This window comes from Echiichthys vipera (assembly GCF_963691815.1).
Source record: "Echiichthys vipera genome assembly, chromosome: 4".
NCBI classification, from domain to species: domain Eukaryota; kingdom Metazoa; phylum Chordata; class Actinopteri; order Perciformes; family Trachinidae; genus Echiichthys; species Echiichthys vipera.
Window position 1 is genome coordinate 1819291 of NC_139829.1, and position 144179 is coordinate 1963469.

Below are 144179 nucleotides of genomic sequence, written 5' to 3' on the forward strand. Positions count from 1 at the left end.
CACCTCTGCTCCGGGTGAAGGGCGCACCGCCACTAAAAGCAGATGTTGAAGCAGTTATGCCAAAGCTACGCAGCACAGAGAGACGACTACTTAAAGACCCTGTTAAAGCAAAAGTGTTTGAAGCAGAAATCCAAAAGCTTATAGATGGTGGGTGCGTCAAAAAGCTCCAAGAGGAAGAGGCAAAGAGCTCCAGTGAGTCATGGTTCATTCCTCATCACCTCGTTCATCACAACGGTAAATATCGCCTGGTTTTCGACTGCTCCTTTAATCACGGTGGTCTCTCCCTCAACGAGCAGCTGCTCCCAGGTCCAACCCTCGGGCCATCTCTTATTGGGGTCCTCCTGCGGTTCCGCCAGCATGCTGTTGCCATCAGTGGGGACATCCGAGCCATGTTCCACCAGGTTCGGCTTCTACCTGAGGACCAGCCATTGATGAGGTTCGTTTGGAGAAACCTGCAGAGAGAGAAACAGCCTGATGTCTACCAATGGCAAGTCCTGCCATTTGGTACCACGAGCAGCCCATGTTGTGCGACGTTTGCTCTGCAAAAACATGTCAAGGAAAGTGTTCCTGGGAATGAAGATGTTCTGCAGTCCGTCGAGCAGTCTTTCTATGTGGACAATTGTCTTTAGAGCCTGTCAACGGCTGAGTCAGCAAAGCTGCTTGTGGACAAGATGCGACAGTGTCTGGCCTCAGGAGGATTCGAGATCCGTCAGTGGGCAAGTAACTTCTCATCTGTTGTCTCCCATTTACCTTCCAGCGCCAGATCTCAGAGCACAGAGCTCCGGCTCACTGAGAAGAGCAACGACCCACAGGAGCCAACTCTCGGCCTGCTGTGGCATTGTCCAACTGACCGGCTTGGCTACAAGCCAAAGCCTCCAGAGAGTGAGACCCCCACTATGCGCTACATATATAAGGTGCTCGCCCGCCAGTATGATCCACTTGGACTTATTATCCCATACACAACTCGGGCCAAGATCCTGGTCCAGAGATTGTGGGTAAAGAAGAGGAGTTGGGACGATCCAAACCTCCCTCCTGACATTCTCCAGGCCTGGTCCAGCTGGGAGAGAGAGCTCCCCAAGCTGGCCAGCATCTCCATCCCTCGGACTTATGCACCGTTACCGCTTGCCACTAACACCACCAAGTACACTCTCCACATCTTCTGTGACTCCTCGGAGCAAGCAAACGGTTCAGTGGCGTACCTCACCACAACAAGTGATGACACAGTCCATGTTTCATTTGTCATGGCAAGGTCTAGAGTGGCTCCAAAACGGCAGCAGTCAATGCCACGGTTGGAGCTTTGTGCAGCGCTGACAGGAGCCCAGCTGTCCTCCCTCATCCACAAAGAGCTCACCTTGTGTATTTCCCAGACTTTTTTATGGACTGACTCCACGACAGTTCTTACCTGGCTGACATCTCAATCGTGCAGGTTCAAGGTCTTCGTGGGAACCCGGGTTTCTGAGATCCAGGAGTTGACTGCTTCACACACCTGGAGGTACGTGGATACAGCTAACAATCCAAGCCGACGATCTCACACTTGGCAAGACTTTAGCTGAGCTGGCAGCACCAAGTCGTTGGATCCAGGGATCAGCATTCCTTCGACGTCCGCCGGATGAATGGCCATCACGTCCTACTACTGCAGGACCAGAGGACAGTAGTGAGTTAAAGCAGAGTGTTTTCTGTGGCCTCACGCTGACAAACTCACCACTGAAGATACCAGACATTGACCAGTTCAGCAGCTGGACAGAGCTGGTCAAGGCTGCTCAGCAGTCTCTTCATGGGGCGGCGACTGACCCTGCTTCACCTCTGTGTGACTTTCAAGACACAGAAGTCCATCTGCTAAGGAGCAGCCAAGCAGACTGTTTCTCTGAGGCAATCCGATGCCTCACAGCTGGCAAACCAGTGCCCACCAGCAGTAAGCTGAGTATGCTTGCACCAGAGTTAGACCCGGAGATGGGTCTTATACGTGTTGGGGGACGATTGCGCCGCATTGACAGTTCCAACTCTACTGACATTCACCCGATACTGTTGGATCACCCTGGACCCGATAGGGTGTTTGCGGAGATGAGGCGTCGTTACTGGATTCTGCTGGGAAGGCAGGCTATTAAGAAGTATCAAAGAGCCTGTGCTGGTTGCATGAAGTGGAAAGGGAAGCCAGTAGTGCCGAGGATGGCAGATCTGCCCTCTGCTCGTCTGCGGCTGCTCAAGCCTCCATTCTTCTCCACAGGTGTTGACTGCTTCGGGCCGTACATGGTCAAGGCCGGGAGGCGAAGTGAAAAGCGCTGGGGGATCATTTTTAAATGTCTGACCACACGATGCGTACATCTGGATCTGCTCACCAGCCTCGACACAGATGCTTTCCTCCTAGCACTGAGACGGTTCATCGCACGGAGAGGTACCCCCTTTGAGGTGCTCTCAGACCAAGGGACTAACTTCAGAGGGGCAGATAAGGAGCTTAAGGAGGCCTTTGCAGCAATGGAATCACAGCTGCAAGAGAGACTTGCAGAAAAAAAGATTAAGTTCTGTTTCAACCCACCTGCATCTCCCCACTTTGGTGGCGTCTGGGAGCGTTAGATTTGATCGGTCAAGAAATCTCTGCAAGTGGTCATAGGGGCACAAGTGCTCCAAGAGGAGGTTCTGCTCACACTCCTCATCGAGTTGGAAGGGATCCTTAATGCCAAGCCTTTAGGATATGTTTCCTCAGATGTGGCCGATCCAGATCCAGTGACTCCGAGCATGTTGTTGATGGGGCGGCAGGATGCCTCTCTCCCACAAGTCACCTATGCTCTCGACACCCTCACCAGGAGGCGCTGGCGTCATTGCCAGATGATGGCGGACCACTTCTGGACGCAGTTCATCAGGAACTACCTGCCCACTCTCCAAACACGCCAGAGGTGGCGAGAACACACAGATCATCTAACCATGGACACAGTTGTGATGATTGTTGATCCTCAGCTTCCGAGTGCTCACTGGCCAATTGGAAAGGTGGTAAAGTTGAATGCAAGTGATGATGGATGCATCAGAACAGCTGAGGTCAGTGTTGGCAACAAGACTTACCTGAGACCCGTGGCTCGGCTGGTCCAGTTATCGGCTCTTCCAGAAGACAATTCTAGTTAAAGGACTCTCGTTGTGGGAATTTATGTTTGTTTCAAAATAGCCATGCTATTTAGGGGGCGGCTGTTATAAATTCCCTTAAGAGTATGCAAATACAGGTTAATAAGATGTTCATTTGTTGATTATAATCTGACTTAAGTGTTTGAATATTTAGTCAGGCATCTTTAAGTTAGCCCGTTATTGGTTCAGGCTGTATATGGGACAGCTATGTTGTGAGGGTTGGGTCCTTACCAGTGATCGTGTGTTTACAGGTGTGTACGCAACTAGCGGCATAACGTTTTGCTCTATATAAAATAAGTGAAACTCCGACGGTGTCCCTCGTATTCTCTTAAGCACACGGGTGAAGAGTTCCCAGCATAATAGTGTCAAACACTCAAAGATATTCAATACCCATATTGCTCCATATTTCCAGTGGTGGAAAGTGCTATACTTACTATTTGTTGAAGTACTTGTACTTTACCACTTTTAATATTTTATATTGATGCTGCTTTATACAAACTTTATATTTTCATGTCCAATACACTTCCAAAACATATGGACTTGTAAAGTATGATGACATAGTTAAGAGACTGAATGTGTTTGCAGTTGCAGTGGCTGGTTACAGCTGATACAGCAGTTGGGAACAGCTATGCTTGAATTTCCCTGCAGCAAACTTAGAAGACTGATACATTTTTGTTCCATTGTTTTTTTTTCTCTGTCGTTCAATGGGGTCTCTATTAAACTCCATTATGATTATTCTACTTTATCATTATGGGGTCTTGAACTCTATTTTTATACTAGCCTTTGATTTATCCCTGCAATTCAACAGGTTCATCTTGTATGTGTCTTAAACTCTACGGATATTGACTTACAGAGCAGTTACCTCAGAGGAATTTTATTTTCTATTAAAATGTATAAAAAAAAGAGGGAGTACTAGTACTACTACTAATAATACTAATACTACTACAAGTACTATCACTACTACTTCTGCTCCTGCTAAGATCTTTCTTAAAAAACATTTGAACTTGTCTTCAACATTTTTCCTGCCTTTAATATTCTTTCAAATATAAAGGTTTCTTTCATACTTTTGCAATACTTTCAGCTTCTTCTTACACATTCAAGCCAGCATTGCAATGTAGCTTCAGCCTTTAAGCATTTCCACGCATTTGCCACAGGAAATGCATTTTCTAGTTTTCTATATCATTTCATCAGCAGACAGTTACAGCGATATTTACATAATTTCAGACGTTTTTTTTATGATCCGATTCTTGTATGTTATGTTCATTTTGCACTTAAGTTAGTAAAATGAGAAAATACTTTATTTATCAAGTATTTATTTTACACAGGAGTATACAAAAATAGTCTTTACCATGGATTTACTAAATTACAGTCCCAGCCTGGTCAGATGCGTACATGAACTGATGAAGCCTCTTGGATGAGAGGTGAAACATCTTCCTAGACAAATAACCAAGTCCAGTTGTCTTTGACTGAAATTGCTTTGGGGAAAACAATGACCTGGACAAATGAGAACATTCACAGGCTTACTTAATTTAACAAGTATTTATTTCACACAGGACTATACAAAAATAGGCTTTACCATTTATTTACTAAATTACCAAAAAACATGCTATACAGTGATATATATCATTATTGGGATAGAAGATTTTGGTTGATCGCCCAGCACCAATGCAGTGTATATACTTCAAGGCATGCTGGGCTGTGTGATTGTGTATGTGATGAAACAAACAAATTGTGTTCAACATTTATCCAATAGTTTTATTTTGTCTGGATGGAAAGAGCAGAAGTGATACTAAGGCAGCAGTAATAGCGACAATAGCAGCAGATTTTAAACAGTATCAGTAAATATAATGAATTGACTCACTGACAAACATGTGTATACTGTATGTTTTTCCCCATTAATATTCAGGAATAAATGTATGAGGCATTGTGGTGTGCAGCGTATTCTAGTCAGTCATATCAAACGGTTGAAACACTTTTCTTAAGAATGATCTGTGTTTAAAGATATCTGCATTAGGCATGGAATCAATCAGTCAAGAACCTACTGTACATGTCATCTGCTGGCACATATTGCCCCCAGCTGGTTGTCATGTGCAACTACAACACATGCATACATACTGAAAATAAAACAGGCACAGTAACCTGACAGCCAGGTTAACTTATAAAGTCTATTTTCTTTGTGTTTTAAAGTACCAGTGCAATGTTTGCTGGGTAATGTGGCTCCATGTCATTCATTCATATACGGTACATGTGGAGTCCAAACCGACCAGGCACAAACTGAAGAACAAGTGCGGTCACAGTAAAATGGATCTATTTTCGTATCTCTTTGGTGTTAACTGTAGATAGTGAGAATACATGATGATGAAGGACATACCTGCCGTCGCTTCCTCTCAGGCTCAAACACACAACGTGACAGTGTTGGACTACGACGCAGTGGAGTACCGCATCTACTGGTCAGATGTCCGAACGCAGACAAGCAAGAGAGCAGCCAGCTCAAGACAAACAACGTTTAACACTTACCTTCATTATGAGAGATTTTAGGATTAGTATTGTTTACAAAAAATTCCCACCCTTTGTAACTTAAAAAAAGAGACATTTCAGAATTTTTTTATTGCCTCTTTTTAGGTGAGAATGGATCAACATTGGTTCTGGGTTCAGTTGGAGAATAATTAGATACAAAACAGGATGTAGGGCCGATGGCTGGGTATTGCCTACAACCTCACAATACAGAGGCCACAATGTGATACGTATCACGGTACATTTTGAATAACAACCATAGGGCTGAGTATCACAACGTCATTCTCCAACTAATTCAATGGGGGCTGGAGCTGATCCCAGCTGACATCGTGCGCAGGGAACATAGAGACAAACAGAGACAGACAACCATTCACACTCACATTCACACCTACGGGCAATTTAGAGTCATCAATGAACCTAACACATGCATGTCTTTGGACTGTGGGAGGACCCGGGCCCCAACCGCGATTCGAACCAGGAACCCTCTAGCTGTGAGACAACAGTGCTAACCACCACATCACCATGCTGCCAATGAGGGATATTTCAGTTATAAAACCAATTTAAAAAAGTCAGCACAATAAAGTGAAACTCTACAGAATCTACAGTCAGTGAGTAATGAGTGACATTTTCAATCAGATATCTTGAGGTCACAGGTCAAGGTGTTTTAACAGTTGTTTTTATTGTTGTTCATTTTTTATATAAAAGATATAAAAGAAATGAGTAAGATATGCCCATTGAAACAGAACAGCAGCAAATGAAGCTGGAATGTTTTCAGCATACTTTCTCATTGAATGATGTCAACAACTGACCGAACAACATGGGAGTTCCTTACCTGTTACCTGTTGTTAATCAACTACTGGATAAGTCCACTCATTACTATAGAACTACATTCTGTAACATCTCTGTAAAGTGACCCATTTGTTAAAATCCCTATATTCAATCAGGCCTGTTGATCAACAGTACATTAATCTGCAATTGCAAATATTCTCTAGCTCCTCATCTTTGTCCCCCAGGAACATAAAGGTGAATTCATTGGTCGGCCAAAACAAGACATTTCTCATTAATTAATACATTACATAATCAGCTTTGCGTGAGGACTGACTCATCGGTCTACTGCAGCCCCATGACACAGGCACCATGTGTCTAGGATAGGTGAGCACATGTTAGATTTACTGACTGTTTGGATCTCAGGCCTGGAGAATACACAGGATTTTGCAGTAAAAAATAAAAGATAAGGTCTTATAAGGAATTAATTATCAAAATATTTGTCCATTCATTTTTTTGCTGATTGACCAATTGACTCATCGACAACCTTGTTTCAGAACTACATTCTTTTACATCTCTGTAAAGTGTCCCATTTGTTAAATTCCCTGATAATTATAAGTATTAATAGAATGTCACAGTGGCTTATTCTACTGTCAGGCATACATAGAATATAAAAACATGCTGTTGTTGGTGTCATTCTGTAAGTGTGCAATTATTCCGGGCTGCTCCCTTATTCGATTAGTCATTTTTTATGCTTTTTTTCACGCTGAATGACTTATTTCCAATAAACTTATGAGCACATCTCTGTTAAACACAAGATTTAAAGTGATCTTTTGCATGGTTCTTTGTGGAGAAAGATCTATAGATGTAATCAACTAATCCACAAAATTGTATCGCCGTTAGTCAACTAAGAACTTCTTCAATTGAGGACATGTCATCTCATCTTCAACCGCTTATCCGAAGTCGGGTCACAGGGGGCAGCAGCTCTAGCAGGGAACCCCAAACTTCCCTTTCCCGGGCCACATTAACCAGCTCTAACTGGGGGATCCCGAGGCGTTCCCGGGCCAGTGTGGAGATCTATTCTCTCCACCTGGTCCTGGGTCTTCCCCGAGGCCTCCTCCCAGCTGGACGTGCCTCGAACACCTCCCTTTGCCTTCCGGCTCAGCTCTCTTTTCGTCACAACGGTGCGGTAGAGCGACTGCAACACCGCCCCCGCAGCGCCGATTCTCCTGCCAAACTCACAGACAGCCCCACTATTATTAGTGTTTCAAATTGTTTGGGTCACAAATTGTTGTGTGTCATGGTGTTTGGCCCTGTTAAAGAGAGTAAGTTCTGGGTTATTAAAAGTTCTTTAAAAGTAGTCCCCTGTCAATACATTTGCAGCCTGCCCTCACGTAGCTCTCTTCATGGAGCACAATATTATATATTTTGCTGCCTACAGAAGTTACAGCTAGAGCTGGACGAGATGACAAAAATCTCATATCACGATATAGGTAATTTCATATCCTGATAACGATAAATATCACCATATGCCTTTTTTTATCTTAAAGTTATGAATAGTTTATGTAAAATCACCACATAGAAAGGCTAATTTCAAATCACATTGTGATTTATATACTTGGAAAAAAAGATTTAGATTTTTTCAATATTCATTTTCAGTATTGAATATTTGTTTTTTAATTAAATAATAATGTTGCTTAATGTAGGCTATCAATAAAGGTGAAATGCAAAAAAAAATTCTCAGTACATTCTTGGACTATTTATTCTTTTTAATTGGACTGTGAACGTGTGGAAATAATAACCCCTCTGTAACACAGACAGCAGCGGGTGCACGAGTCATGCAACCGATTACTAAGTGATGTGATTTCTGATATGGGCATCTTCTTTAAAGTATTGTTGTTCTAACAAAAAATTTGTTTTATTTGCATCTTTCTTTGACAATAGCTGACGATATATTTAGAACTGTAATTTCTCTTTCACACCGCTGTGTCTATCGGATTCAGAGTCTATAATGAGCATTTATAATATGTAGGTGAAATTCATCCACCAAGCATGTGTGTCGTGCATCTGGTGTGTGTAGAATGGTATGTGTGTGTGTGTGTGTCACAGTTACATAATGTCATACCGTACAGCCCTAGTTACAGCCACTGTTTCAGCTATGCACAATAAAGGCCGAATATGAAAATTCATATAATATCATATAAAAAGTAAAAACACCCAGTACTAGTGTCTAATGTTTTTTTTCCTTTACTGCAGGCTACTTGTTTAAGAATTGCTTGTCTGGTAGGAGTAACAGTCAGCAGCTGCTGGGGCCTTTGGAGAAGTCCTGCCAAATATGCAGCAGTTGTGATGGCTTAAATCCGTTGACAATGATTAGTTTGGTAAAAGTGCACTTGTCATAGTCCAACTGTTGGATTTCAAACAGGTTCCTGAGGAACAGCAGGCTGTAGGAGTACACAGGCCGGACAGCCAGCACACGCAGACACAAACCCACGTAAACATCCTCCAGGGGGATCATCCTGACAAACCTGGATGCCCAGGAGATCCTGGTGGCAAGGTCTGCAGAGAAGACATACCCAGCTCCAGACACATATGGGGGGAAGCTGTCTTCAGGGTACAGCTCCTCTGACACATACCATTTGCTGTTACGGTCCCTCCTCGGTCTGCCATCATTTATCAATGACCCTGTGATGAAGCCCTGCCTGGGGGAGCTCCTCAGTCTTCTGATGAGGTAGAACACATTGACAAAGATGTCAGCGTCCACCTTCATGGCGTAGGAGGTGTTTGGGCAGTGGGTCGCCAGCCAGTTCATCATCATCATGGTCTTGATGGTCAGGTTCTGGTAACTGTCCTGGAGGGAAGGTTGTCAAAAGTATAGATGCTTCAGTAGTTCATAATATCCACAATCAAAAGTATTGAAGTTGGGGGGGAGACAGGGGATGGTTGTTACACATAGACTGTACATAAAAAATGGACGTAGCCACCGTGACCTCACCCATTGGTTTATGGACTGACGTTTTGAAGCCAGGAGACTGCATTTTTACTGTCGCCATCTTGGTTTGTTGAAATCGAGCGTGCCCATATTTGGACAAGAGGGTGGAGGAAGAGAAGCGCTAAGCAGCTTCAGGCTGGGAAACTGCTCATTTTTATAAAGTTTACGATAGCTTTGTCAAAAAGGTGCAACCAAACACTAAACAAGACGTTTTTAGGCAACCACAATGTTACAATGAACTTTGATGAAGTAAAAACACAATGTGAGAGGGACAAAGACTTTAACACAGACAACACCCAAAAACAAGTTCACGGCTGTTTTAAAAAGTTACACAGTGCCCTGGATACACATTATTAAACCTTTATCATGTTGCTAGCCTGGTGACCTGTCAATCACACGGTAGCCACACACCAAACCATAATTCACAAAATGAACATCATGCTGTATTAAAGAAGACTTGAAACTAGAGAATGAGACCATAAACTCAATAGGAAAATGTTTACTGAGGAAGTAAACCAAGTGAGAAGTTAAGGCTCATTTTCTCATTGACTTCTTTTTGGAGATAGTGAAATTACCCCCTGCTGGGATGAGAAAAAAATGCAGGTATTAGGCAGTTCTTCACTGGAAACTCAAAGACTACTCTATCTGCCATGTGACATTGCACAGACATCAGGCGTGTTTCCACTAGCCCTTTAGGGTGGCCCCCTGGAAAATTTCAGGCCACGCCCTCTCAAATGGCCGTTCACTCGGCGTGTTTCAATTACAAAAAAGGCCCCAGAGGGACTCACACTGTCGTTCTGTACCGGGCCAAAACCGGTTTTTCAGCTAAAGCCTAGTACGTTTAAGCAGTGTGAGTGCACCCGTTCCGCGCATAACAGCCGACAGCGGGCCGCCCACGGCCCGCTTGAAAGAGGTGGGCTTTAGCGGAGCCGTTTGCACATGTACGAGCACGAGCGTGCGCACGTGTACGAGCACGAGCCCTACGGCGGTAGAGTTATGTGCGCCTGTTTGGACATAGTAAATAGAAGGACGGACCATGCGCGGACATTTAACAACAACAACAATGGCGGTGAAAGGTTCACGTTGATGTGATGCAGGGGTGGAGTGTTTACTGCAGATTTGGTCGGATGAAAATATTCAAAAACAGTCGACAAGACGCACAAAAACTCCGAGGTCTACGGAAAGATTTGTAAACAAAGCCACAAACACGCGATCAATGCGTGTGACGTGTTACGGCGTGATGGCGTATGGACAGCAAGAAGAATTGGCCGAGGCCCAGGCAGTGTGAGTACAAACGGGGCTGGGGCGCGGGGGGACAAGTACCCTAAAGCCCGGGTCGCGGTGCAGAAGGACATTGTGAGTGCGCCCTAAGACTCTGGAGGTGACGTATCACTCTAAATGGGTTTAGATCACCGGTGATCAGTGATACAGAGGTGCGTTGTTCCTCAAGAGAAATACAGGGTTTGATTTAAGGTGGCCCGTATTATTCATGTCAACTTATGTACAAGTAACATAAAAGAAAAATTCAAGGCGCTGTAAAAGTGTTTGTTGACAGACAGGCTGTCACCCTGCTGCAGTACGGTGTGAGTGTGTGCGCGCGCCCACATTTGTGTGTAAATGGGGGAGGGAGAGAGAGAGAGAGAGAGAGAGAGAGAGAGAGAGAGAGAGAGAGAGAGAGAGAGAGAGAGAGGGAGGCATCGAGCATCCAGCAAAGGGCCACAGGTCTGAAATTTAATCCAGAATCCGTGCACAGATCATTTTCTATGCTGAGTTCTTCTTCACCACTGAATAAAAGTGTCTACTCTACTTTACCGTGTTGCGTCTGTAAGACCACACGTCACATCCTGCTGAGAACTACATCCAATCAGCAATCAGGTAAATCTCAGGGGACTCTCCGACAGGGCCATTTTCTACTCGGCCTCCTGAGCAACTCACATGCAAATTAGGGATGTTTTTGACAAGATCGACCCGCCTCATTCAGGGTAGTCCACCGTAGTCGAAACACACCTAATGCAAGAAACTGCAGAACTTAGAGAACAAGGGTCGGCAAAGCTGCCCAGTGTGGGCTATCACAGCAGTCAAAAGGTCTTATCATTTAGACAAAAACAGAATGCTGCTTCATATTATGATGCTATTTTGTCAAATGTCTTGCTGGAATTTTGGATTATGATGATCTACTTCTGGCCTCCTGCTTGTGGTGTTTGTGTCAGTTGGTATTTTTAGATGATGCTCTTCCGTAAGTGATGGGTTCTTTTTGCACTTGATTAACAGGTGTGGTTCTTGGTGTTGACACATGCACAATGACCTGAATTATATGCATATATTGTGGTGTATATACAACTTAACTTACCCCACGTTATGTTACAACTTATCTTGAGAGTAGGGTAGGCTGTAACAATGGAATTCCTTGCATATGACATCAAATAATAAACTCTGTGATATAGTTGAAGAAGTTGGGAAATTGCTATTTGTAGCAGACAAATAAGGGTACATGAAGTCAATTTATGAGTGCTTGATGGCAAAACTTCTGTGAGTTAAAGGTTCTGAGACAAAAAGAGTTCCAACCATCACTGGTCTCCCCCCTGAAGCTATAAAAAATAAAGCAGGTGTATAATCAGTCTGCACAAATGAAAGTGTGGCAAAGACAAATGTGTTGGTATGGGATTTCTTTCTGTTACATTTAAAAAAAGAAGTATCCTATTTTATGTGTCCAAGGCTTTTTGTTCTTTTTGCTGTGGTATCAATTATCGTTTTTTTTTTAATATAGTAGGCTATTGTATGGATGTTCAAAATTCTGATACAGCGCCAGCCTTACCTGGAAGTTCATCTGGACGATGTCTGCATGTTTCCTACTCTCCCCCTCCAGCCTGGCCTGGGTGCGTGATCCCCGTCCCTCTTCAGGGAGCCCCACATAGAACAGAGTGAGGGTGTCCTGACCTGGAGCACCCCAGGTTTTCCTGATGGCCTCCCGTGCCGCAGCCTCACGAGGAGCAACTGGGACCATAACAATCAGGAAGGGAGTGGTGTCCTTGCATACCGTAGGCTGGTTGAGTAAGTAGCGGTATGTTCCAGGGGATATGAGCCTGTACTCCTCCGCTGGGAGAGGACTTGTTTTCGGCGGATGTTTCCTCGGTGTTACTCTACTCAGTAGGATGTGAGCAGACAGGACGAGCGCGGCTAAAACGGTGAGTAACTTCACTAACCTCCAACAATAGGTTCTCCTCATTGCCTTAAAGTCTTCTGCTCACTCTCGTCTTGGTACAAATCCGACATTAAACTCAAATGGAGTGTGGAGGGTTGAGGCAGCCACTCCCAGCGGGGCGGACCAGGAAATGGATGTGTGCCAAAGGCGGCGGGGGCGTGGCAGCCACCTGAACCAAACTCAACAGGACCGGTGTTGTGCCGTATTCAGCACCCCTGCCGTGAAATGCACCCCTCGCATTATAGGTGATATTCTGGATCAGAAGGCTGTTGTTTCGACCTATAGGAGTAGCTTTTATACAGGTAACCCACAACGGTCAGAACATTGGTTACTTACAGTCTTTAAACTATTTTAAAGAGTTTAAAATCACAAACTTGGATCATAGCGAACACAAAACAACACCTTTTTGTATGTTCTGTGGAAATATACTGCAGCCGTAATTACAAAATGAATTAAATGGATGTTTTGAGCAAGTTGAATGTGTTCAACTTAGTGTTTCCAAAATATAATCCCAGCTTTTCTTGCAATTCATATGTTCACAGGTGTGTGCTTCTAATTGGGTTACCTGTATATAAGTTACTCCTATAGGTCGAAACAACAGCCTCCTGATCCAGAATATCACCTATAATGCGAGGGGGTGCATTTAACAGCAGGGGTGCTGAATACGGCACAACACCGGGACAGAGAGAGGTACCGTTTTCATTTATACATATGCTGGCTTGGCTCGGCTCTGATTTACTCTGCCCGCCAGCCCAGCACGGCAGGGTTTGCATTTCCATTACAATAGGGCTACCGGCCTGCTGGAAGGTGTCTTTAGAAGGTGTATTTTCAGGGCTAGTACCTCTGTGTGTTTTGTCCGTTTTATTTTTATTTAGCAAGCTTCTTTTTTTCATAACATGTATCTGAATCACGAATACCCCAAGAACGATAATAATACCGACATTCCCGTTGTTACGTCCAAACGTCAACTGTTGCTATTTAGAAGTTGAGTTCAGAGAGCGTCTGTTACGCAGGGAATTAGCGCATTTCATTTCCTCTAAAATCTTCACAATAAAAGTTCCCCGTTAGTTTGTTAATGTGAAGCTTGTATTGACGTAGCACAAACAACATATCAAATAACACAATGAAATTAAACAGATACCAGAAAGTACAAACAGCAGATACACTAAACTTACGAACCACGGGGATTCAGTTAGAAGCTGCTAAAGTACTGATCACTGAACATGGAGACCATAGGTGCAGATCCCATTCAATATTAAACAAATGTATTTTCAGACTTCACATTCTTCAGTGATTGAACCATAATGATGATGAAAATAGCCCAGTACAGTAGCCTTTTATGTGGTTGCATTACCAGCAGCCACAGATGCAACATTGTAGCAGTGACAAGAGATAACTTCAGAATCACACCTAAAGCAGACTGACTGACGGTGTTTGGGTTTAACAGTGACCCTGTTAACTGGAGACTTTCAGCTGAGTGCCTCTGCGGTTGCAGATGATGAAAACAGGATTATGTTTTTAAGAGAGATACTCAGACTGTATACAAAGGAGATCTGTTTCACTACACCAGGGTGACGTTGCTGGTGGCGCACCAAGTTAATCTCTTAACTTTCATTCATTTTCCTACAATGGCAGGACTACAAATCCTTCCGGGGGACACAGAGGTGTGGTGGTTAGCACTGTTGCCTCACAGGGAGAGGGTTCCTGGTTCGAAGCCGGCTGGGGCCCTTCTGTGTGGAGTTTGCATGTCCTCCCTGTATCTGCGTGGGTTTTCTCTGGGTTCTCCGGTTTCCTCCCACAGTCCAAAGATATGCTTGTGTTAGGTTAATTGATGACTCTAAAAATTGCCCGTAGGTGTGAATGGCTGTCTGTCTCTGTTTGCCTCTATGTGCCCTGCGATAGACTGGCGTCCTGTCCGGTGTACCCCGCCTCACGCCCGATGTCAGCTGGGATCGGCTCCAGTCCCCCGTGACCCCGACAGGGACAAGCGGTTGAAGATGAATGAATGAATGAATACAATTCTACGCACACGTGATTACAAAGGCAGGTTTCAAAGACAAATAGATTTGTTTAGAAAATTAGTTAGACATAGATATTAGTAGGAAGAACAACTCGCTCGCTCTCCTGATTAATGTAACAATAAACAATATATAAACGCCACTGACACATTTAGTCAAACGAAACTATAAAGACTGATCAGGTAGGTGACGTTATGTTTAAAAGTGTCATGAAAAGTAAACAGAGGCATTCACAAGGACAGCTACGCATCTGCCGTCACTATGGCAACCGCAGATGCTTTCAGCTGAAAGTGTCCAGTTAACGGGTTAAACCCAAACACCGGTCAGGAGAGAAAACGTCCGTCGGAGCAGTGATGTCTTCTAGTCTGCACAGTTTCAGGACCTGCAGTTGATTCAACCCGGTCCACTTCACATCGGGTTGGTGCGTGTTAGTGTTTCTGAGGCTGTAGGCTGTTCTTTTGTCTCATTCTGGCTTCTGGTGTCTGTGCTGACCTAAACATTAACCTCCTCAGTAGACCTGCCCCGACAGGAGTCACACATGACCAGGTCTTTCCTTTAATTCCCAAACTACATCACAATTCCATGTTTATCAGCCCCCGAACATCATGATTGACGGAATCCCGGAGTCAGATAATGAGAACTGGGCTGAATCCGAAAAAAAGGCGAGGAAGATCTTTGCTGAGAAGCTCAATCTCTCAGGCATGGAGTCTGAACGTGTTCATCGGACTGTGAAATCAACAGGGGAGCGAGCCATTCCAATTGTTGCAAGATTCTTTAGACACAAGGACAAAGTCAGAGTCATTTAGAAAGCTTAGAAGGAACCAATGTGTACATCAATCAGGATTATCCTGAAGATGTTCACTAAAACCGTAAAGAACTCATACCAGCTATGAAGGCTGCACATAAGAGAGGTGATATAGCATTCCTTCGCTATGATAAGCTGATTGTTCATTCTGCATCCCGACCCCTAATCAAAGGAGTTGGAGAGGGAAACGCTGACAAGTCTGGGGGTTCGTAGGCCTAACTCAAATATGGTTGGCCGCAGTGACTGTAAGTCTCATTTTTAGATTTCAGTTAAGATCATGAACTTGAACTCTTTAATAAAATAATAAATAATAAAGGCTTGGTAATCGCTCATATAAATGTATATAGTGTCAGGAATAAGATTCAGGAATTGAGCAGCCTAGAGCAAGCAAACACTATTCATATACTTGTATTGAAGGAGACTCATTAGACTCTTCCATTCTTGACCCCAGTGGTATTATTAGAGGGTTACTCTTAATTTAGAAAGGACAAAGACAGATATGGAGGGGGAGTGGTTATTTACATACAGTGTCATCTTCTGTCAAAATTAGGTCAGAAATGTATGTGTAATAATGTAGAAGCACTGTGGGTTCAAATTCATCTACCTTACTCTAAACCAATATTGCTTGCCTGCTGCTACAGGTCTCCTGGAGCTAACTCTCAGTACTTCAATGATGTGTGTGATATGCTTGACAGAGTTGCTGAGCGAAATTTACTAGCTTGGGGACATGAATATTGACTGGCTAGATTGTAATTATTCCTTGAGGAAAAAGTTATCATCACTGGCTTAAACTTATGTAATATGTCACAAATAGTTTCTATGCCAACAAGAGTTGTCACTAATTATGTAGGTCATACCTCTTCGACATGCATAGATCATATTTACAATGTCCAGGAGAACTGTTCAAAGCTAGTTTCTCTACCTGTGGGAATTAGTGATCACCACATTATAGCTACTGCAAGGAAATCAAAGATACCAAAAACAAAATTAAAATTATATTCAAGGGGACATACGAGGGATTAATTAAAAACATTTTTATTAGCTGACGTAGAAAATAATGATTGGAATGGTGTATATATATAGCTGATGACCCAGAAATCTCTAATAATGAATTCATGAACATTGTTATGGGATTTTTAAATAGACATACTCCCATGAAGAGGTTTACAGTGGACCCTAAAATTGCCCCTTGGATTGAAGAGGGGATGAAACGCTTAATGATAGAAAAAGATTAAGCTAAAAGGCTGTTGGTAATTTCTTGTTCTGCTGAGAATAGAGTCAATTATTGTAAACTGAGGAACATGGTAACCAAATTGTATATAAAATAGTAAGAAGAAGGAATATTACAAGCTAAAAACAAGTGATGCTAAACATGATGGTAAACAACTTTGGAACACTTTAAATGAAATCAAGGGAAAAAAGAAAAATGGGTGTTCCTCTTTTGTAGAGGCTAATGGTTTGTTTCTTACAGAGTAAGAGTTCTTCAGAATATTCTATACACTAATTCCAACACTTTTAAATTAATAACTAATTAAATAACGTAGGATAAGAAATGTACTTTTAAATTCATTAGTGTTAACACTGAAGAGGTCAGGAGGTTGTTGGAGTTCCTCCCTGACTATGGTTCAGCGGGCACTGACAACCTAGATCGTAAGATACTGAATCTGGCTGCTAATCACATTGCAGGGCCTATATGCCATATATTAAATAGATGTTTCATAACTGGAAAGTGTCCTGGACTGTGGAAGGAGGGTAAAATCATTCCATTGCTCAAGGATAGTAGATCAACTTATAGCGGAACCAATAGTCGCCATATACTCTTTCTGTATGGGTAAAATTATTGAAAAGATTCTTTATGTTCAGATACAGGACTACTTCACTTCAAATGGTCTAACCACCAAATACCAATATGCATACAGACAAGGTTTTTAACAAGCACAGGACTGACACAGATGACAGATGACTGAGGGAACTAGATTACTAGATGTAGTATAATAGACTCAAAGCTAGTGGCTGCTGTTATGCTAGACTTCAGTGCTGCTTTTGATGTCATTGATCATGAGTTGTTAATCGGAAAGCTTATTTTCTTACGGGTTCACACAAACTGCCATTGCCTTGATCAAGGGCTATCTCTTTGGTAGAACACAGAGAGTTTACCATAATGGCAGTCTATCAAGTAGCAGTAACTTAACTTGTGGTGTGCCTCAAGGTAGTTGTCTCGGACCTCTCCTCTTTTCTATTTTTACTAATGATTTGCCTTCTGCTGTAAAAATGCTATTATGGTGATGTACACAGATGATTCCACAATGTACTATGCAGCTCATACATTTAATGAACTCAATGAAGTTGTATCACAAGAACTAGAATTTGTGCATGAATGGATTACATTGAACAAGCTGGTCTTGAACACATCTAAAACTAAGCTTATTATTATAGGGTCTAGACACAAACTGGCCGCTAGGCCAAAAATGAATGTGTACTGTATGTTGCCAAAGAGCCCATTGAACAGATGGAGAAGGTGAAATTGCTGGGTATGGTCATTGATAACCGTCTTGCATGGTAAGAACATATCGATAGAATCATTAAAAAATAGGGGTTGGCATTCATTTAACAAGACAATGTGCACCATTCGTACCATTTAATATCCTGGAACAAGTCTGTAGATCATTAATATTACCCCGCCTAGATTACTGTTCAGTGGTCTGGGCCTCAGCCACGAAAAGAGATCTGTCAAAATTATAAGTTGTACAGAACAGGGCTGCTAGGCTTGTACTAGGTTGCTCATCTTGAACTAGAATTCTTAAAATGGAGTCTAGCCTATCATGGCTCAATGTTGAAAAGAGGCCGGCCTCAAGCACAGTGACATTTCTTAGCAACACATTGATAGAGTCATAAGAGTAACTATTATGATTAGGGATTAGGTGATTAGGTGATTAGGGATGAGCATCAATGGTTTTGATCACGACAGCAAACAAACTAGTTTACAACAATGAATGCAACACATGAATGTAATGAACAAGAGTTGACATGCTCAACATAACTTTATTTTTTTAACTTTTCATTTTTTTCAGTGTGGTTTTTAATTTGTTTTTGGTTCTTTTTAATGTGTGTGAGAGTGTGTCTGTGTTTGTGTTTGTGTTTGTTGACAGCTGACAGTTTAAAAAACAAAAAAAACTCTGACGACAATATATACAGTAATAGTGACAGACAACCATTCTACCAAGCAGCACGTCTGAACCAACCCACGGTTACAGAACTCTGCCGAAGTGAAAACAAACCTGAAGCTGAAGAAACTTAGAAGTTAAAGGAAAAGACCCATGAGTCTGAGTGAGGGAGAGACAGAGCATGTTTTTGTGTGTAGCGGAGGAGGACACAGATGCGGAGGGGGACACAGCAGCGGAGCGTATCTCAGAAGTCAGACACAATGAGGATTTTCATTCAATCCGAGCACGGATATTGATGCGTATTACTTGTATGCAGGGCTTGACACTAACTTTTTTGCTCACAAGCCACTGTGGCTAGTGGTTTTCAAAAGTTACTAGCCACTCAGCATTCTCACTAGCCACAAATTTGTATATACAGTATATTAAGAAAAAAATACCCTGGCAGGATGAATAATGTCTGTTTGAATTAGGTATTAGGTATTAGTTTATTTAAAAGGGGACAGTGCAATTTCATAAAACACATGATTACACATGGTTAAAGAAGCCAGAATCAGCTAGAAGGCTAGTTTTCTTCTGTAGTCCCCTGGTCATGATGTGAAAAGGCAATAAAAACTACAATTTAAAAAAGAAAAGAAAAAGAGAGAAGAAAAAAGCACACAATACATGTACAATATAATACAAAATACATATGCAAACACTTACTATACAATTAAGAAAAAATACATCACAACATAACATTTTATCATAACATCCAAACATCCCAACAGGCTTATCTTTTGAGTGTGCAGCTGTAAGTGTTGATAAGCCACATTTTCAATTTGTTTGTGAAGGCCTTGTATGTTGTGAGCAGTTTAACCTCCTCAGGTACTGAGTTCCTCACATTTGCACTCCTTACTGACCAGGCCGACTTACTGAAAGTGCTCCTGCGCAGAGGAACATAGCGGTCACCTCTGACAGAGCCTCAAGTGACACGCTCAAGGCTGTTTCTTTGGCTGATGAACTCTGCCAGATAACTTTAAGTGCTTGTTTGTACAAGATTTCCAATGTTTTTTTAAAAAAACCTCTGACCAGCCTGGGACCAGCTGGTCTGGCAATAGTTGAAGTGGCTGAAAATCATCGAATGCAAATACATTTTTGCGGCTTCAGTTGACATTTAATTTCGAATTGCAGATTAAACTTGATTATTTTACACAATTTGCCAATATGGGCTTTAAAGGAAAGCTGTGAATCTATTATTATCCCAAGATATTTATATTGGCTGACAATTTGTATTCTTTCTCCATTAACATGTATGTCGGGGTCAGATAATACACTATTTGTTTTAGTGAAATACATGCCTACAGTTTTAGAAAGTGCCCCCGTAACTCTGAGCTTGGACCTGCCCCTGTGGCGCCCCTTCTGAACGAAGATTCTACAATAATAAAAATTATTGATTTTTGCGACGATACGGCACTGATGTGAGAGGCGGAACTAATGCGGGAAGCTAAACAATCTAGTCGGACACTTTAGAGCGTTACACTGCTTCAAAAAATTTACCAACTGACTTACGGCAGAAGTGGGAAAGAAAGAAGAAGAAAGAAGAAAGTAACCATCAAGAATGAAGGTGAGCAAAACTATTTTATTTGTGTGATTGTTTCAAAATAAGACTTCTGGCCAAGAAATGTTGTTGCTGACTAACGTTAGTTAACTTAATTGCAGCCAGCCAAACCAGACGTTTCTGCGTTGCTGAAGTGTTGGGTATCTCTCTCCATACTAGTTCAAAATGAAGAGAAAAGGGGGCATTACTTCCTATTTCGGCCCCCAAAAGAAAAATAACAATGATGAGGCAGAGACAGAGCCAGATTATCCAGGTGTTGAGAGAGCTGAATAGAAACGTCAGGAATTTGAGAGAGAGCCAGAGGACTCGTTTGTTGGAGAGACTGATTTCCAAAGTGAGGTCACAGAGCAGGAACGAAAGACAAATAAAGATCCCGAGAGTGAGACTGAGGGCGACATACAAGCATCACAAGAGTTTGAGACACAGTCGTGTGCATCCACAAGCACTGGACCATCAGGTTTGTGATGTTGAAAAAACATTTGCCTGCTTCTAAAGCAGTGTAATTAATGTTACAGTTTTTGTGTCCATGTGTGTAGTGTAGTCTTATGATTGAGATTAATCAAATTCTCCATGTCATTGATATCAATACAGATCCCTTTTGTGTTTCTTGATTGCTATAGTATATGTGACATATGTGTATATGTGACACACACACACACACACACACACACACACATATATATATATTAGGGGTGGAAGGGTTCACAAAATCTACTGTTCGGTTCATATCACGGTTTCGGGGTCACGGTTTTTCGGTTCGATTGTTTTTTTCTATTTCTTTTAGATTCTAAAAATACCATGTATCAGATCTGTAGCCTACTAATTTAAAAAAAAATGTAATCAGATATTCTTAAGAACATGTCATGCAATCATGCACAAACTGAAATCATGAGGCAGCATGCTTAGGCATTACTGTAACAATCTTAAATGAAAGTGAAGTGATATTTTGAAACAGTAGGAGAGACATTGCTGCATTTACGCGTTTATATATTTATTTGGCAAAAGGGTAAACAATTGTTTTCCTTCTAGGTAAGAATATAAACACTTATACATGATCAAATCTTAGAAAAAATGAAGAAAATAGGTTTTCTTTCACTAAAATACGCACAAACAGCAATCACTGAACTGACTGAAATAGGCTACATCAGGGCTTTTCAAGTCATTTGGAATTGAGGCCGGTTGACGGAAATGATCCAAAATGAGGGGCTGTAAAAATCTGAGCATCACATTAATGGATATTGTAAAACAATGCAGTGACATAGGAGTACATACAGTATATTGTCTTTATTTTATCAATTTAAATATTAGTCACAGGCCTCAAAGTGCAACAAGCTTGTCAAAAAACAATCCTTGTTGAATGAACAAACCTGTGAAAGATGCGTACATGAACTGATGAAGCCTCTTGGATGAGAGGTGAAACGTCTTCCTAGACAAACAACCAGTCCAGTTGTTTTTGACTGAAATTGCTTTGAGGATAACGATGACCTGGACGAATGAGAACATTCACAGGCCTGTGAAACAGAGGTTTTCACTCAATTATTGGACTTAAGTAAAGTTTGAGGCTCTTGTCCTTTACTTGAGTATTTTATTTACATGCTACTTTATACTTCTGCTCCACTACAAATCAGTGGAAATATTCTACTTTTTACTCCACTACATTTATCTGATTACTTCAGTTACTAGTTACTTTACCATACTGACAAGTACATATGAAACATTAGTTTGTTCATCAAAAACCGAAATGAACATAACATAAATGCAGAGTAGCATGATTTTTATCAACTTCTCTTTACAGTGACGTGAAGTCAGGGGAGTCATCATGAGAGGAAAAAGAAATGAAATAATAAAATAACACAAGTATTAATATTTGTCCTCTGGATAATGATTTTGGTGTGGTTCTTAGTGTATTTTGACCATTTTTATCGTAAAAATCGCAGAAAATTCTGTATTTCCTGCTTAAATAAAGGAGTCTCCTTCAGAGACGAGAGGTGAGGCACGGACAGCCGAGCCTCCCTCCAGATTGCGCGTGCAAATGGCGCGTGCTTGTTCCCATTTCTGTGTATGTTTGCAATATGATGGTTGAGGACACTTTTATGTAATAAAAGTATACGTCTTCTTTTCCATGGTGTTCATTAATGTATTTTACGTATGTGTGTAATATTTACATCTTATTGATGTGACATAAATCCACAGGGAAAATGCTTGCCTTGTGGCAGGCCGTACCTCTACCTCAAGGGAGAAGACGATAGTGAGCAGCCTGATAGCCTGCCAGCAGCCAGGTCACGGTGAACTCTAACTCGTGTGCAAAAAGTAAACACAAGAAGTATGCTGTGCGACGCTGTAGAGCTTAGCGACAAGCTGTCATTTCTCGCCCTGAAAATGGAGGATTTGATTTCTAAACTAAGAAATTTTTCAAAGCTGGACTTTCAGTCAAAGCAAGAAGTCATTTACAAGTAAAGGTAAGATATACTGCAATATACAGTGGCACTGATGTTTTAAAATGGTTTTCAGCATCCTATTCGCTCTTATTCTCTCCTATTCTCTCATCCTATCGGCATCCTACTGTATGTTTGTAAATCTGACTTGTGAGTCAGTGCCTCCCCAACCCCAACCTTCACTACACGTCACTGCCTCTTTACACGCAGATATGGCTGCAGAGTAAACACAGGCTTCACAGAGACAGAAACAAATACTTCTCTGGGGAACTGGTGGTTTTCTGTGTCAACTTTTCTTTTTTTCAGAGTAGAAAGGGACATTGCGGTGGTGATTTAACCACAGATTTAACTAGGCCGAAACAACTGAGAACAACAACAGAGCGGAGCCTAGCGAGCTGTTGCCAAGAGGATTCAGAAACCCACGAAGAAGAGCGTAGCGGGAGTGTGCGTAGCGGGAGTGTGCGTAGCGGGAGTGTGCGTAGCGGGAGCGTGCGTAGCGTTGTGGCCGTGTGCCTACAGGGCGTGCATGGACCACCACTCTCCACCTACGACAACACCACAGACCTCCAGGAGTACACAGACACCGTCATGTCCTACATGAGGAAGTGCATGGAAGACGTCACGGTGACTAAAACCATCTCCATCCGGGCCAACCAGAAGCCATGGTTGACAGAGGAGGTCCACAGGCTCCTGAAGGCTCGTAACGTTGCCTTTAAAGCCGGCGACGAGATGGGCCTGAGGACAGCCTGGGCCAACCTGTCACGTGGCATCAGGATAGCCTAGAGACAATACTCCAGGAGGATCGCCAACCACGTCAGAGACAGCAGAGACACCAGGAACCTGTGGCGGGGGATACAGACCATCACAGACTACAAGCCCTCTCCACAGACCTGTGACAACTCCTCAACTCTGCCAGACCAGCTGAACGACTTCTTCGCTCGCTTCGAGGCTGACAACAGCACCCCGGCACAGAAGACCTCACCACCTCTCGGCGACCAGGTGCTGACGCTATCCCCGGACAGCGTGAGGAAATCCCTCAGAGGGACCAACGCACGCAAAGCCCCGGGTCCCGACAACATTCCTGGTCGTGTCCTGAGAGACTGTGCTGAGGAGCTCACAGATGTCTTCACGGACATCTTCAACACCTCACTGAGCCAGGCTGTTGTCCCCACGTGCCTCAAAGCCACCACCATCATCCCGGTCCCGAAGAAGTCGTCCCCCACCTGCCACAATGACTACCGCCCGGTTGCACTCACTCCCATCATCATGAAGTGCTTCAAGCGGCTAGTCATGCAACACATCAAGTCTGCCCTCCCCCCCACCCTGGACCCTTTCCAGTTTGCATATCGGTCCAACCGCTCGACCGACGATGCCATCTCCACCGCCCTCCACTCAGCCCTCACCCACCTAGAGACCAGAGACTCCTACGTCAGAATGCTGTTCATCGACTTCAGCTCAGCATTCAACACAATCATCCCTCAGCAGCTCACCCACAAGCTCAGTCAGCTGGGGCTCAACACCTCCCTGTGCAACCGGCTGCTGGACTTCCTGACGGGAAGACCACAGGCAGTTCGAGTTGGAAGCAACACCTCCAGCACCATCACGCTCAACACAGGGGCCCCCCAGGGGTGTGTGCAGAGCCCCCTCCTCTTCACTCTGCTGACCCACGACTGCACACCATCATCCGGCTCCAACCTCTTCATCAAGTTTGCGGACGACACAACTGTGGTCGGTCTCATCAGCAACGATGAGGAGACCGCCTACAGGGACGAGGTGAGCCACCTGGCCACGTGATGCAAGGACAACAATCTCCGCCTGAATGTGGAGAAGACGAAGGAGATTGTTGTGGACTTCAGACGACGGCACTCCCAGCATGTTCCACTCACCATCGACGGTGCTGCAGTGGAGCAGGTGAGCAGCACCAAGTTCCTGGGAGTGCACATCTCTGAAGATCTGTCCTGGAGCAACAACTCAGCATCACTGGCCAAGAGAGCAAACCAGCGCCTGTACTTCCTCCGCAAGCTCAGGAGAGCAAGAGCCCCGACCCCCATCATGCACACCTTCTACAGAGGCACCATCGAGTGCATCCTCTCCAGCTGCATCACCGTGTGGTACGACGCCTGCACCGTGTCCTGCCGCAAGACTCTGCAGCGCATCGTGAGGGCAGCTGAGAGGATTATTGGTGTCTCCCCCCCCCCCCCCTGTCGGACATTTACAACACCTGTCTCACCCGCAGAGCCATCAGGATCGCAGGTGACCCCACCCACCCCTCCAACAGCCTCTTCAGCCTGCTGCCGTCGGGGAGGAGACTGCGGAGTCTCCGAGCCAAAACCAGCAGGCTAAAAGTCAGTTTCTGCCACCAGGCAGTCAGGAGACTCAACTCCCTCCCTACTCTGCCCCCCCTCCCCCCTCTGACTCTGCCCCCTGCCACAGCCACCCTTACACCTCCCCTCCCCTCCGTCATCTGACATCATGCCCCCCCCCCCCCCCCCCCCCCCCCCCACACACACACACACACACACACATTACATCTGAACTCGGACTCGAACTGCTATTTGCACTTCACTGCACTACCTCACTTTAATGAACAATACCGCTCTACCTCAATTCAACAAATGTCATTGCACTGTTACTGTCTATTTATTATTATTATCTTATTCACTTTACAATCCACTGCCACTCTACGTTTTTTTTTTTATATATATTTTTATTATGTTGTATATATATATGCCGATTGCACTGGGTCTGAGAGGACTGTAATTTAATTTTTTGCATTTTGTATGTCATGCATATTGCAATTTTTGACAATAAAACTGACTTGACTTGACTTGACTTGACTTGATGGAGCAAGTCTCCCAGGGATTTGACGCACTGAGACACAGCGCTTAGATCAGGGGTCTCAAACTCAATTTACGTGGGGCCACTGGATGCAGAGTCTGGGTGAGGCTGGGCCGCAAGAAAAGATTTTTTTAAAAAATTCCAATTTTTTAAAATGTCTTTATTTTTATTTTTAACACAAAATAAGATCAAAAAATAAATAAACAAATTGATAATTAAGTAAATAAATCAGTCATAAATAATTACAATAATAATAATTTGATTTCTCTAGTCAGCAACTATGTGTGGTTTCTTCAGTCTTCTGTTTCTCCTGATACGTTGTTGAGCTCTAAACCAAAGAATTTTGCTCTTATATACTTATATACACATACTTACTATGTGAGAAGTAACAATAAATAAATCCTTGAACCTGAACATGGCTTGAACATGGCTTCTCTTGCCTACTCCTTGCTGCTAGACACCTGGCAGGGCTTCCTCTCGCATAGCTGAGCTACATTTGGCTGGAGAGAGGAAGCAGTTGAGACCCTCAGTATGGCTTGAAGATGATCATCAGTAAATCTGGACCTGTACTTGGACTTATTGAAGTTTAAGGTGGAGAAGAGCTTTTCGCACAAGTATGTGCTCCCAAAAAGGCACATGGTCCGCTTGTACATTTGGGAAAGCTCAGGGAAGCTGGGAGGCAATTCTCTCAAAAATTGCCCAAGTTTGTCTGCTTTTCCACTCACCTCCCTGAACTTGGCTTTGATGTCAGAGTTGCACTGCAGGTCAATGAGCTCCATTTGAAGCACAGGAGGGGTATCTTGCACATCAATGGAGAAGGGGTCTGCAAAAATTTGAAATGTGGCTCTGTGTGTCTTGAAGTCTGCAAATCTGTGATCAAATTCCTCCCGAAGCTTCAAAATGGCATCCACATACATCTCAGCACTGAATGGTGTGCCTGCATCCACGAGTGCCTTGCATGCTGGGAAATGGCAAAGGTTTGTCTGAGAGAGCTGGGCTTTCCATAACTGACATTTTGTGGAGAACGCTCTCACGTTGTCATAGGCAGCACTGACGAGTTGCCCCTGGCCTTGTAACTTCTTGTTCAGTACATTAAGCTCATGTGTGATGTCAACAAGAAAAGCTAAGTCCATGAGCCATTTGGGATCACTTAGCACAGGAACAGCCACCCCAACCTTCTCCATGAAGGCTTTCACCTCTGCTCTCAACTCAAAAAATCTCTTCAACGCGTTTCCCCTGCTGAGCCAACGTACCTCAGTGAAGTAGAGCACATCCCCATATTCAGACTCCATTTCCTCTAAAAAAGCACGGAAACTTTGGTGCTTTAAGCCCCTGGATCTGATTTGGTTGATGCATTTGACAACAACAGACATCACATGGTCAAACTTCAGGCATTTGCTGCAAAGGGCCTGCTGATGGATAATGCAGTGCAAAGGAATGGCAGCCTCTGCACCCTCCTCTTTCAGTTTTTTTTGAACAAGTGTCACTAGTCCATTTTTCCTCCCTGTCATTGATGGCGCTCAATCGGTTGTTATTCCAACTAACCTCTTCCATGGCAAACCGGCATTCTCAATGGCATCACACAGCTGGTGAAATATATCCTGAGCGGTGGTCTGGCCATGCATTGAAACTACTGTGAGCAACTCCTCTCTGCCACGGTGTTGGCAGAAAGGCTGATGTTGCTAAACTGATCTTTCTTTTCCGGACAAACTATACTTGCAGCCTGTAACATGCACTTTTTAATGAATTCACCTTCTGTGAATGGCTTTCCCGCCCTAGCAACCATCTCACTCACCATGTAGCTAGCTTTGACTGCTGCAATCGTTCGTTTTGGTTGCTTTCTTGAAGAAATCTTGTTGCCTCAGTAGACTGGTTTTAAGATTTGCAACCCGGTTCACTCTCTCATCTCCCTGGTATTTTGCATACTCCTCAGCATGTCTAGTTGTATAATGACGTTTCAAATTGTATTCCTTGTGCACCGCAACTTTCTCTGTGCAAATAAGACATGTCGGGGTGCCCCTGTGCTCAACAAAGAAATATTGCATCTCCCACTTTTCCTGGAATTGTCTGTGCTCATCATCAACCTTTCTCTTCACTGCAGGCTTTGAAAAAGACATGTTTGGGGTTGTGGAATATATTTGTGTTTAGCCGACGCACGGAGAATAATGTTATTTCCGCAATGTGTGTCGTTCCGCTTTACCCCCTGTCACAGCAACACGGCGGTCGGCGAATAATAGCCGGTAGCAGTCTCCTTTGTTTTTGCGCTCGATGTTGATGTCTTTCATGATGACATGAACACCATGGCATTTTTAGATGGTAGAAAGTACCGGGATAGCAAGCGCAAAAGGCGACTGCTCCCGGAGTGTTATCCGGCGTCGGAGTGTTATTGTTTCAGGCTGTTGTTGTAAACGTAGTCATAGAAACAAACAAAAATTTAAAATATATATATACATCATATAGAAATATATGTAGTGTTCATCGTGTGAGGAAATGCAAATAAAACAATAATAACCCCCAAATAACGGTGTGAATTGGTCCGGGTTATCGGGGACTGTTATTACTGACGGACAGGTGTCGCGGTGTGACTGCAGCCAGGCACGGAAGAAAACTCTCGTCTCAATGGGAACGTTTCTGTCGCTTTCACTCATTGATAAACGTTTCTCTGCTTGCATCACGCAAGTGATGGTCAATGGGCCTCATTTATCAAACGAACGTACGGCAGAAAAACGTGCGTACGACCATTTCCCGGCTGCAGCACCCCGCGACCCCAACAATGAATTATGAATGGATGTGTTAGCGCGCGGCTAGGTGATATTCTGGATCAGAAGGCTGTTGTTGCCACCTATAGGAGTATTTATATACAGCTAACCCACAAACTTGGATAATAGCGAACACAAAACAACACCTTTTTATATGTTCTGTGGAAATAAACTGCAGCCATAATTACAAAATGAATTAAATGGATCTTTTGAATGTCCCCTATAATGCGAATGGGTGCATTTCACAGCAGGGATGCTGAATACGGCACACCTGTCCAACAGTGCGCAAAGGTGCACTCGGGTCACAGTGAAGCGCTGCTTCGGGCTGAGTCCCTCCGTAATTTTTTTCCCATACAGTGTTTCTATGGGCCCCTTTTATTCCACTCTTAAGACTGCCAAAAAGCACGTCCTTATTTTGCTCCATCTCGGATGTCAGTATGCCGATCTGTGTGTCGGAAGTTTATTTTCTAACCAGTGTTCTTCCTCTCCGTGTTTGACCTCAGTGGGCGAGGCCTCCGAACCAGAAATATTTAAGGGCGTAACATGTTAATGACGATCGAATTCAGCCGCCGCATTTATCAAGGCCCGCACATTCATACGCTGAGATTGGTCAGATACTAATGTTTCATAAATCACACATGGGTCCGTTCCTACGACCAATTATGCGCTCAGATCTGCGCCCGTTTCCACGCAAGTTTGATAAATGAGGCCCAATGTCCGGCCCCCGAGAGCCATATACCACACCGTGATTGGTAGGTTCGATTGCAGCTCCGCACACAACGCTGTCAAGCGCCATTCATATAAAACTCGCGGGCCGCACTAACATTATACTTTCATATTAAGGTGGGGGCCGCAAAATATCGTCTCGAGGGCCGCAATTGGCCTGCGGGCCGCGTCTCTGAGACCCCTGGCTTAGATGGATACGAGAGAGGACAGCGGTCATGAAGGCTTACGCTACGTTGCACCGCATAAACCGAACGTTACACACGTGTACCGAACCGTGACATGCATACCGAACGGGATGGATTTTTTCGGTAAACCGTTCCACCCCTAATATACATACATATATATACACATATTGATATATATATACAGTATATCTATATGTGTATATATATGTATGTATGTATGTGAACCCCTTTAGAATAGGGGTTACTTATTTAACTTTAATATTCAACTTAGTCATTGTATTTAGTAAATAATCCAAATATATTCAAACTATTTGAGTTTTCCTTTAATCGTGTCATGCTTTATCAGAAAATGTATCTTAGATGGAAGTTATAATGAAGATTAATGTGTTATATATATAATATATTGTTTTGTCTTTCTCCACAGATATCAGCAAATGTAAAGAGGACCCACCGATGCAGCCACACCTTAAATTGTTTCCAAGGACTTTGATGGGGGACAGGAGAAGGAGCTTCAAGGCGGCCTGGTACAACATTCACCCCTGGCTTGAGTATTCTAATCTGTTGGACTCTGCGTATTTTTACGCCTGCAGACATCCAATAGCACAGACACAGTATTTGACTCATGGGAGTTGTAGTGTCTTTGTATCATTTTTCCAACAGTTTATTAATTCAGATGACCTTTGAGAAAACTACAATTAAATTCAACCAGCCAAAGTGGCGAGCAGGAGCCACTGTGTTACCCGCTACAGCTGAAATTCACCTGCATTTGGCAGGCGGGTGGGTGTTAATGTCAAGTCCTATTTGTATCATACTTGTACTTGTGATCATAGGTTTCACTTCCTCCACAGTAGGCTAATCTCTCTCAATTGTAGGGCTGATGATAGGGCGGTCTGATATGAAGAAAATATGCAACAGGTTGTTGAATAGCTTACTGGGATAATATTACTTGCAATAAATAAAACAGATATTAGTGTAGTGCTCATTTCTGCTGCTTTTAGTCGCCTGTATTTTTCATGGCTAGGGCTGCCCCGATTTATTCGGGGACGTATGATTGTGTGCACCCTGCTCCTTTTTTCTGTGTTTTTACTTTCAGTGTGGAGAGCGGCAGGAGGCAGGACTGACCCACTTAGGCAAGCGCAGCGAGTCACACCTGGTTCCCATCTTCACCTAACCACCTGCTCCATAAGAAGCCAGCTCTGACTCCACTCCTGTGCCAGATAATTCCGCCTCATCGGTAGAGCTTGTCGCCAGCGTTCTCTGCGTCCTGGTAACACATTCATATTTGAAGAGAATTTTGCCCTGACCTTGTTTGTTGTCCTCCTCGTCAGCTCGGTGCCTCGCCGCCCTGCCTGCCACGAGCTCGCCTCCAGCGAGTAGCAAACCTGCTGCAGACCCGGAGCACAAGCCCCTCACTTGACACAAGTCCCTCACTTGACAAAGCCCCTTGCTTGACGGAAGTGACGTATCAGATCTGTAAGTAGGCGGGAATTTTAGCGAACTCGCTGTCACGGCTGAACATGATGAAGATACTGGAGACGTTTAAAAACAACGTAAGCTTTGCTATGTTGATATTGTTGCTAACTACGAACTAACTAGCCATCTTTGATGCGCGGGAATTTGAGGATACTGCTGTCACTCTGTGGCAAATACACAACCTGTGAGATGTGTAAGGGATTTTCCTGCGCTGAGATTGTTGTGTCGGCCGCTAAAGGCTTATTAAATTGCCAGTGCTAATGAAAACCATGAGCACCACAATGATGAAAAGACAAGCCAGCCTCGGCATATTTCTCTTTAACCCGTATATGGATGCACTTTGTATTTGTGGCAATGTTCTTCCTTTAGGATGACATGGCAGCTCTGCGGAGATGGTGGTGTGCAGTGCTAGTGGAAAACCTGCACCTGGAGGGGTCTGTGTCTGTTTTTGTCTGTGTCATATTTTGACTATTTGTTTGTTCTACAGACATGGCAGAAGGTTTGCCCATTTTTCCAAGGAGGCAGAAAGCATGCTGAATGGTCTTCTTCCACCAGTCTTTAGACTAAAACGAAAGAGAGGTGAATTAAGTGTCCAATATTATAAAAGGCTATGTATGTTAATCACCATAACTGATTGATTTCTAACTGTTTGACATGGTAAAAAAATATATACTTTCCTCAAAAGGACACAGCTGTTTTTAATGTCCAGGAGGAGGTGACAAGCCAAGCGGAGGACAAAAATGGAAAGGTTTGAGACATTATTTAAGAAACTAATGTGTTTTTTACAATTTTAAATAGTGGTAGTAATGTAAATTTTCTTGACATTGCTAAAAGTTCATTATATTATAAATGTGGCCAACAGGAGCTAACACAGGATGATCACGTCATCAGGGAGCACAGTGACTTAAAGAGGCCATGCACAATCAACCTGGCTGAGTTGGTTAGTATGTGATTTAGTTATTAGTATCAAGCATGCTATCTTGTCTCCCTAATTTATATCAAGCATTTACTAAACATAACTCAATTTTAAAATGTTTATTTTTAGGACAATGGATCAAAGGGAGCATGAAAAGACTAAAGGTCAGTAAAAAGCCATCTAAGTATGTGGAATTAACTGTGCTTAGTATTATTTTAATATTTGCTCTATGAAATTACAGGAAATTGTAGAAGAGGCACAGGAGAAGCGTAAACAGCAGTGTTCAGTACTGATTGACTTCATAACAGGGAACACTAAACTAAGACAACACCTCGAGGTATCTATATGGCACTTAATTCATTAGCAGTTATGGCATTCACTGGATGTCCATCTTAAAGCATTTATCAGAAGATGATCAATGCCATGTCATTTTAAAGTGATGTTTATTTGCAGGCCATCACCACCGGCCATCTGCATTTGCTGTGGGAAGGAAAAAAGCAAACGGCCACCATCTACTTTGATGATGACACACAGCTTGATGAAGTGGTCTCTTTTCTTTTTGGAATCCTTAAAGACACACCAGGAGCGAGACAACCTATAGATTTGGTTGCCTTTGTCTTTAACATGCTTTTGCCTGAGGTAAAATGTCAGTGTTCATCATTCAGATCCAGATTGGTAGAAACTGGTATATTGCCTTACCATACATGACTATTGGTGTTAAAGATTTGAACGGTGTAGATGTGAACCCAGTGCAGGACACCCCTGTGGCCTCCAGGAAGGAAGACACCTACATTCACTCCAGTGTGACGTGGAGATCCAGAGACATGTGGAGAAGTTACCAGAAGGAGCAGCTATCTTCTTTGAATTCAAGCACTACAAACTTGAAAAGAGGTTCACCGGCACTAAATGTTTTGCCTTGGGCCCCATTGTCATGGAACTGTACAAGAAGCCCACAGACTTCAAGAGGAAGAAACTGCAGCTTCTAACAAAGAAACAACTCTATCTCCATCTTCACAGCCACTGCCTTGATAAATAACACGCAAACCGCATCATGTTTTGATCCATCCTGCCGCAAAAAGTCCCAGAATTCTGTCCAGAATGGTTTCAGTGTGCCACAAAGACTTTTTTGATGTTTAATTATTACCATTTAAATAGATTAAATAAAAAAAGCTAGATCGGCTCCAGCCCCCCCCCCCCCCCCCCCCCCCCGCATACCGACAGGGACAAGCGGTTGAAGATGAATGAAAGATTACAAACTGGTGAACCTTGCCTCATTCAGATTGAAGTAAAAAGTGACAAAATAACTTTTCTGTATTGTTGCCTAGATGATTATTGAATTCTAAAATTGGATCATGAAATCAATATTAAAAGGCTATTAAACTAAACTTTGTTAATCGATACTCATATGTCTGCTGGTCAAACTGCCCCATCTCACAATTTGTCTGCTTTAACATTTACTGTTTCCATTTTGTGATTTCTTTAAAATTAACTGACCTTTCACATTACATATAGTAATTTATTAATATAAATTTATATATTTTTCAATTTTATTAATATTTATTGGCAGTCACAGGAATGTTGTGCTCGTGGACTGATTAAGTATCGTCCTTTCCTACAGCCCACTACTTTTATTTTGAAATTTGATGTCACCCTGTTATAAAGGGCTCTTAAATTTTTGTTTATTAAAGTTGCATTTCATTTTTGTTTCCATTAAAACTTTGCAGATGTTTATCTTCACTAAAACATCCATATTGTAATATTTGATTTTAAACTTTATCTTTGTAATGTCACAATATTCAGGACTAAATTAACTGTAAGATACACTAACTGATGAATATACACTAACTGTGTATAAAGGACTGAGACCTGACTGAGGGGAATTGTATGTTCTCTTTCAAAAAAACGAAAACTTTTTTCAATAAAGTAAAAAAAAACGATTTCCTTTAACTTGCTATGTTTTGTGCTTTTTCAAAAAACTTTAAATAACCTATTAAAAAAACGTATTTTTTCAATAAAGTTAAAAAAAAAGATTTCCTTTAACTGTTGCTATGTTTTGTGCTTTTTCAAAAAAGTTTAAATAACCTATTAAAAAAAACGTATTTTTTCAATAAAGTTAAAAGAAATGATATCCTTTAACTGTTGCTATGTTTTGTGCTTTTTCAAAAAAGTTTAAATAACCTATAAAAAAAACTATTGCGTGACTTTCAATAAAGTGAAAAAAAAAACTAAATATGCGTCACTTCCGTCAAGCAAGGGGCTTTGTCAAGTGAGGGACTTGTGTCAAGTGGGGGGCTTGTGCTCCGGGTCTGCAGCTGGATACTATTGCCTCCAGCCGCCAGCCAACGCGGAAACCTTCTGTTCCAACCCGACTCCAGCCGCCAGCCGCCGCGGACTCCCTCAGTTACGCCTGTCGCCTGCCGCATGCCGTTTTGCAGCTGCGGTCACCTTCTGTTGATCATTTTTTGACCTTTTGTTAATAAACGCTTGTGTTCATTCGCTCAGTCTTCCACTTTTGGGTCCACCTCCTTGTCACACCGCAACAGTATTGCTAATATACAGATAAAAAACTTGTTTAATTAAAACAAAAACTGAAAGTAAATTATCGAACAAACTGAACATTGAACTGAACACAGAGGGCACCATCAAAAAAGAATCCTAGTTTTCTACTGATACTCTTTCAACTAACCCAAGTTGATACTGCAATGACAATAAAAAAAATTAAAAAAGTTTCATTTTTCATAGTTTAAAACTATGGAGCTCTGGTCTTATCATCAAGTGGGGGGCTTTGACATAATGTGCATCAATTAAGGGGTCCTTGACATGAGAACCACTGGTTAATCCACTATTAAAATCGTCATTTCAAGTTGTGTGTTTTTTTTTTTTACAAATGCCAGACATGTATTTATGATACCAGATACTTGGTTAACAATCTGTGTTTTCAAACCAATATACCAAGTTTAAACAAGTGAGGTATAGTTCCGCCCCAGTACAGTTATCATGAATGGGGAAATGAGCTAGAGACCAACAGCATCTTACTGATATGTTACTAATTTTGAAATACTTAACATAAGTTGTTTTTGACTGAAATTGCTTTGAGGATAACGATGACCTGGACGAATGAGAACATTCACAGGCTTAACATAAGTTAGCTTTAGCCTAATGTATCAGGTCAACTTTATGATAGCTTCAAAGAAGGATTTGTGATATCAAATTCAACTTGTTCATAGCAGTAACAAAACAAAATAAAATCTCATTTGTGAAATGTTATTCCATGTTGCTTAATTTTGGTATTTCTTTCATTAGAACCTCCAAAAAGCAGCACCAAAGTCTGTCTTTTTCTGAGTCTTTACATGCAGTCTATAGTCAGAACGGGTCTGAAGCCCGTCTCAAGATGGCTGCAGCTGTGACACATCTCACAAGCCCAGATTTGACGTCTACGGATACCTATCTTCCGGCCTTGGTCAGCGAGACATCACTGCAACCTGCATGGGGACAGGCTGGGGGAAGCTGGACCTCAACTCATTTATAATATTAATATATATGAGATAATACATTTTAATATTCATTGCTGATCACATCCACCCTCAGTTAATATTACTTTGGAAAAATGTAGGTTATTTACTGACTTTGACCGAAATCTCTGTTCACAGTTCTATTTGATAAATTTGCTTATTTATCAAGCTAAATTCTCTATTCATAAATCCAAATTCTTCAGTAAAAAGTTCCTCAGTGAAAACGTACTATATTGAGGTAGTTTACTTAATTAAATGGGCACAAAAAAGGAAACCTATGGCAAACTCCATGCCAGCTGAGCAAACTATCAAGGAAGGAAGACCATGAGATGTGATGGAAAGTATTGGGAACAAAAAATGCCTGATGTCATCCTTTTAAACAAACTGTTTTATTGTAATACAGTTTACAGAGAAACAAAACAATAAAAACAAACTTAATTTACAGAGGCATACTTTAGGAGGTCAGTGGTTTAGTATGCTGCCATAGCAGGGGTTGTTGGGTGGGGAGAGGTAAAACAGTTCTCTAGTTTTGGCCAGTTCAAACACTATTTTGTCATCAACCATAGAGACCTTACCATGTCCAATAGAAATTTAGTTGGAGTTTCGAGCATTAACAACACAGAACATTCTCTTGTTCCACATATATGTACTATATTCACATTTTGCAAAAAGAAAGAAAAAACTATCACCACAGCATTTCATTATATACTGAACAACAGGTCCTGCTTTGGATTTACAAGAGAAACCAAACAAATGGAAACACATGAGCTATTTCTCTTCTCTCTTCTTTACTGTGTGTTACATGATGCCTTCAGGGGCTCACATCATGTATGGAAACACTGCCGTCCATGTGGACATGGAATGTGGCAGGTAAAATACTTTTCCATACATTTTCCTTTCTCTTTTTGTTTCCATCTCTATCACATGATGATCACAGATGTTGTGGGAGATTAGGGGGGGTGGGGGGGGGGGGGGGGTGTACAGTACTGTACAAGGAATAGAATTTCTATGATAATCCAGATGAGTTGCTGAACCCCTGTATTAGCAGTTTAAGCAAAAAGGCCCTGAACCTAAGCATGACCACATTGTACTATAACAGCATGTCCTTTCTGTAAAACCCCAAACAAGAACTAGGGAAGTGTATTAATTACTGTACACAACATAATGCCCAAGCTGCCCAGTCGCCTCTGCACAAATGCTGCAACACCAGAGAAGGGATCAGTATGAGGCGAGATGGAGTTGTATTTGCTCTCTTTGGTGCGTGAGTAGAATCTGTTTGGGCTTGTTTTAAGTCCAGTTTGTAACATGCACATCGATTTCCACACTGGCAGCATTTCCACAAGTGTATCACAGGAGGAGGGGGTTATGGAGTCAAGTCTGATCTGTGAGCGAACAGGGGAGGGAAGATGTGTTGGTTTTGCGTAGAGGCAGCAGGGCTCTTGGCAGTGGCTTTGGTTGCTGTAGGGTGTGTGGGAGTCGATGTGGTTTATGGGGAGTCCAGACAGAGTTGTAGCAGTGTTGTTGTTGTTGTTGTTGTTGTTGTTTGTGGTGGGGGTGGGGGTGGATCGTTTATGATCGTTTCCTCCTTCCCTCCAGGTTTCTGAAGTTGGATGGCCTGATCTTCATCTCAGCGAATTCAATGGAGTGCTCGTGGCCTTTCCAGTGGAACCAGTTCACACCCTAGAGAGGAGGAGATGGAGATGATGTTTAGTTGAAGTGGTGGTCATTAGCTACAGTATGTTCCAACCCTATCGCCACACAAAAACACCAAGATTGGACACTTCTGGAAACCCCAGATTATGTCCAGTGCCAACACTTCTAAAACTGTTGCTTTGTGCAAAATCTGCACATGGGCATTATGCGGTAAGGTACAGGGAACATGTGGTTATGACAGATAAACTGTGTCTAATGTATGGTTCAGCTGGATTCATACTTGACACAAAGGATTAATGACAGGTCCACTATGGATACCCCAAGCAGAGGTTTTGATTTATAGTCCGGCCTCTGACATCAGCACCGCAATACAAGACAAATGTATCGTATGCTTTTATTATATTACCCCCAGTAACTGTATTTACAGCCATTCATTCAGTTTGTTATACTGAACGTATAATAACTGAAGCTACATCCTGGTAAATTATTTTTTGCCTTGTAAGGACCTCGAAAGTCACAACAAATAGTAATACTCGTCTCGTTTGACGGATATACCACTGAAATATGCTGACACATGCGACCAGACAGACTGTTAAAGACCAGGGGGCGAAGGCTAGCCAGGTGGCGAGATTAGCATGATGGTTATTGCTAACCCCCGGGCAGAACACCGCACAGCCCTCTCCGCCGAGTTTAAAGCCCTCTCCGTCGATCTCAAAGCCTCCATTTCAACTTTCGAAGCAAAGCTTGACCACGTCCAGGCCATAGTGTCGGACCACGCTCAGAAGATCGGCTCCCTCGAGAGAAATGAGAATTTACAAGACGAGCGTCTGCTAACGCTGGAGGCCTCCTGTGCCACGCTAACAGAGAACAACGCTAAACTACTGGCTAAAGTCAGTGAACTGGAGTCCCGCAGCAGGCGCAGTAATATCCAAGTGATTGGTGTACCTAAAGCAGTGGAGAGCCGCATCCGACAGCCTTCTTCGTGGAGCTGCTCATGGAGGTTTTCGGCGAAGGCTTCCTGGAATCACCGCCGGAATGTGACTGGGCTCACCGTACACTAGCTGAGAAGCCTAGGCCAGGCCAGAGAGCATGGGCAGTCATTATCAGGCTGCACAAATACCAGGTGAGGGAGAAAATCATATACGAAGCCCGCGCCAGGAGAGGGAAACTGCAGTACAGAGGCCCTCCCATCTCCATCTACCAGGACTACGCACCGGAGGTGGTGGCAGAACGCCAGAAATACCAAGGGGTGATGTCGGAGCTTTTCAACCTGGGCTTTAAAACCTGGGCTTTAGGCCCGCACTGCTGTTCCCTGCCAGGCTTGTCATCACGTTGAAGGACGGAGGGAGGCGAAAAGCCTTCAATACATCCACCCGCATGGAGAAGACCTGATGTCCGCGGACAGCTGCTGATTTTTATTACAGATGATCCACTGTCATGTTATCTGGATAACCGTGAGTTTGCTGTGTTGCTTTGTGTGTATAACTGTGCTTTAACCAGCCCCAGATTGAATGGAGACCAGAGAAGCTCAGTTTAGTTTTATTCTAACTTATTATCATTGTTCCTATGGCTAATGCTGTAAAGGCAGGTACTGGAGTGTGTCTGATTTCCTGGAATAGTAAGGGAATGAACAAAGCGATCAAAATTGGTAAGGTCCTGACACAGTTGCAGCACCTTTAGGGGGGTGTGATGTGTCTGCAGGAAACACATCTCAAATCAGCTGACAACCCACGTATTAAGAGAGCGTGGATGAGCAACTTATTCCACTCGAAATTTACAGATAGAGTTAGAGGGGCAGCTAGCATCATTCATAAGAGGGTCCTGTTTGAGGCAACAAATGTAATCCTAGATACTGACGGCCGCTATGTCATAGTTTCGGGCACACTTCAGAAAAGACCAGTGGTCTTAGTTTCGGTTTATGCGCTCACCTGGGACAATGAACAGTTTTTTACAAGGCTATTCTCCAAAATCCCTGACAGGGTCATGGGTGGAGACTTCAATCTGGGGCAAGATGTGACTCTTGACAGATCTTCTCCCACACAGATTACACTATCCTAATCAGCACATACAGTAAAAACATTTGCATCACAGTCGGGAATTTCTGATCCCTGGAGGTTTAGAAATCCCCATGGGAAAGCTTTCTCCTTTTTTTAATCACGTACACCACATATGACCCCAACCGGTCAAGACAGATGTCCGTCCTCCATAGAGCTGGGTCTGTCTGACGTTCCTGCCTGTAATAGGGAGGGTTTTCGTTGCCACCGTACTCCACGGGGGAATTGTTGGGTCTATGTAAATCATAAATAAGTCATAGTGTGGTCTATACCTAGTCTGTAAAGTGTCCTGAGATAACTTTTGTTATGATTTGGCACTATAAATAAAATTGAATTTAATTAAATTGAATATTCTCCCGAATTGATTTATTTTTACTCAATAACAACCTCCTCGACTGTGTGAATGTATGTGAATACTACCCAACAGTCACTTCTGACCACGCTCCTACCACAGTTGACATCAGTTTTCCACAAGATACAATTCCACGTTCACCATGGAGGTTCAGCTGACACTTGCTGTCGGATAGTAAGTTTAGAGAAATTCGCTCTTCCATAGAGTTTAATGACACCCCTGATGTCAGCAGTGGCACTCTATGGGAAGCGCTTAAAGCTACTGTTCAAGGACAAGTGATATCATATATTTCTCACATGAGAAACATGGGATATCACTCTGTATAAGAAACGGCTACTACTACATTCGGAACAGAGCCTCTTAATGACACGAGGAGTAGAGAAACAGCTGAGACAATCCAAACAAAGCTTTTTTTTGAGCAGGGAGATAAGGCAGGGAGACTCCTGGCGTACCTCTCCGGGAACCATCACCTTATCGTGGTGGAGAGGTTTGTGTGTCCCTGTGAACCTGAGGGCTATGTTGTCTGGAGCCTAGTGCTCCTGGTAGGGTCTCCCATGGCAAAGTGGTCTCAGGCAAGGGGCCGGACTAAGAATGGTTCACAAAGACTCAATGGACAAACAAGGAAGAGGAAGAGAGACCCTGCCCGGAGGAAGCCCGGGGCCCCCGTCTGGAGCAAGGCCAAGACGGAGGGCTCGCCACACCCTCTCCTCTCAGAGTTTTTGTGCGTCTTGTCCAACTGTTTTTGAATATTTTCATCTGACCAAATCTGCTGTAAACACTCCACCCCCGCATCACACCAACGTGAACCTTTCGCCGCCATTGTTTTAAGTGTACGTGCATGGTCCGTCCTTCTTTTTTCTATGTCCCAACAGGCGCACATAAAATGACGTCAGAACCGCCGTAGGCCTCATGCTCGTACACATGCGCAGGCTCGTGCATTTGCAAACGTGCTTTACAAAAGTCCACCTCTCCCAAACACTGGTCAAACGAACTAGACTTTAGCCATGAAACGTGCTTGGGCACTGCACAGATGGACAGTGTCTGTACCTTGCTGTGACTGTTGTCTCCATATCGTCCCATGAGGTTGACACGGTGGCAGTTCTTGTACCAGAAGGCTCCCTTATAGGACAGGGCACAGTTGGTGACAGCGATGTCGTTGTCGTGGTCGTAAGTGGAGAATGGACGACCATGGTGGTAGGTCATTGAGTCACCTACAAACACACACATGCACACACACACACACACACACACACACACACACACACACACACACACACACACACACACACACACACACATGCACACACACACACACACACACACACAGAATTGACTGAGCAGTGGTAAAGTCTGTTACATTTATGAACACTGCACATACAAACTACATTACCAGGCCACTACATACAAAAGCTCTCTTTGGAATTTTTATAGCTTAAAAGCTTTATTTTGTGTTTGTATTATTTGAACATGTTCAATAAATTGAAAAATATAAAATAAAAAATAAAAATCATTTTTTTAAATATGTTTTGATTCATGACGAAATATGAAAGTGTTAAGAGTGTAAGACGACTCTTAATAAAAAGCAATGATGAAAATAATGCATAAAATCCTAAAATAAAGAAAACTTTTTGAAAAGGATAGTAACTCAAGTGTTCCTCATGAATGTATTACATCTAAATAATAAGATAAATGATACAAATCATAAAAACAGACCCCATTGAACAGTTAACCATTTCATTTTCTTATACAAACACATCCTGTATACAGTCACTTATGAACCCAAACACAACATATAGTATATTATCACATATTATCTCAATGAGCCACTGAGACAAACGGGTGAACTTGTTCCAGCAGCACTGTCCATATCCAGGATATTTCCAATCATCAACTTTTTAGTTTAGTTTAACACATCTCTCTGCACTCCCCCTGGAGCATTCTCCCACTCAGCATCCTATAAAAACGCCATCTGCCCCCGATCATTTAAAGAATTAAATCAAGTTAACAGAAGAGGAGCTATACAGAAAATCTTGATAAAAATTGACATCAAACTCTGTTATAGTGCAACAAAATTGGATAATAAAATGTGGACTTTTATACATCAGATCTCTGTCATCTAAAGCTGTATTAGTATTAGTCTTAAATCTGATAAAGTAATCATTGTAGGAGTTTTTTATTAATGTGGACGTCACTAGTGATAGCCTTTTTACTATTAGCTCTGTGGTATAACTCACAAACCTGTGAATTAAAACAATTATCGTGAAAACTGGAAAGTAAATGGCATTGCACTAAATTGGAGGAATTTCGCTTAGTTTGGCAAGAAAAAAAACACAAAGGAAGGCCCTCCGTAATACCAGAGCAGCCTATTACGCATCTTTAATAGAGGAGAATAAGAACAATCCTAGATTTCTTTCCGCACTGTAGCCAGGCTGACAGAGAGCCACAGCTCTATTGAACCATGTATTCCTATAACCCTCAGTAGTAACGACTTCATGACCTTCTTTAATGACAAAATTATAACTATTTGAGACAAAATCAACTTGCTTTGCACCAACTTTTCTTCAAAACCAGGAACTGGGCGACCTGATGTATACCTGGACTGCTTTTCTACAGTTAACCTTAAGAAATTAACCTCTAGTATTTCGGCATCAAAGCCTTCTACTTGTCTCCTAGACTCTATTCCAACTAGATTACTTAAAGAAGTGTTTCCTTTTAGTTAGCACTCCTGTATTAGATATGATTAATATGTCTTTATCCGCAGGTTATGTACCACAGTCTTTTAAAACAGCTGTAATTTAACCTCTTCTCAAAAAGCCCATTCTTGATCCAGAGGTACTAGCCAACTATAGACCTATATCTAACCTTCCTTTTCTCTCTAAGATCCTTGAGAAATTAGTCGCCAATCAGCTGTGTGACTTTTTACATAATAATGAGTTATTTGAGGACTTCCAGTCAGGATTTAGAGCGAATCATAGCACTGAGACAGCACTGGTAAAAATTACTAATGACCTTCTAATAGATTCAGACAAAGGACTTATCTCTGTACTTGTTTTACTAGATCTTAGTGCACCCTTCGACACTATTGACCATCGCATCCTGCTACAGAGACTGGAGCATCTAATTGGCATTAAAGGAACTGCATTAAGCTGGTTTAAGTTATATTTATCAGATAGATGTCAGTTTGTATATGTTAACGACAAATCCTCCATGCACACTAAAGTTGGTCATGGAGTCCCACAGGGTTCTGTCCTTGGGCCGATTCTTATATATGCTTCTCTTATTACAAGGAAGCACGCCATACATTTTCATTGTAATGCTGATGATATACAATTATAATTATCGATTCATAATTATATTAATAATAATTATTATTATTATTAACATTAGTGCGGCTTGTTGCTGCTCATAGGTAAATTGTTGTCTCTGTAAATCATGAATATGTCATAGAGTGTGGTCTGACATAACCTTTGTTATGATTTGGCACTGTATAAAAAATGAATTTAATTGAAATTAATTAAATCAACTTCAGTTCAAAGTGTGTTCAACACTGAAGCTTCATGTCACGCTGACACAGCAACATGCTACACCCTTGTGTAAAAAGCTTTGCTTTCCCCATTTCACACACCTCATGCCTATATCCACGTCTCTCATCATTACTCCACCCTGTGTTTAACTCAATAACTGCATGTGTACACATATAAATCTCCTGTTTTAGGTAGAATGACATAAAGAAAATATAGATCATAGCTCAAACAATAGTTAAACACACATCAACGATCTTCACTGTTACATGACCGTAATGTTCCTACATCTGTATGATTAATGTTTGACTGATTTCCTGTATCAGGAAATCTTTTCTGCCACATGCATCACACTGTACAATAACAGTTAAACTTTTCAGAACAATACAATCTGAAGCACCTTATGTTTTTCTCATAATCTGTCCACTGCACCTTAGATTATTATATGTTTACATTTGTTCTACAATTAGTCCGCTTATTTATAAATTTTAGTTTTAGATATCTTTTATATTGTATTTTTATATTACTGCTTTGATGTGTCTGTGTGTAACGCTTCTGTTACACTGCAATTTCCCAGCTTGGGATCAAAAAAGTATTTCTATTCTATTCTATTCTATTCTATTCTATTCTATTCTATTCTATTACCATGAACACACACTGTAGTTTGCTTTGACTCAACCCCACACACACCGTCCTGCTGTCACACTCACTAGAGCACCAAATGGATATTAATGCACTGCTGAAAATAGTCCTTAACAAATGCATTATTTCCTCCTGTTGTCCTGTACAATGACCAGCTATTTTAAGAAATTACTAAACATTTTTAAAAATCTATGAAACTATGGAATTTGTAGCCATAGAGGCATAGAGGTGGTACGCCTCTCTGTATTGTAGCTGCTGTTGCCGCCGCTCATCATTTATCATGTTTGCCACCATAATTATTATCATTTTCATATTCTATCACCTTAGCTGTGCTTGTTTCTACTATTCTGCTGTATTAGGTGCCCTAACATATAAGTCATAATCACATTACTATAGATATTATTATAGTTACTGTGTGTGTGTCTCCTCGCTTTGTGTCTGTCTTTGTCTCTCTCTGTCCATCTGTCTGGCTTTGTGTTTGTCTTTGTCTCTCTCTGTCCATTTGTCTTTCTTTTTCTCTCTTTCTCTCTCCTTTTCTTCGTCCACAACCGGTGCATACAGATGTCCGTCCTTCATAGAGCTGGGTCTGTTCAACGTCCCTGCCTGTTATAGGGAAGGTTTTTGTTGCACCGTACCTACGGGGGAATAGTTGGGTCTATGTAAATCATAAATAAGTCATAGAGTGTGGTCTATACCTACTCTGTAAAGTGTCCTGAGATAACTTTTTTGTTATGATTTGGCACTATAAATAAAATTGAATTGAATATATTTGTGAGTCAGTGGGTTTGGAGTAGAGTTACACAGACAGACCAGGGACTTCTACAGGATACAGCCTTACCTGCTGTTCCACTGTATCCTCCTACGTGGACTTTGTAGCGGGTTCGGGGTTCAGAGACAGAGAACTTGTCGTACTGAGCGTAGGCTGTTTCTCCCTTATCTCTCAGGTCCACTCGCAGCTCGTACTGACCTCCAGCTGTGATCTTATGCAGATTGGAAAGACCTGAGTGAAAGAGGAGATATTGTATAAAGATGGACGGACAGCATTAATTTATAATTCAGGGATGGCTTTGTTATTACCAGATAATACATTATTTTACTTTGAAACAGTTCAAACTAGATCATTATTAAGAATATATAATATATCATTTCTGAAAATTTAAATTTGAGTTTTTTTAATATACAGTATGTTTTCTGTATAATAATTGTTGTTTGTATATCAGGAGTTTTGTAACAAAAATAATTTCCCTCTGGGATTATTAAAGTATTTCTGATTCTGATTCTGATATATGAAGGCTGAAAACTTCAAAGTGTATCTATTTTATTCGATTATTCAATAAATGCACTTTATATAACAACAGTAATAATTATTCTAATTAAAGGTTGATTATGTAGAATCTTAAAAGCTATATTTAAAAAATAAATAATAAAAAATTCTCCCACGGGGCGTTTTGAGGGGTACAGAATAAAAGTATTGCTTTTCCATAAAAAAATATATTTGGTCTGAATTAATATTTTAAATGTTTGACGGGTTTGACAATGACTTTCTGTCCCGTTGTGTTTCCATGGTAGCAGCCAATAGCGTTGGGCATTGCTGGTTGCCAGCGTTGTCTGTTGTTGGGTGTAGCTACTGTGGCTGGCACTGGGTGAAATGGAGTTTGCCAATCCTGCAACTGCTTCGGAGCCTCAGTGAAGGGAGCGTTATTTGTCCCAGCAGCTGAGTGAGCGGAGACGGGCAAAAACCAGAGTCAATATAGGCCAAGCATTCACTCCATGGACTGAGAGAAAGGAGTTAAACGGCATTAAAACGAACACCCACATGGCTACGTTTCTCTTTGATCGCTAACTTCACTTCCGGTTCCGGCGCTGTGTAAAGCGGCAGCCAGCAACAGTTGCTCCCTCTCCTTTCCGCACTTTTATGCTATTTTATCTTATTTTACTGTCTTTTTATTAGTACTTTTTCCTGTAAGTCGTAGTGCTAACCTTAGCCAACTATGTTCGTGAACTTTCTTACGTGTTTTTTGTCCGTTTGTCTCATTCTTGGGACTATTTTTGCCGACCGCGTCTCCGTCTGGACGCAACAATGCGGCGGCTCCATTGTTTACACCCGTGAACAGCTGTTGTCGCTAACACAAACGGCGCTAATGCGGGAGAGGCCTGAAATCCCCAAAGAACTGAGGAGAAAGTACAGGGGATGTAAGGCTGGACGTAAACAACGGGAAAAGAAGAGGAGATATAAACCATCTCTCCCTTCCATCACCATGGGGAACGTGAGGTCGCTGGCTAACAAGATGGACGAGCTGGCGGGCCTGGTGAAGACTCAGTGGATGTATCGTGTGAGCAGTGTGCTGTGTTTCACGGAGACGTGGCTCCACGAGGACATCCCGGACTCGAACGTAACTGTGGACGGCTTTCAGACTGTTCGGGCGGACAGGAGTCACCGTGAGAGTGGCAAGAGGAAAGGTGGGGGACTTGCTATTCTTATTAACAACAGTGGTGTCATCCTGGACACGTGACTGTAAAGGAGCGTGTGTGTAGCCCGGACATTGAGCTGCTTGCCGTGAGTCTGCGGCCATACTACCTGCCGAGGGAGTTTTCACACGTGATCGTTCTGGTTGTTTACATTCCTCCGACTGCAAACGCGGCGCGCGCGAGTGACGTCATCAACACCGTCGTCGCGGGACTTCAGACACGGCACCCAGACGCATTCATTGCAATATCTGGGGACTTCAACCACATCACTCTGGCTGCAACACTGCCCACTTTCAAGCAGTTTGTGGACTGTCCCACCAGGGAAAACAAGACACTGGACCTGCTGTATGCTAATGTTAAGGAGGCTTACAGCTCCACTGCCCTTCCTCCTCTTGGAAGATCAGATCACAACCTCATCCATCTGCAGCCCCTGTATAAGCCCCAAGTCCAGCGGCTTCCTGTGACCACCAGGACTGTGAGGAGATGGTCACAGGAGACTGACGAAGCTTTACAGGGTTGCTTTGAACTCACAGACTGGGATTTGCTCTGTAATTCACATGGGGTGGACCTTGATGATCTCACGGACTGCATAACAGGGTACATCAATTTCTGTGTGGACAGCGTTGTTCCTACAGAGACTGTACTCTGTTTCCCAAATAACAAGCCGTGGGTCACCAGAGACATCAAGGTCCTGCTGAATGCGAAGAAGAGGGCCTTCAGAGAGGGGGACAGAGAGCAGATGAGGCAGGTCCAGAGGGAGCTGAAAGAGAGGATCCAACAGGGCAAAGACACCTACAGGAGGAAGCTGGAGCACAAACTTCAGCAGAACAACCTAAAGGACGTGTGGAGCGGCATGAGGAGCATCACTGGCTACAAACCATCTGGTAGCCAGACGGTAGGAGGTGGTACTGAACGTGCCAATGAGCTAAATCTGTTCTTCAACGGATTTGATGAAAGGGCTCTGGACCACCTCCCCACGGCTCCTCTACAACCACCCACCTCCAAACCTCCAACCCTGCTGACACCTCCCCCTCAATTCCTTCCTGATTTTGCCCTACCTGTCCCCTCCCCCCCCGCCATCACCTCTCTCCGCCCCCACCAACACACACAGCAGACAGACCTTCACTGCAGAGCAGGTGAGGAAGGAGCTGTGCAGACTCCGCCCAGGCAAGGCAGCGGGTCCCGACGGTGTCAGCCCAAGGGTCCTCAAAACATGTGCGATCCAGCTGTGTGGAGTCCTGCAGTACATCTACAACCTCAGCCTGAGTCTCGAGAAGGTCCCTGTGCTGTGGAAGACATCCTGCCTGGTACCATTACCAAAGAAGGTGCGTCCCAGCACCTCAGAAGACTACAGACCGGTGGCGCTGACATCGCACCTGATGAAGTCCCTGGAGAGGCTGGTTCTTTCACTTCTTCGGCCCCTGGTCAGCTCATCACTGGACCCTCTACAGTTTGCCTACCAGCCGAGACTAGGAGTGGAGGATGCTATCATCTTCCTGCTCAACCGTGCCTGCGCCCACCTGGACAGAGCGGGGACCACAGTGAGAATCTTGTTCATGGACTTCTCAAGTGCGTTCAACACCATCCGGCCTGCTCTGCTGGGACGGAAGCTGACGGCGATGCAGGTGGACCCTCCCCTGGTTTCCTGGATTACGGATTACTTGACGGGTCGACCACAGTATGTCAGACTGCAGGACGGAGTGTCTGACACCGTGGTCTGCAGCACTGGAGCTCCACAGGGTACTGTTCTTTCCCCATTTCTGTTCACCCTGTACACCTCAGACTTTCAGTTCCTCTCTGAGTCCTGCCACCTGCAGAAGTTTGCTGACAATTCTGCAATTGTTGGCTGTGTCAGTGAGGGGAAGGAGGAGGAGTACAGGGGCGCTGTGGACTCCTTTGTCGACTGGTGTGCAGCTAATCACCTGATTCTAAACGCCACCAAGACTAAGGAGCTAGTGGTGGATTTCCGCAGGAGTAAATCTGCCCCCACACCCATCTCCATCAACGGCGTGACTGTGGATGTTGTCCAGGATTACAAATATCTTGGAGTATACCTGGACAACAAAATGGACTTTTCCAAGAACACTGAGGCTGTCTACAAGAAGGGCCAGAGTCGTCTCTATTTCCTGAGGAGGCTCCGGTCATTTAATGTTTGTAACACCATGCTGAGGATGTTCTACCAGTCAGTGGTAGCCAGTGCCATCTTCTTTGCTGTTGTGTGCTGGGGCAGCAGACTGAGGGCAGCAGACGCAAAGAGGATCAGTAAGATCATCAGGAAGGCTGGCTCCGTCCTGGGGGTCAAACTGGACTCTTTGGTGGCGGTGTCTGAGAGGCGGATGCTGTCTAAACTGCACAGCATACTGGACAATAACTCTCACCCTCTCCACCAGCTGCTGACCTCCAGCAGAAGCACATTCAGCCATAGACTCATTCTCCCACGGTGTAATACTGAACGCCGGAGGAAGTCTTTTCTTCCGGCGGCCATCAAACTTTATAATTCATCTCCCCCCGGTCAGGTAAGGAACAGTGGAGACACTGTATCCTGAAAATGTCACTTTGTCACTTTATACCATCACTGCACCACTTTATTCAGTTGTACTTTATTCAGTTGTACTGTCACTTACTTCAGTAAGTAATGCTGCTATACTACACTGTCACTTTATATCACCACTACATCACTTTATTTATTTATTAATGGTTTACTGTAACTATCTGCTGATACACTTACTGTGCTTTAGGACATGCTGCTACATTTCACTGTGGTTTACTGTAACTGACTGAAGTACGAAATGCTGCTACACTCCACTGTTCCATACTGTCACTTAGTTCTGTAGGACATGCTGCTACATTTTTAACACTTATAACTTATCGCTCCTTCTCACTTATCTAGTTTGTACTTATTTTATTTCAATCTGCTGCTAAACTGCACGCTGCGTATTGTTGTATATTGTATATACCTACGCTTAACCACGACGTCTGTTGCACTCTGTCACACTTGGTTCATTGCTTGATTTATTTTACGTTAGCTTTATTTTGATTTGATTTATGTTTATGCTTATTGTTACTCTGATCCTTTTCCGCCTTTGTATCGAAACTGTTCCACAATAATTTCCCTCGGGATAAATAAGGCTTCTTGAATCTTGAATCTTGAATCTTGAACTTTCATCTTTTTTAGCTGTAAAAGCTAACGCTAATGGCTAACGCTAACTGTCATTCAAACTCCTCTGCAATACTTGTACTTGATTTGACTGAGGGGATGGGTTCAAACAGGCTCAAACAGACTCTGGTCTCCTGTAGGCTACTGGGCTGGGTCTTTCTCCAGACCTGATCACAAGACTGGAGAAATTTTTTGTTGTTGTTGTGACTACGATCTTGAGACATTAGGTGGCAGTGTTCTGCTCATTCTTCATATTCAACCTTGAAGCAAATCCATATAAAATGAGAGCTAGGGTGTGATATGTGACCATATCCGCTCTGATGTGTGTTTGAATTACCCAGCCAGAATTCATCGTTCATGTCACCAAAGCCAGCTGTGTAATTCTTCCAGTTGCGGAAAAACTCCAGCCTGCCGCTCTGTCGTCTGAGGAAGACCTGCCAGAGAGAGACAACAGGTCATTCCCACTCTAGGTGAGCTGTGTGTGGAATACCTGAAAATCACCACTGCTGATGAGAGATGAAATTTCAAAACATCATCTAAGCCTAATATTCTTCAAAATATCCTGGAGATGTGTTTACAGTTCATTAAAACTGAACTGGCACTGCAGAACATAGAGTCAATCATCAACAGAGAAATTAATCACAATCTCAATATTCTTAATTAACTCATTCTTAAAAGCTATATTGATGTATTTCTTTTTTTTCAAAATATTTTTATTGTCAGTTTTCAAAGTAACGGACAATATACATACACACATAATAATAATAATAATAATAGTAAATAAATACTTGACAAACCATGATATGTCTAAACAAAGAACACAGAGAGACTTAATGTAGTGTCCGAGTTGAATGTCCACTCAAGTTTGTCAAAATAGAATATCCACCTGAGTGCATCAAATATATCAGAGTAGGTACTCTTCAAATACACATGGTAATAATAATAATAATAATTAATTTTAAAAAAGGATAAATAAATATACAACAAAGAAAAATTTTTTTGAATAAAAACTTGAATCAAACCATAACATATCGAAACAAATTACACACAAAGAGGCTTAGTAAAACGTTGGAGTTGAGTGTCCATTTGAGTGCATCAAATATGTCAGAATAGGTACTCTTTAGGGGGTCTCTGTCCTGTCAGGCTCTTTCCTTTTCTTTTGTGTGAGTTTGTCTCCCTCTTTCTGTTTCTCACAGCTTGTGTCTTTCCCTTTGTGTTTGTCTATCAGAGCTGGTAGGCGTGGTTCCGCCAGGCTGTGGCTCATCCCCTCATCAGCACCTACTGGATAAATAGCCGGATGTGGTGCACATTCGGCGCCAGACCATTGTTACTATCTCGTGGTTTGTGTCTCTCTATTGGTTGGCTACCTATACTTATGATTGTGTTCTCTATCCGTGTTGCGTTGTTCTTTGTTCATTGTTTCTTTGTTTCTTTTGTTATAGTTTCCCAAGTTCCTGTTTTCCACCACCCGTTCGTGTTTCGTCTCCTGATCCCTGTGTTGGTTTCCCCTCGTCTTCACCCGGATCATATACTTGTTTTCCCCATTCCCTGATTTTTGTTTGTTTCTCGTTTTTTCATTAAATATTTGTTTAAACCTTTCTCGGTGTCCTTGTCTGCATTTGGGTCCCGCTCCTCAGAGTTATTCCCTGCACCGTTCACGACATACAGTTCCAAGTACTCCAGGATAGGTCTCCATATACCATAGAACTTCTGTGAGTTGCCAGATATCTCGTATCTCAGTTTTTCAATATGGAGAACTCCTACCAGCTCCCTCAGCCGGGCTTCGAATTTAGGTGGTGAGTCAGATTTCCACATTTTCAAAATGCATCTTTTTGCTATGACCATACCATAAGCCACAGTAATAACATTTCGACCCATGTTCTCCAAAGTGAATTGAATCAACTGTAACCTAGCGTTAACTGAGCAAAGGTGAATGTCATTTAAAACTTGTTTCCATATTTCGTCTTGAATCGTGATGTTAAGATCAGCCTCCCACATCTGTTTAAATTTAACAGCAGGCTGTGCAAGTTTGTAAGTGAAAATACAAATCAGTTTTGAAATCAAACCTTTCACTTCTGGTGGGCCAAGTACGAGCTTAAAAATATTACTTTCTTCTGGCAAAGAGTCAGATGATGAAATATGTTGTCTTATGTAATGACGTAAATACCTAAAGAAGTTTGATTTTGGCAGGTCATATTTTTTTTGTAAAAATTCAAATGAACATAGATGTTTATTACATAGAGATATTTTATGGACCCTATTCCTTTCCTACTCTTCTCCTTAAAAACTGCATCTGTGATTGAAGGAAGAAATGCATGGTTATGCCATATAGGGGTGTGCACTGATGACTTTGGGAAAATATTCTGATCTGCATCCAGATTTTTTGAGCATTAGATATTGTGTAATGCTCTCCCTTGTAAGTGGCTTTTGGCCTTGGTAGTGAAAAGAGAATTGCCTCGAGGGAGGTTTTTGGGGTAGACTTTGTTCTATTGCTAACCAGGATGGTATCTCAGTCTGTGGATCAGGGTTATCAGCCAGTTGCCAGTAGACCATTGCTCTGCTGTTAGTGGCCCAGTAATAATGTAGGAAACATTGTAGGCCAAGTTCTCCAAATTCCTTTCATTTCATTTTTTTCATTTTCATTTTCATTTTCATTTTTATTTCATTCTTTAGAAAGAAATGAAAGGGAGCAGAAAGAAGATAAACTTATAATGTCCACCACTTGTCAGCATTTCACAAATAATGATAAAAAGAACCCTCCAATTTGGTGCTCTTACATATGTCAACTTTGCAGAACGAATACAAAATAAAAATTCACTTTTACAGCTAAATAGCATCATCATATGTTTCTAATAATAGCGCTTTTACACGTTTCTTGAAAATAAAAAGTGATTAAGAAGTTTTAATTTCACTATTTAAATTGTTCCACTGACTGAAACCTTGAATTGAGATGCATCTTTCCTTTGGTTTTATTCTAAACTATGGTTTCAGACTTAAGTTCCTCATAATGTGTAACTGCTTTCTCTCTTAACAAATCTCTTTTGCAAATTTTACGGTAATGTATATTGGTGTGCTTTGTACATTGTTTTGAGAAGGCTAAATTCTCGTAATTCATTGAATTTGACAATTTTTAATTGTATAAATATTGGATTTGTATGATCCCTGTATCCACTTCCGTTTACAACGCTAATGGCGCATTTTTGTAGTTTGAAGACTGGATCAATATGCGTCTTATACACACTCCCCCATGCTTCAATGCAATAGGTCAGTGAATTATATACTTTGGCTTTTAAAGATGTTGTTTAGAGATTATGTGTGCCTTATATCCCCAAATAAATGGTAAAGTCACAGAGTCCATAATTTTAAAGAAGGACATCGGGATGAAAAGTGGGATATTCTGAAACAAATAAAGGAACCTTGGCAGAGAGACCATTTTAATTTCATTTATACGGCCTATTAATGACAGAGGCAATGTTCTCCATTTTTCAATATTCTTTTTCAGGGCGTTTAACCTCTCCATGAAGTTATATTTAAGAGGTAACTCTGTTTTTTTAGTGAGTTTAACACCTAGGTATTTAACCCAGTTCTTTGAAATGTTAAACTGAGTTGAGGTCGCGAATGCAGGGTCTAAATCAGCTGTGAGCGACAAAAGGTCACTTTTTTGCCAGTCTATGGTGTATCCTGAAACCGTACCAAACTCATCCATCAGATTGAGCAAATACGGGACAGATTGTTTGGGGTCTGTCAAAAAAATAACAAGTCATCCGCGTAAAGTGATATTTTGTTGCTAATACTATCAATAATGACAGGCTTAATAAAATCATTTCCCCTTATACTGATTGCCAGTGGCTCAATGGCTAGCGCGAAAAGTAATGGTGAAAGGGGACACCCTTGATGGGGCCCTCTCTCAAGCGGGAAGGGATGTGATCTTTCCTGATTAGTGACCACAGAGGCAGCTGGATTAAGGTAGGCCATCCGTGTCCAGGAAACAAAAGTGTCTCCCAAACCAAATAATTCCATCACTCTTAACAGGTATCCCAACTCCACTTGGCCAAATGCCTTTTCGGCGTCTAAACATAAAATGGCCTGCTTCGAACCTGTAGCAAATTTGTAATACATGATATTTATTTGCCGTCTTGTATTAAAAAAAGAATATCTGTTTGGAATAATCCCCGTTTGGTCTCTATGAATAAGGGATTCAATATATAAAATCCACATTGAGCATAGAAATTGGACTGTAAGAGGCGGGGTTTGTGTCATCTCTATCCGGTGTAAGTATGAGAGCAATGTCCGCATTATATAGTGTTGGTGGGAGTTTTTCTATTTCAACAGAGTGGGACAGCATCTTGAGCAGGAGTGGCGATATCTGCCAAGAAATTCTTTTATAGAACGCTGGTCCAAAACCGTCCGGCCCGGGGGCCTTCCCATTAGTAAAAGATTTGATAGAATCTGTCACATCGTTTATTGTCGCATTCAAAACCTCTCTTGAAGCATCATCTAATTTAGGAAGGGGAATATTTTTAAGCCAAGAATCCACATCCTTTTGCTTTTGCCTTATATAGTTCTTGATAGAACTTCACGAACCGCTTATATATTGATTTTGGGTTGGTGAGTATATCTCCAGTATACAGATCTAATTCTTAGTATAGCCCTGCGATTTTGCTGCCCCCTTAGTTGACGGGCTAGCAGCATGTATAGCTTGTCTCCAAGCTCAAAATAACGGGTCCGCAAAGAAGACGGTTGATCACTGACTTGTCTTGTTAAGATTGTATTGTACTCATATTTAAGATTAATAATTTCTTGTAGTGTTTGATCATTATTGCTTTGTTTATATTGTGTCTCCAGCTGAGATAACTTACTATCAATTTCAACCAGTCTTGAGTTTCTTGATTTTTTTAATGATGCCTCGTAAGAAATAGTATGACCCCTCATGACTACTTTAAACATTTCCCATAAGTTTGAGTCTGAAGTATCAGCGGTGTCATTTGTGTCTAAGAATCAATCAAATTTACCTGACAAATACTTACAGAAACTGGCATCGTTAAGTAAGTAAGGACGGAGCCTCCAAGTCGTTTGCTGTTTTTGTTGGTTAAAGTCTAAATTAACACTAACTGGAGCATGATCTGATCTACATTTGATAGGAGCTTAGACTCTAAGAGAAAAAAATTAATTTGTGAGTATGAATTATGCAACTGGGAAAAAAAGGAATACTCTCTATCTGTTGGATGCTGCAAGCGCCAAATATCTACAATGCTAGTTGAAGAGATAAGACTGTTTAAAGTGGCTGATGCATTTGAAGGTTGATTGTTTTTTTGAAGATCTGTCCAGGTGCCAGTCTAAAATTGCATTAAAGCCTCTAGCGATAATCAAGTTTCTATTTGCGAGGTCTGGCAGTTTACCAAAAATTTTACGGAAAAAGCCTGCATCATCCACATTTGGACCATAGATATTAACCAGAGTGACATGTATAGAGCAAAGCTGTCCAGTTACAAATTGCAATCTGCCACTGTCATCACTGATAGTATTTATATGATGAAAAGGTATATTCTTTTTAATTATAATGGCTACCCAACGTGCCTTGCTAGAAAAAGTAGATTGAAAAATATGCCTCAGAGAGAAACGCGAAAAAACAAAAACATACAGGTGTACCGAACGTGTACAAAACCCCACCCTCCCCCCAATCCCACTTTCCCAAACAAAGTAGGAAAAAACCCTGGATGAACATACTGTTAAAGGGGGAAATCCAACTGGGCTTAGCCTGATACTAAGCTGTGAAAACCAAATAGCAACCTAACAGCTCTTCAGCAACTTCTCCTCCGATATAAAGTTTTTACAAGTGAAACACTCACAATGAAACAATTTAGATGTGTAAGGCAATTAAACAGCCAAAAAGGGATACTATAGATCCTGTAAACATTTGGTTAAGTAAACATAATTCACGTAATATTATTATTTTAGAATTTTACCTGATCTGTTGTTACATGACCTATAGTTTGAAGTCGGCCACGAGACCACGAGACCAGCCTTGCTACGTCTTGGATGCAGAGTTTGTCCATGGTGACCCACACTCATAAAACTCCTAGGACATCTTTACGTGGCGAGGTTGTCTGCGAACCTCTCCACCTCCTCTGGGGTGTTGAACGTTGAGGTGACGCTGCCATGGGTAACTCTCAGGCGAGCAGGGTAGATGAATCCCGTGCGGAGACCAGCAGTCTAAAATCTTTTCCTGGTGTTATCAAAAAGTTGACGCTGTTTCATAACCTCAGCCGTAAAGTCCGTAAAGATATGAATGCGCTGGCCTTGGTACGTCAAAGGGGATTGTTGCGCTGCAAGCCTCATGATGAGCTCCTTGACACGGTAGTTGTGTATCCTGGCAATTAGCACAAAGGGCCGGTTAGCGCCGTTAGCAGGCTGTCCACCCAGCCTGTGTGCATGGTCAACTTCTATGTGTCTCGGAAAATGTTCATTTCCCAACAGATTTTAAATAAGGTCGGCCACAAACTTAACCGGGCGATTAGCCTCGGCATTTTCAGGCAGGCCTATTATCTTTATGTTTTGGCGTCTTAAACGTGCCTCAAGGTCCACAACTTTATCTTGTAAAGCCATTTGGCCTGTAGCTCGAGTGCGGCTAACCTGTGGTCATGGTCGCTGGCCATTACTTCCACTGCGGTGAGACAAGGCGCATTGTCTGTCAGTGTAGCTTGGCTGGCTTTCAGAGACTCTTCCAGGGAGTTAAACCTCTCGACCATTTGCTTGCTCATCCCGTTTATGGCATGGAGAATAGCTGCACTTTCTAGTGAGGGACTAGCTGCTAGCTCAGTGAGCAGGCCAGTCTCAAAAGTTTCCGAAGTTTCTTCTACGGGTTTCTTTGCAGTTTGCTTCCATGGTGGCGTCTTTAACACGTCCCATGCAAGTTTTACAGACGTCAAAAAAGTGGTGTTTTTATGAAAAACTTGATTTGGAGTGGAGCCTCACTTAGGCACGTCTAGTCTGTCATGCACGCTCTAGCGTGCCCCCCCATATGGATGTATTTCTGAACAAGCTGTAGACATAACATTGACATATCACATACTATCACTGTAATGATACAGACATCAAGGCAACAATATACAGATGTTTCCCTAAAGACTTGTGGCTGTCATTTATGGGTAATACACCTGGGGTTAAATGCACTATTGTTTACATGGTCCAACATGGAGCAACACGGGAGGGCTCTCCAAATCCAGAACGATACGGAGATTATGCCTCCAAGCCGTCGCACAATCTCGGCTCATATTGGATACTTGGTTCAATTATTTTGATCATTGTTCCATGTTTTGTTCTCTTTTAGTTGTTAGCGGCAATGGGGGAAGGCAGCGGCTAAGACTAACCACCACCAGTCATAGTAGTTACACCCCTGTAAAAAGGAGTATGATTTTAAACAAAAGATAAGATAAAGATGGAAGCTATAATATGGTAATTGGAAGGAGCTGATGTCACCCTGCTAGTGTGTATGTAACTCAGAACTCAGAACACATTTCTGATTCAATGATAACCAAAGCACAATGAATAATTATATGAATACTTCAACCTAAGGTTAAGTCCAATTTGGAATGTCTCAGGTATCAACCATAATCATAATAATGCACTAAGCAGGAAGGTGTGAGGTATGTTAAAAGAGATGGGGATTTGTGATGTTTGGAGGGAAAGTTGTTATGGCTAACATCTTGGCAAACAGTTGGCCATTAACACGAATGTAAGTACATCAACTCCTGAGGGAAATCTGTCTCTTTAGCTGCTAAATGCTCCGTTACGTTCACCAGCTAGTCTCTAACTGTCTGCTGTTTGCTACTGAGCAGGACAGTACAGTACCTTTTTCAGAACTGAAAACAGCTGCTGCAGCTGCTGCTGTCTACATGGAAACCATGTAGATGAGAGCCATGAGAGTTAACCAAACAGTTTGGCCTGTGAAACAACAACAATGAGCTGAAATAGCCTAAAACGATCCACAGAGCTGAGGGGAACTGAATGGGCAATTATTCTCTGTGGGTCTGTCACTATGACTGACACCTTTACCATTACACTTATGTCAACCATTTTTATTAAGGTAGTGCTGGTTATAGTGCAGCTATTAATATGAACACATATTGGGCATAAATGCCCTGTTAGCCAGTGACTTACTATCCATCCACCTCCATCAGTGCTCATGTCGCAGTAGACCTGGATGGGCTGGCTCTCGTCTCCACCCAGAAAGATGGTGTACAGGTCGGATGAGGTGTCACCGTTCAACAGGGCCTGAGAGCAGTCCCTGGGGTGTCTGTACAGCACACCAGCTACAAACACAAAACACAAGATATGATGGAATAATCGACAAAAACACAGATCCACAGGAGAACAGATAGTGGTTATGGATTTGTCTTATTGTGTGACTTTGGCGTTTTCAAGGGTTAGGAACTAACAAAACTAACTCACTAACTGATCAACATATAAGTCATATTCACATTACTATAGATAGTATTATATATACTGTTACTTTTGCCTGTTAAACCTTTTTTCGTGCCACTGTGTGCACAAGATTACTGCTGCTGCTCATGGGGGAATTGTTGGGTCTATGTAAATCATGAATAAGTCATAGAGTTAGGTCTTTACCTACTCTATATGTGAATTGAATCAAGGCAGCGGTAGACCAACAACCCATGCTCTGAGAGGTAAAAGTATTGTTGTTTTCAGTCTGATGCTTTTGACAAGAGCATATAACGGCTTCAGTTCTCCCTGTGTAAACTTAAACAGGGTTGTCTGATGGCAAGGTAAAGCAGTGAAAATATTCAATAATATGGAGTACACTTAAACTAATATTGATTTTTGTAAGTGTAGGTGCAACAGGCACCCAAAGATGAGTGTTCATTTTCTGGATTAACTCGAACTGTCAGTTTGATTAAAAGTAGGCCCAAAGCCTGCTTAAAACAAAGACCTCAAAGACTAGGCCCAAAAGCCTGGCTGCCATGCCTTCTCCCCCACAACAGGTCACACCCAGGTTTGAATTCTCCAGGGACCCCAAACTGTTCATTGGCTGAATTGACTCACTGGCCCGGATGACATCATCCGGGCCTATATAAAGTGAAGTACACCTCTTCTCTCTCTCTTTCTCCCGGCTCTTCCTTCGCACTCAACTCGACGCGATCCTGCGGATCCAGGAGACCAGCTTCCAGCTGTCCCCTCGGCCCTGGATCTGGCCTAAGGCGGTCACCAGCAAAAGGTTAACCAACCGGTTATCCTCAACTGAGCACAGCACAGAGCGATCCGAGTCCTCTTTTGCCTAAGAACAACTAAGACAAGCTTCCAGCTTCCTTTCTTCAACCCAGCCGCTGGTATCAAGCAATGCACAACATCTCCCCTCTCATGGACTGGTAACTAAACACCAACTGGGCATTACTACATGTTATAGGACTTTATGAACGGCTAGAAACAATTGTAACTTTGTCATAAGAACCGAGAGATCAGGCTTTCGGTGCTTCATGTAACTTAAGTGTTCACACCTTCTCTGCAGGGGTCCGAGCCCCCACCTCTTCTCTTTGTCTCTCTCTCACACACACAGACAGACACACACACACACGCACACACACACACATACACACAAACATACGTTTGCTGTTAGCTTTAGTTAGTTTATTGTGTTTTGTTTGTTGCATTTATTAATCTGTTAATAAATGTTTGTGTTTACCATTTGTCTGATTATTTAATATTACACAAAGATGAATGAGCCAGCTTCTACTAAGAAAATAACTTTTAAATCTTTTAACTAATTAAACAATTACATTTATCGGTGTTTAACCCTTAATTAGTAGTTTAATATATTCAATGAGACTTAAATATTAGTTATCACTCCGTCTATGATGGTGGTGCCCCGAGGAACTCTGGTTTAACTAGAGTCATTTTATTATTATCTTTGATAATTATGGGTGATAACTAATATTTCCTTGATTAACGATAAGTTTATTGAGAATACTCAATCTCATAATCTGAACGTGAGTCAAGGCCCTATATTTGATTGGTTCTCCGTGTGACGTTTTTAATAAATTGAAGTTATTAATTTTTAGTAATTTTTCTTTATTAATTTTCCTTATCAAATATTTCATTTGATAGTCACACTATTGATCCAATTAAACCCAAAGTACCTACATAAGTGTTTAGAATACATTTAGCTGCTGCCCCGTCCACAGCAGTACATTGCTTAGCCTCCTGTCTGCTTCTTCAAACTACTGTAGGTAACACACTGTTTAAGTACCTAATTTGAAATAGGGCCATTTGCCTCTACCAGTACATTATTAATATTATTAAAAAAATACACATATTAAAATCTATTTGATAGTATTTGAGAGATTTTTGAACAGACACAGCCCATCAGGGCTGAAACCTTTCCAGTGTGTGTATGAGTCCACTCACTGGTTGTGAAGACAGTTGTGATGACTCTGCTTCTCTTCGGACCAGCAATGGCCTGCAGCTTCACTGAATACTCTGTGGAGGCACTGAGCTGAGCCATGTTATAGGAGACAGCAGTGGGACTCAGGACAACCTCCTGAAGGAAAAAACATGTTCAAACATTTTATTCCCAAACACATTTTATAGTGTAGTCCTGAATCTGTGGAGTTCTGGGGTTACTTACGCGGACAGTGCCGTCTGCAGACTCGAAGCTGAGGATGTATCCAGTGATGTCAGCGCGAGGAGGCTTCCAGGTCAGCATGCCATTCTCTGTCTGGATGTTACTGGCGGCCAGGTCCTGAGGGGCGTCCACATCTAAAAACACAAATCATCTTTCTCTTAGTGAATCTTTAATTTACATGTTTCTTCGTGGCATCACTGCAGTCACTCATCCGATTAATGTTCAAGAAACATACAACAGTACATCTACAGTATGAAAGAGTTCCTCCTCTTGGTTATCTCACAGTTTGATATCATTCACTTTTGTTTTTCAGATTAAAATACAGAATATAGTTACAATGAAACTGCTTGGCTGCTCCTCTGGCTGACTATGTCTGAATTAGTACAGCTCAAATCAATAAGGCAGAAAGTCTCACCGGTGGTGAACTCAGTTGTAGTGGCTGCACTCTTAGCCAAGTCCCTGACAGCGTAGACCTTCACAGTGTAGTGTGTCGCCGGCGTCAGAGAGCTCATCTCAAACTCCACCACGTTTCCTGACACTCGCTCCATCACCGGAGCCACTGCAACCACACAGACAGGCAGCACTTAGGAGGCACTTAGGCACTTCACATTGGGATGGGAGGGACGTATTATTATTTCTGTGTATCTTCTTTGTTGTGTCATGGCTTGTCCATAGGTCTACCTATGTATTGAATTGTGTGTACATGCATGTGTGTACTAGATACCTGAGTCTGCAGTGTAGGTGATGACATAGCCGTCTACAGTAGCGATAGCGGGCTGCCAGAGCAGCAGAGCTCCTGTGTCTGTGATGTTGACTGCTGTCAGACCACGGGGCTTATCCAGAGCTGGAACAAACAAACAAAAACAAACGCACACACACACACACACACACACACACACACACACACACACACACACACACACACACACACACACACACACACACACACACACACACACACACACACACATTAATTTTAGATATCTAGTTTCTTTTGTATAATTTTTCCCCATGAGCTGTTTTGGCCTATCATTGATGCATGTACTATGAAAATGATACGTGTGTGTGTGTGTTTGTATTCCATGTACCATAAGTCTTACCTGTGGTGACACTGTCTGATCCAGGCTCACTCTCCCTTTGTCCTTTGACAGCGACAACGGTGACCTCATAGGTGACCCCCGGGGTCAGGTTGGGCAGCACAGTCTGAGACTCGGAGCCGTCCACCGTCAGAGTCTTTGCATTACCTGGAAGTCCAAACAAGTCATCTTGGTGAATGCACTCAAGTTATTAGAAGCTAATTTTTAGATAAAGAAATTATCTTAAATTTAGCAGTATAGAACTTTTTAATAGAATTCCATTGCTGGGCAACAGCTTGGGTCCTTGTTAACTTCCTGTCAGCTGATGTTATTCACATACACAGCAATGTATGAGATCTGCAAGGGCACAAGAGGACTAAAAATGCAGCAGAGCAAGTCCATATGTGGACAAGGATGAATGCAAGCACACCGCTCAGATGTACCAGACATATTAATGTCTCTGGAGAACCGTAGGTAGGAAACACACCATAGTCCTAGGGATCTCTCAGTGCCGGCAATCACCCAAGATCACACAAGGAGAGCCTCTAATACCATTCCAGAACGCTCACCCCAGCCAACGAGAGAAAGAATACATTTCTTTCACGTCACTTACATAAGTGACACTCCCCTTAAAAACTCTGGGCGCTGTAAAAGTGTTTGTTGACAGACAGGCTGTCACCCCACTTAAATGGAAGAGAGAGAGGGCGCATGCAGCGAAGAGCTGCAAGTCAGAATCCAACCTGGCCGCAAGCCGTGCAAAGATGCCTGTGCACAGATCCTTTTCTGTGCTGCGTTCTACTACACGACTCGGTAAAAGTATCTACTTTACTTCGCCGTGTTGTTTTGCCGTCTGTATTACCACACGTTGCATCTAGCAGAGAGTTACATCCAATCGGCAACCAGGCTCCTCACAGGAGTTTGGGCCAGCTTCCCCTGTCATCATTGGTGAAGTCATCTAGTGCAGACTGTCCCTGACATATATGGACTCTTAAGACAACTCACCAGGGAAGCAGGAGTCAGAACAAGATCTGCCACAAGTGGGCCACCAGCATGGCAATTAACCAGGGAGAATATATTCTCAGGACCAGAGACATAATTGGAAACCCTTGCACTGGAAGACAGGGTCTAGGAACAGCACATTTCCAGTCCACCCCTAAGGAGAAGAGAACCATGATTGAGGAGGAAATACGAAACCTTGAGGAAGAAGGGAGGCGCCTGGACGGGGTGGAACCTCCCCAAGAGAACCATCACATGGGGTGAACTGTGGTGGCCGGAGCCCTTCCAGATATCCTTTTAACTTCAAGCAGTGTATGACACCTTACCAACCCCAGTCAATTTGCACAGGTGGGGGATGAGGGAGGACCCAATGTGCTGGTTGCGTGGCAGAAAAGGAACAATAGCGCACATTCTGTCAGGGTGCAAGACCACACTGACACAGGAGAGATACAGGTGGCACCATGACAAGGTGTTGGCAGTGCTCGCGGACATCCTGAAGCAAGAGAGGAGGAAGAAGCAACCAGCCAAAGCAAGACCACTGCTGGGCACCATCGCCTTTGTGAAAGACCTATCGTCCACAGTCAAGCCAAGCAGAATCTCCTGCAGTCAGCCCAGAGATGGAAAAAGGTTGACCTTGAGAGGAAACTCCCCTTCCCAGAGGCGATACTGTCCAGCACTCTAAGACCCGACATCATCATGTGGTTTCCAGGGGGGAGGAAGATCATCCCTGGTGGAGTTTATGGTGCCGTGGGAGGAGGGCTGTGAGGAAGCTGTAGAGAGGAAAAAAGCCAAATACCAGAAGCCTATCCAAGACTGCTGGGATAAAGGGTGGACAGCATGGCTGATGACGGTGGAAGTTGGATGTTGAGGATTCCTATCTCAATCTGTGTGGAATCTAGTGACAAATGTTGGACTGAGAGGCCTCTTGAGGAAGGCAGCCATTTGTAGGCTGGGAAAAACATTGATTGTACAGATGAGGTGTTGTTTCTGCTGGGCAAATATGCCTGACGCGCCTCATACAGCGCCTTGGGTCAGCTGCAGGGTCATCAGCCGGGGACCACTGCTCATTGGAGTTTTGCTCTCTTTAACCCTGGAACGCCTCCTGGTGGCGAAGTGGTGGCAGGGACGTCTCCCTGCAGCTGACCCATCTCATTGCTTTGACCCCCAGTTCTTATCCCTTCTGTGCTTCCTCAGCAAGGGCCTTGGTTTCCCTTCGGAGCTTCACCCTGGTTTTTCCCACATCTCGAAGCAGCCTTGTTGTTGATGTGCCGACAAAGCTCCGGCAGCCTACTTCCACAGGGTAGATGGTAGTGGACCAGTCTGCCTCTCTGCACTCAGCCACCAGGTCTGCGTACTTGGCTGCTTTGCGCTCGTAGGCGGCTTGGATTCCCTCCTCCCAGGGGATGGTGAGCTCTATGAGCATGGCAGACCTGGTAGCAGCGGACCACAGTACGATGTCTGGCCGGAGTGATGTGTTGGTAATCTCCCGGGGGAACAGCAGCTGCTTCCCGATGTCAGCCCTCATGCTCCAGTCCCTTGCCTTAGAGAGGACACTCCGGGGGCCTCGTCGGCTGATGTCTCCTCTGCCTTCCCCTGGCCTCACAAACCTGACAGGCAGCTGTTTGGATGTGGGCTGGTTGTTGGCCTCTCGTCTGCTGTTCTCCAGGAATTAGGCCAGACTCGTCAGGACTTGATCGTGTTGCCATCTGTATTGGCCCTGCGTCAATGCAGTCTTGCAGCAAGACAGCAAGTGCTGTAGGCTGGCGTTGGGTGCACTGCACAGGGGACAGCTCTCCTCCTTGCCAAACCACTGGTGGAGGTTTCTGGGGCATGGCAGGGCCCGGAGGAGAAAGCTGAGTCTAGCTTGTGTCATCTTCCACAGGTCGGCCCAGCAGATAGGCCTCTTGATGGTTCCTTCCCAAGTGGTCCACCTTCCTTGACGACCTTGTGAGACAGCCTTGATGGTGTACTGCTCCTGGTTTGCCCTTGACACCTCTTCCACGACCATGGCTTTGCGTTCCCTCTTCGTGGCCTTGGACCAGAGACATGGATAATCTCCCCAGCCAAGCCCCGTTCTCCCTACTTGCACCCTGCCAACTATCTCCTGGTGTTGGAGCCTGCCGATGGCCTTTGCAACCTCTGGCCCGGCTTGCCACTTCCGGCCTGTTCGGGTGGGTACGAGTGCATTCCTCACGGTAGGATCCAAGGATTCCTTCAGCTCCAGGACCAAACTCTCAGGGTGATGGACTGGATCGGCAGTTGCAGCGAAGTTGCCCCAAACAACCCTGTGTCGGAGAAGCAACGTGGTAGGCCTAGCCACTTCCTGATATAGGAGTTCGCTAGCCTATCCAACCCGTTGGCTGTCGAGGATGGAATCTCGCACATCTTCAGTGGCCACATGACCCTTTGGTACAAAGTGAAGTTATAGCCCCACAACTTGTACTTGCCGGGGAGCTGGCTCTTGTCGATGCTTGCCAGGCCTTCCGAGAGTTGTTTCCGTGCTGCCTTGCCTGCATGCTTGTCCGACAGATCTGCATCGTACTGCCTCCCTAGGCTTTGGATGGACTGGTTGGCTAGTAGAGGGATCTGCTCACCTCCTGCGACAAAGATGATACTGTCGTTCCTGGTCCCTTTACGCAAGGAGAGGCTTCTGGACTTGGAGGGTTTTATCTTCATCCGCGCCCACGTCACCAGCTCATCCAGCCTCTTCAGGCACCTCCTTGTGCATGAAGCTGTCTGCACCACAGTGACATCGTCCATGTATCTTCGGAGTGGTGGAAGCCTCTGCCCTGTCTGCAGCCTTATTCTTCCTAAGGTCTGTTGGGCTCCGTGGAAGATGATCTCAAAAGCTGCGACAAAAAGGACTGGGGAGATTGAACACCCCATGGCGATGCCAACTTCCAACCGCTGCCATCCTGTTATAAACTCCGGGAGGCTGAAGCACATCTGGAAGTCTCTGAAGTAGCTTGTTACCAGGTTATTGATGGAATCAGGGATGTGGAAGAACTCCAATGCAAACTGAATGAGTTTGTGAGGGACAGAACCATAAGCATTTGCAAGATCAAGCCACACCACGTGGAGGTCGCTTTTTTCCTGCTTGGCCCTCTGGATCTGCCCTGGAATCATGGAAAAATGTTCCACACATCCTGGAAAACCTGGCACTCCTGCTTTCTGGCAAGTGGTGTCAACATAGCCATTCTCTGTGAGGTATGATGTTAATCTCTTGGCCATGACTGCAAAGAAGATTTTTCCCTCGACATTCAACAGTGCAATGCTCCTGAATTAACTGATGTTGCGGGACTCCTGCTCCTTCGGAATAAACACCACCACAGCTCTTTGCCACTCCGATGGTATGAGTTGGCTCCTCCATGCCACGCTCATGAGCTTCCATATGCATTTCAGCACTTGGGGGCAGTTTTTGTATAGCTTGTAGGGGATTCCATTAGGCCCAGGAGCTGATGCTGACCTCGCCTTCCTGACCACTGCTCTCACCTCGCTCAGCCGAGGAGGGGAGGTGTCGAACTGCGTGGTAGGAGGAGGTGGAGGCGGGACGTATCCTGGCGACCCTAAGGGAATGTTCCTTTTTGGATCGCTGTATTGGTCCCTGATGTACTGCTCAAGCTCCTCCTTGGTGGCTTCCAATTTCCCGCGCCTCTTCTCCTCCAGGAGCTGCCGGGCTTGCTTGAAATGATTCCTCATGAAGCTGGCTCTTTCTTTCTCTTTCCTTTTCCTGCGCTTGCGAATGCGTTCCGCTCTTTGCATGCAGGCCAGCTTTTGCCTCAACTCGTCCCAGAGCACCTTCAGGCCTTCTCTCTCCTCCTCCGATGCTTTCCTCCATCTCCTGCGGAACTGGCGCCGGTTTTGCACCAGGGAATCGATCTCTGCTTCCCTCCTCCCCTTTCTTGCAGGGAGGTTGGGATTCTTGGTGAGAGTTCCGAATCTGGTTTTGCACTCTTCGTACAGGATGTTCCGAAGAAGGTTGAGTTTCCTATCCACTTTAGCACTAGGCGGAGGTCTGAGTCTGAGCATCTGAGAGAGCCTTCTGTTGGTTCTGGCATGAGAGAGGACACAAGCTGGAGGCCTGGAGGAGAGGGAAGTGACCTGGCCAACTGGGGGTATTGGATAAGAATTAAAACACCCGTTGAAGGTTGGGGACCACCTGATGACTTCTCTTCCAGGTCAAGGCTTCACTCATTAGAAATGGGTGTTTTGTTAGCATCATAGTTGTATTACACAACAAGAAGGAAACTCAAAAGAGTTGCAGTACAAAAGGACATAAACTAGGACACATTTAGAATGATGGGGTAGGTCCAGGACAATGTATTAGAAATGTGTTGTTTTTACTCAAATGTTGAGTCACTTTAGCAGTTCTGCATCTATATTTGTATTATAAAGCTGTTTTAAGCCCAATTAGGGTTCTGAGATGCTCCGAGCTGAGTTTGTTGAAACCCACAGCGCAGATATGTTGGTCACCGTCAGGTCAAACCTCCCTCACATTGGTTCAGAAGTTGAGTAACTTTATCTGGAGGCATCTTAAATGTAGATTATATGGTTTTAAATGAGCTTTATAACTTTATATTCCAAAAGTGATTTGCTAATGACTTGTTGTATAACGTGTTTTAACTGACGGCACTTCATATGAATGTTGTTATCTGCTGCCTCTTTATGGAACTGTGTTCTCCACATCTGAAAATGCACTTGTATTATGATGAGGTTAAGTAAGGTTGTCTGCATGGATATAAACTCATATTTATAAGGTGAAAATAAATCTGATTCTACAGTACATCCTGTTCCATATGTATGCCACACGTTTATATCATATCTTTCTCTGTTACATTTATGGGTTAAATATAATCACCTTAGTTACTTGGCATATATTCATTATTGTCATGTGCAGCAATCACATTGTAATGGTAGAGATGAACTAAACTAAAAATTATTATTTTGATTTGCTCTGGACCTCTTACTCGCTCATTCAGTACAAGTACCTATAAGTTGTCACTAGGGGGCAGAAGCAGTCAATCTTTGGAGGAAAGAGTTTGCCCTGCAGATGATGGAGGATTATACTAACTGATAGATCAGCAATAATGCAGCAGTGAGAATGTCCACACTGACTATAAAGTCTTTCATACCCTGGAATATATTGCCCTAGTTAGAAGAAGGTATTGAGGGTTAAAAGTATAAGCTTGTTTGGGGTCTTGTTTTGTGTTCTAAATGCTTACTTTTTTTTAAGTTCAGTTCAACTTTGGGGGAAGTGATAGTGATGCAATTCACTAGTGAATGAGTTATTCACACATAAGGACACTGACCTCCATGAGCAGGCACATAAGTGACCCTGTAGCTATCCACTCGAGCTCTTGGTACCACCCAGTGAACCGTGGTGGACGTGTCGGTGACATCAGAGAAGCGGATACCCTTGGGCGAGCCCATGTCTGGCACAAACAAGACAGACACAGCATGTAAGGGCAAACAGACACAATAGGTTCAGTTCATATGCCTTTTCAGGCTGGACAGGAATGGAAACATACAGGATGTCTGTCACATGAATCATACATTTACATATACAGCACTAGTGGGTATTTTCAGCAGACAAGAAAAGAAACACATATTATTTACATGTTATTGTAGCCAAAGATCCACCACTGGGCACTCGTTTTTAGAATTAAGCGAAAGAGATTGTGTATAAGAGAGGGCAAGGTAGACAGACAAAAGGGGCCTGGGGAGGCCCAGGCTCATGGAGAGACCCTTCCTGGCTAACAGCGAGCCAAAGTATCTTGCGTGACAGACCTGAGGAGATTAACTTGCCCTCATTTCATGGCAACACAAAAGTGAAACATGCGCCACACAACCCAAGAGTAAAGCCTTACCCCCAGGGAGGACAGGGGACACAGCTGTAGACACCCGTTCTATGTGACACAGACAACCCCCCCCCCCCCAACACACACATACCCACACGCACACACGCACACACACACACACACACACACACACACACACACACACACACACACACACACACACACACACACACACACACACACACACACACACACACACACACACACACACACACACACACACACACACACACACATTTTACAAAGACTGACACATAGGGCAAGGCAGTCAAAGACAACATTTGGGAGGACGACGGGACAGAGACGACACAATGAAAGCAGCAGAGAAAGAGCTGAGCAAATGTCCTGGGAGGCGGTTGTCTGGTTGACTGTTGTGATAGCTTTGGGTTGAAACTGCTATGCTGTTGCTGCTGCTGCTGCTGATGATGATGATGATGATGTGCAGACAGTTACCATCTTTAAACTGATTCTTTTTTACCTAGAATTATAAGGTGGGTAAACATCCAAAAGCACTTAGACCATCATGGGATACTAAATTGTTTATTAAATCCAGGACCATACTACCATAATAATTCATAATTAATGTAGCTGCTTCATATCCATCATATCAGACTGACCAAGACCCATTTTTTAAAAAAGGTTGATATCAGTAAACCTAAATATTGCTCCCTGATCCAGTCTGGGGCCCTGAAATGAGCAGCCCATAATGAGGTGAGCACATGTGATCCTTCTGAACCCAGAGTGTGTTCTTTGATTATTGCTATAAACCTGGGTTGTGATGAAAGTCCCTCTGCTGCTGACTGCTGAAACCCCTCAGGAGCACTGACAGACAGGTCCAAACACTGAACACCCCAACACATAGCCTCTGACACAAGGCACTCAACGCAGCCGGAGCTTCAAAGTGATTCATAAAGATAATCTTTTTTATTTTTGTCAAATTGCGTTAAGTGCCTTGGACAAATACAGGTCCATGACACTTTGTTACCGGGTTAGTGGACAAAAACACAAAGTTAGAATACAGGTATTAGGTATAATGACCATGTTTCCATGCTGTTACCATAAAAGACAAAACTGACAAGATATGACGTCATTACACATTGACCACGCGGACAGACCAGTGAGGTTAACAGCTGCTTTCTCGTTTCCATCCTTTTACAGTGTACCTGTTGTCACCCCCTCCATTACAGACTTAGAGCGTCTTCCCAAAATGAGCCCAAAGATTTCGATTTTGTACTCTGTGTCCTCGGTGAGATCTGTGATGGTTGTGCTTCGCTCCTCGCCACCCAGTACGAGCTCTCTTGGTTGGCCCGGGCCCTGGGCCTGGCTGATCATTAAGACAAAGGTGTCGAAGGCATCCTCTTCAGCCATCCAGGCCAGGCTAAAGCTCTCAGGGGTGACGTCGGAGACTAGCAGAGCCTGCACCTCTGGTTCGGCCTCTGAGTGACAGGGGAAAGTCAGTTTTTCTCCTCTGTGAAACATAAGAGTGCTTTGACATTTGAAGAACATGGCAGCAAAAGAGAATGCCAGCATTGGTTATGTGGAAGCTCAGCATCAGTTAACAAATAAAGAACTTGAGCGTACAGGATGCAAAGAGAAGAGTTTTATGGCAATCTGGTGAATACACAGAAGGAATAAAAGAACCTCAAGCAACACTGGGTAGGTTGTTAACTGACTTAATTAACCTATCAAGTTCACTGTGGCTAGTGAGAAGAAAAAAGATGCACTTAGGAAAAGAACATTTTTTGGTAATTTTTGATCTTAAACATCTGATATAGGACTATTTATTTAAAATTTAAACTACTGTTTGAACAGTGTGGGGGGGGGGGGGGGGGGCAATATTCCATCGATTGAATGAAAAGATCACAGTGTGTATAAGAGTAACAGGCCATGCCATGTACTCTAGGAGGGGATGCTTCTATGTCTGTCTTGCATCTGTGTCATCACTTGGACTCTGTTTGTGATTATTGGACATATCTGCTCGCATTCAGGTCTAATGCAGTTTCCAGTTATTTTGCTGTGCTTTTCCTGTGATTTGCCACCAAATTAATTTATACACTTCTGAGTCTTTAGTTCTAATCATGTACAAAAAACATCTGAGAATAAATGTCAGAAAGCACATTGGATTCAATACACTGAAAAAAGTCAAACTACTGTGTCATTCTTTAAAGTGTATTTTTAAATTGGTCTTATGAAAAATTATGGGTTCATGTTTAAACCTGGTGTTTTCAGTTCGCCTGTGATGTATGAGAAAGTGAAGAAATACCAGTCAGCTCCATGTTGTTTCCTAAGGAACTGTCCACAGGCAGATGATGGTGAATGGTAGTGGAAAAGTGTAATCTTGCGCTGCATTATCGTGTTAGGGGGGTGCGTTGCACAGGAAGCACCGTCCTTGCACCCTTGGGCACAGCGCAAGGCTTGCACCAGAGCCTAGCCCAACTATGCTTCGCCACTGTAAATTGATTATGGTATAATTAATAAAATACTTTGTACGGATTCAGATATTTAACTTGAGAAAATAAATTTAAAAAAATGTGTAACAGGATTACAGCAACTTAAATTGTTTATTCCAAAGTAAAATTTATAATTGGATGTAATGGTAAATACAAGGTTTTCCCAAATTAAAAAATAAGTTGTGAGGAGAAAAAAAAATAGTTTATGGTCTTCGTAATGAATAATTTTTTGGTTAAGTTTTTACTTTGAATGAAAGCAAGTTTTTGTCTCTTCTTAAAATACTACATTTATTTACATTAAATCCAAATCATACATTTAATTTGTGAAAAACTAATAAATTTAGGTTTATTATTAGTTTTTTTAAGTTGATCCAAAGTATCACTTTTTTCAGTATACCATTGATAGAAAAATTGTGGAAAAAGGTAAGGCTGCGTCTTACATTAACATTATCTTGTCACTCAAGTGAGGCACTGGAGGCACCACAAATAATGGTAAATGACTGTTCACACTATTAAGTGGCACAGCAGAATTAATAGGTGTGTTTAGCAGAATATTTTCTTTTAAAAGATTTATTATAAGCTGACTTCCACCCACAGAGCTAGTAGCTATAGCTGTACTAATCTACTGTGGCTGAGCTAACTGCTAACCAGCCGGGCTAGTGCTAGTCAGTTACAATAGCTTGAGCTTCTCTTGAGCAAGCTCTTTCTCTCTCTCTTTTTTTCTCTCTGTCTGTTCTTCTTCCTCTTCCTGGCATTTTGTATATTAGCCGTTAGGAGTGTGTGCATGTGGTGCTGTAAAAAGCTGGTAGTAAATCAATCATTAGCTGCCACTAATAATGGCAGTGATAGAGGCTTAGAGACAGCAGTAGTCTACGACTGCTGGAGAAAAAGCTCAGTTTCTCCAAAGGATGTATCTGCTGCAGCAAATTAGCTGGAGAAACTTATGGTAGCAGAACAGATGGGTACATGGACTGGACAGAGCTTTTAAAGCAGTCCGGATAGAAGCACATATATAAGTGGGCTCAGAAAAAGCCTCAATAAAGCCCAGCGCCACTGCTCATTAAAACACTCTACCAAATGTGAGGGTCTCACGGGTCCTTGAACCAGCCTGAAACCCCTTTTTTTTATTGTGAGGGAAAACACATGAGGCATTCGCTGTGAGAAGAAGTGGTGGAAATAAGAAGCAGAGCAGACAAATCCCAGGGAGCTGTCACTCTTCATTAGCCGCCGGGCAGCTTTAGCTGGTCAGTGGAAGGGAGGGAGGGCCACATCCATCAGCTAACATGTGCTAGCTTGCTACTGATTTCACCCTCCCACCCACCACCACCACTTCTACCCCTCCAACCCATATCCCTCCACACACCCAAGACCTGAGGGAACACAATCCTTGCTCACAAAAGAGAGCCTGTTATTGGAGGAGATATGCGCCAGCGCCAGCTAACCTGCTGAAAAGGTATGCACAGAGCTGGTTCCAGTGTCGCCTGATAACTTTACGAGAGCAGCTTGTGGGGATAAGAATCACAACTAAGTTGAGCTTGTTCTGGGCGCTGTCCACATCTCTTTGTGGTTCCATCAATCATTTGTTGTGTAAAACTTAAAGTTTCCTCATTTCCTTTTCAGAGGACTTTATCTTCCCCACAACATCTTCCCCGAGTAGACCGACAATGACCACTGTGCATAACATAATCAAATTAGTCAGCGCTTGTATTCACAAGTTGAAATGTTTTATGGATTAAGTGATGCTAATGAAAAATGTTAAGATGGTTTCACAAGGCATTAGCATGCAGACAATGGGCTGTGTTGAGCGCAAGCCATATTCTGCGTGGCCCCAGAAGCCCCTGGCACCCTAGCACCAGAGCCCAGGGGCAATGGCAGCATGAGAATGGAGAGCAGCCCAGGCTGGGGGGAACTGGGGATGCATACAGAAGAGAGGCCTCACACAAAGTGACAAAAGCGCCTCAGGGTTTTTTTTGTCCTCTGTCAGTCCTCCCATCTTTCTTCCACTTGACTGATCCTCATCAGTGAAATGCTGAATTATAATGTCGGGATCGATGCTGACATTAAAAACAAAAATTATCAACCAACCAGAAACTGCTTATTTTTTGACATTCTAATCCAGTCTAAATAGTTTCATAGTGTGATGGTGAGGGTGTTAATGTTAAGGTATTTTGTTTCGTTTGTGAAGGTGCTCAGGGGACATTACAAGGCATCATTAGCTGGTTACAGCCCACTAATCAGGCACATACTGCTATTCACAGCATGTTAATCACAGGTAATGACTGTGATTGGGGTTGTGGGTGGGGAAACTAGCGCACCTGTTGTGCCGCAGTTATTCAGCACACTGACCTTTTTTTTTTATGTGTTTCTGCCTGTCTACATAACAGACCAGGTGCTGTTTCAGGCTGGACTCGTACCAACAGGCAGACTGACAGTGTAAAGGTGGATCAAAGGCGTATCTGTGGCCGGGTTAGTTTAGATTTAATGGATTTTGTGTGGATGCCCATGTCACAATCCCTGCATCAAAGGAAGGGATATGTGCATGATGAGGAGGTGTTTGGGGATTTGGATTGTGCATTCCAGTGGATGGATAAGAGATTTTGTTTACCCCATGAAGAATGACTTCCATCACAGAGGCTAGTAGATTTTCTTTATACACACACCTTTTTGAAATGTACTTCCAACGCTGCAGTTTGGGCTTCGAAAATAGGAGCTGAGTTGTCCATGGGGACGACTAAAACGGGCCTCTATCCCTACAGGTACTGTGAATTCACATTTCACAAGAGTGAGGTCAAAGTTCACTTCACACAGTCATTTGGTCAATGCGATACTGTTGCAACCATGCATGATACAGTCACAAAATATAACATACGTACTGTTGAACAAAATGAAGTCTAAATTTGACACTGGGTAGCCTAGCCCGATATCCGTGCAAGATGCAAACAAGGGGGGGGGGGGGGGGCAGAAATAAGTGGGTAGAAAGTAAGGAAGGGTCCATTGCCCCACAACCTTACGCCCCTGGCCTGATTTAGCGTCATTGATAGGGTGATACCTAGCTCCCAACTATTGTCACTGCCCACTTCCTAAACTGAATGAATTACTGAGTCTGTTCTGATTTGTTCATGATCTTCTTCAAATATTCATAGGAACTGGCTTCAGTAGTTCATATGAATATTCTTAGTTCATACTCATGTGTTTAATGTGTTTATTATCTATGCCAAGTTACTATAAGTCATAGAGTGTGGTCTATACCTGCTCTGTAAAGTGTTTTGAGATTTGGCACTGTAAATCAAATTGAATTGAATTGAATTGAATGAGCAGGAATGCATTTGGCTTAAAGTCACCAGTCAACGCAGTCACTCGTTAATCCTCAGGTGCTTTAAAATCACAGTGCATGAGCGTTGTTAACTTTCGTTAGAGTTAACAATGCTCATGTTCTTGTTCATTAGGACACGTTTAATTCGCTTGTTTACCAAAAACATAAGCTGTATTCAATGAACACAGCTCTTTTAGCGCGTTCATCCCCAATGCCAATAGGTACCGTTTTAACAAGTTTTTGATTTCCCCAAAATATTTATCTTCTGTTAAGCCAATGAAAGACATGTTAAAGGGCATGGGAAAAACAACAGTGCTAATTTAAATCTCACAATGTAAAAACAAACATGGACTAGTGTTTCTACAATACTTAAAATGGGCCACACCAGAACCGAACGGACAAACACATGAGACAACTGCAATTATCTGTTATTTCCAGAAAGTCCACACATAATGACAGTGATTAATTCACTGTATGCAGCAGAAGAAGAAGGAAGCAAAGGAAAGAGCAAGACCCCAGTGTTGATACCTGTGATGGTGTCTGCAAAGACCGGGTCTAAGAGGGCTCCCCTGTACATCCCATACAGATTGGCCCTGTACCAGGTGGTGGAGGAGAGGCCAGAGATGGTGAGGCTGCGAGCATCAGCAGGCACTGTGTGGTTTTGCCACTCAGCACCTGTCTCTGCATCGGTAACCTCAATCAGAAAGGCCTCAAACATCCTGTCCTCAGCAGACCAGGACAGGAGGAAGCTGTCCCATGAAACATCACTGACGGTAATGTTGGTCACCACAGGCTTCTCCTCCTCTGGGTGATGACAAACACATCAACATGGAGTTACAGGTCGAGGACAGACATACAGAATGATGACAAAGAGTAGAGTGATACAGGTTTTTCACAGCCAATCCTGGAATTGTTTGGATCGAAACTCGGCTGGTAAAGAGTGGACAGCAGATTTCAAATGTTAAAAAATCCAGAATGGGCCCCATACCTCCGTCTAACCTATATACAACGTATACAATGTAAAGTGAAACATATAAAACAAACGAGATTGAGCTTCTGCTAAGCAATGGAAGAGTCCTTGACAATATCAGCTGCCAAAAAATGGGACAGCATTGATGATGATCTCTCATTTGTATTTCAATCATTTCATTTTGCTGTGAAGATAAAGAAAAATGACAAAAGGCCTTCACTTTGTCTGGAGTGGAAATATTCCCTTATTTACACATCAAAAGCCTCAGTAGCAATGGATGCCTATAGCCATCTCCTCTACATTACCATATACAGTAAGTGGGAAGAGTTAAAGATAGAAAGCAGCAGGCAGACATGCTGATGCAGCCTATGCACATTAATGGCTATGAATGAGCCATTAACATTTGAAGGTGCAGCGTAGCTCGACTAGTATGGCAGAAGTACGCTGTCCACTTCAAATCTATGGAGGTCATGCAAAGCCACGCGCAGCAGCCTGTAATAGGAGTCCATTGAGTGTGCAAGCATTCAGAGAGTAGATTAGAAAGAGATGGATAGATGGTGCAGGTAAACATCAAGGCGACCATTATCCTCTTTCCACTGTGCCAGTGCAGCGCAAATGGGGTGGTAGACAATAGGAGTGTAATGGGTGGGGGCTTTGCTGGAATCAGCTTCTCATCACTTATGAGAGCTCAAATGGACATGGAAAATGCATTTACTGCATATGTCTGATGAGTTTCTTGCCCGGTGGTGAGGGGCGGATTTAAGTCAGTGTCGTGTTCATAACTGTAAACTTCTCTTCTGGATTTGCAGGAAATAAAACAGCTTGCAGCAACACTTCCCTCTAAGCACCCTACTTTCCTTTTTTAAACAGTATACAGAACTGTAAATGTTTAGATGGAAGTTGACTAGCTTGAACAAACAAAACACAATGGAATCTGTTGGGTTAAACACTGTCCGAAAAATAAATTGCATATCAAGAGTCATTTGAAATCTTTAATTACATTTTACAATAACGAAATATTTATATATTTTAATGCTGATGAAATAATGCTATGTTCCATTGCTTATGCCATTACTATCTCAGCGTGCACGTTTGTTGAGCCAGCTAGCATTGGTCCACTTTATGGATTTATAGTATGCTAGCATATCCGGGGGTCATCCCTATGATTGACCCAAAAGGGTCCTATGTTCCCCGGTCGCATAAACCTCTGCCTCGACTTATTTAATTCAGCATTTTGTTAGGGTTAGGGTCAGGGTGTAATGTTATTGTCGACAGCATATAGACCTATTCGCCGTGGAATTCGGCACTATTTGTTGGTAATGATCTTTTTATCAGTGCAATAGCTGTAATAATTGTTTTCACATGCAGTTAAAGATGTGTGTCACGACTAAATCAAATGGTCCCCTGAGATATCACCTTCTCATTCTGATATCTGCCATTTGATACACACTCATTCACATCATTTCACAGCATTACATGTGTATCTGTCTTTCAGATAAGAATCAGGCAACGTCTGTTCTTTCATACAGTGCTGTGCAGATCACGTCAATGCATGCAGGACAATGATCTTGCTTTTTTTATTCTCTATATTACCTGTTTTTCTCCACAGAGAATCAGTTGCTCATGCACTACCCCCCATCATGATGCCCAAATTATGGCAATACATGGATCCATTGAGTGACACTGTTGTGTTTTTTGCTTGTGATCAAACATAAAACATATGTGAGACTTTCTGCACAGCTGATACCATTTTAAGACATCTCTAGGTTTGCAGCCTATCAGGAAAAGTACAACAGCAGTCAGCCATTTCTTTTTTTGTATAAATTTGGGCACTAAATGTTGGGGCTGAAATTGTTATCATTTCCACATGTCTATTGTCATTGTTCCCAAGGAGAAATCTTCCAGTCAGCTGATTAGTTTAAATCACGATCCTGGCTTTTGTCTCCTCTTTTGTGTGTTTGATTTACATCAGTTTGGTTCCACATCTTTCATTCTGTACCTTAAATGTTAGAAGTACATTTTGGCTTGGTAATGATTCCCAGTAGCTCACTTAAACAGCTCTTCTGAAACACTCAAAAAACAAACCCTTTCTGCAATTGTCAGGCAAACCTCTCACCTTGCTCCGCCCCTCCCCTCTCTCCTGTAAAACGAGTGTGATCAGTGTTTGCGCTATGCGTCTGGAGACGATAAAGGCTGTAGATCGTTCGGGCTGTGGATTAGAGGGCTGCTGAATTTGGAGACAATGTTTTAACAGGAGTCTCAGCATGTGGCCTTTTATCTGACAGAGCCACAGTTCATCGTGGTCAAATAGCACAAAACCAGAGGGGAGCGGGACTCACGCCAATAATTATCACATGAATGAACATTGTGTGGGCTGCACACATGTCCATACAAACCCCCAGCCTTAAACACACACACACACACACACGCACACACGCACACACGCACACACGCACACACACATACACACACACACACACACACACACACACACACACACACACACACACACACACACACACACACACACACACACACACACACACACACGCACACACACACACACACACACAGTTTCATTCTATCTCAGTCTTTTTATCCAATCAGTCTCTAAATCGTATATGCTACACATGAGCACACAGACAAGTGTACATAAACATTGGACAGGTGCACCCACACACACACACACACACACACACACACACACACACACACACACACACACACACACACACACACACACACACACACACACACACACACACACACACACACACACACTCTCACACAACATACACGCACACACAAGTCTACAATCTTTTCTGCTCTTCTTGGCAGAATGCAATCCAAAAAATGCAGCAAAAGACAGTTATTCCGAAGCTCACCGACTTTTCCCTCATGCCATATCGATTTTTGCCTGTAGCCATGCATTTAATGGGCACTAGTTACATAACTGGAAGATTTACTTGAGAAATGTTTGGCTTGGAGGCAGCACAAGAAATATGCCACAATTACCTCGTTTGTCTTTTCTTGTTTTGGTTTAAAAATCAGGGAAAAGAAAAATAATCCCACATGCTATAAATGAGCCTCAGGGGGAGGGGGGTTGAGACAGAATGACTTACATTGAGAAGCTAACAATGAATTCAATTCATTGCCTCAGTTTGGCTGCAGTACTGGAGGACAAAAATTAACCTATGGTTATTCTCTAACCCTGCACCACCAGCATGGAAACAGTGGGCTACATTCAAAGGAGCCTCTGTCTCAGACACGAAATGTATTCATTTACCATGAGGACAATACCTAATGTATTTTATTCCATACAGTTGAGAGCTAGTTTTCATCTGTAGTCCCCAGAGGTCGCGTTAACCGAAACTGTAATAATATGGAACAAAGTATCTGAAATGTAAGTGAAAAACTTCCCCTGTCTTCCACAGTTTCCTCCCAGACATATCAGACTCTCTATAATGTTAAGGCACTACTGCTTAGTCAGGAACACTGCATTTGAAGCTGGAGTTGCTGACCTGTGGGTGCTGAGATGGTGGTGGGTGCACTGGTCCTGCGGCCCCTCTCGGCGATGATGCTGATGGTGTAGAGCATGCCGGATGTAAGGCCCCGCAGGATGTGAGACTCAGAGCTGCCTGGGATCACCTCCTCAGCCCTGTGGCCATCAGCAGATACATACACCAGTCTGAAGGAGTCAAGTTTGGCCAGGGGGCGTTTCCACTCCAGCATCATGGTAGTCTCAGTCACCTCTGCAACTGTCAGGTCCTTGGGAGCATCCAGGGCTAATTAAGGAGGGAGAGGAAAGGAAAGGTTCAGGATTAGATACTACAGAGCGAAACAAAACTTTAGGCCATTATCCTTTTTCTATTGCTACTCTTGAGTGCCAACTCACATCACTTTAAATAATTTCCCCCTGGGATTATTAAAGTATTTCTGATTCTGATTCTGATATTAACTCAACCAGTAGCCATCTTGTGAAACAGTTAGGTCTCCTCTGGCACACATGCAGTAGCGGGTTTTATGTCCATGTGTTATTTCAGATAAAGACAAGAAGAACTAGGAGCAGCAGAGGCCACAGTGGCTGCATGTCTCTCTCGCTGTCTGTTGTTTTGTTTGTCTTTTGCATATTTTGGGAAACGTTCAAGTGTGAGTGTGAGATCAGATGAGCGCTTCTCGGGAACGTTGCAAGCAGCAATACAGGGAGCCGAGCAATCGCCCCCTTCTGAGCGGGCACTAGTAGTCAGAAAGATTCATTACCAAACTTTCCTTACTGAATAACCAAAGATAAGGTGAGAATTTCTAGAAGAATAATGTTTGATTAAAAGAAAATTATAATGAAAAGTAAATATCGTGAAAGGGCACAACAGCAGAAATTAGTGTATGGAATTATGAAACAAAAAAACTTCTTGTAAGAAATTTGATTAGTGCAGCAGTTAAAAGGTTCATATTTACTAAATCAACTTCAGAATTTGGTCAGCAGCAGCACAGAAGCAAAGAGGAAATGAGATATTTTCTTTATGAAATTATTCATCTAGGCACGCCTGCGTTGTTTGAAAAGTATTCAGATTATATGTTCATATGAGTGAAGAACGTTGGTGCATTGGTGCTATGATTTGTTTGTTTTACTGTGACTGTGTTTTCATGCACAATGCAAAGCAGCACAATTGCAGTCAATAGGCAGATGCCATTAGACACGACCAAACTGAAGCAAAGATGCGTCTACACCGGTTGAAAATGATTCAGCTAGCAAAAACAAATTGAAGATCTCAGGGCTTTGACCTAAATTAAAAACAATAAAGTGAAGGTAAATTAAATGATAATTAGTATACAGTATTGAAAGACAAGAGTGTATGGAAAGCAGAGCAGCAATTATTTGTATGTGCAATTATAAATGTGTATGTGGGTACATACTGTATACTGTATATATATATATATATATATATATATACTGTATATATGCATATTTGCATGCAGATTAATACACATGCTTAATTACTTTTTTGGTCTATATATTGTTTTTAGGATAATTATTATATATTTTATGATTAGAGAATGCTGTATATGTCTAATTAACAAAATCATAAATCACAATAAAGTTATTTTATGTAATATGAAGTTATTATGAAGTAAAAGGCAGATACATAATGTTAATTAACAGTATACGCACAGTGTTAGAGAAAGCATCTTACCAGTCACTGCATTGGTAGTTGTGGGCAGACTCTCCCGCTCATCTGTCACTGCAGTCACACCCATCCCGTACTCTGTGCCAGGTCTCAGGCCTACATAACACGGTAAAATAAAAAGCAATGTCATGTTTTGTTTGTACAAATCCACTGAGATGTCACCAAATGAACGATGGGGAGGCTCTGTAATCAAGTGGCCAGCTGTTTTGGCTAATGGCTCCGAGCCTATGGCAAACACAAAAACACTCTCAAGTGGCTTGGTAGCACAATAGTCTGCAGCCTAATTGCATTTCGTGGTATGCCTGTGCTCACTGTGGTACATCAGTGTTGTATTTGCATTGATGGATCTATAGAGCCCTTGTCGTGGAGCAGAAACAGCACTTGGTATGATACAGCGGCTCCGGAGGCCCTTTGGTCTCTACAATTAAGCCCTCTCTCAGCCTGATCGCCTCTAATTCCTTTATTAACTCCCACAGAGGTCATCACACACAGAGTCTTGCAGCATGAAATTACACCTAATGCCCAGGAAACTCATTATCAATAAAATCACGAGCGTGAAGGCAATTACAGATAATAACTGTGTGAAAGAAGTGCTGAGGTGTGTGTTGAGTGAGTGAGACGTCGGCTGAATGGTCACACTGCTTTATTTCCATGGGATGGGCCTCCCAAGGACAAAGAATTGGGCCAGACAAAGACACTATTAGCCCGTTTTTGGCTTAAGCTTTTTTTTCTCATAGTGTCGAATCCTGCCATGCCACAGCACACAAAAACTAACAGAAAGAAACACATCCGCCTCCAAGCATGGCTTTATAATTTCAGCAGTGCAGATAGATGAAATCGCTCCCACTTCTCTTGTTTGAGCAAGATCTCACAGTGAAACAAGAAACAGTGTTATTCCATTTAGAGTCTGAATGCCAAACCCCCCTGGGTGGTTTTCTAATAAAGTGAGCCTTTTGTAGACGGGCAAACATTTCACAACACAAAACAAAGGCAACCCATTTTGGAAATGAGCAGGCTGAACATAACACTGACCATTTAAGATGGAGCACCACAAACACTTGCCTGAAGAATTAGGTGAATAAACACTTCACACTGTACCCATTTCCTCCCCCCCACAGATGCTTTTCAGCTGCGTCATTTGGATGCAGAGTTAGAGAGTAATGGGCTAATGTGAACTCAAGGCAGACAAAAGAATGGAAACACTATGAAAGTAAATGTTTTGCTTCTTTTTTTTTTACTGTAACGGCGATCAGTACCAGTCCTATCCTAATTCCTCTGGCAGGCTAATAGTGTGCGAAATTTGCGCTGTCTATTTCTACTCCAGCCTTTGAGTTCGCTTTTTAAAACTTTCTTAACTTCTATTCTCCTTTTGTTTGTTCTGTTTCCTTACCCTAACTTCTGTTAAGTTCTGCCCTCTACAATGAGGTTACTTTCAATTGTTTTCATGTTTCTTTTTGTGGTGTTTTTATCAATGACGATTTCACGCTCTCACGACACACTGCCTTTGTTAACTCCGGAGAACAGCCGATTGCTCAAATTCGGGCTGGCATAGTGGCCAGACCAGCTGAGATTCAACCCGAACTCTGGAGAAAAACACACCAGAAATGCAGAGGTGGGAAGCAACGTCAGGGCAATAGAGGTGTAATATGTAAGTGTAATAGGAACATGTGTGTATGGATTTAGGAGGGGAACATATAGGTATTGAAAGTTTACAAAAGAGCAAAAACAAACAAGTCAACACACATAGTGATCAAGAACAGGCTCACCTGAAGTCACATCTTACTGACAATGAGGCTGCTAGAAACAAGGTATCTTAATTCTTATGGAGTACAACTTTAAATGAGGTGTCATACTGGAGCTCATTATATTACACTTAGAGGTGTTTCTGTATATATTTATATTAGAAACACCTCTCAATATAATGCAGTCCAGTACAACACCATCACTACCTACGAGCTCAATGCTAAAACCTGAACAGTCAACAACATCATTACAGGCTTCACAAAAGTCAACTTTATGCCAGAAGAGTTATTGCCATAGACTGTGCAGGTGTGCCTAATTACATGGCAACTGATTGTACCCTGAAATGTGGTTGATGAAGACCCTGAAATGTGGTTGATGAAGACCCTTAAATGTGGTTGATGAAGACCCTGACTTGTGGTTGATGAAGACCCTGATTTGTGGTTGATGAAGACCCTGATATGTGGTTGAAAGCTTGTGGTTAGTGGACTAAAGTTGTATCCTCAAAGCAATTTCAGTCAAAAGCAACTGGACTGGTTGTTTGTCTAGGAAGACGTTTCACCTCTCATCCAAGAGGCTTCATCAGTTCATGTACGCATCTGACCAGGCTGGGACTGGTCCAACTAACTGGTGTGAGATCCAGGTATTCAACCTCTCACAAGGCCTATGATGTCACTGAAACCCCCTTTGTGCTCCAAGTGCCAACGCCCATCGTTAGAGTGACAGTCGTTGGTGGGCAGTTGGTTTCGACTTCGTTAGCGCTCCATTGAGTCTGAACGACAGTCGTTGGGGTCACACGGGGCCATGTGTGAACAGTTGTTCTTTGAGGTTAGATTGTTGAATCTCCTGGGAAGGGCTGAAAGGGCAGCATTGTAAATTGGAGATAAGTGGTCTCTCAGACCTCCTCCTCTGTTTAGCGATGGTTTCTCCACTTTTACATAAATGGCTTCTTTTACTCCTCTTTCAAACCATCTGTCCTCTCTGTCCAAGATTTGGACATTGGTGTCATCAAAGGAGTGGGCTTTCAGTGACATCATCGGCCTTGTGAGAGGTTAAATACCTGGATCTCACACCAGTTAGTTGGACCAGTCCCAGCCTGGTCAGATGCGTACATGAACTGATGAAGCCTCTTGGATGAGAGGTGAAACGTCTTCCTAGACAAACAACAAGTCCAGTTGCTTTTGACTGGAATTGCTTTGAGGATAACGATGACCTGGACGTAGGAACATTCACAGGCGGACTAAAGTTGTACTTGTGAAGTGTTGCTGACACCAGTCTCAGCTTCTGCACCTTGCACATTATAGAAATAATGTATATTCACCTGAATGGATGATTGAGTGTGTGTTCATGTGTGTGTCGCTGTGGTAACCAGTACCGGTTATCTTGGCCTGGGTGGTGTCCTTGGGTCCTGGGGGTAAGAGCAGCTCTCTGTGCTCACCTCCAGACAGAGGTCCGTACTTGATGCGGTAGTTTTCCACTGGAGCTTGGCTGTTCTTCCACTCAAGAGTAATGCTCTCATCCGTCAAGTCTACTGTCTGCAGGTCTCTAGGGGCATCAAGGTCTACAACACAGAAATGGACTTTAGATGGACTGTATTTCATATCTAGCCCCAAACCTTCAGGACAGACATGGGGGAATTTACTCATTAGGCTCTACAGAGAAAGTCAGCTGACACACAGCTCATTTAACATGGCTTTAAAAACAGTAAATGGCTGTGCCTGTTCATCATCCCATCTGGGAAGAAGGATGTAATATGGTTCAGGTAGATCTATTCTTGGCCTCATAGCACATCACATTGTTATTCCACTCTCACCTGTGAGAAAAGACTCATAGACAGGAATGCTGGTCCGTTCCTCCCTCCGAGCCGACAGGGACACCTCGTACTGGGTGTCGGGGGTGAGGCCTCCCAGGTGATACTGGGTGTCAGTGGAGGACAGCTGCACCACCTTACGATCAGCGGGGTTTGAGCTGGGCCCATAGGAGACGCTGACCCCGTCCACCTGAGCCACGGGTTGGAACCAGGTCACCAACGCTGTGGTGTCTGTCACGTCACGCACATCCACTTGGCTTGGGGCATCGATCACTGGAGAGGCAAGGGGTACCAGTGAAATTCCAATGTGCTTCTATTTGGATAGACATATCACCAGGTATTTGCAAAAAGAGGACTGAGGCTTTCCCAATGGACTGTACAGTCAGTACATTGATGGGTTGGGTTGAATAAGCACAGACTGTACATGCTGTTTGAACACTTAAGGGGCCTTCTTATAATCAGATTTTTGTGCTGGGCTCACTGTGAGGTTGGGTGGAGAGATCCAGTAAACAGTTAAATCAGCGTTAGTATTAAAACTGTTAGCTCATAAACTGCCTATTCACAAACCTGCTGTGACAGCTTATAAACTTTTATCATTACCTTTTCTTCTGAGATCTTGATACGACTTTAGTGTAACGTTAAATAGTTCGGGAAACTCAGACACTCAAACAATACATTTTTCCTTACATCTTTCTAGCTGGCTTGATGTCGCCCTCTGGCTTCCTAGGAAACGTCACACTCAAAGCTTCAATCTCTTTGGTTGAGCTTTTTAAAGGTCAGCGGCCTATAAAGCACTTTTACCGCATGTCATGTGTAGGGGCCTTTATCTTGTGAGTATCTGTTTTCCTATTTTAAGCTGCATCATGATCACCATCAGCTGAATATAGCTACTAGATGCATTACATTGTGTGAAAGGGTCACAATAGCATGGCATTACATGGCATTGCAGCCAAACCTACATGTTTTTGTCTCAGTTTTATTTCCTTCCAGCTAGGATTTGTATTTGAGCAGAGGTAGACATTTCTGATCATGGTTATATTACGGTGTTAGGGCCTTGCTCGATCCATTGATGGAATTGAACTCTGACTATAGGCCATGCAGACAGGAAGACATACAGTAGAGGGTTGATGTGGGAAGGAGTATATGCATGAAGTCATTATAGCAATACAGGTGCTGAGAATGTGACAGTCCTCTTGCATTTATAAGGTTATTCAGCCTCTTAACAGACCAAATCCCTACGCCATGAAGGGTGCCTTTTCACTGCCGCTGAAATAAATTTGTCCCACGTAAGCAACTTTAGGAAAGTCAACCTTCTGTGCAGCACTGATTAAGTGAAGAATCTGCATTCAAGCTTAACACAAATTTGTCTTCTGAGGACGCTTGCGAGTGTGTCTTTTGGGTGTCACAAGACCATTCTCCTGGGAGGTTGCCGGCCCTCTGTGCCTGACGACTTGACTGACGGGTACCTCCCACGCATGGTGGGTTGTGTTGAAGGGGGAGGAGAGAAGGAAGAGCGGAGGGAATCACTTCACACAATTAGCCCCTCAGCATGCAAATCCCACAGTACGCGCTTGCAAGCTGGTGTAATGGGAGACATTAAGATAGCCTGAGTGACATGAAGAACTCTGAACCTCATAATCCAAGAAGTGCTGACACGTGGGCAAACATATGTGTCTGCACAAGTGCATGCATAAACAGTGCATAACAAGGTTTGTTCAAAATACATCCATTAGGGATTTTTGGCCAAAAATGTACTAGAAGAATTGAACCCTATTATACCATCTCTGTCAATGTGCAAAATGGAAAAATTATTTTTCACAAACACGCTAATGTTTGCTGTCTTTTGAAGACATAATCGCATTATAACAAGATACATACACATTTCATTTGTTATTATTACATATGAAATCATTCTGTTGTTACACGTTTTACCATCACCACCACCAACACCATCTCAACATCACAAAATCAACATATCACATTAAAACAAGGAACATCGACAAGTTGGTATGTTGCTATAACTAGCCATTCACTGTAGATCCAGTCAATGACGATGGCAGGCCCCTAGGAAGTGTGACAGGCTTTTGTGTCCAAACGGAGGAATTGCAACTACCATCGTGGGACGCCCCCCCCCAAATTATCCCACAGACTTCATGGGGGATCACGGGATATGAAGGGGCTGCTGCCCATGTGAATGCACACAGATTCTGCTCTGCCACCCAGAGTGTGTGAGTGTGTTTGTGTGTGTGTGTGTGTGTGTGTGTGAATTGGAGAGAGAGAGAGAGAGGGGGCATGCAGCAAAGGACCACAGGTCAGAATCCAAGCCCGTGCAAAGATAAAGGTGCACAGATAATTTTCTATGCTGTGTTCTTCTTCACCAATGGATAAAAGTGTCTACTCTACTTCACCGTGTTGTTGTGGCGTCTGTAGGACCACACGTCACATCCCGCTGAGAGCTACATCCTATCAGCAACCGGGCTTCTCTCAGGGGAGAAAAGGGGCCCTGTTCTCCCACAGAGTAAACAAACGGCCGAGCAACTCACATGCAAATTAGGGGCGTTTCAGTGAGGGAAACCCGCCTCATTCTCGGTATTCGACCCTAATGGAAATGTATCTAATGTGTTAGGAGTTGGGGAGAAGGTTTAACAATCAGGAAGAGTGAACAAATAAGAGTAAAGTCTGATGAACACTGAAAAACTCTTTGTGTCACTTCTTAGATTGGTGTAGTGTAAAATATTAACTCTTACCAGAGTTAAATGGACTCTGAAAACTAAACCATAGGTTCAGTGTAACTTTTACACTCTGTAGACTGGAACTATATGTACACTGACTTAGTATTTATGTTTCTAAAGGAAAATAAAGACCCAGAATACCCTGAATCCGATAGACCAATAAGTATCAAAAACACACACGGTAAAATTTTAGCTAAAGTTCTTGCTACGAGGATTGATCACATCACACCAAAATTTGTGGGACATGACCAGACAGGTTATATCCAAAACAGGCAATCATATTCAGACACAAGGAGATTTTTTGGGTATTTTACAGTATGTTAAAATTCAGAAACTTAACGCTTTAGTCTAGAGTGGGATTATTTGTTAAAATCGTTTAAGGGGTTTGCTTTTGAAGATGGGTTTACTGAATGGGTTAAGTTGTTATATTCTGCACCACAAGCTGGCTATAAAATCAACTATGGAAAATCATTAGCTCTACCTCCAGGGAACTTGACTTGTTCTGACTTATCGGGTTACATTCCTTTTCAGTTGTCCCCTAATGGGTTTAGATATTTAGGAAATCATATCTGTTGTAATTTCAATTATATGGTAAATTAATTTAGATCCAGTGGTGAATGAAATTCGAAAAAAATCTTCAAAGATGGAGCCATTTGTTAATATCATTACTTGGCAGAATTGCCATTCTTAAAATGAATGTCTTGCCTAGACTGTTATATCAATTGCAGATGCTTCCCAATTACATTCCAGCGCTTCCAGTTCCAAACCAGTTCCAAAATTTTAAAATAATTTTATAGTTTGATAAGTAAATTTGAATGGAAGGGTAACCACCCAAGGTTCAAATTGGAGAAACTGCAGTTACCAAGGGACAAAGGGAGGTTAGCATTGCCAAATATAATGTATTATCACTGGGCTTCACAAATAAGATACATCACTTAAATAATGATGCTAATTCCATCTTTCTAGATTTGGAAAATATCAGATGTCTGCTCAAATACACCCTTATAATGCAATTTCAGTACAGGGAATAAAATATACTCTTATTGTTAGAAATAACCATAAAAAATGGACACTTTGGGATTGAAAATCAATTCTATGTTTTGGCACTGATATTGAACTGTCTTGTTTAGATATAGGTTTTAAAACATTGAACGATGCAGGTATCTTTCAAGAACAAAATCTGTTCTCAAATTGAACTTTAAAATCTTTCTCTCAACTCAGGACTGAATTCCATCTCCCTCAAAAACATTTTTTCATTATTTACAGTTTAGGAGCGATAACCATTCTATACCAACATAAATGAGGGACTTGAATGTGAATATACTTGAAAAGACACTATTAAAGGCTTTTTCTTTAAAGAAGAAAGTTTTAAGTTATATTTACTCTCAAATGTTTGTCAACATCCCTACTATTAATAGTAAAACTTCCTGGGAGGAGGATTTTGGATCCCATCTGGATGAGGGGATGTGGAAAAAGATCTTGTTGAATGCAAAGAAAATGTTCTAATAAATCCTACGAGACTCAATATAAGATTATCCACAGATTTCATGTTATCCCTGCTATTTGATGTACCGTATTTTCGCTCCGGAGTATAAGTCTCACCAGCCAAAAATGCATAATAAAGAAGGAAAAAAACATATATAAGTCGCACTAGAGTATAACTCGCATTTTTGGGGGAAATTTATTTGATTAAATCCAACACCAAGAATAAACATTTCATCTTGAAAGGTAATATAAAATAAAAATAGAATAGAATCAGAATCAGAATCAGAATCAGAATCAGGTTTATTGCCAGACAATTTTCATTGCAAGGAATTTGACTTGATTTGACAGTGCCTACATAAATATAAACATGAACACAAGCAAACTAAACATATGGCATTGAATTATATACATGAAATATAAGTGACTGTATTTGTGTGACCAGTGTAGGTTGTAATGTGCAAGTTAAAGTGTCCAGTGAAAAAGGGGGGGGGGGGTGTTAATATAACACCTGTGATTTGGGTACGTTAATATAACGTATGAGTTCCAGATGTCGTTAATATAACGAATGACAGTTAAGTGTCTTTAACAGAATTCCAGAGCCTGACGGCAGAGGGGAAGAAACTGTTCTTGTGGCGGGAGGTTTTGGTCCTGATGGACCGCAGCCGCCGGCCAGAGGGGAGAGGTTCAAACAGATAGTGTCCAGGGTTGGAGGGATCAGCAGCTATCCTCCCTGCTCTCCTCAGGGTCCTGGAAGAGTAGAGTTCTGGGAGAGAAGGGAGGTTGCAGCCAATCACCTTTTCTGCAGAACGTATGATACGCTGCAGTCTGCGCCTGTCCTTGGCAGAGGCAGCAGCGTACCAGACGGTGATGGAGGAGGTGAGGATGGACTCGATGATGGCAGTGTAGAAGTGGACCAGCATTGTCCGTGGTAGATTGAACTTCTTCAGCTGCCTCAGGAAGTACGTCCTCTGCTGAGCCTTCTTGATAAGGGAGCTGATGTTTGGCTCCCACCTGATGTCCTGGGAGATGATGGTTCCCAGGAAGAGGAAGGACTCCACACTGTCCACTGGAGAATCACACAGGATGATGGGGGAGGGTGGGTCTGTGCTCTTCCTGAAGTCTATAGTCATCTCCACTGTTTTTGAAGCATTTACCTCCAGGTTGTTCTCCCTGCACCAAGTCACCAGTTGGTCGATCTCCCATCTGTAGGCAGACTCATCCCCACCAGAGATGAGTCCAATGAGGGTGGTGTCATCCGCGAACTTAAGGAGCTTGACGGACTGGTGACTGGAGGTGCAGTTGTTAGTGTACAGGGAGAAGAGCAGGGGAGAAAGAACACAGCCCTGCGGAGAGCCGGTGCTGATCGTCCTGGAGTCCGAGGTGAGGCTACCCAGCCTCACGTGCTGCTTCCTGTCAGTCAGGAAGTCGGTAATCCACCTGCAGGTGGAGTCTGGCACGTTGAGTTGAGAAAGCTTGTCCTGCAGACGAGCCGCGATGATTGTGTTGAATGCAGAGCTGAAGTCCACAAACAGGATCCTGACGTAGGATCAGCTGTGGTGGTAGGAGGTTTACAGTCTCTATTGTGGTGGTGGGGGGAGAAGGGCTGATGGGCTGGAGCTGGTGGGTAGTGTGGTGGGGGGTGGTGTGAGTACTGTCCAGGTGATCTTCAAAGCGACAGTAGAAGTCGTTGAGGTTGTTGGCAAGTCGTTGATCGTTAGCAGCAGGGGGGGCTCTTGGCTTGTAGTTGGTGATCTGCCTGAGCCCCCTCCAGACAGAGGCAGAGTCGTTCGAGGAGAACTGATGTTGTAGCTTCTTGGAGTACAGCTGTTTAGCGTCCCTCACCGCCCTGCTAAACCTGTACTTGGCCTCTTTGTACTCTGCTCTGTTGCCACTTTTGAAAGCCCTTTCCTTGTCCGACCTCAACTGTCGCAGTCTGGGTGTGAACCAGGGCTTGTCATTGTTATAAGTCACCCTGGTGCGTGTTGGTACACAGCAGTCCTCACAGAAGCTGATGTATGACATCACAGCTTCTGTGTACTCATCCAGACTGGTGGAAGCAGTCCCGAAAACATCCCAGTCAGTACAGTCCAGATACGCCTTTAAGTCCTCTGCAGCTTCACTGGTCCACTTTTTTGATGTCCTCACCACAGGTTTAGAGAGTTTTAGTCTTTGTCTGTAGGCAGGAATCAGGTGGACCATGTTGTGGTCAGAGTGTACCAGTGCAGCGTGGGTGACGGCGTGATAAGCGTTACTGACTGTTGCGTAACAGTGATCCAGAGTGTTCCCCTCCCTGGTTGCACATTTAATAAACTGTCTGTATTTGGGCAATTCGTGACTGAGGTTACCTTTGTTAAAATCCCCGAGGACAATAACTAAGGAGTCCGGGTTGGTCCGCTCCACTTCCAGTATCTGGTGCGCGCTGTGCGTCCTGCACGTTGGCCTCCGGTGGAATGTAAACACCGACCAGAATGAAGGAAGCGAACTCACAGGGGGAGTAGAATGGTTTGCAGTTAATAATAATAGTTTCCAGGAGGGGAGAACAGTGCCGTTGTATCACCGTTACGTCGTTGCACCAGCCGCTGTTGATGTAGAAACAAATACCTCCACCCTTTGTTTTGCCAGAGAGCCGCGTGTCACGGTCCGCTCGGTGAAGCTGGAATTCATCCAGCTGTAGCGCAGAGTCCGGGATGTTCTCACACAGCCATGACTCGGTGAAGCACAAAACAGAGGATGAATTAAAGTCCTTGTCTCTCCTCAACAGGAGCTGAAGTTCGTCCATTTTATTGCCCAGTGAGCGCACGTTAGAGAGAAATATTCCAGGTAGCGGCGTGCGTCCTCCCCTCTGGCGAAGGCGCACGAGCGCACCGGCTCGTTTCCCCCTGCGACGGCGTAAAGTTGTAAAGGCGAGGGCACCTTGGACTAAAAAGTTCACCAGAACCGATGTGGGAGCCAGAAATTCGGGAAACAAATCCCGCGGAGTTGTTACCCGAATGTTCATGAGCTGTTCTCTGGTGAAAGACAGCCGTGAATCCAGACAAAAAACACTGTTTACAAACAAAACAAGACAAAACAAAGCGCACCAACAAATCGAGGCAGCCATCCGCGGCGCCATCTTGTATATCACCCAACAGGAACAACAGGCTGAATAAGTGTACGTTATATGACGCATAAACAACGAACTGTGAATCAGAATCAGAATCAGAATCAGAATCAGAATCAGGTTTATTGCTAAGTATGTTGGACATACAGAGAATTTGACTCCGGCTCATGCTTTACTCACAGTTTCCAAACATTTAACAGGACAAACCTAAACATAACAATAACAATAACAATAACAGAACAATAACAGAACAACACAGAACAATAATTTAAGATAAAAAATAGAGGTAATATTAAATGTGCCTGGTATGTTAACGTAACACATTACGGTAAGAGTCATTCAAATAACTATAACATATAGAACACGCTATACGTTTACCAAACAATCTGTCACTCCTAATCACTAAATCCAATGAACTCTTCTTCCTCTGTGTCACTTCTGAACAACTCCGCCAACTCCAAGTAGCAGGTAGCATCTTTTTTTTCACAATGCACTTCTGCCATGACCCGTCCCCGCCGAATTTTGATTGGATGACGTGTGTGTGTGTGACGATTGCTGATATACGCCTAGTCTCTTACGTGACTGAGATAAATAATGGCCCGGGCTATTATTTGATATTTTACGGTAATGTGTTAATAATTTCACACATAAATCCCTCCAGAGTATAAATCGCACCCCCGGCCAAACTATGAAAAAAACTGCGACTTATAATCCGAAAAATACGGTAAATGGGATCCTATGTGCTCATCATTATGTGTAAAATGTAAAAATAATTGTGGCACGTATGGTCATCTAATGTGGTCATGTCCTAAAAATTTTGTGGGTACAGGTACAATCTCAGAGTTGCTTTGTATGCTGCACGCCTCACAATATTACAAAAATGGTGAGACGAATATCCTCCTGATATTACAATGTGGTATGAAAAACCAGTGTCTAACTGCCACTGGAGAGATTATCACATGCATTAAGAGACAGGCTTGAGGTTTTTGTAAGGGAATGGTCCCCATTAGAAATATACTTGAAAGCAGAATGGTCTAGAGTAATATGTATGGGGTTGAAGTGACTGAATAAGCACATACAATATAAAATTTTGCACTTTAGTGTCTGTTTATGTCTTGTGTTATTAAGTGTGTCTTGTATCACTCTGTGGTTCATTGTATCACACATCTATGTATGTTTCTCATTAAAATGAAATAATAATAAAAAAAGAAATATACTCTTTGTGTTAAATTGACACTGTAGATTTTATGAGAGTCCTAATTATCTTAACTAACTTTTGGGCAGTGAGAGAGTATTTCCCAAAACTGTGGCTTTAAATGTGCATTCATCTCAGTAGCGTCTCTCATCAGCATGCCAACCTACACTCCTCCTCTATTACACCACATACTATACCTCTCTGAGCCTAACATGAAAAAGATGGAGACGAAACAATTTTCTTGCGCGTAGTGTAGCCTACAATGGTTTTCTTTCAAGAAGTCTTTCAATTTCCCTTTTCTCACAAAATAGTAATCTTCCAGGTTATTTAATGCATATAACTGGAGAGTGTAGCACAGTGTGTGCTGTCTAGAGAAAGGGATCCAGTCATCAAAATACAGAACAGGCATTATCACTGCACTTTCTGAAGACACTGAAGAAATGTAACAAAGAACATCTTAATGTGCTCTGGCTGTAATTTACCAGCCCTGTTCTTGCTGATGAGTGTATAAGCAAAGGCTACCATAGGCCTCTAATGGCCTCTCAATGCACACATCTGTTTATCCTGGCAAAGTTCAGACCATTTTCACACCATAAGTAAGGAAAGAAGTGGCCTGACCCCCCCAGAATGTCAACAGTCATTGAGCTGTATAGCCTGATGAAGCTATGGAGACATATCTCAGAATTTGCCGATAGGGCTGGAAATCCATGCAGTGAAATGTAATGAGCTTAACACTCAGGGTTGACATGTCGGGCTGTTTCCAATACTCCGTTGAGGGCTGCAAGATGGATAACCAAGAAACCAATAAACCAACGCACTATGAGTATGACAACCTGTTGCATTTTAGTTTGACAGCTCTTAATTATAACTTAGTCCACACTAACCTCTGTTTCTAAAACATCACACCTTCAATCTCAAGCACTGTGTCAAATTGATGAAAAGGTGTTCTCAATACAATGGAACAAGATGTGATCTATATACATATATATATCTTTAAATCATCTTTCAATTGTATGAATATGTTTCTGCCTTTATAAGGCATGCAGGGCAAAGTATACATCAACACTGATACGCTATCAGAGTGATATAGTCAAAGACACGCCATTTATTCACAATGTCTCATTTTCTCTGAAGATTTCCATGACAAACTAATTCAAAGAACAGAACTGAAACCCTACATTTATGTGACAGAAGACTTTGGTAACACTTCTGTGAAGACCACATCTATACTGCGTTATGAGGGCATTCATTGTGAATTATAATGCATGTATAATGGTTCATGACTACACTCATAAACACATAATGCTTCCTGATGCACTATATCAACAGTAAAATAAGTTCAAGTGTCTTCTGGATGCTCTTGACTAGTTATAAACTAGAGGTTGACTGATGTGTGAATTATCTGAGTACCGCCTGTTTGTTTAGTGTTAGTGTCTGTGTTACGCCACTTATTTACGCAATTAGTAGTTTACGTAACTAGTGTTAATCTGCGCACCACCATACCGTTCATTCTACGGTGACCATGTTAGAAGTCATTGACCATGTGAGGTATTAATCTGATGTTAATCTCTTAATATGCATTTAGTAGCTTGGATAGCTGTATGTTAAAGCTGACTTATTGGTTTGTCATGTTGCTATGTGTGTTAAATTTGATAAGCTAATTGAACCAGCATGATATTCTTGAGGCTAATGTATGTTGTGTGTAACTAGCTAGCTGTGGTCCTGTGGTAATATTAGCAACTATTTACTGCTTGCTCAGCGTGTTAATTCCTGCAAGTGTATTTTATTTGGATGTGGAGAAAGTATTTCTATTCTTTTCTATTCTGTTCTATTGGTGGGGCGATTGGGTTTTGGAATTCTACCTATTTTCTAAGTCTCAATAGTTTTAACTATTATAATAGTTCATGCATCATAAGTTATCATTGTATGTGTTAAGAAAGTGTAGTGCATTTATAATAACGGTTCACCAAAACATTTCATTGTTGGTGTGAAGTAAAGCGTAATGTATTTCAGAAACAAAATAACAAGATTGCTTATTAATACCAGCTGTAAATTCAGCCGCTGGATTGAATGTTATCCAGATAATTTATCAAAATAAAAGTTTAAAGGGCAGTGACAGCAAGTCAGAATGGATCCAACAATCAGGTCTGAAAGGTACTTCTGTGGGTTTCATACCCCCAGAATCAACACACAGAAACAGAACCCACACATTCTTGGTCTGTGTAGTCACATTAGATTCCTTAAACCAAGAATCAACATTTGTTATTTGTGACGGCACAAACTGCATTTTGTGAACGGCAGGTTTCCATCCAAATGTGGCACAAATTTTAACAAGAAAATTGTCAAAAGAAAATGCAAATTAATTTGTCATCTACTGCTGTGAAAATGAGGATTTGGTTGGATAATAGGGAGATAAACAAAACAAGAAGAAACCAACAAGAAGAGTTCCAGTCAAAACCATGTGGAAAACATGATGGAACCAGAGCGACCGGACAACAAACAATACACTGTTTGTTGTCCGGTCTGATAAAACACATACAGAGGGAGAGTGTCTTCATTCTCTGCTCAGGACACCATTACGCTGCTATATCTTTAAAGAGAAAATAGTTGTTTCATGTACATTAGGATTTATTCACTTAATCAGTTTTCATTTGTCTTAAGGTTTTTATCTGATTTTTTTATACCTGTATGGCACAATAAGGCAATAAAAAAAGATATCTCAGTTGGCAGGGTTATTGTATGTTGTGTTTTTCACATTGCAAACTGAGTATTTGTACATCCTACTGGAATGAAAGCATTCCAGTGAGTCTAAAACAAAAGCATGATAAGCCATTTAGACGTGTGAATGTGTACACTCACTTGTGACGATGTTCTGGGAGGCAGGCGGTCCACGCTTGTTGTTCTTCACCACCTCCAGCTTGACCTCGTACTCCTGGCCAGGTCCCAGGCCCGACTGCTCAAAGGTGGTCTCTGGATGGCCGAGGGAGTTAAGAATCTCACCATCTTCCTCTTTCTGCCAGGACCGAAAAACACCAGTCATCAAACACTACAAAGACTAGTCCTGGCATAATGTTTAGAGTGGGAGGAAAAAAACTGCCAATTCATACATAATGGCGCTCTGGGTGGCGTTTGGACTTAAGAGTTGACAGGAGACTCAGTTTAATAGAGGGTGGCTTTTAGGAGATCCCAGTAGCACTGCCTAGGAAAGCATTCTGCTTTCTATGCGCACTCAAAGTGTTAAGCAGAGTAACATTGCTCTGTGCTGTATGGTCATAGGAGCTGTCAGGACATACAGTTTTAACTGCTGTGTTATTGCATGCTGGCTGGGTTAAAGCATTTTCCACAGGATCCCCACCATGATCCTCATGTATGCACATTAGGCAATTACTATAAGAAGTAGGTGGTCTGCAGTGGGTTGTATATTGTTTCTACCAGAGGAAAATGTGCATAATGATAGAGGCTGGGGTAGGCTCTAGAGTTCAACCACCTCCTGGAATACGGAAACTCCATTGACATATTGGGTAGCAGGACTCACTGTGTTTCTAAAGATGAGGTTCCAGCCATCGAAGGGAATGTCAAGCGGGTCCCACTGCACCTCCACTGATGTATCCCGAACTGACTTGAACTTAAGTCCCTCAGGCTCAGGCAGATCTAGAAAACATAGAATAAAACTCTGACTACATTTAATTTACATTTATACACTGCATTCTTTAAACATCAGGTTAAATTAAAAAAAAGGGAGATTAACATACGTGTGGCCACCCTAGCACTGACAGGAACACTCCTTTTGTTGTTCAGCACAGCATAGACGCTGATCAGGTACTCCACGCCAGGCTCAAGCTCCTGAATAGTGGTCATCTTCTGGTCACCAGGCACCCGCATGTCCATCTCCAGACCTCCAAGGGCCGTTGGCACATAAGTGATGAGGTACTCTGTCACACGCATCTCATTCACCCAGGACAGGTCCACTGTCTCTGGAGTGACCACCACCACTGTCAGGTCCTTGGCTGGTGAGACTTCAGAGAGACGCTTAAAATCAGTGATCCGTAGGTCATGGGAGGTTTCTCTAAATACTATGTGGTTAATAAATATGCCAAGGCGTAGATACATTTATCGATAGATCAAAATTAGAGAAACATTTATCTGAAATACTGATTTGATCAAATATCCCCCAAACCCGACACTTTAACGGACTATTTTTTAGACACTTTGGGTTCAGTCTTTTCCCAGTCCAATGCTGAACATAATGTTTACCATCAGACCCAAATAAATTGAACTTTAGCAATGTGTTGTCAGTGTTGCAGGCTCACTACGAACAACACTCGACTCTGTCGCGCCGTTAAAAAAGAAGATAATGAAACAGAGGAAGTAAGCGCAGTGGTATAACTCACAAACCCGTGAATTTAAACAAGTATCGCGGAAATTGGAAAGTAAATGGCGCTCTACTAAATTGGAGGAATCTCGCTTAGTTTGGCATGAAAGTCTATAAACATATAGGAAGGCCCTCCGTAATGCCAGAGCAGCCTATTACTCATCTTTAATAGAGGAGAATAAGAACAATCCTAGATTTCTTTTCAGCACTGTAGCCAGCCTGACAGAGTGCCACCGCTCTATTGAGCCATGTATTCCTATAACCCTCAGTAGTAACGACTTCATGACCTTCTTTAATGACAAAATTATAACTATTAAAGACAAAATCAACTGGCTTGGCACCAATTTCTCGTCAAACCCAGGAACCCAGGAACCAACTGTACCTGATATGTTCTTGGACTGCTTTTCTACAGTTGACCTTAACAAATTAACATCTACTATTTCAGCATCAACCTCTTCTTAAAAAGCACATTCTTGATCCAGAGGTTCTAGCCAACTATAGACCTATCTAACCTTCCTTTTCTCTCTAAGATCCTTGAGAAATTAGTCGCCAATCAGCTGTGTGACTTTTTACATAATAATGAGTTATTTGAGGACTTCCAGTCAGGATTTAGAGCGAATCATAGCACTGAGACAGCACTGGTAAAAATGACTAACGACCTTCTAATAGCTTCAGACAAAGGACTTGTCTCTGTACTTGTTTTACTAGATCTTAGTGCTGCCTTCGACACTATTGACCATCAAATCATGCTAGAGTGACTGGAGCATCTAATTGGCATTAAAGGAACCGCACTGAGCTGGTTTAAGTCATATTTATCAGATAGATCTCAGTTTGTACATATAAATGACAAATCCTCCATGCACAATAAGTCTGTTAAGAATCTCCAGTTGATCCAAAATGCTGCAGTTCGTGTACTATCCAAAACAAATTGAAGAGAACATATTTCTCCTGTATTAGCTTCTTTGCACTGGCTACCTGTAAAATCTAGAATAGAATTTAAAATCCTTCTCCTTACCTACAAAGCTCTTATTGGTCAGGCTCCGTCGTATCTTAAAGAGCTCATAGTACCGTATTACCCGACTAGATCGCTGCGCTCTGAGAATGCAGGGCTACTTGTCGTTCCTAGAGTCTCCAAAAGTAGAATGGGAGGCAGAGCCTTCAGCTACCAAGCTCCTCTCCTGTGGAACCAACTCCCAAGTGTTACTCGGAATACAGACACTGTCCCCATATTTAAGAGTAAACTTAAAACTTTCCTTTTTAATAAAGCTTACAGATAGGACTTAGCAATGTTGTTATTTTAAAGCTGATTTTGTTCTGCTTAATTATGCTGCTATAGGCCTAGTCTGCCGGGGGATAATACTTTACCAGATACTCTGAGCTTCTCTCCTCTCTGTCTGTATCATTCATGTCTCATCAATGCATGTTACTAATTCAATTTCTTCCTCTGAGTTGTTTGTGCTTTGTCGTCTTGCAGGTCTCTGCTGATCGTGGTGGTGCCTGCTGCCGTGGTCCTGCATGATGCTTCCTGCTACTATTATAATCTATAACCTTAGCAGTGCTTGTTTCTTCTACTCTGCTGTATTAACTGCCATAACATATAAGTCATATTCACATTACTATAGATATTCTTGTAGTTACTGGAAGTGTGTCTGTCTCTGTCTTTGTCTCTCTCTGTCCATCTGTCCGTCTTTTCTCTCTTTCTCTCTCCTTTTCTTCCTCCCCAACTGGTCAAGACAGATGGCTGTCCTCCACAGAGCTGAATCTGTCTGACGTTCCTGCCTGTAATAGGGAAGGATTTCGTTGCCATCGTACTCTACGGGGGAATTGTTGGGTCTATGTAAATCATAAATAAGTCATAGAGTGTGGTCTTTACCTAGTTTGTAAAGTGTCCTGAGATAACTTTTGTTATGATTTGGCACTATAAATAAAATTGAATTGAAATTGAATGTCATGGTTTGGGGGATGTTTTCTACAGCAGGAGTTGGGCCTCTTGTACAGCTACATGGCAGGGCGAATGCAAATGTGTATGTGAACCTCCTTCATGCAAGTCAATGCCCCTGTCACACTGCAATCCAGGTAAAGCAATCCCTTGAAGCTAACAATATTGAAGCAATGAAATGGCCAGCCCAGAGTCCAGATCTAAAGCCCATAGAGAATCTCTGGAAAATCCTTGCCAATAAAGTAATGTCTAAGAAACCCACTACAGTTACTGAACTGTGGGAGAGACTGAAGAAGAGTGGACCAAGATCAAACCAGAGTAGTGTGAGAAACTAGTGATGTCCTGTGGGCGCAGATGTGCTGAAGTCATTCAAAGCTGTGGCCTCTACACTTCCTGTTCATTTTTGAATCCGAAAACATTGTTGAAATCTTCCCTTCTGACACAATGGTTACTGTTCTCTAATTTGATCACTGTGCCTTGGTTATTTAAAAAAATGGATATTCTATCAACTTATGAACAAAAAAAATAACAGTGTTTCAGAATAAAGTAGCATTATTTGTTCTCTCCCTCTCTCTATCTCTCTCTCTCTCTCTCTCTCTCTCTCTCTCTCTCTCTCTCTCTATGTAACTTTGTGTGACTGTGATGTTGGACAACAAGATTAGCTGGAAGCTGTCTATAAAAGCATCATGAGGACACCTCACCTTCATTTCGAAAGAGCAACAGCCAAACTCTTTGAAATCCAGCAGTGTGTATGAGGTTTTACTTAAAAGCTTCACTAATCAAAATCTCAATATGAGCAATGGCTGAAACGACTCTTTAATGTGAAAGGAATCACCCATAGTTACAAATCAACAGAGAATCGTGAAGTCCCTCTCAGCTCTGCAGAATCATTGTAGCTTCTTTTAGCTAATTGTTTTGTATTTAACAGTGTTTCGGTTAACTCTCACAGATATCACAAACTCTGTTTTCAACCTCAGCCAACTGGTGTTTTCTTCAGAAAGAGCTGAATAAAGCCACTGAACACTACAATACCTGCCAGCTGCTAACAGCTAAACACATCCCCTCCACCCCTGAGTTTGAGTTGCGAGGGGGAGTGTAGGCTGTACACCCTGGGTACGAATGCAATAACTGTTTTTATCTTAACATGTTTTGTGTAGATTTCCCTGGGTATATTGAAGACATGTCTCTGAGCTTTGTGGTATGACACATGCTCAATGTCATTGAGCAGTGATGTTGGAGGGTTACAAGAGATAGCTCTTAAATAAAGATATTAATGTCTTTATTTTACAAAAAATATTCTGCGGATGCCTCAGTAAAACAAATCAATCATCCCTATGTTCTATGATTGTGCCAGCCGCACCAAAAACAGTGTTCCTGCTTCAGCTGGACAATAAATTTGATTTTATTCCAAAAAGGATGATATTTCCCTCAGGAAATGGTGGATCATGTTATCAGCATGAAACTGTCCAATTGTGGCAGGTTAGGTTGCCAAACTCCATATTCCAACAGCAGATTATAATTCTGAATTCAGACACGATCAAGACCATTTCAGGGCAACCAGTGACTGTGTTAACTGGAGACTTCAAGCCAAACGTGTCTGTGATTGCTTGTAGCAACTTATTTTAATAGTTGTTAATAATAATGCAGCTTTAAAGGGCACTGTTTGTAGACTGTCAAAATGTATCTGATGCTTGCAGTACCCACTGGTATATAATAAAGTCGACTGTAAACTGTCTGGTCTAAATAGCACGTCTCAGAATTCATTCTGTTTGATGAACCTGTGGAAAGCTTTCTTACCCTCAGAGCAGTCCTCCCCAATGAAGCCCTCATCGCACACACACACTCCGTTCTCACAGTGTCCCTGGTTCTGGCAGTCTTCTGGGCAGGTCAGCATGGAGCAGTCAGGTCCGGTGAAACCTTCATAACACACACAGTTGCCAACGACGCAGTAACCTCTATCAAGACAGTTTTTGGGACACGTCTTCTCACTGCAGTCCTCACCGACGAAACCCTTATGACAAACACATTGTCCGTTCACACAGTGACCACGGTCCAGGCAGTCATTGGGGCAGGTCAGCTGGCCGCAGTCTTTCCCAGTGAAGCCGACGAAGCACATACACTTGCCGTCCACGCAATCTCCACGTCCCATGCAGTCTTTTGGACAGGTCTTGATGCTGCAGTCCTCCCCAGCATAGCCTTTGTCACACATGCACTGCCCGTTAATGCAGCGGCCATGGTCTTGGCAATTGTTAGTGCAGGTGAGCTCACTACAGTCTTCGCCTTGGTACCCTACATCACAGACACATTCTCCATTAATGCACTGGCCCCTGTTGCTACAGTTGTCAGGGCATGAGAGGATGGAGCAATCTTCACCCTCAAATCCTGGATCACAGATGCACTTCCCATTGAAGCAATGACCTCTCTCATTGCAGTTCTTGGGACAGGTGAGCTTCATGCAGTCCTCTCCACTGTAGCCAGTCTGGCACACACACTGGCCATTTACACACATGCCACGGTTGTTACAATTGCCAGGACAAGTGAGGTCACCGCAGTCTTCTCCAGCATAGCCCTCTTCACAGTAGCAGGTGCCGTTGATGCAGCGTCCACGGTCATAGCAGTCGTTTGGACAGATGAGTTCGGAGCAGTCAAAGCCTGTCCATGGCTCGTCGCAAACACACTCATCGTCTACACAGCGTCCACGGCCCAGGCAGTTGTTTTGGCAGTTGGTCTGGGTGCAGTCCTCACCAATGAAGCCATCCTCGCAGAGACAGGATCCATCCACACAGTGGCCATAGTCACCACAGTCCAGCAGGCAGAGCTCAATACCACAGTCGTCCCCACCAAAGCCCTCAAAGCACTCACATTTGCCATCCACACAGCGCCCCTGGTCCTGGCAGTCGTTGGGGCACTCAGGTTCGGTGCAGTTAGGGCCCTTCCATCCAGGCTCACATACGCAGCTGCAGGTGTCAGCGCTCCAGTTCCCACGACCATTACAGTAGGGCTTTGTGGACACTTCACCTGAGAGAAGGCGGGGAAGGAAGAGTAAGTACTGAATGTTATTACAAATCGTTTAGTTGAACATTATGTGCAATGCATACAAAAATTTTAGCCACATATTGAAGGCAACTTTTCCTATTATCGAAGGATACTACCCCTTCAAAGAAAGGTGAGAATTAGATTTAAATCTAACAATCTCTCTCATATTTTGTTGCCTTTCATGATCTGAGCCAGTGGAAGCGTGTAGATGTTAAATAGAAGAGGCCCCAGAATGGAACCTTGGGGAACTCCACATGTCATTTTTTGCACACTCAGATGTGTATTTACCTAGAGACACAAAGTAGCCCCTGTCCTTCAAGTAGGATTCAAACCATTTTAATGCTGTGCCAGAAGGTCCCACCCAGTTTTCCCGACGGTGTAGTAATGTGTAGTGATCGACTGTGTCAAATGCAGCACTGATATCCAATAATATCAAAACAGGTATTTTGCCATTGTCTGTGTTTAAGTGGATGTCATTGAAAACCTTAACAAGAGCCGTCTCGGTACTGTGGTGTGGTCTAAAACCTGACTGAAAAACATCAAAACAGCTGTACATTAAAATGAAGCCATTTTCACTGATTTTGCTGAGAAATGGGAGGTTTGATATTGGTCTATATTTGTTCATTAGTGAAGTGTCTAAATTGTTCTTTTTTAAGAGAGGCTTGATAACAGCAGTTTTCAGGGCCTGTAAAAGACACCTGAGAGAAGAGAAGTGTTTACAATCTGTAGAAGTTCTGAGGCCATCCAGTTTGATACATCCTTGAAAAGGCCTGTTGGGAGAATATTGAGGCAGCAGGACGAGGATTTTAGATGTTGTCTAATGTCCTCCAAGGTCCTATGGTTAATCACATGAAAAAGTGCCATGGTATTTGAATAAGTGTTAGGTGGACACGTGTACAGCACATGTCCTGCACCTGATGTGGAGGCACTGACTGTTTGCCTAATTTTCTGATTTTTGTCATTAAAGTAGGAGGCAAATTCATTGCCCTGGTGTAAAGCAGTTCAGGGGCTACTGACACAGGAGGGTTTGTTAGCCTGTCGACAGTAAGGCAAGGCAAGGCAAGGCATCTTTATTTATATAGCACATTTCATACCAAGGCAACTCAATGTGCTTAACTAAAAGACAAAACATTTTTAAAAAAACAGCATATAAGCAAGAAACATGGTGAAAAGCAGGAGCAAAGAAGAAGAAAAAAGTAAAAAAAAAAAAAATAGATAATGTTTAAAGTTATTAAAAAGAGCTTCGCTACGAGCACATGAAAAGAGAAATGTTTTTAACCTGGATTTCAAAGTGCTCACAGTTGGGGCTGATTTCAGATCTGCTGGGAGTTTGTTCCAGTTGTGTACCATAACAGCTAAATGCTGCTTCACCATGTCTGGTTTGAATTCTGTGCTCCACTATCTAGATCTCAGAGCTCTACTGGGCGTATACTCTACTAACATTTTCTTCATGTATTCTGGACCAAAACCATTAAGTGATTCGTAAACCAGTAGCATAATAATAGGCACATGTATTATTATTGTTTTTGGCAATGATGTCTGAGAAGAAGTCTTTATTTACAGTCACCGTCATAGTGAACCTGGAGATTTGTATTTTCTGTTCTTACCAACAAGCCATTTCTCCACGGAGACCTTTTAAGGACCTTTTTTTCTTAGTAGGTGCAATGGCATCAATGATACTTTAAGGTGATACAATTTTCACAATGAAATCATCAACACGCTCATTTAAAGAGACCCAGTGCAGGGTTGGAGGGGAAAGCCTGAATAAATGTTCCACCTGTGTTTTCTGTTCACTTCAATATTCACTGTATAATTAAATTAATTTCTACTGCATATCTTAACATATTCATTCCTATTCCAAACAATGACTTCACATATAATAAGATAAATCTATGAACTTATGCCTTGTAAAGGTGGTGTCAGTGACATAAAGTACTGCCAATTGGTAATTAATGGGCTAAAAGCTGCAAAGCCTTTGCTGCGGTCTATGCTTTGTTCTCTAATCAGAAATCCATGTTCATGACCTTTCTGCTCACATACACAATTAGCTGGAAGCACTTTAGAAATATATTTCGCCTGAGCTGATTTTCTGTCTATTAAACTAGAACCACAGTGGCAGTATAATACATCAATGACAGTGAAAGGTATAGACCTACCTGTAACCTGAGCACCACAGCAGCCTGCTCCACCACTGCACTGCTCTCTCAGACTTGACAGCTCTGACTCCAGCATCTCCAGCCTGTTCAAGATATCCTTGATGTCGGGCAGTTGGTTGTCGCAGTTGCATGCCTGCTTAGGGATATTGATGCGGTGAGTGAAAATGATCTGATTGTCGCCGTCCACCGCATGCTCCATGTGTTCGTTGTTCTGCATGTCCATCGGGGCACTCTTGTGCTTGAGCTCGGTGTTATCAGGCGAGTCAAGGTCCACGGAGCAGAGGGACGCGGAGGGGACGTTAATGTTGTAGACGTGGTTGAACACCACTGGCTGGTCGGGGTGGGGCAGGGTGAGGTTCTCCTGGGTTTTCTTAGGCATTAGAGCCTCTCTACGGTGGCGGATGACCTTCTTGACTAGGCCGGCAGTGGAGAATTCAAGGAACAGGGCCACTGTCACGCAGCCCAAGAGTAATACTTTTATCCCCATGATGACACCCTGACTCTGCGGTTTCTGGGGAAGTACCAGACTAGAGTCTATTTAGGTGTCAAATAGGTGTTCAAATAGATATTCTTATCCTGAGTCCTACGGTAAAAGAAAGTACAGACAGAAGGGAGAAATTAATATCACTTCTTTCTGGGAGCATAACATCACACAACTCTTCTCATCAATGCATGTTACTAATTCAGCTTCTTCCCCGGAGTTGTTTGTGCTTTGTCGTCTCGCAGGTCTCTGCTGATCGTGGTGGTGCCTGCTGCCGTGGTCCTACATGACGCTTCCTGCTGCTATTATCACTATTACTCATATATACTATCACTAGTTTAATAAGCTATAAAATTTGTAGCTGTATCGTAGCTGCTATTGCCACTACTCATCATTGATCATGTTTGCCACCATAATTATTATAATTTTCATATTCCGCACCTTAGCTGTGCTTGTTTCTACTATTCTGTTGTATTAACTGTCTTAACATATACGTCATATTCACATTACTATAAATATTATTATAGTTACTGTTAGGCTTTGCTTGCATCTCTGGAAGTGTGTCTGTCTCTCTCTCTCTCTGTCCTTCTGTGTGTTTTTTCTCTCTTTATCTCTCCTTTTCTTCCTCCCCAACCGGTCAAGACAGATGGCCGTCCTCCACAGAGCTGGGTCTGTCTGACATTCCTGCCTGTTAAAGGGAAGGTTTTCGTTGCCACTGTACTTTACAGAGGAATTGTTGGGTCTATGTAAATCATAAATAAGTCATTGAGTGTGGTCTTTACCTACTCTGTAAAGTGTCCTGAGATAACTTTTGTTATGATTCGACACTATAAATAAAATTGAATTGAATTGAATTCTCTTTTCTTAATGTTCAACACATACAACGCAGAGCAATCCACGCAGAACTATGTTCACTTTGCCGGGTTGCCCTTGCCATTCAGGATAGATTCATGAACATAGCCCCCCCCCCACACACACACACACACATACATATATCCACACTGGGGGTCATTGCTGGGCTGAAAAATCATAGTATCCCACTGAAAAGCAATTAACCTTCTTCTGTTGCCCCTCACAAAAGACCACTTCCAATCATGTTGCTGCCTCTGACCCATTTTAGCCCCTCTGCACTCAGAGGAGGAGGAACACTTAGCAGATGACATTGGGGCTACTGCAGGGACGGCGTGTGACCATGGCGATCTGGGCCCGTATTCACACAATATTTGATCTTCCCACTAGAAGGACTCATAGATTGGGCTAAATTTCCTCACAAAACTGCTGAGACCATATTTTACGAATGAACTGGGAGAAGTCTTAAGCTAAGAGAAAGGGCGGGCTTGACCCCATTGCTATGGATGATGCCATGTTTTATCAAATTGTGATTGGCTGTCTTAGGTCTTGGGCTGTTTTGGGTCTCTGTCAGTGAATTCTTCATAAAAATACAATAGGAGGTATGTTTCCGTATCCAAATGAAGAGTTTACAATCCAATGATTGAATATGGAAGAAAGAGTAACAATTAGCAGGTATCCATGTAAAAAGCCTTGTAATGGTCAGACTACAATAACCATGATGATAGTGAGAGGAGCAACAACAACAGCTTTTACGTCTTCTCCAACTTGAGCATGAAAGGAAGAGTATTATTAAAGGAAAATTCAGAGTCAGGATAACTGCAATAGACAAAAAAGAAGATATTCCTTTAAACTTTAAAAGCTCATGAGGAATTGTCCTCTTGACTGCTTCTAACCTTTCACAGTTTTAGGAGCTGCTTTTACCACTAAAACGCTTTGTGAAATACTCATAGACATCTTAGATTTAGGAGTCTTCAAATTAGTACTGACACGTCCATCTTTTTTTAAAGAGTTACTCCTAAATCAGCAACTTAAAAGCCACTTTTAGCCTTAAGATGTTTTGTGAATTTGTGCCCTGAAGCTTACTTTTTCAGACCCCGTTGCAACACTTGCACGGTGGGGAGCAACCCAAGCTGACAGATTACTATGGCTGTATGGTTAGACCATCTGTGGGCTTCCTGTAAAGGTCTGCACAAACTTCCCTGCTACCTGCAAACAGCATGGTCAGCATTCCCAGCCTGCTCTCCTGACAGCCACTGCTTTCCTTTATTTCTGTAACATGATTCTTATTGCTTTCTTGAAACACTTCAGAGACATGTTTCTTTTAAAAGGTCTGTTGGAAAAATGTGCTGAGATTGTGGCATTGAAGCCAACCTCAAAACCTGATGTATCTTCTTGCTCCTTGATCTTGGAGTTACATGAAATATAGATTAGTTAAAGATACTTTCCACATGCAACTTAACATTTCGTGTCATTTATAAAAAAGAGGACGCATTTTGTTTCTTCAATAATCACAGTTTTAGTTATTTATATGCTGGAAATTGATTAGGGACATACAGTCAAATTCTTGTCAGTACTGGAACCAAAAGTGAGAACAAAATTATGAATAAAGATTCCATGCATGGCAAAAGACTTCCTGTTTTAAAGTCTGGCTCAGCTTGAGTTTATATAATACACTTTTTTTAGCCCACCTTGTCAGAGATGCTGACACCGATCATTTCCTACCTCTAAAAAACCCAATGTGCTTTGGCTGCCCAATATGCAGCCAATGTGCTTTGGCTGCTCTAAAGGTTTATAGCAGCTGTTAGCAGCCAACATGAAATTGTCTGGATTCAAACTCTGTGGTGGAATATGTATGAAGGGGGTTAATTTTCTCTGATACACCTGAGTTAGTGGCTGTGGATCAGTGGTAGAATGGGTCGTCCTCCATTCGAGAGATTGGCGGTTTGATCCCCAGCTCCCCCGCTCTCCATGTTGAAGTGTCCTTGGGCAAGACACTGCACCCCGAATGGCTCCCCGTGCTGCGCATGGGTGTGTAAATTTGGTGTGAATGGTTAGATTAGATGGTATGTTGATGTCCACTGCCTGTGCGCTATATAACTACAAGTCCATTTACCATTACTTAAGGCTCGTACATTATCAATGTTCTAATCATCACTGCCCTAGTGCTTTCATGCCTCCTCTACGTTGGAATGTACGTTGCGCAAAACATCCTCTAGAGGGCATCGTTCAGATTCAAAAGTTACTCCAATAAAGTTTGAAAAAAAAAAGTTCATGACAACAAAAAACATGGTGATGACGGAGGACATAACGATTCTGCGTCTGACCAAAAAAATTATTTGTCGATCAAAATTTCATTAGTCCATTGGTCGAAGGAAAAAAAACAAACATTTGGAGCTGTGTCTTGTCAAAATTAAGTGAAAATCTAAAAGGCTGGAGGACTTTTAATTTGAAGGGCCAGATATAGGAATTTGTGACACTCACTCACTGTCACCGGCAGGTCCCTTCCATTGCGGTTAGACAGTTAATAATTAATAGCCAACCTTGTTCTTTAAAAAGAACAAGGTTGACCCCAAGAAGGTCACATGCAAACTTTGAAAGAAAAAACTTTGCCTATTACTCGTCCACGACGAACATGACCTCCCACCTTAAAACATGTAAGTAACGTTAGACGAACATGACCTACCACCTTAAAACATGTAAGTAACGTTTGACGATCATGACCTACAACCTTAAACATTTAAGTAATGTTAGACGAACATGACCTACCACCTTAAACATGTAAGTAACGTTAGAAGAACATGACCGACCACCTTAAACATGTAAGGAATGTTAGACGAACATGACCTACCACCTTAAAACATGTAAGTAACGTTTGACGAACATGACCTACAACCTTAAACATTTAAGTAACGTTAGAAGAACATGACCGACCACCTTAAACATGTAAGTAACGTTAGACAAACATGACCTACCGCCTTAAACATGTAAGTAACATTAGCCTAGCTACCTGAACATCTCCACCGCGATCACCCTCAGCACAGGCTCTCCACAGGGATGCGTATTGAGTCCCCTTCTATTCACCCTATACACAAACGACTGCTCCCCGACCCATCTCTCAAACACCTTCATCAAGTTTGCCGACGACACCACAGTGGTCGGGCTCATCTCAGGGGGAGACGAGTCCGACCACAGGGACGAGGTAAACAGACTGACGACGTAGTGTTCAGTAAACAACCTCCAACTGAACACCACAAAAACAAAAGAACTGGTACTGGACTTCAGAAAGGGCAGAGCGGACCTAGCCCCCCTTTACATCCACGGGGACTGTGTGGAAAGGGTCCACTCCATCATGGACTCCATGGCCGATGACCTCTCCTGGACTGCAAACACCACGGTGGTGGTTAAGAAAGCCCAGCAGCGTCTCCACTTCCTGAGGGTGCTCAGGAGAAATAACCTGGAGGAGAAGCTGCTGGTGATGTTCTACAGAGCCGCCATAGAGAGCATCCTGACGTACTGCATCACAGCGTGGTATGCAGGGTGCTCAGCCGCAGACAGGAAGGCGCTGCAGAGGGTCATCAACACAGCCCAGAAAATCACCGGGTGCCCTCTGCCCAGCCTGGAGGACATTGCCAGCTCTCGCTACCTCAGCAGAGCTGAAAACATTATCAAGGACTCCTTTCACCCCAGCAACCACCTGTTTGACCTGTTACCCTCAGGCCGACGCTACAGGTCACAAAAATCACGGACAAACAGACTCAGAGATAGCTTCTTTTCTAGAGCTATCACTGCAGTCAATAACAAAAAATAAAACAACGTAACAAACTACCTCAATGTTACATATATTGATCACATTGATCAGATTTAAAATTTAGAATCTAAATAACCTTAAACAAAGCCACCTTAAACCTAAAAAAGCCACTTTAAAACTCTTGTGCAATATATACATATTTTAGTATAGTTTCTGTTCTCCACCCATCTGTTTATACTGTTCCCCATCTGTTTATACCGTTCACATTATTATAATGTTTATACTATATTGTGTGTTTAATGCTTATATTATACTTTGCTTATTGTTTTATTATATATTATTTTCTAAAAATGTACCAAGGGGGTGTAGCACTCCAATTTTGTTGTATGCAAATGCAATGACAATAAAGGCTTTTCTATTCTATTCTATTCTATGTCTCGACAGTCTCCTTACTGATTTTTTCTGACACATTCTGAATTACAATCTGAGATTATTTTCCAGTGTCATTATCAGGCGGCAGACATATAGCACGTGGCTTTAAGTCTGCTATAATGGTTATTAATTATGTTCAATTGAATTTCAATTCAATTTTATTAACAGTCATAACAAACGTTATCTCAAGACACTTTACAGAGTAGGTAGAGACCACACAGACCGAAAACAAACAGAGTTAGAGCCTTTTGCAGGCAAAATGAGTCATTGGTGCGACTGTTTAAGCCCTTGCGTTAACAGTTTTGAAAAATGTGGCTTTTGAGTCGAGTACTGCGTCAAAGCAATCAAAATAAAACTGTAACAGGCAGGAACATTGAACAAACCCCGGTCTATGGAGGACGGACATCCATCTGCACCAGTTGGGGAGGAAGAAAAGGAGAGAGAAAAAGAGGAAAGACAGACAGATGGACAGAGAGAGACAAAGACAGACACAAAGACAAACAGAGACACAGTCCCAGAGATTCAAGCAACCACAAAAGTAACAGTAACTATAATAATATCTATAGTAATGTGAATATGTTGAATTATGTTATTCAGTAGCTGAGGCTATACTTGGGGTGTATATATATAATTGATTAGTCAACTAATCGCTCTAAATGACGACCAATGGTGTGCCAAAAAAATCCTTGGTCGGGGGCGACCCTACTCCTGATATTCGCAGCACTTTTTTGTGTCAAGTGCCTGACACTGTCCCCACAATTTCTGTTGTACTGCCATGTTTGGTCCATATCGTTACGCATCCGTAAGCTTGCAGGATACAAACAGAAATACAGACGAATCTTACGCAGAGTACGAACAGAAGGCTCCATCTGTATCCGTATGCATATCTAACGTAGAGCATAAATGAGCCTTTATAAATACAAGGCATCTTTGCTGGCCATTTTCATGTTCACAGGAACAAGGAGGCTGACAGTCAGCAGATAATACTCCAGGAAGAGGTGCTGGGTGTGATTTGGCAAGCTGACAGATGAGCTCAGCTTGGAGGGACCCCACAGCTTCAACCCTCCATGCCCCCTGATTAGACAGGCAGGGATAAGCACCTTCATGATGGGTCGACTGTAAAAGTGCTAATGTGGCTTGTTGATCTGAGTGCTGAGGATCTGAACCCTCAGGGGTCCACCCCACCACCACCCTCTGTGTCACTCTATGTCACACATGGACACCAATACGCACACCAATACAGTCACACCACTGTGCCCAAGCGTCACAAACTAGGGATTAAGTCAACAAAATAGCCAGAAAATTGCTTTGAGTTGCTGTTAAGGTTTTAGTTCTGGGCGGATGGCTGGCTTTCTCACTTTGAAGGCTGGCTGCTCTCCACATGGACCTCTGAGCGAGGCAACCCCGAGAGACCAAAGCGAGCTTTGTTCGAGAATCCATGGCTCTGGCAAAACTCAGCTTTATTCAGAAACAGATGAACAGAAGAGACTTCCAAAGACTCGGAGAAGAAATCTGACTTGACCTTCTCTCAACTTCGCTGCCATCTACCACTCTTTAATATGAAGCAGTGAAGCAAAATTCCAGTGTCACCCTGAGAAACACAGAACTGATTCCTCTGTTTGAACTTCCTTCATGAGCACCCTGTGGCCCTGGCTCTATGCTAATGCAGCTGGTTGCTGGCACTGTAGACATAGACTTGATACAATCTGACTGTTGCTGCTTTGTTATTCCCTCTCTGGTTTTGCTGTATAGTTAGCTTCACAAACAGCAACAAAGCTTGTTGCCCGCCTTGTGTTCGAATGTAAAGCGAATTTCTTCCAAGGGAAACCTGCTGGCACACAAATTCGATGCAACTGATCTAAATGTCCCTGTTGTGAATGAGGGAAACACTTGAAGTGTTACATACAGAGGAGAGCTGGAAATGCTTTAAAGATTCAGTTGGCATCCATTTCAAAGGTCATTAGGTATCTTGCTGTAAGGAATGTTAAATTCTTTTTAAAGACTTGTACTTACAGTATACTGTATAGCGCCTTTCTACTCTTCTGATTATTTAAGGTGCTTTCACACTACTGCCACATTCACCCTTTCACACAGACATTCACACTGACTTCAGTGGACATATACATACCATCTAGTCTAATGTAATTTATCATTCACACCACATGTGCAGCAGGAAGCAATTCAAGGTTCAATGACTTTCCCAAGGAAACTTCGACATGCAGACCGGAGGAGCTGGGGATCGAAACGCCGATCTCTCGATTGGACGATACTCTACCTCTGAGCCACAGCCGCCCCATGGTATTGTTATTTGGGGGTTAAAGCCAATCTTAAACCATGACCTCACCCTTAATATAACCCTACCCCAGGTTTGGCCCAAGGTTTGGTCAGGGTTAATAAATGAGAACTATTTTGTTAAAGTTAGGAAAAGATCACATTCATGGATGAAAAAAAAAGAAGCTGGATGCCACCCCAATCAACCCGACCTCCTACAAAAGAGGCTCTGAGGCTTTATAACAATGTCACACCACTTCTTTATTTGTACAACCACAAAGTTCAAGTCTCTGTGGATTTACAACAACTCAACTGGCACTACTCTGCATCAAACAAGCTGATGAGTTGACGCAACTCCTGTCAGGAGACAGCTTCAAAACGGAAAACATATAAACTACTGAGAAATCCAAATCTGTTCATCACAAATTATATATAGACCATTTCACAGATTTAAACATTAACGTTCTCAAGTTGTCCCAGTTTATTTCCTGATGCAATATGAATGACCTCTGCTAACAGGAAGTTAACAAAGACCCAGGCCTAGCATGGGATTCCGTTTGAAAGGTGTACAAAGATGGACAATTTCCCCCCACTGTACAAAAGTGCATCCAATACACCGTGCGGGCGCCACCATGTTGTATTTTTGCAACCAGAGTCTGTGCAGTCTTGATCGGGAGAGATTGAAGTCCAAACACCCACCTTAAATCATCAAATAACTGATTAAAAAGGAAAGTCATTAAAAAACTGAACAATTGAACAAACATCAGCATGATCAGAACTATTTAAATGACAGAAATCATCTTTGGGGAAAATTGCCATTTTCTTTGATTTTTTTAGTTTGGCCCCTGTCAAGTCGTTCATCTTTACATATAGTCCATGATATATATAAATATAACAGAAAGTGCTATACAGAAAAAAAAGAGCATTGGACACGTTGCTATGTACGCAGTCCATCCTTATAAGGGCTGGAGAATGCATTTATTTCACACAAAGAAGGACCAAGGGGATCAACTGCATACCCCCAGACCAAATTGGCATGCAAAGATGTGTTATTACAGTGGTCTATACTTTAACATTGATCTTGTTTGCATTTGACCAGTACTGTTTCAATGAAGATAAATCAATTCTTGGTGGGTGATTACTTCACCAGTGTTATTCTTTCCTGCTTTTAGACAAGTTTTACTCTCAGTTGTTTTAGAGATTGATGAGCAGACTTTGTGTCGGCAGACATCATACATTTCTTTCAAGCGCAGCCAGAGCCCCATGCTGATGGACGAGTTCACCTTTGCTGAGACTACTATATAGCAGGTCCATAATAAATCTAAAAGAAAACTATTGCTCGGCCAGCAATTCTTATCTATCAACAGCCATGTGTGGCAGGTCATTCAAAGCAGACCAACGTGCATTCACCGCTTCTAAAGAAAGGAAAAGAAGGATTTGGATAATGGCAGCAGTGAGTGTGAACAGACAAGATACCAGCCGTTTGATAACTCAACAACAAACAATCTGAATAATGAAGCTGCGTGCCCCCATTGCTGTGTAAAAGCTGTAAATATTCAATGACTACAACTGCAACTCCAGTCCCAGGACTGTATGTTAAACAGGTCTGATAGGATGCACATGCTTTCTTTTCGCTTCTGAAGAATTTATCAAGCTTGCCTAGTTTTGTAGGTCACTCATGACAAAAACTGAGCTTGCCTTCTTTGGTACAGTATCCAAATCTGGGTCGCCGCTATGAAGACTGAATGAAGGGTTATTGTCACACTGTAACAAGAGAAAGTGACAAGGAAATGGGCCTCTGTCACGGACACTCACTTATTACAATCAACTGCTACAAGGTGAGAGAAAACTCCCCTGAGCTAGAGCAGGTGAATATTGATTTGGATCCTGTATCTCCACCAAGGTCATAGCCGGAGAGATAGCGAGTTGCTGAGGACAGCACTAAGGTTGTGAGTTATATTTATCAAACACAGAAATGAATTTCCAGGAAGAGGCATAGCTTGAGGTGACTGCTCGACACAAGATCGATGATTCCGTTGTTGGTGCTTCTCAGAAAAGGTTTTTCAAATTTTATTACCTCACGCTCTGGAAGACACACACCGTCCTTCTCTTTCTGCCTTATGACCGATGTGGCTGTTGCTGTTGTGCTGAACTACACTAAACCCCAACGGCAAAATAAGGAAGTAAACTGATTGTTTAATGGCCGAAGAGATGCAGCCAACTACTGTTCAGCTTAAAGGTTCAATGTGTAGTTCTGATCACATGCTCCGAAAAACGGGGCAGTATTTCACTAGATGGCACTGTTCAAGATTGTGTACAGATAGTCATACAATAACCCTGCAATGTCCTCATATATGTAACAGATTCTGCGTTTAAGACAACATTGCCATAGAAGAGTCCCTGCAGAGTCTAACTCCATCCTGGTGGAAATAACTTGCTTGGTTGAGCACACAGAGAGTGTTAAGTTTACTGGTGTACTGCTAGCTGTTTGTACGGCTAGCTGGTTAGCATGCTAATTTCAGTAGATATCTCTGCAACACAATACATAGATGTCTTTAACATAACATCATAATTGTTACAAATCAAAGCTTAAAAGGAGAGTGAATACTGGCCTTACACTGGCCAGGTGACCAGAGACCGGACTGACATGCTAATGTTGCTCTGTTTCTTCTGGATGTATGAATATTTGCTAACACGTTTAAAATCAAACTGATTGTCAGAAAATGAATCTGCAACTGAATATCTTTGGGTTTGGCAGTGTTGGTCAGAATTAACAAGGAGCTTTAATAATCTCCACTTGAATCATTGTTCACTACCTTCTTATATGTTATAGACCACACTTTCATTGAATAATTGAGCAAATAAATGAAATTAAATAAATTAATTAATCATTAGTTGCAGCCCTAAAGACATAATCTGCAACTACTTTATGAGGTGACTCTTTCTGTATATTGTCCCGCTGGCCAAAACTCTATTATTGTTGCTTTAAAGTTGCATTTGCTTGAAAAAATAGACAGTGCAGTGAAATCAGTTGACAACATGAAAAATGTATATTCTCACTTTACAATTACTTAGGTTGTCACAATAGAATTATAGGATTATTTTCACTGAGGTCCAGATGACACTTTAAGATTGCTAGGCCAATGTGGTCATATCGATAAGTATAAATATATGTAATAACTATAATTATATTTTGACAAGGATTCTTTGCCTTTTAAGAATAAAATCTTTCATTCCACTCTCACACCGTACAAATTTGACTCGAGATCATTAAGTATATCAATATTTTCAATAACACTCATCATTATTTGCCAAGTGGCAAAATATAAATAATAATTTGACTTGTTAAATAGATATGAAGTGGGGAATAAGCTCTTTTTGATGGATGAAAAGAAGGCTGGTTACATCAAACCAAGGCTGTGCTCATTGAGTCTCTGCTGTGACCCCATTCGATCTGATGACACAGATAGTGGGGGAGTGGTGGGGGTTAGTGTGTTCACGGCTGATAAGGCAGATGGGGAGGCTGGATCTGAGATACCAGCAGAAACACTTATCTGGATACTCGGAGAGAGAGAGCTCTGCCAAGGCTGAGCCTATCGCGCTCACAGAACCGCTCGAGTGCGTTGGAGCCTGAGCTGACATGTCTGACTGATACCGCCCCAACAAAGTCTATTTCTTCAACCAAAACCAATTTCCAACTGTGACACTATGATACGAAGAAAACGAATGTTGAGTGAATGAGTGCTCACTGGGTCAATCCCATAGCAGACAGTCAAATCTCAATATAGTTTTTACTGCATTGTGATTTGACTCGCGGATGGCACGGAGGCACATCAATATTCCTTATGGTCCCTGCGGTGCCTGCGATGCCTGCGATGCCTGCGGTGCCTGCGGTGCCTGCGGTGCCTGCGGTGCCTGCGGTGCTTGCGGTGCCTGCGGTGCCTGCGGTGCGTCCGTCTTGCGCTGGGTCCAGATGGAGAGACTAGAAGCTTGTCATTGTTCATGAGCTTTTTTAACATGCTGGGTGCTGGTGACCTACTGTTTATTAGCCTAACCCCTGTGTGGCGTGGGGACTTGGCAGCCTCATGTGCAGCCTTTACAGCACATCCACCTGCTGTTTTCTCCAGACACTTGTAATTGTGCAGTCCTCTGGTCTACCTACTTCCTCCCCTCAGCTTTCACGCTGCACTGCAATTACTATAAACATCTGGCTTGTACTTGGCTGCTGCCTCTGTCGTAATGCTACACAGAGGTATTGATGCTCACTTCTAGGACATGTCTAAGCTTACCGTGTAACAAACACCTCCCTCTCAGGTAATCAGCTGCAAGGTGAGAGCACAATCTCCCTGTAATCCCAAGAGAGTGTTTGGCTGGCTTATTACTGTCACTTCTTGTGAACTTTTGAACATGGAATTGGTACCAGTGTATTTTCTTAAGTGGCACCAACAGACGTAACATAGAGGAGTGTGAACATTTGTCAGACAGAAGTGGAATATCTTAGACATCTGAGTCCTGTGTAAATTAGAGAGAGAGAACTTTTGTGACTAAGTCCAAAGAATGCTGAGACATGTCAAAGGACGTTGCAAGGCCTTTCAAAGACTGCGTATTTCAGCACTTTACACTGGAGGTTTATTGGTTACTTCCATTAAACAGGATGGAAAGGATTTTTTTCTCTCCACTATAAATGGAAGCGAGCATGTGATACCCGGACATCTGTTTGTCCTTGTTTGTGATGAATGCCTCAAGCGTGTTGCATGTCCAAATTGGGAGTGCCTTCCATTCAGATACTTGTATGAGCCTAATGACCCCGTCCCTGGGGTCGGCTCTTCATTGGTTTTTTTTTTTTTTTAACCATTTTCCCCAATTTAAATTGTCTGCCCCTCTCAAAAGGGCCCCCATCTTGTTCCAAGAACATTATGGCTCATGCATTCCAATGTGCAAGGTCACTGGTGGAGGCAAAATGTCCCAGCCAAGTGTCTACCACAAGTATTCATCTATTGGATGCCTCCAATGGAGGGTTGGGCAATACAAAAACATCCCTAATCACACAGCTCCAAGACTTCAACTCCTTTACCGTGGCATATTTGCATCAGTGGAACATTAAAAACCATATGGTATGCTCTAAAACAGTGGATGACTGATCTGACTGGGTCTGAGTGGGACATAGGAAAGGACTGTGGTATAATACACTCATTGGTGCCTTACAAACAATTATCTGAACAACAACGGTAGAGAAAAAAGGCACACTACCCTTTGATACAGTCCTTTACGCTCAGCCAAGACTCTTAGAATTTGAGAAATTCTTCCAGAAATTAAGTACATGACATTTTCTACTACAACTATAACTGAGGCTGATGGGAATGCCTTTAGTTTTGTAGGTATTTGGTCATGAAACAAAATATTGGACTAATCAAATGCTGCTGGTGAAGGAAAAGCCAGAGGATCACCAATCACTAGGAATGATCACTTTCAACTCTTAACATGAGACCCTCAGTTTCACTGTGCCTAATGTGTCTTTTGGTTTACTAGATCCAAGGTTTTTAGACCCATCTGGACACCAGGTGGTTATATAAATTGCACAGCACAGACCAGGTGACATCATCCAAAGATGACTCATAAATTATGTTAAATCTGGCCGAATTTAACTGAACACCACAAAATTTAAAGACAGAACGAAATTAGGTGATGTAGTATAGGAGCCCTAAAATCTGCATAGGGAGGAGGGTTGGGATTTGTGGATGGGTCCCAAAATAAAGGACTGTCACCCGGGGGACTCGTGTTCGTGCCTTTTCTCTAATTCGTTGTCGTTTTGATGCCTCAAGTTAACCATTAAACTTAACCATCTTTGTCATGCGCTTTGTCATATTTCGTATGGTTCTGGTATAGGCGGGAAAAAGGCTCTGACTTCTTTTTATTTCTTTAAACCAATTACAATTTTCTTGGGCAGCACTAAACCTGCTAGAGGAGATAGCAGAAGCAGCGGAGAATGGCTGACATCCGGCTCAAGATTTTATTCCAGGACATCTGTACATCTAGTGAGCCAGGCCAGCAAGAACATTGAAGAAGAGAGACAAAGGGAGGGGCAGGAGAGCAGGCGACAATGAGAGTCTGGATCAGCCTGAATTAAAGATGCTGATGATGATGTTATTCCAACCAAAACATCTCTGTATCTCTCCAAAGTCTTGCCCAGCGTGGGTCTTCTAGAAAACCCACGATTCTGGTTTGCTTTCAATCAGCAGTGGAGGAGCTAAGTGGGGTTAAAGACAGTCACCCTCTCAGAGAGCTTTGTGGGGAGCGCTGGGAGCTAACAGCTGTCCAAACAAAGGCCTGTTTCCCACTCATCGTTATTCTGAGTGTCACTGTCACTGGCTACTCCTATGCGTATCCACAGCATTATGAAACATTAATTCACCGAGTCTGTGCTGTCACCAACAATCGGACAGCAGGTATGCAGAAATTCACATAAAAGTCATTATGTGAGCCCAAACTTATGTTTAGATATCCTTAAGTTGTAAAATAAGTTACAATTAAACCAAAATTTTCCAAGAGATACAGTACATATTTCAGATGGACTGAGTGAAGCAGTGAACCTGAAGTCACAGCTACTGAAACTCAGCCAGGCTCCTTCATTGTGTCCGCATCTACTCATCAAACACAATTACCATCTCGCAGATGCTGCCCTGGTATCCTGTGGGTCTCCTCCATCACAGAACACCTCATATCTCCATACACACCTACTTCTCTCTCTCTACTCTGACTTAATTGTTTACTTCCCTCTAACCCTCTCTCTCTAGGATATAGGGGGTTCTGATATCAGGCACCATAAGGATACAATTTTCCGCAAACAGCTTCAGGGGTAGACAGTGTAAATCAGTAAACCTCGCAATAAATCCTGCCTTACCCCGCCTTAAAGAAATTACCCCAAATAATCTCACTGAGGTCTATATACACATTTGGAGGCTTGCTTACGCTGGCAAGAATACGAATTGATGCTTAAACCTCTATGTGAATCTTTAAAGCAGAAAGCAAATGAACAGTGTAAATCACAAGCTGGGAAACATAACTCTATACAGTCAGGGGGCTGCTATGACCAGGAGCTTATGGCAGCTTATGTTGTAAAGCTAAGTTACATATTGCTGTGTACCTGATTCACATTAAAAAGGACTCTTGTGTGTGTGTGTGTGTGTGTGTGTGTGTGTGTGTGTGTGTGTGTGTGTGTGTGTGTGTGTGTGTGTGTGTGTGTGTGTGTGTGTGTGTGTGTGTGTGTGTGTCTGTGTGTGTGTGTGTGTGTGTGTGTGTGTGTGTGTGTGTGTGTGTGGCTGCCAGTTTACAACCGGCACTGTGTATGCTGGAGATCTGGGAGAGGAACCAACCAGCAGCATCTAATTCAGAGCAGCTGTCTGTCTCCTGGGCTACACAAGCCTACTGTCTGCTGGCAACCATAAAGTGTACAGCTGGAGCTTCTCTGGTGAGCAACATGCCAACACACACACAAACACACTCACACACACAAATATACATATGGACGCACTGAACCATTTTCCTCCGCTATCCTATCAGCATCATCCCCAATGCAGGCAGAATCATTTAGCAGATCATCACAGACTGAAGACATTATTCTTTTTACCCACATGGTAATAAAAAAGGAAATAGCAAGCGAGAAGAAAAACTTTCACAGTAAAACATAATTGGCACCCAGGTGCATTCAATAAAGAGCAAAATAAAGCCATATTGTGAAGTCCTCGCTTGTAAAACACAAGGATGAATTACAGAAACTGCTTTGATGAATGGAAATAACCTTTTCATTGCTAACATTGCCCACATTCTTCACCACAGGTGAGAATATATAATTTCCACAGTGTTAGCCATGAAACAATTAGTTGATAATTTGACTGAAAATTCTTTTCATGTTTTTAACACACACAACTTCATATTTTGGACAAAACTATTAATTTAAAGATGTCACTCTTAGAGATTGTAATTACCATTTTGCACTACGTTTTGTCAAATCTAGATTAAATAATCATAATTGACGGACAAACCTCTAATGTCCTTTATTGTAGCCCAACATCGCTTTTTATAAAAAATAACTAAAACAGAAAATAATTCCTCCAGAAAGTTTTAATATCAACTTCTATAAAAGTTCGAAGAAAGCTGAATGTCGTTGAAGTTACAAAATTGTCAAGCTTTCAAATTAATTTCTCCCAATTATCTTAATGAAAGCAGTCAAGCCCATTCATTCTAATCCCATTCAAACACGCCGGCTGTGTGCAGGTAAAAAAGGTGACTTACCTCACATACAATGCTCACAGCTTCTCCGCTGATTAGAAAATGTAAGCAGAAGCACTGCTGAAGAGCGCTTTATCAGCCAGCCCTGACGAATGTTCTCACCAGTGTGCTGAAAGATCTGTCATCTTCTCTCTGTTCTCTTAGAGTGTTTACTCGAGTCTACCTAGAGAGCCGGTTGATGTTGTGCAGCCAGTGAGGAGAGAGAGAGGGGGGGGGGGAGAGAGAGAGAGAGAGAGAGAGAGAGAGAGAGAGAGAGAGAGAGAGAGAGAGTTCCTTTTCTCTTAAACAGTAGACCCTCTGCGGTCAGACTCCCCACCCATTCACCCTCTCCACAGCATTGTGACTGAAAGCGAAGGAGCTGAAATGGGACGCCTCAAGGCTAGAGAGAGAGAGAGAGAGAGAGAGAGAGAGAGAGAGAGACGGAAAGGAAAAAGGGTGGGGGGGATGCAGGGGGCTGTTGGACCATTAGCAGCAAATTGCGGCTGGCAAGCCAATGGAAAGCAAGATATGAGTGAATGCAGGGCCTGCATTAACATAGCATGTAAGAACTTGAAAGCAGGGAGTGAACAGGGACCGCCGCGGCTCCATTTGTGGAATGATGAGGATACAGACACTGAATGTGTAAAAAAATTATCACTGCTGCTACTTTTGGTTGTTCTGTATACATATCGACACACACACATATATATATATATGCATATATATATATATATATATATATATATATATATCGCCAAGGATTCGGTTGACAGAACAGGTATACTTGGTGAACTAATGTTGCTAGCAAGCTAATTGCTAACTTGTTACAGTAGTTAGCTCTGGAAGTTTCTGGACAATAAGTACATAGTTTATTCAAAAAGATGTATTTGTGCCTTAAGTGTCTAATATCTGTCGGCAAACAACAACTGGGCTAGGTTAGCACTGTTAAGATAGTTTGCTATTGGTTGACAGTGTCAAATTGAATGTTATTGTTCACCAAAGTTGATATTTGGTGCAAAATATTGACGTAAATTTATTTCACCCCCACAAGTGAATCCAGGGCTTGCACCATTTCTTTGAATTAAATTGATTTTGGCACCAAATTTCGCTGTTTTAAAGGTAGAACATTGTTGATTCACGTACAAAATCAAGGCAAAGATGCAAATAGAATTGCATGATTCACATAACCATGTGAGTTGAAATAATTCAACTCAGGCAATCAAACTCAAAGCAAATTTACAACCCCGGGGTTGAAATAACCTTAAGATTTCAGTCCTGGTTGATTTGGTGATATTTCTTGTATCTGATGGTAATGAAAAGTGCGTTTCAATAATAAAAGAGAAGCCTTTATGCGTCCAAGTTTTGCATTTGGGTATCATCATCATCATCATCAGAACATATTGTCACTTAGACTAGACTAAGACGAAAGATGTCTAACTGACGAAAGAGGTGATCGTGATTGTTCACATTTTTGGCCGTTGTTGTCTGTTCTGTTTCAATGGAGCGTTTGGACACAGAAAACGTATTTTGAAAGGGTGTAAGGTCAGACTGAACAGCCGGATATGACACACTACAACCTGCAGTTGTAGCGCCCCAATGGCCAAAGCAGTTGTCTGTTGTCTGGTTGTTCCACCATCAAATTACGGCAAGATGAAGTCTTATGCTGGCATACAGGATCCTTATTCAAATGTCATGCACTAACTGTTAATGTGTGTGGGTATGCTATTTGGGAAAGGCGTATTCTTCCAGTAACATTGAAAACTACTGTGGAGAAAAGTAATTTGAGATTCTGTAAATTGTAAATAGTCTATTTTGACACATTATCCTTTTGGCCGCGGCCAAAACCGGTTTTTCAGCTAAAGTCTAGTACCTTTAAGTAGTGTGAGCGCACCCGCTCCGCGCTCAACTGGGGCCAGCTGGCCCTCCACGGCCCGATTGAAAGAGGTGGGCTTTAGCGGAGCCGTTTGCACATGTACGAGCACGAGCGTGCGCACGTGTACGCGCGCGAGCACGAGCCCTACGGCAGTAGCGTTATGTCCGCCTGTTCGGACATGTAAATAGAAGGACGGACCATGCGCGGACATTTAACAACAACAATGGTGGTGAAAGGTTCACGTTGGTGTGATGCGGAGGTGGAGTGTTTACTGCAGATTTGGTCGGATGAAAATATTCAAAAACAGTCGACAAGACGCACAAAAACTCCGAGGTATATGGAATGATAGTGTGAGCGCGCCCTAACCTCCCGGACCGAGACCCGGACTTTAGGGTACTTGTCCCCCCTCCCTCTCCCCCCCGCGCCCCAGCCCCGTTTGTACTCACACTACCAGGGCCTCGGCCAATGCTTCTTGCTGTCCATACGCCTTCAAGCCGTAACACGTCACACGCATTGATCGCGTGTGTGTGGCTTTGTTTACAAATCTTTCCACAGACCTCAGAGTTTTTGTACGTCTTGTCGACTGTTTTTGAATATTTTCATCCGACCAAATCTGCAGTAAACACTCCACCTCCGCACCACACCAACATGAACCTTTCACCACCATTGTTGTTGTTGTTAAATGTCCGCGCATGGTCCGTCCTTCTATTTACATGTCCGAACAGGCGGACATAACGCTACTGCCGTAGGGCTCGTGCTCGTGCGCGTACACGTGCGCACGCTCGTGCTCGTACATGTGCAAACGGCTCCGCTAAAGCCCACCTATTTCAAGCGGGCCGTGGAGGGCCAGCTGGCCCCAGTTGAGCGCGGAGCGGGTGCGCTCACACTACTTAAAGGTACTAGACTTTAGCTGAAAAACCGGTTTTGGCCGCGGCCAAAAGGATAGTGTGATCACGCCCTAACTCATCCATTGAACTGCTCAGGCGGTGTCCACCAAGTAGAAACCTGATACTCTGGATCAAACAGTTTTTAGCAACCATCTTTCGATTAGTGTTTGCTCAGAGTACCAAACGTATGCTGGTTGCAATTACCAGCCATTCTGCGCTCAAGACTGTGATGGAAACAGGCAGGACAGCCTCAAATAAACACAGGAACAAGGAGCTCTGGAGGGTCTGCGCCACACAGCTCCTATCGACCCATTGTTCTGGGGACTTCAAAGCGCGGAGAAATGCACATGAAAAGATCTTCCATGAGATCCAGTGTGGAGGATGGAGACACTGATTAAGTCAGAATATGACCCCTAAGGCTGGTCATACAAGGCTTGCTGGTTCTGGTGCTGGTGGGGAATGATAAAGACATTCACAAATAGGTTTGCTTTTTAGCTTTCTTGAGCAATCTTTGAAAAGTGCTAATGTCCATGGCAATAAATTAAATATATGGTTTTCTAACTTCTATGAAAAAGTCTTTGGTGAAATATTTTTTTTAAATCTCAAATACTGCACGTGTTGATAAAGATTGGTGGTATTTGAGTGAATAGCCACACTGAGCATTGGTCCAGGCTGAGTGGAGCTTTTCTCAGCAGGGGAAATGATCCTCATCTTCTTGCTGAGAGCAGGTAGCCAGTCAGGCAGAAAAGATCATCTCTAATCCTATATACAGCACAATGGCACACATGTAGCACAGCTATCAGGTGATAAAAAGCAAATTCAATGACTCGAGGGACCCTAAATTAATTTTCATCCCCATTCCCAAGAGAGAGGGAGGAAATCTATACAGTCTGGGGACATAGATTTTTTTTAATGACTTCTGGCTGTAATGATATCATTTAGATGAGATGATGGGTTGAAAGCTTGGCTATGTATAGCACCTGTTTTAAATGACTGTAAATGTAGATTCCCTGCGTCTCTCCATCTGTTCCTGTTCTCACCTTCCTGTGGCACTCTCTCTCTTTCTCTTTCCTTCCTTCACTGACTTGCCAGGCTTTGCTGAGAATTGCTGTGGGAGTTCTCCACCTCCCGTTTGCGAAAACGTACCTGTTCACAGACTTTCAGAGCAAGTGAAGTGAGCGGGGTTTGATTTCCCAGATGACACTACGTACGTGCATCCTCGCCTGTCATCCAATTTATGCCGCTCCGGAACCAGACGTCTGCATGAGGGAGCCCATTTTATTTCCATTAGAGCGCAACAATGTTCAGTTTTATCGGCTGTCATTTAAGATATAGACAGATGGAAAAATGCTACAACAACATGCCAAGCAAAGACAGAAAACAACTACCTGCACTGCTTGTTACAGCACCGATGTTGCCAGGCTATTTTCAAAAACAGGTTTCCCCTACACAGTTAATTTATGAGCTGCAAAGTGCTATGGAATCAATTATGAAAGAATATACAGTAACTTAATTGTGGTGCTGGTTTTCACTGTACAACTCACTGGAGGAAAAGTTAAATTAGTGGCAGCAAGAAAAAAAAGGTTGCCTAGAGCACTTATAATAAGGTCTTCTTGCTTCTGTATAATTGCTGGCATCTTACTTGAAGGAAAAGAAAGTGACTGTGGGGAGTGACACACGTTCTGTCAATGACAGTGAGACCTAATTATACTATGGAGCCCCTGCAGCCATGGAGGATGTCAAAGTGGGCAGCAATAAGGCAGCGATGGGGAAGACACACCACCCGCCATGGGTGTGTGTGTGTGTGAGCTTGCAGGTGACCTGGAAAGACCTGTTTACCTCATTAAAAATGAATCACAAGGTAATAAGGGCCCCGCTCCCATTCCTTTCCTCTCCCTCCCAATGTCTGTCCTTCATCCATTATGCAGCAGCGAGGTGGAACAGTGTGGGTTAAGTCCTCAGGGAGGGTCACTTGGATGGAGACCCAGTCACCCTCCTCCTCCCTGAGCTACTGAAGCCCCTGACTCTGTAATGCAATAATGAGACAATAACACAGTGGTGGAAAAGCATAATGTAGGTGATGAGCACTGAGGTATGGAGTCCAAGCAGAAGTAACCATCAGCGACGAGCATGTGGCCACAATAAGTTAAACAAGGGAGAAACAGCCTATTAGCAGTGATCCATTATTCATAACGCAGGGAATAGATGGGCCCCACCATAGCTTTCATGAGACTAGCAGGCTCTAAGTGTTTCTGTTTTGCTTTTCCACAGTTGTTAACATCATAATTGTAAAATAAATTGTCTCATCTAAGAGGGATTGTAGTTTAGAGGTCAGAGGCCTGAGATCTGAAGGTCACCAACGTATTCTCATCAACAATTCATATGATATCTTACAAAATATGACTATTAAACGCTGTAAAACAATGACCGGTCTGTGACAGTTAAGTTTTGCCAACAAAACCCTTGGTTAAAATTAGAATAAAGGTTGGGCTTAGTGCTTCCAGGACATGAACTCTGGGCGAAAATGTCCCCTGGGGAGCATGCCCCTGGACCTCCTAGGTTGGGGCTGAGCCCTGAATGTTTACAGCATCTGGCTCCGACCTGCACTAAGTAAACAACAAACTCCCCCTAAAACCACATACTGTCATTTCTGCTCAAGCCTGGGTTACAAGGTAAAAGCAGGTACTAAAAGCAAATCACTATTCCTATAAAGATTAAGAATACGAGACATAAATGATGAACGTATAGATAGATACAGATATAGATGTTTTGCACACTGTATATATGTATTCAGTACTCTGTTCATACTGTAGGCTAACACTAACATAAAGAGCTGTTAATTAGGCCACACACAGTCTCCACTACTGCACCCATCTGTATAATGGCCAATAAATGTTTTCAACACAGTGTCAGGGCCTTGTATCTGTGCTGTGGTCCCTAACCTTTGACCTTATAACCATTCACCTTTTGTTTTGCTACAGTTGGCACCCTGTTCCCTTTGACTGCATGTGACAACTGCTGCAATCCTTCCTGCTGACAGTTCATACTTTTACTCTCAGGATCTGTTTGATACACAAGACATTAAATGCTACAAAAGGACAAATATAAGCAACCCTTGCAGACCACATACTTATTTACAGGCCACATGTTACGCAAAAACACCAGCCCCTCCATTATTCCACTGTCATACAATTATGTTTATTTGTCTTTTATAGTAAATGGCCTATTTTAACCACTGAACACTAACATCCTTCTATAAACAAACAAGTCTAACAGAACATGTCAAGACAAGTAAACCATTTACTCCTAGCTGTCTACAAAAGACTGGCTTTTAAGTTGAAGGAGAATTGTTTTACCACAGACCTGACTCAGTTGCTGTAAGCCCATGTTAAAAGTCCAAATGATAAAAATGCAACTCCTGTTTAGTTTCAACAGTTGGGTGAAGGGCGACTGTTCAACTAGTGATGACAAATACGACTTTAAATAAAACATTCTTCAACCAAGTAGTTTGATGTGAAAGAGAGATGGTCTATGATCTGTGGAATTGATGGTAACTGTGTGAAAACAGTTGCCCCATCCATTCTCACAGATCATAATGTGTTTAGCGAGAGCTGGGGACCTCCTGGGTGAATTGACCCCCTGAGACCTGACCTTATACAGGAGTGGCAGGGAGAAAGCACTGCCACACAAACCCACTGGGACACCCATTTGAGCCCGATTATAAAGACCCATCTTTCAACTCCTCCATCCCCCAGTAGGCCAAGACAATTAAAAAATTAAAGTGGAAGAAGATAGTGAACGGTGCTGCATTGTGCTTATCTTTCAGACAACTCTACAATACTTAATTTATAAAGCTTGCTGTGCACAAAAACCTTGCATCGACAGGCAGAAATGTGCGGTAAAATGTGCTGTGGCAAACGATAGTATTTAAAGAAAAAATATTTGTGGAGAGGCGTGCGTATTCCCTCGCCAACTATCAGAGCTCCCGCAACTTTTTTTCTAACTCGGGAATCAGCAACACTTAATGGAAACACCATGAAATATAGCTAAGTCAGCAGAAAAAAAACACACATTAACTATAAAAAAAATTGGCAGCAAATGTATTTCACACTGTATAAAGCAGAGTTGTAGTTGTGGATAGGCTATAATAATAAAGGACTATACTGTTGGCACTCAATTAAGATGCAGTTTGAATATCAAGTCTACATGTTTATAACAACATTTGACGGTTGAATTTTAGAACTGCATACTTCGGCAGGTGTGGAAAAAAGTTTTTAATTGACAATGGTGCTTCCATAGCTCTAAAAACCTAAAATTTTGGGCAATTGAGGAAGTTTTATCAAATTTTGCCATTTCCATTCAGGTATTAGCAGTTTATCAGTGAACATGGTGATGAGTAGGATGAGCCCATGTTGGTGTAGAAGGTTAATTTACTTCACTAGTTCATGAAACTGATTATTTCACTCACATGTTTATTATTACCTGCGGGCAACTCTTTGTCATTTCATACACTGCTAATTGGTGCGTTTTTTTTTGACATTGTTTTGATAAAATCAGGACACTGTATATCATGAAAGGGCTTCACCAGCATCTTATGGTTTGGTGGTATAAGCAGACATTATCTTTAGGCGTTAATGGATATCTAATTTAAAAACCTCTCATTTTCAGTCTACAATCCTGCACGCCTCATTTCTACATGGAACACATATCAGCCCACAACTTTTTTTTTTTTATAATATGTAACAGCATGGATCCCTCCCCAGACATGGTCCTTATCTCTTCTATTTTAAGCCGTGCAGCCCCTATAGAACAGTATGGCAGATCCCACCCGTTGTCTCCTAGCTGAACCCAAGCTCATATTCAACATCAGGTGGAGATAGATACACAGCCACTGTATATGCCAGGCTTTATTGCTTTGTAGATTAACATGTCAGAGAGTTCAGAGTATTCCTATAAAGCCTGATCTACAGTAATATAGCTTATGCTTTAAATATGATGTGATTTGTGCCTTAAAGCTGCAGGATTTGACAACAAGGATCGAAGAGCTGATATTTTACTATCAGAAGCAAGTTGCACTGACGCAAAAATAATTTAAATTCCTGTACCCTGCTTTCTCAGCACACAAACACAAAGCTCACACACTCGTCACTGTTTTCTTTTGTAGCCTGAGAACACTGCAACTTCATTATAGCCTATTAAGAAAAAAATAATTTCCACCAATTTCACTTTCAGAAAAAAAACACTGGAAAGTTGAACAATTAATTCATATTAACATTTTGCAACTCTGCAGCCCACAGACAATACAACCAAATACAGACTATACAACCAAATACAAACACAACCAAATACAGACAATACAACCAAATAAAAACAAAACCAGATATAGACATTACAACCAAATAGAAAAACAACCAAACACTGACAATACAAACAAATTCAGACAATACAACCACAACAATACAACCAAATGAAATGAATCCAACTTACTGCCGAGAATCGGGACACAGCTCTCGCTTTGATAGTACAGAGATTGGATGGCCCACAGAAGTGACCGCCTCACCCCTCACTCCCGCAGCACCTCCCACAGTATCTCCTGAGGGACCCGGTCATATGCCTTCTCCAGATCCACAAAGCACATGTAGACTGGATGGGCACACTCCCAGGCCCCCTACAGGATCCTTGCGGAGTGAAGAGCTGGTCAGTTGTTCCACATCCAGGACAGAATCTGCATTGTTCCTCTTCAAACTGAGGTTCGTCTATAGGACGAGCCCTCCTTTCTAGCACCTTGGAGTAGAATTTACCAGGGAGGCTGACTAGTGTGATACCCATGTAATTGGCACACACTCTCTGGTCCCCCTTTTTGAAAAGGGGAACCACCACCCAGGTCTGCCACTCCCTTGGCACTGTCCCAGACTTCCACACAATGTTGAAGAGATGTGTCAACCAAGACAGTCCCTCCCAACCCAAAGCTTTCAGCATTTCTGGACGAAATGCCCCATGCAGGACTCCATTTAGGGTCTCCAAGAAAGCAGAATACTGTGAACTGCTGTTCGTTGCATATGCACAAACAACAGTCAGAGCTTTACCCCCTACCACCCGCAGGTGTAAGGAGGCGACCCACTCGTAAACAAACCAGGGTTTATGAGTATCCCCACACCCACCCAGCGCCTCACAATCTGGGCAACTCCAGAAAAGAATAGGGTCCAACCCCTATCCAGGAGTACGGTTCCAGAACCGAGACTGTGCGTAAAAGTAAGTCCCACCAGATCTAACTGGTAGCGCTCCACATCCCCAGAGCCAGCCTCTGCTGCCTGTGTCTGGTCAGTCGAGGCCCCTCACCTTCACTGTCATTCGTGCAGCAGCGCACCCAAACCCAGCGGTTCCTCCTGTGAATGGTGGGCCCACAGGATGCAGAGGGTGGAGGTGCCATGTCACTTTTTCGGGCTGTGCCCGGCCGGGCTCCGTGGCAAACCCGGCTACCAGGTGCTCGCTGGCAAGCCCTCTGTCCGGGCCTGGCTCCAGACGGAGGCCTCGGGCTTCCTCTGGGCAGGGTCTCTCTTCCTCTTCCTCTTCCTTGTTCATCCATAGAGTCTTTGTAAACCATTCTTAGTCTGGCCCCTCGCCTGAGACCACTGTGCCATAGGAGACCGAACCAGGAGCACCAGGCTCCAGATAACACAGCCCTCAGGTTCACAGGGACACACAAACTTCTCCACTAGATAAGGTGATGGTTCCCAGGGAAGGGAATACAGAAAACACAACCAAATACAGACAATACAGCCAAGTACAACAATACATCCAAATACAGACAATACAACCGAATACAGACACAACCAAATACATACAATACAACCAAATACAACAATACAACCAAATACAGACACAACCAAATACAGCCCAAACCAAATACAGACAATACAACCAAATACAGCCAATACAACCACATACATACAATACAACCAAATACAACAATACAGCTAAATACAGACAATACAACCAAATACAGGCAAAACCAAATATAGACAATACAACCAAATACAAAAACAACCAAATACAACAACGAAACCAAATACAACAACGAAACCAAATACAACCTATAAAACTAAATACAGACAACAGTTCTCCAGTTATAAGTGTTTTCTGTTTTAATTTGTGTACTTGTCACTTGTTCCAGATTACTTCACTTACTGCCCTTGTTTCTTTTTTTTTTTTCTTCCTGTGGATTTAGACTGTAAATATTTTTTTTCATCATGGGATCATTTAAGCTCGGCCTGCTATCTCCACATCAGTTTATGTGCATGCGGGCCCAAACCTTCTATTCCTAAAACCGTGCAATTTACATGCTAACATAGCAAGTCATGAATGTATACCGTGTTAGAAGATGGCAGCTTATTCACTCCTTTTGAAAGATGCACGCTGGGCACATATGCTGAAAAAAACAAGCGCATGTACAGCCCTCCTGCTGAGAACTTGTGAATCCCGGACTTAGCTGCCGACTTCCTGTTTCTCCCACCGCACATGAGAATTTATTTCATCATAAACTTTACAAATATTAGTGGATCAAACTGACTTCTGACTGTACAAAGAGTGATTTCCAGTGGTTAGTGATGTATTTATGTATTCACCAGTTGACTTGCTCCACTTCCAATGATTTTGTATGTGAAAAAATGTTTGCATAACACGGTGGTCCTGGACGATTCCACTTCACCAAAATCCCTTCACAGCTCCTGTAAACTGTAATCTGCACAACTGGCAATGTTTCTGCATAATGTATGTTGTCTGTATTTGTAGTGCGTTTCTGTATTAGTTTTTTTATTTATTAGTTTTTTATATATTGATTGTGTTTTGTCGATTTGCACACGTTAGTCTTTAGTTGCAGTGGGTTGAGCTCTTAGGGTCAGTTTATGCTATTAGGAAATATAAAGATGCACAAACTGAAGCTCCATTCAAAACACATTGCAGATATGGACTGAGGAGGACATCCTCACAGACAGAGGCCATATTTAAAGCTAGAGAGATCCCCATCAGTGGAACTCTATTCAAGCCAAGCATCTTTTTATGGTTGCTTTACCACAGTCTGTCTGGGCAAAGGGTTCAGGCCTGTGTCTTTTCCTCTTTTGTCTGCTCTCCTGGGGGACATGAATGGGAGGTTGGGGCCCGAACAAAAGGCAGATCATGGGTCTATTGGGGGGGACAAATGAGCTTAGTTTGGGTAATGGCAGCCAAAAGGAAAGGGAGGTCTGGGGAAGTATTGAGGCTCACCTAGGACCGGAATGGGAGGGGAGATGAGTTCTCCAGGATGAACAGCTGAGATCCTCCTTCCCACACTGCACATGCTCCGTCACTATCTGACAACAACAGGGCCCGTCTACAGGCGGAGGATATGAGTGGTGAAAGGGACAGAAACACCAGCTGATCGCATGTTTCTCCATGGTAACTGTTAGCTCTGACCAATGATGTAGTTGTAATAAAAGGAGGGTGAACTATATGACCTCTGTTACTTATGTCTGCCTTTTTATCCCTTAAGCAACAAATTGGGGGAACTGAAATAAGGTTGGTTTATGCTTTATTGTTTCCTAAAAGCATTATCAGCGCTTATCAAATAGCTACTTTTTCCAATTAAAATGCCTCTTATGGACCTGTATATTTCTTTACCACTATAAATGAGCCACAGCTAGCCAAAGCTAGGCTAGGATCAAGATAAGACCTTTGCTTTAAAAGGAGTTGGAGTTGAAATTTCTCTAAATGTCACCTTATCACAAATGGCATTTGAGTTTCACCCGCCTTTGCTGCTTCACACTTTCATTTCTTCATTTCTTTGTGCACACCCCTGCTCCTCCTGTACACAAACTCCTCACCGTCCTCATGTCATAACCCCCCCCCCAAACTCCCTTGTGGTTTTCCTTGTCTGCTGCTGCCTGCTTACTAATCCTGCAGACAGCGGCACAGAGAGAGAGCTATATTGTAGATCAGTCTTTATCACTGTGTATAGTATAAAGTATCATAATTTATTATTATTTTATTATTATTTATAATTTCTATGCAGATATTTGAAACTTAATGTGATCCATCGATGATATCATGGTTTAAATAATTACATATAGATCTGTTTGTCAGGATCCATGTCCTGTTAGGCCGTTCCCTCTTTTTCCCTGCATGTGTCTTTCCCCCCTGTGTGTCTGCTAGGTGTGGTTCCGCCCAGCTGTGGCTGATTCGCATTTACGTGGTAACTTTTCGTCGGTTGGCTCCCGTTTCTCGTTTGATTGTATTTTCACTCCGTCTTGGTTTGTTTATTAATTATTGTTTCCTTGTTCTTTTCCTTTGTAGTTTGCTGAGATCCCGTTCCCTTGTCCACATCCCCGACTGTTCGTCTGTTACCCTTGACCGTCTCGTCATCCTTCGTAGTATACTTTTTCCCCTGTAATTGAATCCCTTTGTTTTTTGTTATTAAATATTTGTTTAGTACTCTACTCTGTGTCCTTGTCTGCATTTGGGTCCGGTTCCTCTTTGTTATTTCCTGTACCGTTCATGACACTGTTCTTTTTTATAGGCAGCCTTTTACAGATTTTTATCAAAGTCCCACTTTAGACATGTTTTAAAGTCTTCAAAAATATAACATCATTTTCCTCACATAATAAGTGAAAAAACTCAGACAAGGGGCTGGAGGCACATCTACTCTTTCTAAAGCATTGAGAGATTCTGAATCTGGCCTTGCACCGCCCACCTCCGCTGCTTGCGCTAGGTTGAAACTTGTTTAGTAGATACATTCTAGCATCTACCAGAGGATTACAGGTAAAAGAACAGAGCAAACAGACCCACTGCTGCTTTTATTAGTAATAATCTCTCTGTTATTCCTGATGATACAGAGGATGCTTCCTAAGGTAAGATCCCCCCCTTCTAATTTGTCTCATTGTAACTAAATTATCTATTTATGTTATATGTTATTTAATTACCTAGTTATTTACTTTGACTACGTCTGACATTGGTTGTTGGGAGAGATAATGATTCGTATTAGGGTTTTTGTTTTGCTTTTCCACTTAAAGCAGACGTCCTGACGCACTATACAGCTGTACTTTTTTCTTCTGCCTGTCTGTAAAAAAAAAAGAACAGAGCGTATCAACTAGAAACATCTTGGAGAATTAGCAATAATGTACAAATACATGTTTGAGCCTCATGCCTGGTTTTGGTGTCCTGAACCCAATGTCAGTCAAACCCAGATGAAATCAGTGAAACTGACTAAAAACGCTGTAGTATACATGCCAGGCCTGGATTTGGAGCTGTAACTGCCACAGAAATACACCAACAACAGAGAAGAAGAGATGGCGAGAGGCTATGTAGGCTATAATCCTATGGCTATAATACAAAAACCGGAGAGTTTCTCTCCAAATCTGGAGACTTCCCAAATCCTCCTCCATCCTAGAGATATATCTATCCACTGTTTCTGGTGTTAATGGATACTTTTGTGGTGTTTTGGACTCTGATGCACCAATCACTCTGTAGTTAGTGTCCTCAACAAGCAGAGGGTGCTGCTGTGAGCCCCTTCCCGTCCCAAAGCACTCACAGACGGGCACTAGATTGAGAGACTTTTCACACCTTCTTAGCAACTTTATTTATAAAAAGAGACTAGAGACCTATTTAGCAACTTAGTCAGACCAAAACGATATTTAAGTTATGCGGTTACAGGAGATGTGTCTCCGTGTGGATGGGCTCACAGATAAGTCTATTGTGCACTAAAATCTGCGACTAGCAGACGTATCAGAATGCTAGGTGTAGTAAGCATCTTTTCTTAGTTTCTGTTATTTGCAAACTTGTTAGCTTGTAACTATCAGTGGCTGACAGCTGTGATAGTGACAGTGGTCCTCATTTATCAAACGAACGTACGGCAGAAAAAACGTACGTATGACCATTTCCTGGCAAACTTCGGCATTTATCAATTTGGACGTGAGCGTGAGCTACGATCAAATCTCACGTCATGTCTGAGATTGTGTATGCAAATTTGAGCCTGTGGATTTGCGGTGCAGCACAGCAAAATCTGGCTGAAAATAATTAACAAACCTCAGTTGTCATTAAGCATAAGCAGTCACATATTAAGAACAGATCAAAACGGATTCTTAAAACGAATAAAAAAAATAAAAATTGTGGTTGGAGCAATTGATTGTTCTCGTGCGTCTGAAGGCACCATCCATGAATGATTACGCATTCATCAATAGCAAAAACTACCACTCGATAAATGTGCAGGTGATTTGTGATGCCAAGCTATCGCTTTTAAACGTGGTGGCCAGGTGGCCAGGTGGCCAGGTGGCCAGGGGACACACATGATTCTTTTATATTTCAAAACAGCTCGGCTCCAGCCCCCGGCGACCCCGACAGGGACAAGCGGTTGAAGATGAATGAATGAATGTGTTGGTGCGCGGCTGCAGGAAAGCGCACTGCAGAGCCAAAGTCATCTCCTCGGTTAGTGGCTACCCTCGATAAATTGCATTAAATCAAACAAGGTATCAGATGATTAACATTTTGGTGTGGTTCTTCTAGTTGACAAAGGTTATCCTCTAACGGAATACCTAATAACCCCGCTGGCAAACCCCGCTACAGAGCAGGAGCGCAGGTTCAGCAGTGCGCACACACCAACACGGGTCACAGTGGAGCGCTGCTTCGGGTTGACTGCCTCCGTTATTCTTTTCCATACAGCGTTTTTATGGGCCCCTTTTATTCCACTCTTAAGACTGTCAAAAAGCACATCTTTATTTTGCTCCATCTCTGATGTCAGGATGCCGATCTCTGTGTCGGAAAAGTTTCTTTTCATACCAGCGTTTCTCCTCTCCATGTTTGACCTCAGTGGGTGAGGCCTCCGAACCAGGAATATTTAAGGGCGTAACATGTTAATGACGATCGAATTGAGCCGCCGCATTTATCAAGGCCCGCTCATTCGTACGCTGAGATTGGTCAGATACGAATGTTTCATAAATCACACGTGGGTCCTGTCCTACGACCAATTCTGCGCTCAGATCTGCACCCGTTTTCACGCAAGATTGATAAATGAGGCCCAGTGTGTTTTCTCTTTGTACTGACAATCCACTGTGAGCTGGAGGTGTCAGATTTCTTGATTGGTTAATGGTAGTGAGGAACCAACTTAACCTTGTCACTTGGTTTGCTTTACTGAAGCATCTGAGAAGGAATATAAATAAGATTGGAATATTCAATGAAAATTGGAAAAAATTGGATATGGTTGGTAAAAGCCTGGTGCTTTTAAAAACATACCTGGCAGGTGACTGGATGAACTATCCCTCTGTCAAGATATCAACAAAGTAAACCAGAAGAGAGAAGACACCCCCACTGCAGCTTCTCAAAGGATGCTGATTCTCCGGATGATTTCTAACCAAACCGCATTAGTAGCCTGTCTCATGTTATCGTGATAAATTGCCTGCTGTGCAAGGTAAGCACCACTTATAGCTTTCACGAAATACATTTGAATCTCTGATAGTCATTGTCAACATCTCCTCCAAAGAATGCGAAAAACACCTTTCTAGTGGCAAACTATGCACAGATACAAGTCACAAGTATAGTTAAGGTCAGACATCTTAGAGGACAAGACAGAAGAAAAACAAATTTCTGTTGACATGAAACATTTACCCTTGAGTGGGGGTAAATCATGGCACATAAAAATCCTACTAAAGGTTCTTTGTTTGCCTGTAAAATCCACTCTGGTGTTAACTGATACTCTCTTACCATCCTGCGGTCCTGAGTGACATCCACTAGCACCCTGTTAAACAGATGGAAACACAGTCTAGAGCCAGCTATAATGATGTGATTTCTGATGTCGGTGATGTGAGTGATGCCTGACGTCGACCTCAGTACAGGACCGGCTGATGGGCTGACAGGTGATGTGTGAAGCGACGGGAGATGAGCTGCTGAATAATGGGACCTTGTCAAAGCCTTTTTCCTCTGCTTTAGAAGAGCTAGCACAGTCAGGGCTCCCATGATTGATGGCCACCTCGGGACTGGGCTCTGATAGGCTGTTGGTGGTCCCTGAATGTGAATGAATTCTAGCTCTTGTTTCAGTCATGTCACAGTGTCACATACGTCCACAGTATCTTCATTTGCTAGAGTGGCAAAGATTTTAAAAAATGCCATATTTTGCAAATCTATTTAAGCTCTGTTAGAATATCTGTCACAAAAACTGCGGTGCAATGAATTCTAATGAGGACCATTCTCTTAGAAACACAATGCAAGAGGTACTAACTGTTAAAGCCTATCTACATTATACTACCAGCAGTAGAGCTGGAGGCAGGCACACAGCGAGCAGGTTTTTCATTCTCAACCTCCTTTTCCCCCCTCCCATCCATTCCCTTTCTCCTGTCTTACCTTTATATAACCATTCTTTTCCTCCTTGCTCCTTTTCCTCCTTGCACAAGCCAGACTTTATAATATTAATCGCTATCCACCTCAAATAAATCACCTGCGAGCAAAAGAAAGGAGCCTGTACCTCTGGAGAAAACACCCGTCCATCATAAGATGGCAGCAGCTGTGATGGGTAGAGGTGGGAGGTGAGGGCAGGCAGGTCAGGTGAGAGCAGAAGGTTCACCGGACAATAGCGTGGAGAGCTTGGCCTTAAGAGGCAGCTTTGGACAAATCACATTAAGCAGCTGTGAAGTGGTTCGAGTGCTGCTCTGCTCTCCACATCCATTATATTTCCTCGATCACCCTCACGGATGAGCCATTACGGTGCTATTCCATGTGTCATCGTTGTGCTCCTCAGGAGAAACAGCAGTGATGCTCTCTAAATGTGGTAATTGGCCCTTCATGTGCCTCTAAATTACATATGCTGCCATCTTTGTCCAGTAAAACATTATTTACTGACATTCAAATTCATGTTTGTTACAAAATCAGTGTTTATTTGCCCGGTGTTTGTTTGGGCCTGTGTGCTAATTTGGTCAAATCGTGTATGCTGTACCTAAAAGAATACATCTCAGTTTGATTAATTTGTTGACGATAGCGCCCCCTACATAATGTACATTTTTGGTTTCGATTGACAATGTTGGTCTAATTTAACTGATGCAATATCTGACTGGACAAAAAAATTGTTTGTAATATAACTTTAGTTCTGGCCACACAGTTAATCAGCCAGTACAGACTGTAGGCTGCTGTTCCAAGTTGGGTAGATGGTGAGAATCCATTGCTGAAGTTTTTGCGGTGTGTACCCCACTGTTGGCACTAGTCGCCCATTGTCAGCTGTTTTTCGGGCGATTCGGCAAGTTGAATTGACGTTGGAGCCCGTCGGTGAGAGAGGTCACTCTGATTGTCAGTTCAGTCAGTGCATAAAAAGAGAAACAGAAGAGAGGGAATAAAACATAGAGCTAAAGTCAAGAGGCTGTGAGATGGAAAACAAACTTTTTATCAGGTAAGATTATGTTTTAGCGTTTAAGCTCTCACGAGTGTTCCATAAGTTATTTCCTTTATTACAGGAGCAGAACATATACTACATGCTAGTTGGCCGTGGGCCGTAGTGTTGGCGGTGTGTTCAAGTGCACCTTTTTCTGTACAGTCGGCCTTCGTTGCCACTGGTTCTTTATTTTTTTTTAGATCTTTCATATTTTATTGTGAACATGTAAAACCATTGCCACCAACAGTATACTCTCCCATGTACTACAAACTGTGGTTGAATAGCTTCAGAAACAGTGGGGGAGGTGTGCCATTACTTCTGAATCTTCTGAAAACCAATACATTCACATGCACTTCATATTGTAAATGGCCAGCTGGGTGGGGGTACCAAAGCAGGTTTGAGCTTTTCTGTCACTATTCATGTGTAAAAATAAGTGCAACACTATAAATGTCTTCCAGAAGAGACTGTCTGGAAACGTTTTGATTTTTGACCATTTTGATTTGCATTGTAGTCGAACAACACCCATCTGGGGTTTGAGTACCTCCCTTATTATTCTGTGACTCCATACGTTCCACCGTGTTGTAACAGAAAATGCAGAGGTTACAAGACTACTCACTGAGGTCAATTTGACACTAGCATGATCCTTTTTACAGTTTGGGACAAAGTGTGGTAGCATATGTGTGGAAGCAACTATTACAAAGAGTAATGTCCAATGGGAGTCACTGCTAATGTTTGCGAGTATGTCCCACATTAGCTTCCCTAATTCTGAATTAATGGTCAACAATGCAATTCAAAAGCCATTTTAAAATGATTGTTTACACTAGCTTTTCATTCTCTGAGTAGCCTAGCTTACTTGCTTCCGTTTTTACAGTGCAATATACATATTATTAAGGGTCACTTATCAATCATGGTTAAAACAGTACATAACCAGTCAGTAGCAAACCACAGAAGTTGGAAGTTCTTTAGGGCCTGTGTCCACATAGCATCTTTTTTTGGCAGAAAATGCTGCCGATGGGCTGTATTTCTAGGACGCCAACATTAATGACAACAAGCTAACAACCAGCTGAATGCTCACCAGCAACATTCAGTGTCCAGTCTATCTGCTCCTATGAATGAGTGTTTCTGTCTTTGTTGTGATAGTTTCCTGAATAGGAGCACCCGTGACGAAACAAGCGCTTTTCTGAAAAAATCATTGATTTTCAAGGCCACAAAACCTGGTAGGAAAGCAACATCTCATACACCACAGATATATTTCCAGTCAGCCTGTCAAGACCTGGTTCTGTCAGTACCCTCCTCTCTTCCTTTTTGTTTGAGTTTGTCTCCCTCTGTCTGTCTATCCCTGCTTGTGTATGTGTGTTCATGTTTGTCTAGGTCCGGTAGGCGTTCCCCCAAAGCTGCAGCCTGTTACCCTGATCACCTGTGCCACCATAAATACCTTGTAGACCCTTTACTGGTAAAACTATTCCCCCTGGATTGGCATCCCCTTTCTCGCTGTGGTTATCACGCTCCCCGTCGTAAGTTTACTAATCGTGTTTGTTTTCTGTTTTCTCCGTAGTTTCCCGTGTTCCTGTTTCCCGTTCGTCATCCTGATCTTCCGTCGTCTCCTCGTTCCTGTTTTTCCCGTGATTGTCTTGTTATTTATATTACCTGTTTTCTCTGTAGTGTTTGCGTTTGTCTGTTAGTATTATTAAACGTTTTGTTTGTAATTTTACTTCATGTCCGTGTCTGCATTGGGTCCACCATTTTTGTGTTATTCCTGAACCGTTCATGACAGAACGGTCCGGCCCCGCAGACATGGAAACCGCCCCCCCGGGTTTTTCCGTTCGTCACGCGGTTACTTCCCAGGGAGTACTTCTCAGACGCTGCAAGGAATTCTGGATAATCTCAGTCAGTTGACCCGCCACTACCGTGAGTACTCTCCTCCCTCGTGAGCCCTATGTTCCGGCACCAGAGCGCTATTGTAGAACATTGGGTGAATGCAGGATTTTTCTTTTCCAATGCTCTCTGGTGTTTGGTCAGCAACCACGCACTTATGCTAACGATAGCACCAAGATAGCCTATGTGTTGGGTCTGTTGTTCGGTAGGGCTTGAGTCTGGGGAGCTGCGTTTTGGAACAATCCCCTGACTCGGCAGGCTACGTTTCAATAGTTCTCCAGTGAAATTATGTCTGTATTCGATCATCCCGTCTCTAATAGTGATTCCAGCAATCGGTTGCTGGATTTACGCCAGGGTCCCGCTTGTGCGGCGGATTACTCCGTTGAGTTTCGCACGTTAGCGGCAGAATTAGGATTGGATGATCAGGCTCTTCAGAGCATTTTCTTTAAGGGACTTAATGAGGAGGTTAAAGACAGTTTAGTGGGTAGATCTGAGACTGCTAACCTTCAGGAACTCATTGGTCTCGCTATTAAGATTGACAACCGTCTGCGTGAGAGACGCCGCGAGAGATGGTCAGTGTTTCCCATGAGTCCTGGTCCCCCTATTAGTTCCCCCGAGCAGATCCCTGGTGTACCCATGAGTAGTCGGGTATCCTCTATCCTCCGCTCCTGACCAGGAGGAACCCATGCAGTTAGGTCATAGCCATTTGAAAGCGCTGCTTTCGGATCGGCTATGTATTTATTGTGGAGAACCTAATCATCAGATAGCTAATTGTCGGAAACGGTTAAACTGTCAGGCTCACCAGTCACAGGCGGGGTCCTGGTGAGTCGTTCAGTTGTCCCAAATAGTCCAAGTCAACGCATTAACCTGGATGTTATTTTGTCTTGTGAGGGCAGGGAATTTTCCCTTCAGGCACTTATTGACTCAGGGGCTGACACGAATATAATAGATTTTGAGTTTGTTACTGCTAACGCCATCCCCGTGAACCAGCTGGAGACTCCTTTAAATGTTAACAGTCTCGGTGGGAGCGAACTCGCTCAGATCTCCGCTGAGACCTTACCTTTAACCATGTCTCTGGCTGGTAATCACTCTGAGTCAATTGCCTTTCACGTTATGCCTTCCACCAATGCTCCAGTAGTTCTTGGTCTTCCCTGGCTTATCACTCACAACCCGGTCATTGACTGGTTAACGGGTAGGATTGTGAGTTGGAGTAGCAATTGTCATTCTTCCTGTCTCCGCTCAGCTCCTCCTAGATGTCCTAGTGCCCCCAGTTCCTCTGTACCTGATCCTCCTGACCTGTCTTCTGTGCTCCCCGTGTATCACGATCTTGCCGAGGTATTTAGCAAGACTAAGGCGCTGTCCTTACCTCCTCACCGTCCTTACCTCCTCACCGTCCTTACGATTGCCCCATTGAGTTGTTGCCCAGATCTACGTTTCCCACTAGTCGCCTCTATAATCTGTCAGGCCCCGAACGAGAGACGATGGAGACTTATATAAATGACTCACTAAAGTCAGGGATCATTTTCCCCTCATCTTCCCCACTGGGAACTGGGTTTTTCTTTGTGGCCAAGAAAGATAAATCTCTGCATCCCTGCATAGATTACCGGGGACTAAATAATATCACAATCAAAAATAAGTATCCCCTCCCTTTGATCAATTCCGTGTTTGAGCCTTGCATGGTGCAACCGTTTTCTCTAAGCTCGACCTCCGTAATGCATTTCATCTTGTGAGGGTGAGGTAGGGGGACGAGTGGAAGACAGCCTTCAACACGCCACTCGGACATTTTGAGTATCTGGTCATGCCTTTCGGATTAACTAATGCCCCAGCGTTTTTTCAGGCTCTAGTTAATGATGTGCTTCGTGATATGCTCAATCGCTCCGTTTTTGTTTATCTAGACGACATCCTGCTTTTCTCTAAGGACTTGAGTGAACATGTGGTGCACGTTCGTCAGGTTCTTCAGCATCTCCAGGAGAATCGTCTATTTGTTAAGGCCGAAAAATGCGAGTTCCATGTGTCATCTGTAGCATTTTTGGGCTATATTGAGGAGAGTGGACAGGTTAGGGCTGACCCTGCTAAAGTCACTGCTGTGACCGAATGATACACCCACCTCCAGGAAGCAACTTCAGAGATTTTTGGGTTTCGCTAATTTCTACCGCCGATTTATTCGTAACTACAGCCAGGTAGTTACTCCTATGACCAGGTTGACATCCCCCTCTACTCCGTTCGACTGGTCTCCTGCCGCCAACAGCGCCTTTTGACTTTGAAGAGATGTTTCTCGTCCACTCCTGTGCAGGTGCAACCTGATACTGGTCTCCAGTTCATCGTCGAGGTAGATGCCTTGGATCTGGGAGTAGGGGCGGTTTTGTCCCAGCAAACATTGTCTGACAATAAGGTTCATCCGTGTGCCTTTTTCTTTAAGAAGCTGTCGCCTGCGGAGAGGAACTACGGCGTCTGAAATCGTGAGTTGCTAGCCGTGAAGCTAGCGTTGGATGAGTGGCGACATTGGCTGGAGGGGGCAGAAGTTCCATTTGTGGTCTGGTCTGACCACAAGGACTTGGCCTATATTCAGACAGCCAAGAGGCTAAATTCCCGCCAAGCCCGGTGGGCTTTGTTTTTTGGACGCTTTAATTTTTCTTTGACCTATATTCCAGGGAGCAAAAACATTAAACCTGATGCACTTTCGCAGCAGTTTGGACCAGCCGAGGAGGAGGAGTCCGGTGTGGAGAACATCTTCCCATCGTCTTGTGTGATGGCAGCGTTAACCTGGGAGATCGAGTCCACTGTCAGGCAGGCTCAGCGCTCTCATCCCGACCCTGGTGGTGGACGTTTGTTTGTTCCTGCCGGCGTTCGCTCTCAGGTACTCCAGTGGGGACACTCTTCTCGCCTCTCCTGTCATCACGGAATCACCAGAACCCTAGCCCTTCTTCGTCGTCACTTCTGGGGGAAGACCATGGCTCCTGATACCAGGGAGTTTGTCCTGGCCTGCACCGTCTGCGCTCGAGGGAAGACTTCTCATCGACCTTTGTCCCAAGGTAAAGACACCATTGTTACTATTGTGGATCGGTTCTCTAAAATGGTACATTTTGTTCCACTTCCTAAGCTGCCGTCGGCCATGGAGACGGCCCAAATCCTTGTGGACCATGTTTTTCGCCTCCACGGGATACGTGCGGACATCGTCTCTGACTGTGCTCCCCAGTTCACCTCCCGTGTCTGGAAGGCCTTCTGCCAGGCCTTAGGAGCAAAGGTCAGTCTATTGTCGGGATTCCATCCCCAGTCTAATGGTCAACATGAGAGGGCAAACAGGACTTGGAGACCGCTCTCCGCTGCATATGTGCCCAGAATCCCTCGTCGTGGTCTTCACAGCTTTCCTGGGTCGAATATTCTCACAACTCCCTGACCAGCACCGCTACAGGTATGTCCCCCTTCGAGGCATCGTTGGGGTACTTACCTCCTTTATTTCCGGCCCAGGAAGCTGAGATAGCTGTCCCATCCGTCCAACACCATCTCCGAAGAGTTCGTCGGATTTGGAGGGAGACCCATGGGGCGTTGCTCTGAACGGCGGAGCAGAACTGTAAGATTGCAGATTGCCATCGCATCCCTGCACCTAAATACAGACCCGGACAAAGGGTGTGGCTTAACTCACATGACATCCCTCTGAGTGTCGCTTCTAAGAAGCTCGCCCCCCGCTTTATTGGTCCGTTCGAGATTGAAGCCATTATTAATCCCAGTGCCGTCCGTCTGAAGCTTCCGGCATCCCTCAGGATTCATCCGACCTTCCATGTTAAAAGCCAGTTACCACCAGCACAGTACCTTGAGCTGACCGGCATGCAGCGCCGGACCGTTGTAGGCCCTCTACTGGTAAAGCTATTCCCCCCGGATTGGCATCCCCTTTCTCGTTGTGGTTATCACGCTCCCCGTTGTAAGTTTACTAATCGTGTTTGTTTTCTGTTTTATCCGTAGTTTCCCGTGTTCCCGTTTCCGGTTCGTCTTCCTGATCTTCCGTTGTCTCCTCGTTCCTATTTTTCCCGTGATCGTCTTGTTATTTATATTACCTGTTTTCTCTGTAGTGTTTGCATTTGTCTGTTAGTATTATTAAACGTTTTGTTTGTACTTTTACTTTGTGTCCGTGTCTGCATTGGTTCAACCATTTTTGTGTTATTCCTGAACAGTTCATGACACAGCCAGACCCTGTGTAGACCAATAACACCTGTTTATCTCATGTGTGACGGGATAAAGATGAAGTTACTAACATGAGAACTCACCAAACTCAAAAGGTTCAACAAACTCTGAGGTTCCAGAACAGCAGATTTGCACCACAAGTATAAAGACAGCATCAATGGAGAAGGGAGAGAAGCGCACTTGTTCAAACAGGTAAAACCTCGGCACAATGTAAAATATCCTCATTTTGAGGATGTTTTACATTGTAAAGTAAATATTACCGAAAGTGGCTGTTTTATATGTTTTATAAAAAGCTCCTATTTTCAAAAAAACGCAGTGCAACACACAATATCTGCTGGGATGTGAGAGCAAGACTTCGGTTGGTGATGTTGGAAATGTAAGGATGGATGAGGATGTGTGTGTAAATGATGGACTGTGACGTGAAACGGTACCGCTCAAAAAGATAACTGTCTGGAAATGCAAGAATATTTAATTCTCTGTGCAGTGATGCTGCACCTTCATCCACGGGATCATTATAAAAAGGACATGCTATGGTAGTGAAAATAGTCACCATCTAATATAAATTCTAATGTAGGCTTACTGACTGAACTTTGCAATGATTTTCTCAGAAAACAGATGAAACTATAGCAGAACTATACTACGCCAAAACTCACCTGCTGACTGAATGATTGAGGAAAATCAAATACTGTGTGTGGCTGAAAGAGGGCGGGGACAGAGAGAAACTTGAGGTTTGTTGAGAAAAACCTGGTCCTGACCAGGTTAGGTTCATAGAGGATGTTACCATGGTAACTGACAGAGAGGTTAAGTTACCTCTTTCTGGGCTAGAGTTACCCCTCTTTCTCTGGTTTGAGTTACCTCCCTTTGTGAAACGGAAAACTCAGAGTTTCTCTCATTTCAGGGTCAACAGACTCTTTTCACTAAACCTGCTTTGTGAAACGGACCCTAAACTGCCTTCATAGAGTTGATATGTTGGACCAGGTGTGTTTTTGCTTGAAATATGTGGACAGAACAGAGTCTGAAATGATTTCATCTTGTGCTTATTCAGACCTATGTTCACTGTCATCAGTGTGAATATCTGTGTGAATTGGTGAATGTGACAAGTAGTGTGAAAGCGCCTTGAGTAGTCTAGAAGACTAGAAAGGCGCTATTTAAGTTCAAAACCATTTAACATTTATGTCCAGGACATGATTAAACTTTACACCCCAGTCCCCCTACTCCGCTCTCCATCGGCAAATCGGTTAGCCGCTCCCTCACTGAGAGAACCACAGAGCCACTCAACTAAGTCACGACTGTTTGCTGTCCTTGCTCCCAAATGGTGGAACAAGCTCCCCATCGACATTCGGAAGGCAGAAAATCTACACATCTTCATCACACAGGCTAAAAAACGCATTTCTTTCCACTGCTCCTTGGCTAAGAAGAGGATTTTTGGAAAAAAGATATAGATAAGCTTATTTGAAGCTACAGCACATACTTAATAACTTTCTCTTCTGGGTTGTACCCTAATTGTTGAATGCACTTATTGGAAGTCGCTTTGGACAAAAGCGTCAGCTAAATGAAATGTAAATGCAATTAGTTGATTTCCACCACTGAATATCCATATACTTGCAGAAAAGGCATCAATATATTCTGGATATCAACAGGACTGTCAGGTTTTTAAAAACATGCCGTACTTGATACTTTGAACAACAGCCTGACCATTCATCAGCAGTGAGGTTATTGCTAACGTTACAGTTTGTGGCATTAGCAACAGGCGCTGCTATTGCTGCAAGTTGTTTGCTGATGTTAGCTTGCTGCTCCTGACCTGCATTTTCTGGCTCAGTAGTATTTGACTGTTGGAGAGTTCTGTCATCATCTGACTCCGTTACAATTCAAGTTCACTTTGTTTCTTTTAGGAGCCAGGCCAACTTTACTGTTGTATTTTTAATCTTCTGCTTTTGCCTGTGTATCCAACATTGCTGTGTGTCATGAGTTTGTGTAAATGTGATGTTCCAATTCCGTGACACAATCTAGTGGGCCTCAC

At 42.9% G+C, this 144179-nt stretch overlaps 2 protein-coding genes and 1 long non-coding RNA gene across 9 annotated transcripts; 1 reads left to right on the plus strand and 2 right to left on the minus strand.

The window, feature by feature from the left end:
* Window positions 1-4838: 4838 nt before the first annotated feature.
* Window positions 4839-12654, minus strand: b3galt8 (beta-1,3-galactosyltransferase 8). The gene is made up of 2 exons (XM_083912877.1): window positions 12198-12654; window positions 4839-9241 (listed from the first exon to the last, which is right to left on the minus strand). The coding sequence occupies exons 1-2, from the start codon at window positions 12606-12608 to the stop codon at window positions 8687-8689; spliced, it is 966 nt and encodes a 321-aa protein (XP_083769003.1). The 5' UTR covers window positions 12609-12654; the 3' UTR covers window positions 4839-8686.
* Window positions 12655-20074: 7420 nt separating this feature from the next.
* Window positions 20075-33364, plus strand: LOC310946035. Of its 5 annotated transcripts, none has more exons than XR_014593175.1 (10): window positions 20075-20174; window positions 29536-29635; window positions 30205-30345; window positions 30440-31163; window positions 31270-31332; window positions 31447-31524; window positions 31630-31664; window positions 31742-31837; window positions 31954-32139; window positions 32224-33364. It is a non-coding gene; the product is annotated as an uncharacterized lncRNA (long non-coding RNA). The 5 variants fall into 5 exon arrangements; XR_014593176.1 differs by having other exon boundaries at window positions 30440-30661; window positions 31072-31163; window positions 31954-33364; XR_014593177.1 differs by having other exon boundaries at window positions 30440-30584; window positions 31072-31163; window positions 31954-33364.
* Window positions 33365-36524: 3160 nt separating this feature from the next.
* On the minus strand, window positions 36525-119230 carry tncb (tenascin Cb). 3 transcript variants are annotated; one of them, XM_083912449.1, is made up of 23 exons: window positions 118990-119230; window positions 102914-103496; window positions 99519-100739; window positions 95163-95426; window positions 94946-95061; window positions 94270-94423; window positions 82902-83171; window positions 82464-82649; window positions 79355-79444; window positions 77684-77947; window positions 73721-73996; window positions 68593-68865; window positions 66881-67003; window positions 60600-60743; window positions 60224-60343; window positions 59915-60058; window positions 59503-59633; window positions 59283-59415; window positions 57021-57172; window positions 49198-49294; window positions 44073-44234; window positions 40119-40282; window positions 36525-36692 (listed from the first exon to the last, which is right to left on the minus strand). In XM_083912449.1, the coding sequence occupies exons 2-23, from the start codon at window positions 103398-103400 to the stop codon at window positions 36582-36584; spliced, it is 5082 nt and encodes a 1693-aa protein (XP_083768575.1). In that variant the 5' UTR covers window positions 103401-103496; window positions 118990-119230; the 3' UTR covers window positions 36525-36581. The 3 variants fall into 3 exon arrangements, with proteins under 3 accessions (XP_083768575.1, XP_083768576.1, XP_083768577.1); XM_083912450.1 differs by lacking the exon at window positions 68593-68865; XM_083912451.1 differs by lacking the exons at window positions 68593-68865; window positions 73721-73996.
* Between the last annotated feature and the right edge of the window lie 24949 nt (window positions 119231-144179).

Excerpts from the sequence above, each read along its gene's own strand:
- b3galt8 (XM_083912877.1), bottom strand. The coding sequence starts at position 12,608 with ATGAGGAGAACCTATTGTTGGAGGTTAGTGAAGTTACTCACCGTTTTA. Across the intron at positions 9,242-12,197 it reads TCGTCCAGATGAACTTCCAG|GACAGTTACCAGAACCTGAC; the intron begins GTAAGGCTGGCG and ends CCTTCCCTCCAG.
- tncb (XM_083912449.1), bottom strand. The coding sequence starts at position 103,400 with ATGGGGATAAAAGTATTACTCTTGGGCTGCGTGACAGTGGCCCTGTTC. Across the intron at positions 94,424-94,945 it reads ACCTCATCTTTAGAAACACA|AAAGAGGAAGATGGTGAGAT; the intron begins GTGAGTCCTGCT and ends CGGTCCTGGCAG. Across the intron at positions 36,693-40,118 it reads GAGACAACAGTCACAGCAAG|GGTGTGAACTGGTTCCACTG; the intron begins GTACAGACACTG and ends CCTCCTCTCTAG.